The following is a 144,179-nucleotide window of genomic DNA, read 5'->3' on the forward strand; positions in this document are numbered from 1 at the left end:
CATTTAGGAAGGGGTATACTTTAAGCTTTTATCAGCCATTTACCACTTAGTAGATGTTATCTCCTAAAAGCAAGTTTTGACAGCAAGAATGGGTAGAGGAAGTAGGGCAGGCAGAAGGATGGAGTGGAGTCTCAGAGGCCGTAGGTCCTTATAAGGTGATGTCTAGAACACTTACCAAAAAAAGGAAATTTACCCAAAATGATGCCTGACCTCCTGAAGGCCAACTTCTATTTAACATTTTTTGCCAAGGCCCAATGCAAATGCTGAAAGAACTAAATAATCCCCAAGTACTTTAGCCAGAGGCAACTAAAATCCATTTATAATGCCCATTTATTTCCTTTGAATATGGCTCAAACAAATAATGACAACAGTTCACACACTTTCTGACATATTGCACATTACTTTTCATCAGTTGGACAAAGGAAGCAGAAGGAACCAGGAAAGGTCTCCCTGGTAGATGGGAAAAAGCTGAATCAGTACCCAATGCTGTCCTCTGAAGGAGGGTACCATCTCTGCCTTCTTCAATGCTATACTCCCATCCCCAAGCACAGACCTTGGGCACGGTCCTCAGTGACTGAGCATCTGAATAAATATCAGGTGATCATCATTAGAACCCTACAAAACATGCAGGGCAGGTATGATTTGGCCAACAAGGAAACTGAGGCTGAAAGAAGTCAAGAGATTTCCCCAAAGTTACCCAGGGCAAAAATAAAGGTGCTCCTGAATCCTCTTTCAAACCAGTTCTACCCAACGGGGTGCCTTTCTTAATGGATTGAATGTTTGCTTCCTCCCAAAGTTCATATGTTGAAGTTCTAAGCCCCAATGTATTGGTACTTATAGGTGGGGCCTTTGGAAGATACTTAGGTTTAGATGAGGGTAGAGTCTTCAGGATAGAATTAATGACCAGAGCTCCCTCTCTCTTTCCAGACACAGCAAATAGGGACCTTTTGCAAGCCAGGAAGAGGGCTCTCCTGATCAGGGACCAAATCCAAATCTGCAGGTATCTTGATCTAGACTTCCAGCCTCCAGGACTGTGAGAAAACAATGTCTATTATTTAAGCCACCCAGTATGTGGTATTTTGTTATCGCAGCCTGAGCTAACTAATACAGCCTCCAAGTTTACCTTGAGTTTATTAGAGTCACTTATTAATCTGATACAGCACCATATTTCATAGAATCTAAAACAGTATTGAGACCCATTCCAGTATTTTATGTATACCACTAAGAGAAAAACTACCTCCATTTCCAGTAAGGAACAATGCTTCCTTATCTCACATAAAATTATGTTAAGCTCATTAAGAGAGCTTTTCTAAATCTATTTAGGCATAGATTTTTATCAGGTATCTCTTTTGCACACACGTTCAGAGAAAATGATATAAATTAAGATATTCCTAAAACTTTTTCATAGAGTCCAACTTTTTGAATCATTTTTTAACCCAGAACCATCCTTTGTTTGTTTTTTTAAGTTTTTATTTAAAACCCAGGCACCCAGAGTCTCAGGGCAGCTGAGCAACCAACTCTTGATTTAGGCTCAGGTCATAATCCTGCAGTTTTTGGGTTCGAGCCCCATGAATTACCACGCTGTCAGTGTGGAGTGTGCTTGGGATTCTGTCTCTCTCCTTCTCTCTCTGCCCCTCCTGCACTCTTTCTCTCACGATAAGATAAACTTTAAAAAAAATAAATACATAATAAAAATAAAACCCAGACTCATGTTTATGTTTTGCCATGCAATGTCATTTTTGGTGCCTTAAAAATCTTTGGTCATAAATCCATAAGTGACCTTAAACTCACCAGAGTTGGGCTCCTGCTCAGCTTTGTATCACGTGGTGTTGGGTCGATTTCAGAGCCCCTCTTCCATGAGGCTGCTACGTTGCTCTGATTTGTCACTATCTCAACTCCCACCCATGACCATCCATCCACATAGGTTAAAAGACTGATTCTTATTGTCCTAGAATTTTCTTCCAAGCTCTTGACACTCACTGTGAAGTATTTGGTATCACAAGTTACAGGCAGTGACGAGTACAAACCAATGGTGACTGTAAGATGTATCTCAGTATCAAAGATGTTTTAAAAATTCTATGCTTTTGCAATCAATGAAATTCACTTTTATGGATTTTCTATTTGCTCTGTGTCTCTTCACTAGAATCTGAGATCAGGGATTTTTCCTATTCATTTACAGCAATGTCTCCAGCCCTAAAACAGTCCCGGGAGTGGTCAGTGCTCAATATACATTTGATGAAAACATGATTGAATTAATTTATTCATAAATTATATTACATTACCAATTTAGGAGAAGTTTCCTCGTTTTCAGTTAAGATTTGTTCTATGATAGAAAGCAGTATTTATAGTATGATATGTTCAGAGGGAAATAAAAAAAAGATAAATAACCCAAGAGTTGTAGCTAACTGACTTTTCCTTTTATTTATCTATACTTTCTAAATTTTCTAACATGGCATCATCATGTTACTAATTTTAACATAAAAGTGTAACAACTGCACATTATTTTAACTCACAGTCCTTTAATTTTATTTAATAAAAGGCTAAAGCCATCTTTACTTACAAAGCAAAGGTACCATCTCAATTCAATTATTTTTGCATTAACTCTATTTTCAATAATTTAAGTTTTAGAGCATTTTGGTATTGGCTTCCTTAAAATTGCGTGTCTATAGCCTCAGGATAAATGGAAGGAGAGCAAGTTAAGGTACTTTGGGATCAGTCAAAATCTCATTAGGAACCCCAGGCTTGGGCCTTATTTCCTACTGGCTTGAGCAGATACCTGTTCCCCCAGGTTCTGTGATCTTCAGGAGGGATCCCTGGACATCTGGAAGTTCTCTGCGATCTGATGGTTCTGAAGAAGAGAACTGCAGGTTATTGGCAAGTCTATTCTCTGCTACTCAAAAAGACGTAAAGAGCTAAGGAAATTGGGAAAGATATTTCTGTCGAAAAATCAGCCTCTGAGACTGGTCAACTTCAAAGGGAATGGAAGGGGGGGGCGCCTGGGTGGCGCAGTCGGTTAAGCCTCCGACTTCAGCCAGGTCACGATCTCGCGGTCCATGAGTTCGAGCCCCGCGTCAGGCTCTGGGCTGATGGCTCGGAGCCTGGAGCCTGTTTCCGATTCTGTGTCTCCCTCTCTCTCTGCCCCTCCCCCGTTCATGCTCTGTCTCTCTCTGTACCAAAAATAAATAAAAAACGTTCAAAAAAAAAAAAAAAAAGGGAGTGGAAAGGGGATTATGGGCTGAACCGTTTTCTTCCCTCAAATTCATATGTTGAAACCCTAACTCCCAGGACCTCAGAATGTGACCGCATTTGGAGACAGGGCCTTTAAAGAGGTGATTCAAGGGGCGCCTGGGTGGCTCAGTCAGTTAAGTGTCAGACTTCAGCTCAGGTCATGATCTCACCATTTGTGAGTTCGAGCCCTGTGCCGGGCCCTGTGCTGGCAGCTTAAGAGCCTGAAGCCTGCTTCGGATTCTGTGTCTCCCTCTCTCTCTCTCCCCTTTCCCCATTCGTACTCTGTGTGTCTCTCTCTCCCCAAAATAAATAAACAGAAAAAATACTAAAGAGGTAATTCAATTAAAATGAGGCCATTAAAGTGGTCCTAATCCAGTCTGATTAGTGTCCTTGTACAGGGAAAAAATTAGGACATACAAGAGAGGCCCCAAGGATGCTCAATTGCACAGAGGGGTGGCCATGTGAGGACACAAGCTGAGAAGAGGAGCCTCAAAAGGAGTCAATCCTCCCAGCACCTTGATCCCAGACTTGTGACAAAATAAATTTGTGTTGTTGGAGGCACCCAGTCTGTGATACTCGGTTATGGCAACCCTAGCAAAGGAATGCAGGGTGTGTGCAGTTAGTGACCCTGAGTTTTCTAGTACAACTTAAAAAAAAACTTTTTTAATGTTTATTTTTTGAGAGAGACAGACAGAACATGAGCAGGGGAGGGCAGAGAGAGAGAGGGAGACACAGAATCCAAAGCAGGCTCCAGGCTCTGGGCTGTCAGCACAGAGACCGATGTGCGGTTCAAACCCATGACCTGATCAGATCATGACCTGAGCTGAAGTTGGACGCTTAACCGACTGAGCCACCCAGGCAGTACATTAGTACAACTTTAAACTCAAACTTAGAGTGATCCCCTGTGGCCTCTGAGAACCTGTACATGATTTGTTGCACTGATAGGAAATGGTGGCATAAATGCCTTCTGCCTACAGGTAATTCCAAAACTCTTATTAGCCTTTCCTCTCAACCTTCCCCCATACCAAATCTCCATGGTTTCTAGAACTTTATGGCTGAGGTGTATCACCTGGGTGGCTCATTCAGTTAAGTGGCCAACTCTTGGTTTCAGCTCAGGTCATGATCTCATGGATTTGTGAGATCAAGTCCCATGTTGGGTTCTGCACTGACAACACAAAGCCTGCTTGGGATTCTCTTTCTCCCCCTCTCTCTGTCTCTGCCCCTACCCCCTCCCCAAATAAATAAATAAATAAATAAATAAATCTTTGTGGCCAAGAGACCGGTTTGAAGTCCCAAGTCCACCTGGGATTCTGAGATAGCACAAGCAGATCAAGGGCAGGCACAAAAAAGGATACAGGAAGTAAGAAGTCTAGAAAATACACCATCCAGTTAATCAGCCCCTTTACAGATAGTTCTAAGTTAGTTGCACCTAACGATGGAAATGAAAGCTTATAGTGTAGAAAAAAGAAACTGACAGATTATTAGCCTGACACTCTCCATTTGCTAAACAGAGATAATAGATTCATTATCTCAGCCCCCCTCTCCTTAACAGTATGGGTTTGATTGCCCTCTTGCCTACAGGTAATTCTCCATCAAAATTAAATCCGTCAGCTAGTTCTCAATTTTATAAACTATGCAGGCAGGGGGAGAGAGGAGGTCGGGCGGAGGCTGACGCTGGGTGGGAGGGAGGTTATCTTTCCCGGGGCTGCTAAGACACCAATCCAGAGTTTCTCTGAACCGAGGACCTTGAAATATGCCTGCATTCACGGTCCCATAGTGACATCAGCTGGTCAGATCCCAAACAACAGCCTAGCTAGGGAGGAAAAGGTTCAGGAAACAGATTAAAAAGTTAACTATAGCCAGGAATCACTGGGTAAACATATTTTTTTCCAGCCCTGGCACATAAGCTAGATTTTCATATTTCTTCCAAATACATATAGGCATACCTCATGTTATCGCACCTCGCTTTGTGTTTTGCAGATATTGCTTTTTTTTTCTTTAATAAATTGAAGGTTTGTGGCAACTTGGTGTCAAGCAAGTCTATCAGTGAGATTTTTCCAACAGCATTTGCCCATTTTGTGTCTCTGTGTCACATTTTAGTAATTCTCACAGTAGTTTAAATTTTTTCATCATTATATTTGTTATGATGATCTGTGATCAGTAATTAGGATTCACTGAAAGCTCAGATGATAGTATTTTTTTAGCAGTAAAGTATTTTTTTAAATTTTTTATATGATTTTTCAATGTTTATTTTTGAAAGAGAGCATGGGGGAGGGGCAGAGAGAGAGGGAGACAGGATTAGAAGCAGGTCCCATGCTGACAGCGCAGAGCCCAGTGCAGGGTTCAAACTCACAAACCGTGAGGTCATGACCTGAGCCCAAGTCTGACACTTAACCTCTTCACCGACTGAGCCAGCCAGGCGCTCCAGCAATAAAGTATTTTTAAATTTAGATGCATTGTACATTGTTCTTTTAGACATAATGCCATTGCACTCTTAACAGACTATACAGCAGGGTGTAAACATAACTTTTGTATGTACTGGGAAACCAAAAAAGTCATTTGACATGCTTTATTGCCATATTCGCTTTATTGCAATATTCGCTCTATTACTGGGAATAGAACCCAGTATCTCCTGGGCATGTCTGTAATGTTATAGCTGGCGGTAAGTTAGAAGCAAGCTCCTAGAAATGGGACTTTAAAACCTTCCAGTGACAACAGGATGATAATAAGGCCAAGGTAGCTACATGAATTTTATAGATCAGGAATGAATTTTAATTTGAGAATTTAGAGTGACAAGTGAGCGCAGAGTGAGATCCCAACTGACACTGAACTGATAGAGTTTCTGACAATATTAAGACATAAAGTGACTCCTTTTGGAGAGTTTTGAAGCTCTGCCAGTTAGCCCAGGCCCAGTGTAAAATACAAGAAAATAAATGATTCAGAGGGGTGGTTATAAGAAAATATAGCCACGGGGCATGTGGGCAACTCAGCTGGTTGGATGCCCGACTCTTGATCTAGACTGCCATCATGATCTCACAGTTTGTGGGTTCCAGCCCCAAATCACAGTCTGTGCTGACAGTGCAGAGCCTGCTTGGGATTCTGTCTCTCCCTCTCTCTCTGCCCCTTCTCGGCTCTCCCTCTCCCACCCTCCCTTTCTCTCTCTCTCTTTCTCTCAACAATACATAAACATTGAAAAATCTGAAAGAAAGAAAGAAAGAAAGAAAGAAAGAGAAAGAAAGAAAGAAAGAAAGAAAGAAAGAAAGAAAGAAAGAAAGAAAGAAAATATAGCCGAGTCTATCTTAGTCAGACCTCTTTTACTGGTATATCAGCAGAAGGCCTTTGGTGGGAATTTTGGCACGGTGCTGATAATTTCTTAACTGTCATTTCCATTTTTGTAAGTTTATTTACTTATTTTGAGAGAGAGAGAGCACGAGCAGGGGAGGGGCAGAGAGAGAGGGAGAGAGAAAATCTGAAGCAGGCTGCATGCCATCAGGGCAGAGCCCAATGTGGACCTCGAACTCACCAACTGTGAGATCATGACCTGAGCTGAAATCAAGGGTCTGATGCTTAACCGACTGAGGCACCCAGGTGCCCCTCCATTTTTTTTTTTTAATGGTACAGGAGGTTCTGTGGTTGAAGAAGAACCAGAATGCAAGTATGGAAGAAGAATCTAGAGCACTATGCCTGTAATTCACAGTAGGGAGCAGAGGAGAGATTTAAGAAATATTCTTGGGATCCACAGAGAACAGTATGAAAAAAAAACTGTCTCAAACCTGAAATGTGCTCAGGAAAATAAATCAGATGACCAAGTATTAAGTGAGAGAAGCTGGGCACTCAAGAAACGATTTATTTCTTAATTCAAAAAAAAATTTTTTTAAGAGTAAAGGAAATATATTGGGTTTTTTTGTTTTTAATTTTCTTAATGTTTATTATTTTTGAGAGACAGAGTGCAAGCAAGGGAGGGGCAGAGAGCGAGGGAGACACAGGATCCAAAGCAGGCTCCAGGCTCTGAGGTGTCAGCACAGAGCCTGACGTGGGGCTCGAACTCATAGACCGCGAGACCATGACCTGAGCTGAAGTCGGCCACTTAACTGACTGAGCCACCCAGGCGCCCTAGTAAAGGAAATATTTTGTTAAATAAAGAATAAGGAGACTGGTTAAAATTGAAAAAGACTTAGCACTTAGATATTGGAATGTATTATCATAAAAACACAACCGATAATTCAGTAATTTGAGTTGATTTTCTCATGCAGAAAGTCGCTAAGCTCTTATTCGTACCTACCGCCTACAATAAGATTTCTTGCTCACTACCCGACTCAGCCACAGGCATGCACTTGTTCTGTTTTATGTGCCTTCTTCATTCAGACTCCAGGCCGAAGAAGTGCCCCGTGTCGAGGACACAGTAATTTTGTGGCAGAGAAAAGAGCTAAGACCAAACCACTTGATGGCGTTTCACGTTTCTGCTTACATTTCATTGACCAAAATAAGTCAAACATCCACCCCTGACATCAGCGAGGCAGGAAAGTGTAATCCTCACATAGACACTGCAAGCCAGGTGGTTACAAACAGGAATGGATAATACTCTTACAGAGAGGGCAGAAAACAATTAGAAACAATAATCCAGTCTACCATTCCACAGAACGCCCATTGTCTAGCGCGGGGTCTTGTAAAAAAAGAGATGCTTAATAAATGCTTTGAATTAGTATGTGAATGACGTAACTATTATAATTAGTACGTGAATTAGTATGTGAATGTACGGTAACCTCACACTAAACGCAGAGAGATTCATCTTCTCTGGTGTAGAGTTTTATCCCATGGAGCATTGCAGAATAACTCCACTTTTCTACCATAAATGACCTACTAGGAATAAATCTCACAAACGTGCTGTTAAGCAAAAAAAAAAAAAAAAAAAAAAAAAAAGCCAGATGCCAAAAAGTACCTACTAACTGGTGGATGGATAAAAAAAACCATGGTATATCCAAACAAAGAAATACTACTCAGCAGTTAAAAGGAATTGATCTTTTGATACACACAACTGCACGGATGAGTCTTAAACTAATTATAGGGAGTGAAAGACAAAAAAAGAAGAGTACATTCTGTAAGATTGCATTTATATAAAACTCTATAAAATGCAAACTAATCTGTGGTGACAGAAAGTGGTGGCCTGGGGAGAAGAGAGGTAGGAGTGGAGACAGAATAGATAAGGAAACTCTGAGGATGATGGATATGCTCATTATCTTAATCATGGTTTCATGAGTGCATTCATACGTCAAAACCCAGCAAGTTGCACGCTCCAAATATATGCAACTTATTTATGTCAATTATGTCTCGATAAAGCTTTTAAATGCTTTTAAAGGAGAACTTGCCGTACGGTTACATTTCTATGACATTCAACAACAGGCAAAACTAATCTATGGTGGTTCCTCTCTGGATAGGTCGTGACTGGAAAGGGTGCGGGAAACCTCGCTTCTTGATCTGGATGCACACTGGAGTCACACACGTGTGTTCTATTGGTGAGATCGCATTGAGCCATATGTTTACTACTGGTGCACCTTTCTGTAGACAAATTGCACTGCTGTTCTTTTAACAAATAGCAACTATCTTAAAAATATGAAAGAAAGCCATCTTCACCAATAATTTATCCATCGCAGAAAAATAATAGTTATGTGATTGCATTCAGTTATCATCTACCTTTGAGATTCAATTCGAGGGCTGTGTGTGGATTTTTTCTGGCAAGTCTCCACGACTGGGGACAGGCCACAGAGACATATAGGCTGTAGTCAAGGGGAGTGAGCAACCACAGGGACCAGTGGAGGAACGTATCAGCATGTTGACCAGGGGGCCATTATCTGTCCCCAAAAACCGTGCAAATCCTCATGCTTCTGCTCTCTTTTGTGTCCCTAATTTCACTCACTGTCACCTGCAGTCTCTTTTTATGTAGGGACACTGGGGAATCCACACATATATCCAAACGGTGCACAGGCACCCAAAGCGACTCGAAAAGCAAGAGAGCCATGTCAGACTCACAGATGGAATAATACTACTGCAAACAGCTGAGCAAGATAAGAAATAAAAGTTCCCATTTTCATGAACTTATCATTTGTACTTTGTGATATATTTAAAAAAGAAATGGTTCAGTCAATGGTTTGGTGGCCAAAGGGGATTAAGTTTCCCTTCCTCACAAGAATAAGCTTAAATAGGGACACCTGGGTGGCTCAGTTGTTTGAGTCCCTGACTTCGGCTCAGGTCATGATCTCATGGTTTGTGAGTTCAAGCCCCGTGTCAGGCTCTGTGCTGACAGCTCAGAGCCTGGAGCCTACTTCAGATTCTGTGTCTCGCTTTCTCTCTGCCTCTCCCCTGTTCACACTCTGTCTCTGTCTCTCAAAAATAAATAAACATTAAAAAAAATTTTTTTAAAGAATAAGCTTAAATAAAAATGATTCAAAAGTTTATCGTTTACAACAACCCCTGCCTCCCAAAAAAATTAGTCTGAATATCAGTCAGAAAATCAGTCTGAATATCAAATAACTTTGACCTTTGTATTTATTTTATACACAATTACTTGGTTACTATGAATGCCCCTATGGAGTAAAAACAAATTACGATGTCTCAAATTGCATGCTTAAGTAATTTTATTTTTTAAATTTATTTATTTACTTTGAAGTATTTTTTTAACATTTATTCATTTTTGAGAGACAGAGTGCGAGAAGGGGACGGGCAGAGATTGGGGTGGGGGGGGCGGGCGGGGGGAGACACAGAATCTGAAGCAGGCTCCAGGCTCCGAACAGTCAGCACAGAGCCCGGCGCGGGGCTCGAACCCACGAACTGTGAGATCATGACCTGAGCTAAAGTCGGACGTCCAATCGACTGAGCCACCCAGGTGCCCCTATGTATTTATTTTGAGAGAGAGAGAGAGAGAAAGAGAGAGTGGGGAGGGAGAAGGAGAGAGAGAGAGAAGAAGAGAGAGAGTCCCAAGCAGGCTCTGCACTACCAACACAGAGCCCAACACAGGGCTTGAACTCATGAACCACAAGATCATGACCTGAGATGAAATCAAGAGTCAAACACTTAACTGACTGAGTCACCCAGGAGCCCACGTGCTTAAGTAATTTGAAAAGAAAAGTTTTCAAAATGCCATTGATCCATTGTAAAAACCACTATTCTCTTCTCATGCATAAAGCTTTAAGACAAGGGGGCGCCTGGGTGGCTCAGTTGGCTGAGCGGCCGACTTCAGCTCAGGTCATGATCTCGTGGTCTGTGGGTTCGAGCCCCACATCGGGCTCTGTGCTGACAGCTCAGAACCTGGAGCCTGCTTCAGATTCTGTGTTTCCTTCTCTCTCTGCCCCTTCCCCACTCATGCTCTGTCTCCCTGTCAAAAAATAAATAAACATTTTAAAAAATCTTTTTTAAAAACTGTAAGTCTCCATCATTAAAAATGTGAAAACAACAAAAATAAAGAGCTGACAATTCAGTTCCACAGCAAATATCCACTACTCACCAGGTGCTGTGCTGTGGATGACCTAGATAAATTTTAAAAAAAAAATTTTTAAAGGGACGCCTAGGTGGCTCATTCGTTTAAGCGTCTGACTTTGGCTCAGGTCATGATCTCATGGTTCATGGGTTCGAGTCCCAAGTTGGGCTCTGTGCTGACAGCTCAAAGCCTGGAGCTTGCTTCAGATTCTGTGTCTCCCTGTCTCTCTCTCTGCTCTAACCCACTTGTGCACTCTCTCTCTCTCTCCCTCTTTCTCTCTCTCTCTCAAAAGTAAATAAACATGAAACATTTTTCAATTAAAAAAAAAAACCAGATTTGGGTACCCAGAAGTAGGGTACTTCCCTCCCCAACAATATCATAGAATACATGCAGGCTTTCAGACTGAGTGGTTGGAAGAAGTCCTGATGACCTTCGGGAGGCTGTTAAGCAGAATCGTGACCATAGCCCTAAGGAGAAGGTTGCCAAATAACTCAAAGGAAAATGAAGAAAATGTTCCAAGAAGCTTAAAGAAAAGGGATCCTTGTGATGTAGTAACAGAAAATTTAGCAACAGCATTGCTGTGGGAAGGTGGAATAAAAGATGTGTTTCTGGAAGGGATAACCTAGCTCAGGGGATACCCAAGCAGAGTACTGAGAATACAACCTGCCTTTATTTGCTGTGTATGGTAAAATGTGAGTAAGAGAAATAAAGCAAATTAGATAAGCTAAGGAACATATACATACAAAGGATCCAGGATTGCATTCAAAAATAAATTCTTTCTAAGAAATACCTTCTGGGGGCGCCCGGGTGTCTCAGTTGGTTAAGCGTCTGACTCTTCATTTCAGCTCAGATCATGATCTCATGGTTCTCAAGACCAAGCCCTGCATCAGGCTCCATGCTGACAGCGTGGAGCCTGCTTGGGATTCTCTGTCTTCCTCTCTCTTTCTGCCCCTCCCCTGTTCACTCACACTATAAATAAATAAATAAATAAATAAATAAATAAATAAATAAAACCTTCGGAACAAAGATCAAATCCAAGGCATGATCAGGAAAACAGTCTAAAGATGAGGCCAAGGGTGTGACCATACAGTCTTTTGTTGAGATCTCGGAAGACAGTACCCCTTTAAAATAGAAAAAAAGTCATTGTCCCTCAACTGTCTTAGAGGGAATCTAAGCTGCAAAGGGGTTTATTCAGGGGATTTGGAGTGTTGCTTTTGCCTAATGAGATGGGTTACAAACCAAGTCCCGAAAAAAACTTGCGAATTTTTTAAAGGAATAATATTAGTTTGAATTAAGAGGGATAGACAGTACAAACAGAATGCTAAAATGTGCACAGACAGTACAAACGGAATGGTAAAATTTGCATGCTTAGGAATTACTCAGCTTTAAACAAGGGCCACATTTGATGGAAGAGGAAAGCTATTTCAGCGGATGAGGCCAAGAGCCACAGTGAATCACTTCCAATCTTTAAGCCTGAACCCTACTTGTGGAATTGGCCACACTTGTGCAGCTGGATTTCAGGATTGCTATGAACCCTTAAGGGCTGTGTACCTTCACCTTCTCTGAACAGAATGCTTACAATGGTTATCCCATGCCTATCCCATCATTGTGTATTGGGTTAAATGGGGCCCGTATGCTGTGTCACTGTACTTACAGCTGTTTCAGTCAAAAGGAAGAGTTCTCATGGTGCCTGGGTGGCTCAGTCAGTGAAGCATCCGACTTTAGATCAGGTCATGATCTCACGGTTCGTGGGTTCGGGTCTCTCATTGGGTGAGCAAGAACCCTGCACTGGGTGAGCACGAGCCTTGCTTCAGGTGAGCCCCGCCTCTCTCTCTTTCTCTCTCTCTCTCTCTCTCTTTCTCTGGCCCTTACTCAATGGCACCCTCTCTCTTTCTCAAATAAAAGAAAGAGTTCCCAAGGAGTTGTTTCAGAGGTGTAATGTTCAAAAGCCTGCCTCATCCTCACCTGGACAAGATTTAAATGATGGGATACTGGATATTGAGTTGGAGCTTGCTCCTGGGATGAGGGTTTGGGCGAGTACGGTTTCCATGCAGGACAGACTTGAATTATTGTGGCCAGAAGGGAGATGTTAGCAGATTGCATTTTCTAAAAATGGCTGCAACAATAGTTTTCATCCCATATTCTCTTCCAGAACTTTGCAGCTAGTCTTCCAGAGGCAGAGTCTACTTCCCCTGCCCCTAAATCAGGGCATCCTTGATTAATAGACTAGGATGGAAGTGATACTCTGAGACTTTGAAGGCTTGGTAATTTTAGAGGTAAATTTTTCAAAATGCCCTTGATCTGTATGAAAGCTGAACCCCTCTTCTCACTCAGCATGCTTTAAGATTCCCCACGAATCCCCACCAGAAGAGAGGGAAAAATTCAATCAACCAGAATAACGTCTGACCATCACTTGAAATGTGAAAGAGGCCAAAAGAAAGAACTAGAAGTGCAATTCGGAACTGGATATCCACCAGTTCTGGCTCTGTGATAAGCCTGGGTGTGCCCAGAGGAAAGAGAAGTAATCTCCTGATGGAGTTCACTGACAGAGGGGACAGAATGTGAGCCATTATTATAACACAAGGTAAGAAGAGCTATTAAAGATGCCCAGATACAATGGTTTAGATATAAAATAGGACAGCAAATAATTCTTTTGTGGAGAAGACCAAAAAAAAAAAAAAAAAAAACAAAGAAACCTAGCTTCAGAGTGACTATATTGGAATTAAATGCTGAAGGATGAATAAAAATCTTCCAAGTGGACAAAAGTCATTCACATAAAGGCCCTGAAATAATTAGGACTAGGTTTCACCAGGTGTGTGACAGAAAAACACACACACAAACAAAAACAAAAAAAAACTGGCTTCACAAAACAAAGTTTTATTTCACTGTTGCAAAGAAGCACCTGCAGCTGGGATGGCATCTTTATGACCATCAGTGAGTCAGGCTCCTTCCATCTTGTTCATCTGCCAACCTCCACGTGTGTCTTCCTCCTCATGGTCCAAGGTGGTTCTTCCAACACAAGCCATCATATCTGGACTCCAGCAAAGAAGGGAGAGCCTTTTGTGTGGTGCTTTAGTTTAAATCATGCTAAGCAGAACGCAGCCTCACCTGGATGCATGAGAGACTGGGAAATGTGGTGTTTATCCTGGACAGTCAAGCGTCCAGGTGAGAATCAAAGGTTCCATAACTAAGGAAGAAGAGAACAAATATTGGAAGATATGATGAGTCTGTGCCACAGCTATGGAGGAATTAAAGTGTGTGGCCCATGGAGGAGCTGGAGGAAATTCAGCATTGTGAGACCATAGCGAGTGCAGAGGTGAGAGAGTAGGAAAGGCAGCTGGGAGATAGGAGGGGGCCACTTGATGATGCGTCCCTGCCAAACTAGGGAATTTTGGAATGGCTGTCTCAACACTAAGGAATCACGAAGAGATGGACTGGATTGAGCATTGTTTTAAGATAATCCTGGCAACAGTGAGGTGATGGCTCTCACAGTGAAAGAGAATACAGGTAATATAGTACATGTGGCCAACTAGCATCTCTGAACATCCTCCCTACATTCTGGTAATTTCCCTAATTATGAGTTCCACCTTCTCAAGGTAGAAGCTGGAAGCTCTCAACCCCAGACTCCTTGGAGCTGATAAGTGGAATCCAGGTCACAGCCCCAGACCCCCTTGGGAACTTGTATAAATCTATGGATGGGAGAAATGGGATTAAGATCTGGGAATACCCATGAGGGTATCCTGGGTATGCTCCTCAGGAAGGGTATAACTTCTGGGATAGGGCCTGTTCTTGAACTAATGGGCCAAATTTGGATTCAATTTTAGCCTTCTTCCTTTTGTTATCATTCCCTGTAGTTGCCTTGACCCTTCAGGAAAATCAGGTGGTGTGAAAGAAAACAAAGGAAGACAGCAGAAACAGTTGTGAAGCCTGCCTATCTTCACCCCTCCACAGGCACACAGAGAGGGAGCAAAATGTATCAAAAAATTGTATCCAGCAGAGAAATGAGTAGATGTCCATGGGAAAGTTAGGAGCAGAGATGGAGAGGACCAGCAGCCAAGAGAATAGCTCAGGAGGAGCACAAATCAAAATCTTCTCTTTCAATTTACACCAAGACCCTTCGAGACAGGAAAGTTTAAGTTTCCTATAAAATTGAATCATGGGAACTTGTGATATCACCCCAGCCAGCAGTTTCTAAATTCATTTCCTGTGGCAGCCCCTGTCTTCAAAGGAAATGTTATAATTGTTGAAACTGAGGGATTGGTAATGGGGATTCATTCTAGCATTCTACTTGGTGTGTGTTTGAAATTTTCCATAAAAAACTATTTTAAAGAAAAATTGCATTGACATTTAATACATAAAACAAACTAAATGTATGGTTTGAACACTGCGAAATTAGTCTTCCAAGATCCAGCATACTTGCTAAGAACGATTTCCAAGGAGTCCTTGGCAGATGGTCTACCATTGCCTAATGACAAGAAGCACACAGATCTTGAGGCACTCGGAGTTGGCTCTGCTTGTCAGAAAATGCTGATATTGATCCAAAATATGACCCCCTTACAACTTCAATTGAGAACCAGATAGTTCCTCTGTCAAGGAATTAGATTTATCCTTTTTACTTCGTTCAGTGCATTTTCAAATAATCCCAAATAAGTGGCAAAGTTTGGTATTCTATATCACAGTAATACATGCTACGAAGTCTGCAAGAGAGATGCTAAGGGCCATGTTTCTATCCTCTGGGTTAAAAAGATGTGAGCAAAATGTTTAAGTTCAATTAAGATGCCTACAGGCAAAACCTGACAGAGTGTTTTACATTGTGCTACACAACAGATTGAGATTTTTTTTTTTAATATCATGGTACTCGTCCGTCTTCACCCACCTGTCAACTCCACATCATTTGTTATTAATTTAACACCAGAGAGCCTGGAAAGAGCTGCAAGCTACCAAGGGCACACAAATCAGGAGCGAAGACAGCAAAGCCTCCCTGAAGATTCTTGTTCACAAACTTTAAGGGAATTTGAAAAATGCCCCTCAATTTGGAAAATGCTTGATATGAAATCAAGGGAAGTCTAGAAACACAAGTCTCAGTTGCCTAATCTCAATGCAGCAACTGAGGATAAGGTACGAACAGACAAGTCATCCGTGGAACCCCAAGACCACTGTGGGAACACATACCTGTCCCTCTGATTTTCTTTGGCATCTCCTTCCTCAACTACATGGACCTGTCTCCAGCACCAGCTGATTCTAACACAGGGACATTTATGCGCACCTCAGCAGGATGAGGTGGAGGAAGAAGCGTGTCTAGTTTTCAGGCTGATCCTTGAAGCAATGCCCCCTTACAAAGAATCACAGTTGGCCTTACACTGGAATATTGTATGAAACATGCTTTTCCCATGTTAACCAGAGCCCAGTCTCAGATGAGTAGTGTTCATTCCATGTCTAAATGCCATCCTACTCTCAAAAATGTTTTAAAACAAAGTGACACTTTAGCGTCAAGTACATGGAAAAAAATCCTCCTCTACTAAATGCCCTAATCAAATCCCATCTACTTACGTTGGCATGCATATATATCCAAATCTGTTGAAAGTCAAGGATAAAACTTAAATATTGGCACTGACCATCATGCAACAGCAACTAACAAAATGCTCAGCAAACCTGCTATCTTTTCCAGTGTAAATCAGGATTCTTACAGGAAACAGAATCCAACTCTGATGATTCAAGAAACTTTAATGGAAGAACTATTTACAGAGGTGTGGACATGATTAAGGAAAATCAAGAAGGGATGATGAGGTACCCAGGGATTAGCAAGAAGAGAGAGCCATTGCCACTACTAGGTTGCCAGCTGCTCTCAGATAACATGGCCTATCTTCTGCTCATTCCACACACGGGATGGACTCCTCCTCAAGGCTGGCCATCTTGACTGACAACACTTCTTCATCCACTAAGAGAGTTGGAAGGAAGTCTATTACACACACCCAACTGACTTCAGGGGAGAGATGGGTAGGTGCAAGACAGTCTAGAATGGCAAGAGCAAAGAGCAAAGAATGGCTTTGGCCTTCATCATGCCTAGGGCATCAGAGCGGAGAAGAGTTCCCATACCCAAGCTAGGACTATGAGGTTCAAATTTCCTGTTGATGTCAAGACCTCAAGGAGGTATGTGGAGTTTCCTTACATAAAGTACCAGATGTGCACTGGTGGGGAAGGGTTAGGTTGATGCCTAAAAGCTGTCAGCCATCAAACCTCAAAACTGGAATCAGACTCTATCAGACAACCAAACAAATGCAAAAAGGGAGAAAGATATAGAAACTCCAAACTCTAGCCCTCCAATGTCCTGCCTGTGCCAACCACACTGAACCTTTCTGGAAGCCTGAATCTGAATCTGGAAGATTCAGAGATCTTGGGTGATGTCATCCATAGTGTGATGTCAGTCTTCTGGGGCACAGAGCAGAGCTAAAGAGAGTGGAGAATGGAACCAAGGGGCAAAGGAAGAAGAACCAGCTGATACACAGACACCATTACTCAGCCTCCCTTCAGCTAGGTGAGGCTTCATGACAGAGTTCTAGCATGTGGACAGAAGTGATGTGCCACATTTTTGGTCCTGGCCCATAGCACTTGGCATGGCCCTCAATGCTCTGTCTGTGCTCTCATCTATAGCTCAGACTGAAAGGATCCAGAGGAGGATTTTTGAGGTCTTCAGTGATCATGGAGCCATTAGACTAGCTGAGCCTGGGTATTTAAATGACTGTGTCTGTCACAGACCCACACTCAACAGTGACATGAGTGAGAAACCAATTTGTATGTGCTAAGCTTCTGAGATTACGGAATTACTTATTACATAGACAAATGTAGCCAATACATACATGAATATTCGGGGGGGTGGAGAAAAATTCTAAAATTAACCAAAGTTTGCAAAAGCTTTTAAGAATAACTTAAAAAAAATCTATCCTAACAATTATTAGCAGAAAAGGACCATGAAATAATAGGTTACCCACTTGGGGCCAAAGCAATCAAACCTTTGCATCTTAAGTTTCCCCTGTACTTTCTGTCAGTATTATAGAAGCTGTGCCCTATTGGATGGAGGAAAAGGAAAGAAAAATAGCTTCTGAGTATGAATCCAACAGTAGCTGCCATAAATGGGGACAAGTACGGCCCTTCAACACCAGCATGTGGACCGATAGTCCTTGGGTATATATATAGTTTGGACCCCCTTTCTTCAACGCTATTCTGTCTCCCTAAGATTTCATTCCTAAGATTACTATTCATTTAACCTTCATTCCTTCATTCTAGAAACATTTATTGAATGGCAACTCTGTGCCAGTCACCTTCCCAGTGACTTAGTGTCTACTTGTAAGAGACCTACAGGTCAAGTGTAGCAAGTGCTTTGTTGGAAGGACCTATGGGGTTCAGGAGGACCCAAAATGGGGAGTGACCAGCTCTGCCTTGGTCAGAAGCAAGGGTATGGATGGATTAGGAAAGTCTTCAGAGAAAAGGTGACCGTGAGCAGGATGAAAAGTAGTAGCTATATGGACACCTATCCTTCTAACAGCCTGTACTCTTACATGAAAGAATTAGCCTGTGCCAAGAGATGGGTCAGTGTATGCTAAGTCTTCACTTTAAGGGTAGCACGGAGGACACGCCACGCCTCTGGGCCTTCCTCCAGAGAGGCTGGGAAGATATTCCGCGGCTACAAATCCTGTGATTATCTGCCATCATCGCCCCCAAGGCTGAGGTTGAAGCTGGGCCAACAGCTCTTCCCTAACGCATTCTCAGCTCAGCAACAATATTGGCACCAGCAGCAGCTGCTGGCAGGCGGGCGAGCCGCCACGGCACAGCAGTGACCCTTGGATGGCTCTCCGGCTGAGTTCTAGCTGAGTTGTGATGAACTGCTGTCCCCAAGAAGAGCCTGGAGCTTCGAGGAATTGCCGCTGAGTCTGAGAGTTATGAGGCTGTGAGAACAGGTCCAGCGGGGGCGAGTCTCAAAACCTACTGGGAATTGGATTATTTCTTCTAAGGCATTTCCCTCTCTGAATGCTCTAGAAATTCATTTTCTTACCCTTATTTGAGCCTCAATTTCCTCATCTGTAAAATGGGGTTAATAATAGTATTTGCTTCAAAGGTTGTGGTGAGGATCCGTAAGTCAATACAAGAGCCCAGGGCGTTGTCCAGCACAACAGTGAGTGATAAATGTTTGACAGTCCAATGAAGAGGATAAGATGGCCATGATGAGGTGATAAGTGGCCACTTCCAGAGCTCAAAGAAGGCAGGCAGTTCAGGAAATCAGTAAAGGAGTGACTGGGGGCTGCTGAAAGGAAATGATTTTTCCTTTAGGAAACTGCTTGCCAACTCCTGATTTGTAGTTTTCGGAATCGTTTTTATTTGCACTGACCTACCCATCACATGTGGATTTTTTTGCTTTTTGGGTTTTAATATTTACGTAAAGGCAGAACTCTACAATATCCTCATGGTTTGTGTGTTCATTGCTTTGACCCATGGCCCTAGCTTTCAACATCATTCTGTGTCTCTGTGCATCCATTTTTTCATTCAACAAATGAATTTATCGAGTCCCCACTCTGTTCGGAGCCTTGTACAGGTGCCAATGACTCAGCAATAAATAGGACACGGTCTTTGTCCTCAGGGAGCTTGCTGGCGATGGGCAGAGAGACAAGAAAGCAGTTTCAGTGCCATGGGCTACTTCTGCCTTGTGGAGGGAACATTCCCAAGGAGGCTCTGAGAGCTCTGACCTCAGCCCTAAGCGAGGGTGGTGGCATTCTTGGTGGGAACAGATGCAAAGGCCCAAAGGCAAGAGGGCACATGGAGCTTTCAGGACTGTGAGGAGACAGGCAGGGCTGGAGCAGAGAACACCAGGCAGGAGGCATCGAAAAGTGAGTTTGAAGAAGTCAACGGCAGTCAGGTTATAAAGGACCTTCGTTGACAGGCTAAGGAATCTGGACTAAATTCTCAGTCCTTGGCAGGGGACTGACAAAATAAACTGGCACTTTAGATAGATGTCTAAAGCTGCAAGGTGGAGGACAGAAGGGAAGAAGCCAAAATGATGTGCGGAGCCCATGTAGGAGCTACCCCAGGTAGCTGAAAAATTTCACACAGTCGATGACAGTATTTATGCTAAGGCATGAGCAGTGAGGATGGGGAACAGCAGATACAAAAAGCAGCTTTCAAAGGCTAACAGTGACCAGAAGGCAGTCTGGGCTCAAGTACAGATCCAGTGTAGACACTCTGAGCCAGTCTGCCCATGCTAGGGAGGCAGGGAGGGCATAGAAGACTGCCTTGAATCCACCCTGGGTTGTCCTGCAGTGGGACATGAAGGAGAGGGAAGACTCAAGGTTGGTGCCTGGACTTCTGACTTGGGCAAATGTTTGAATGTCATTCAGTGAGATGGAGACCAGGAGAGAAGGGGTGGCCCTGGGGAAAGGGCACGAGACAGTACAGAGAGCTCAGTTCAGACATGCTGCGTCTGAGGTGCCTAAGAGACTTTGGAGTAAAGACTTCCGAAGCAGCTTACAAGGCTCTTCTGACTCAGCCTCTACTTACCTGTCCAGCCTCCCCTCTCACTACTCACCCTGAGCGTTTCCTGCAAAGAATCAGTTTCTCCTCACACTACAACCTTTGCACATGCAATTCCCACCACCTGGAACTCTCCCCTAACACCCCACCACCCCAGCTCTCTCCAGACCAATCCATGCATTCTTCACGTCTTGGGTTCGGTGCCAGGACCTCCTGGAAACTTCCCTGACCTCCCCCAGTTCCACATTAAGTGTCTCTCTGTGTGTTCTTGTCACTCTCTCTATTTCCCAATCATTGCCTGCTACAGGATCCCAATTATCTGTTTTCTAGTCTCTTCCCTCAAGATGCCCTAAACCTAATAGGGCGGGGGTTGCTCATCAGTGTGTCCCTAGTGTTTGGTTCAGTGCCTGGCACATAGTAATGGCTTAACACACACATGGAACACCTGTAGATGTGTGAGGTGCCTGTGACAAAGAGAAACGGGCGCACAGGGTGCAGGCATCACCTATGTACCTCTCAATCGATGTCGCTTAAACATGCGTTCAAAATCCCAACATATTCTGAAATAGAAAGTTACGTTCCCCCAAACTGCTAAGAGCAATCTGATACAGTAACAGTTTCTGGCATCTGCAGCTCATTTTAACAGATGCCAATATGACACACAGAAAGCTGTCAGGCCTGCTCCGAAAAGGAAAGTCAGCCAGTTCATGTTCCACTTGCCAAATTAATTTCACTTGACGTTCAATTCGTATCCTAAGGTGCTGTGGACTTAAAATTTGACTGTAATAAAAGCAGATTAGAGAAGTGTTCCATCTGACAAACTCAGGTCCTCGAGTTATCTTTATTGTGAGTAAGGCTGCCTCGACAGGGAGCTCTCCGATCAAATATGCGAATCATCTAAGAAATGCGTCCATTGATTATTTTAAATAAAATACCTTTCTCCTCTTTCCTATGCCTGATGTTGACTGGAGAGGAGGCACCAGCTCACCATAATCACAGAGAAAGGAGACAGCAGGAAGTTAGAACTCTAGGGGCTTGAGGACAGAAAACTGAGTTGAAATCTCAGATCCTCTATTTGTTTAATGTTTATTTATTTATTTATTTTGAGAGCACAAGGAGGGGAGGGACAGAGGGAGAGGAAGAGAGAGAATTCCAAGCAGGCTTCGCGGAGCCTGACGTGGGGCTTGATCCCATGACCCTAAGATCATGACCTAAGCTGAAATCAAGAGTTGAACACTTACCTGACTGAGCCACACAGGCACCCCTCCTCTATTAAAGGGGGTCTCTATTAAAGGGGGTCTCAACCCCAGTTTCACATTAGAATCACTTGGGGACTGTTTTTTGTTTTCTTGTGGGCTTTTTTTTTTTTTTTCAATACCAATGCCTGGTCCCAACCCAGATAAAGTAAATCAGGATCTCCTGGAATATAGCACGACATCTGCATTTTTTAGAACTCCAGGTGATTCATGCACGCATTTATTAGCTATATGAATTTGAGTAAGTAATTTAATATCCCTGGTATGAAAAATGGAATGTGGTCGATGTGTGCCACTGTAATGGCTGACTGCCAACTTTTTTTTAATTTAACAGTTTTTTGCTAGAATTAGGTTTAAGAAAATATCCATACATTGGGGCGCCTGGGTGGCGCAGTCGGTTAAGCGTCCGACTTCAGCCAGGTCACGATCTCGCGGTCGGTGAGTTCGAGCCCCGCGTCAGGCTCTGGGCTGATGGCTCAGAGCCTGGAGCCTGTTTCCGATTCTGTGTCTCCCTCTCTCTCTGCCCCTCCCCCATTCATGCTCTGTCTCTCTCTGTCCCAAAAATAAATAAAACACGTTGAAAAAAAAATTTAAAAAAAAAAAAGAAAATATCCATACATTGCAATTGATTGATATGTCCCTAGACCTCTTTAAATTTTTAAGTTCTACTTCCCTTTTTTATTTTTTCTTCACAATTTATTTACTGAAACAGATCATTTGTTCCAAAGAGTTTCCTATGATCTAGAATTTGCTGATGGTTTAACGTGTTCTTCTTTCCCCCTATGGGTTGCTAGACAAAAAGCTTAATTACATTCAGATTCAATTGGCAAGACTACTTGTTTTTATTTTATTTTTATTTTTTTATATGTTTTATTTATTTTTGAGGGAGAGAGAGAAAGAGACAGAGCAGGAGCAGGAGAGGGGCAGAGAGAGAGGGAGACACAGAATCTGAAGCAGACTCCAGGCTCTGAGCTGTCAGCACAGAACCCGACATGGGGCTCGAACCCATGAACCGTGAGATCATGACCTGAGCCAAAGTTGGATGCTGAACCAACTGAGCCACCCCATTGCCCCACCTACTTGTTAATGTACCTTTCTCTGAAGCACTTTATATCTATTGTCTCCATTTTTGTGATGTGAGCAACTGTTAATAACCATTGCCTAGATCTATTATTTCACTGAAGGATGCAAAACAATGATAATCTATTGTTTTCTCTTCATTTCTTAGCTTGAGCACTTCCATAAAGAGAAAATTACCCCTCAACAGTATTTGGTTTCCCCAAAATGCAGTAACTATATAATAATCGAGAGGGAAAAAAGTTCCCTTTTTTGATTCTATTATTTATCATTTTTCAAAATGATGAACTGGATCTGTAGAATCACCCAAAGGTGATCAATGAGGGTCGCTTTGATTTTGTTCTTTTTTGTTTTTTAGTATCATTATGAATTCATAGATTCAAATATATTTAAAGTGTTTTAATCCACTGCAGTCTTAGTGACACTCAAATGATCTTATCTCACCCTTTCACGCTTCCTTGTCACTCTTTGATAACTTCTTTGCTTTCTGCTCTGACAAGATGATCCAGGATCATCTGATACATGTCTTGTCCCAGATCTGGAATCAGTTCTCCAAAGAACGATTATTCCTTTCAATGGAAATAGTATTTGAAACTAAAACCTGGGTCTGATTGACTCTCAATGTTATGCAGTTGTTCCTGTTTCTAAGACTTCTAAGTGAACAGAGCTAGATAGAAAATACTTTTCATTTTCTTTAAGATAAAATCATTATGAGCTCATGTTAGGATTTCAATTCAATGAAATCTTGCCATTTGCAACTACGTGGATGGAACTGGAGGGTATTATGCTAAGCGAAATTAGTCAGAGAAAGACAAAAATCATATGACTTCACTCATATGAGGACTTTAAGATACAAAACAGATGAACATAAGGGAAGGGAAACAAAAATAATATAGAAACAGGGAGGGGACAAAACAGAAGAGACTCATAAATATGGAGAACAAACTGAGGGTTACTGGAGGGGTTGTGGGAGGGGGGATGGGCTAAATGGGTAAGGGGCACTAAGAAATCTCCTGAAATCATTGCTTCACTATATGCTAACTAATTTAGGTGTAAATTTTATTTTATTTTATTTTTTTATAATTTTTGCTTCAACCATCAAAGAATATTTATTTATTTATTTATTTATTTATTTATTTATTTATTTATTTATTTTAATATATGAAATTTATTGTCAAATTGGTTTCCATACAACACCCAGTGCTCATCCCAAAAGATGCCCTCTTCAATGCCCATCACCTACCCTCCCCTCCCTCCCACCCCCCATCAACACTCAGTTTATTCTCAGTTTTAAGGGTCTCTTATGCTTTGGCTCTCTCCCACTCTAACCTCTTTTTTTTTTTTTTTTCCTTCCCCTCCCGCATGGGTTTCTGTTAAGTTTCTCAGGATCCACATAAGAGTGAAAACATATGGTATCTGTCTTTCTCTGTATGGCTTATTTCACTTAGCATCACATCTCCAGTTCCATCCACGTTGCTACGAAGGGTTGTATTTCATTCTTTCTCATTGCCAAGTAGTACTCCATTGTGTATATAAACCACAATTTCTTTATCCATTCATCAGTTGATGGACATTTAGGCTTTTTCCACAATTTGGCTATTGTTGAGAGTGCTGCTATAAACATTGGGGTACAAGTGCCCCTATGCATCAGCACTCCTGTATTCCTTGGGTAAATTCCTAGCAGTGCTACTGCTGGGTCACAGGGTAGGTCTATTTTTAATTTTTTGAGGAACCCCCACACTGTTTTTCAGAGCGGCTGCACCAATTTGTATTCCCACCAACAGTGCAAGAGGGTTCCCGTTTCTCTACATCCTCGCCAGCATCTATAGTCTCCTGATTTGTTCATTTTGGCCACTCTGACTGGCGTGAGGTGATATCTGAGTGTGGTTTTGATTTGTATTTCCCTGATGAGGAGTAATGTTGAGCATCTTTTCATGTGCCTGTTGGCCATCTGGATGTCTTCTTTAGAGAAGTGTCTATTCATGTTTTCTGCCCATTTCTTCACAGGATTATTTGTTTTTTGGATGTGGAGTTTGGTGAGCTCTTTATAGATTTTGGATACTAGCCCTTTGTCCGATATGTCATTTGCAAATATCTTTTCCCATTCCGTTGGTTGCCTTTTAGTTTTGTTGATTGTTTCCTTTGCAGTGCAGAAGCTTTTTATCTTCAGGTCCCAATAGTTCATTTTTGCTTTTAATTCCCTTGCCTTTGGAGATGTGTCAAGTAAGAAATTGCTGCGGCTGAGGTCAGAGAGTTCTTTTCCTGCTTTCTCCTCTAGTGTTTTGATGGTTTCCTGTCTCACATTCAGGTCCTTTATCCATTTTGAGTTTATTTTTGTGAATGGTGTGAGAAAGTGGTCTAGTTTCATCCTTCTACATGTTAGTGTCCAGTTCTCCCAGCACCATTTGTTAAAGAGACTGTCTTTTTTCCATTGGATATTCTTTCCTGCTTTGTCAAAGATTAGTTGGCTATACTTTTGTGGGTCTAATTCTGGGGTTTCTATTCTATTCCACTGGTCTATGTGTCTGTTTTTGTGCCAATACCATGCTGTCTTGATGATTACAGCTTTGTTGTAGAGGCTAACGTCTGGGATTGTGATGCCTCCCGCTTTGGTCTTCTTCTTCAAAATTACTTTGGCTATTCGGGGCCTTTTGTGGTTCCATACAAATTTTAGGATTGCTTGCTCTAGCTTCAAGAAGAATGCTGGTGCAATTTTGATTGGGATTGCATTGAATGTGTAGATAGCTTTGGGTAGTATTGACATTTTAACAATATTTATTCTTCTAATTGGGTGTAAATTTTAAAAAACAAAAAATTAAATTAAAAAAAAAGATTTCAATTCAAGTTCAGAACTGAGGAGCTTTGATTCAACTCTTCTTTCTTGCATCTGCTTCTCTTTTCTTGCAAACCATAATTACTTCTTTGCTTTGTGCCACAGTATATGTGCCTTCGTAGGCATACATAGTGCACACGCCTTAGAATACCAACACTGCCAACATGCTAATCAAACAAACAAAAAAAAACCCCTGCAGATCTTCATGAACTTTTGCCTTTAGAGTATATCTCACTGAAGAATGTACAACTAAATTATTGCATTTCAAAGCCATTTAAAAGAGTTCCACACTATGTGATTGCGCCCCCAACTTGACGTACCATTTTGCTTTATTTTGCTTTCAGTATTTTAGGGACAAATTCTTAGATGTGATATGTTTATAATCATGTGAAAACGTGTATCTGGTTCCAAAGTCAAACCTATAAGAAAAAATGTAATCACAAAAGTCTAGTTTCTATTCCTGTCCACTTCATTTTTTTTTAAGTTTTTGGTTTATTATTCCCTTTTTAAACAGAAGCAAAAATATACGTGTATTTATACTACCCACACTTCATTCGATGAATGGTAGGATGCCATAAACACCTTGTCTACCTTGCTTTTTCACTTAACAACATATTCTGGAGATCATTTTCTACCACCATATAAAGACATTCTTTGTTCCTTTTTTAGAGCTACTTAGCACTCTGCTCCCTATTTCTTCAGCTCATCCTCTATTTCTTCAACCTGCTCCCTCTTTAAGGACATATGGATGTTTACAGTTTTTTACTATCATAAACAGGATGGCATTCAATAGCCTTATACACATATACCTTCTTGTTTCTATATTTTTATCAGTATTCCGTGGAATCAAGCCTGGTGGTGGAATTTCTGGGCCCAAAAGTAAAGATGTTTGTAATTTTGCTAGGCATCACCCAGTTCCACTCGTGGGAATTATGTCATTTTGCTGTCATCTGAGATGTATGAGAGCACATATTTCTTCACATAGCCGATCACAGATTGTGATGTCACCCTTTTGGATTGTTGCCAATATGACAGATAAGAAACGGTATCAATGTGGTTTATAATTTTCATTCCCCTTATTGTAAGTACATTTTATATTATTATGAGTACATAGTGTAAGTACAAATTACCCATGTTTTCTTTTGGTACTTGTATGCTTTTATTTTATACACTTAAGTCTCTAATATATTTGGAATTTATCTCTCTGTGTGTGGCGGAGGCTATTGAAAAAGTCCAGGGGCGCCTGGGTGGCTCAGTCGGTTGAGCATCTGACTTCGGCTCAGGTCATGATCTCACAGTTCTTGAGTTCAAGCCCCACATCGGGCTCTGTGCTGACAACTCAGAGGCCTGGAGCCTGCTTCAGATTCTCTCTCTCTCTCTCTCTCTCTCTCTCTCTCTCTCTCAAGAATAAATAAACATTTAAAATAATAACAATAAAATAAAATAAACGGTCCATCTTTTCCCCCACTAATTTGAGTTTATTGCATATTAACAAATACAACTGGGTATCTATCTGGATTTTCTATTCTGTTCCACTGATCCGTCTCTTCATATGTCAATACCACCCTGTTTTGATTATAGAGGATTTATAATAAAGTTTTAATATGGTAAAGGGCTCTCCCGGCCCCCAAACTACATTGCTCTTTTTTCACACACAGAATTTTTATGGCTTTTTATTATTATTCCAGAATAATAATAGTAATAAACTACCTGTTAGATTTTTCTTGCAATTTAGTAATTTATAAATTAATTTACAGAGGCTTGACATCCACATGGCGTGCCTGCCCATTTGTTCAAATGTACTTTTGCAGCTTTGAGTTTTTATATTGTTTTACATATAAGTGATACCTATGTTTTTACATCTCCTTTTTTTAATATTTAATACAAATGGGATCTTCTCTTCAATTATAACTTCTAACTATTGATTTTTTAATGTTGCTATTATAATCTACTGCTTTGGTAAATTCTCCTACTATTTGTAGTTTTCCCACTGATTAGCTTGAGTTTTTGAGATATAAAATCAAATTCTCTACAAACAGATTTGACCTCTCATTTCCATTTGTATGCCTCTAATTACTTTTTCTTACGTAATTATGCATTGGCTAAAACTGTCTCACACAATATCATGAAATAGTGGAGATGGTGAGCACTGTTACCTTGTTCCTGATTTTACAAGAAAGCTTCTAATGTTTTCCCATTAAATAAAAAATAAACTGCTATCTTTGGGATTTTGGCACACACTCACTCATACACATATATGTATATACTAATTGCCATTGTATTCAGTGTTCTTAATGTGAATGAGTATTAAATAATGTCAAATGACTTTTTTGAGCCGGCAAAAGGATTATATGATTTTTCTCCCTAGCCATATTAACATGATAGATTATACTAACAGATTTCCCAATGTTGGACCACCCTAGCATTCCTGGAATAAAATCCACTTATTCGTGATGTATTTTCTTAATATGCCATTGGATTCTGTTTGCTAATATTTTATTTACGATTTTTACATATATATGTATAACAGATTGTTCTGTGGTTTTCTTGTTAGGAAAAATCTTTGACAGGTTTAGGGATCAATGCCTTCATCTCCTTGTAAAACAAATTTCCAAGTTTTTCTCTTTCTATGTTCTGGAATAATTTCACCAGCATTTAAATGATTTGATCTCTAATTTTGGTAGACTCCCACTGTGAACACATCTGGAGTTGGTACTTTTTCGTGGGCAGTTCTTCCACTCCTCCCTCTATTTCTTCCCTAGTGACTATTAGTCTCTTTACAATTTTGTTTTCACTGGTGTCAATTTGAAGTCACGTTTTTCCAGAAAATAACTCAAAACATTTTTCTTTTTTTAATTTTAATTTTTTTAACGTTTATTTATTTATTTTTTTTGAGACAGAGAGAGACAGAGCATGAACAGGGGAGGAGCAGAGAGCGAGGGAGACACAGAATCCGAAACAGGTTCCAGGCTCTGAGCTGTCAGCACAGAGCCCGACGTGGGGCTCGAACCCACAGACTGTGAGATCATGACCTGAGCCGAAGTCGGATGCTTAACTGACCAAGCCACCCAGGCGCCCCTCAAAACATTTTTCTAGGAAGCTTCATCTAAGTGTATATTTACAGGGACTTACACAAAACAAATCTCTTATGATTTTGAAAATTTTCTCCGTTATGATGGTTATTGCCTTCCTGTCACTTCTAATTTTGTGTATTTATGCTTTTTTTATATCTTTCACTACATACAGTAGCTGGTGGTTTGTTAATTTTGTGAATTTTTCACTTTTGCAATTTGATTTTATTCATAAATTCTACTCTCTCATTGTTATTGTTTTCTTACACATTTTTAAATATTTATCACTTCTTTCCTTGTGCTTTCTTTTGGCTTGTTTTTAAATTCCCTATCTACATTTCAATTTTAATTTATTTTTCATTTTTATTAATATAAATATTTCATAGTATAAATTTTCCTCTCATAACTGTATCATAGATCCACAAATTCTACTATTTCATCCTGTGTTTCCTCTTTGGTCCAAGAGTCGTTTATTAAAATGTTTTTACACTTCTTTTTTTTTAATTTTTTTTAATACTTATTCATTTTTGAGAGACAGAGAGAGACAGAATGTGAGTGGGGGAGAGGCAGGGAGAGAGGGCAAGAGATAGAATCCCAGGCAGATTCTAGGCTCTGAGCTGTCAGCACAGAGCCCAACGTGGGGCTAGAACTCATGGACCGCAAGATCAGGACCTGAGCTGAAGTCAGATGCGTAACTGACTGAGCCCCTGTTTTTACGTTCTAAAAGAAGTCTTAAAATTTTTATTTTATTCTTAGTTTATGATTCTACTGCATTGTGGTCAAAAAAGGTCCCTCTGTTTTTACATTTCTAAAAGAAGTCTTTTTAAATTTTTATTTTATTTAGTTTCTGATGCTATTGCATTGTGGTCAAAAAAATAATGCTTTTGTTATTTTTATTCTTTAGAATGTATTACTTTTCAAATTTATTTATTTTCTTTGTGACCAGAGATGCAATGAATTTTCATGAATGATCCAGGGGTGCATGTGAAATGAGGGTATGGTAGGTGACAATTGCCCCCAAGAATATCAGGTCTTATTTCTAGAACATGAAAATATATTACTCTATAAAGCAATATTAAAAAGGTCTGCGCAGATACGATTAAGTTAAGGGTTTGTAGATGGGGAAATTATCCTGGACTATACAACTGAGCCCTATATGCAACTACAGGTGTCTTTGTAAGAGAGGGGCAGAGGGAGATGTGACAAACTAAAGAGCAGGGCTGTGTGAAGACGGAACAGAAAGAAATCTGAGGATTCTGGCCTTGAGTATTGGAATGAGGCAAGCCGCCGACATCTTGACTTGGGCACAATGAAACTGATTTTGAACTTCTAGCCTCCAGAATGTGACAAAACGAATTTCTGTTGTTTTGATCCACCAAGACGGTAGGAATTTGCCAAAGCAGCCACAGGAAAACTAACACAAAAGGTGTTTTCTCTATTTATCAGGTTTCAGAGATTTGTTCATATGCATGTGTTCTACATTACTGATTCTCTTATCTGGATTTTCTATATTCTTCCTGATTTTTTTTTTCCACTTGCTCTGTCTCAGATTGAGAGAAATATACTAACAGCCCCTATTATTCCTGAGTTTCTATTTCTCCTACCATCTCTTGTTGCATCTGCTTTGATAAAAATTTTGTCACATTTTGGGGCATATAATATGGGGTATATATCTTTAGCCTTTAGCATTATAAAGTGCCCTCTGTGTTTTTTTGGATGTGGTCTTATAAATAATACAGTGTGAATTTTACTTGTCAGCCAATACTTGGCCTCATTATTTTTGTCATATTGGTAGAGACAGACATACAGTCATCCACTTACATGGTCTGTTCCATTTACTTGCATTATCTCTTTCTTTTGGTGTTTAGGAAAGTTTATATTTTTGTTCTAAGGTTACCTTTAGAATACTACCTTTATATATTAATCAAATCCTCTCTTCTTTGGGATACTGCTTATCAGTTGCCTATCATGAACAATATTGGAACTAGCTAGAAATCTTTTCTTTCTCCTTCCCTCCTTTTCCTTCAGCACCTAATGTAAAATAATAGCTTTTTTTCCTTCTAATTAACACCAACAGAGCAATCAGCAAGCTGCTCTCATTCCTGTATGTTCATCATCTTATCTTCCCATTTTTGATAGTCTTACAAATAGTTATAGTTTTTAATAATTATATATTTTTTATCTTAGAGAGAGAGAGAGACAGAGAGTGCGCATGTGCAAGTTGGGGAGAGGGGCAGAGGGAGAGAGAGAGAATCTCAAGAAGGCTCCACACTGTCAGCACAGAGCTCCACGCAGGGCTTGATCTATGAACCATGAAATCATGACCTGAACCAAGATCAGAAGTCGGACACTCAACCAACTGAGTCATCCAGGCGCCCCTGCATTTTTTATAGTTATATTGTTCCACATTTCAGAGCAGATAAGCAATGTATAATGACCGCCTCCATTATTTCTGTAATTTAGATATGATATTAGAGATAAGTGTAAAATCAATTCTTTGAATACTGAATACTGAAGTCAAAACTCAATTTCTCAGATTAGCTTACAGCCAGGACACAAGCAAGTGACTAAATTATGCCAATCAGAACTTTGATCCAGGGGTGCCTGGGTGGCTCAGTTGGTTGAGCGTCCAACTTCGGCTCAGGTCATGATCTCGCAGTTCGTGAGTTTGAGCCCTGCATAGGGCTCTGTGCTGACAGCTCAGAGCCTGGAGCCTGCTTCAGATTCTGTCTCCCTCTCTTTCTGCACCTCCCCGCTTGTGCTCTGACTCTCTCTGTCAAAAATAAATAAACATTTAAAAATAAAAAAATAATAAAAAAGAGAGTAGTCAGGGACACCTAAACCCCTCTCTCTATTTCTACCCCTAAATTCTATTTAAAACAAGCAAGCCATGATATTTATATACCACAGCTGGCCACAGCAAAAGGCTTTCCAGCCAACCATACAAAATTGCTTTAGTGGTGCAGTTACATTTCAAAATTACAATTACAAAATTACATTAGTCATACAAAAATACATGTTCACTTTAAGGCAAAAAGTGAAACATATGATCACCTTAAATACTGAAAAACAGAATATCAATGCCAAAAGGAACCAGAGAGAATCCAAGCCCATTGGGTTTATATTTAGGGAAATTGAGTCTCAACGAGGCTAACTCCCTGCCTAGAGTGACATAAACAGCGCTGAATAGAGAACAGAATCTTTGGGCTCCTGAAATCCGGTTTAAATTTGCCTCTTTTTATGTGTCACCACCTCCCTTCCTTTTCATCTCAGGAGCCCTGCAGTAGTTAATTTTCTCCCCCAGTCATTAATATCCACACAAAAGTAAGAATACTAGAGAGTAAAAAGACATCCAGTATTAAAAGTCATCAGGGCTTGAAGGGAAGCTTTCTACATTAAAACAAATTTTCTTTTCAATTACAAATCTATCCGCAATAATTCAAATCAAAGTGCATAAATTAAAAGATGATATTCTACCCGATTATCCACTCAAACTTCCCAAAACTTTCACGTCTATCATTTAGGAGAATATCCATTCAGTTATTTTTATCCCAGAACTCAAATCATCAGTTCAGGTAATTTAGATCAAGCCTTATTTTAAATACACCATCCACTAGAATCACATAACTGTGGCATCTTTTTTATTGTTTAAAGTTTATTTATTTATTGTAGCAAGAGAGCAAGATGAGCAGGGGAGAGGGAGAGAGAACCCGAGCAGGCTCCACACTGCCAGCGAGGAGCCTGAGGCAGGGCTTGAACTCAGGAACCGTGAGATCATGACCTGAGCAGAAATCAAGAGTTGGAGGCTTAACTGACTGAGCCATCCCGGCGCCCTTAACTGTGGTATTTTTTAAAATGTTTCATTATAAACAGAAACTGAACCTAAATATTGAAAATAGATTATGTGAATTTTCTTAGAGTACTGACCTTTTTAGAAGTAGTGAAATAGTCATTCAATTCTCTGTATTTTGGAAAGTAAAGAGAAAATAGATGCACAACAATCCACTTACACCAGAATTTCTTTTGTATTTTGTTTATGTTGATTTGGCCAAATTCTCTTTTCTCTACATTTAATTCTGCTACCAGTGTTAACTCATTAAGTATTTTGGAGTAAGGAAGGTGTCACACAGGGACAGCACTCTCCATGAAACTTCCATATTTCTGATTTAGTGAACTACCTTGTAGTAATTCTTTTCCATTTTTCTCAGACTGACATAAATTTTGTTTATTCACTCAATTTGGAAAAAAAAATCTTTCTAGAAATCTTTTGGAAGTTCAAGGCTTCAACATATGCTACCCATTTTCTGTCTTGAAGATGTAAGAATATAGCGGCTCAGGAGGGAAACGTCACTGCATTGCTTATTTACATGCCAAAAGCTACTTAAATTACATCATTACTTTATCTTCGTGGCATGGCAAATAAAGCTCATTAAAACTATTAATGGCTGATTTTCTTGGGCCATAGGAATTGCTTGATGTTATCTAACATACCAGTGCTCTATAAATAGTCTTTAAATTTATATTTCTACTGTTACTATTAAACTGTAGATTGACAGACGGAAAATTAGTTTTTCCAATACAGCATTACGACGCTATTAAAATTCCTATGACTAACACCATGTTAGAAACTCCTCATAGATTGTGAACTCTTTGCTATTCAATTTGATTGTTCAAATTCACAGATTCCTAAGCCAAACTAAAGTAAATCTTGGTTCCAATTATGCATAAAAAGACTCTTAGCATGCCAAATCAGCTAACCAGTTAACTCTGGCAGCCAGGAAAGCAGCCTGCTGTCTAGAAGTTTGCCGACTCCGTCTACAGCAAAGCCCGGCTCTGCCAGTAAGCTCGGGAGCTCCAAGACCTCACACAGCTGTTTGCTACCACCTCTCCACCTGTCTCACACCCATCCTTCTGCCCCGCCCCTTACCTTGACCCCGCCTCTGCGCTCAGCGAGACTTCCACGCCCCCCTTGCGTTCAGCCAATAGATGGTGACATTGGTGGGAGCGGGCCTTCCCTCCCAGCCAATGCAGGAGACCCTTGCTGTTCTGGTCCCGCCCCTGCCAAGAGCTCCTGCCGGAAGATGGCGGCGGCCGCGGAGCTGAAGCTGCTGGAGAAGTCCCTGGGACTGAGTAAAGGGAACAAATACAGCGCTCAGGGCGAGCGCCAGGTGAGAAACGGGGGCGGCGCGGAGGGGGAGAGGTGGACAGGAGCGGGGCTTGCTGAGCCCAGGTAGGACGGGGTGGCCGGCAGAGGCGGACAGAATGAGGAGGCGGCTTTCCTTCTCCCCACGTGTCTGCGCCGCAGGACCGGCTGGCGTCTCTCGGTCTCCCCCTGCGGCCCTGGCTCCTAGAGGGTGCAGGGGAACCTCCCCAGTTCGGGTTCAGCCTGAACGTTTTCTCCTGGGAAATTGTCGTCATCCCGTTCTGGGAAAGCGAGAAAGGCCCTCAAAGAGTCCAGTCTGGAGGCCCCGCGTTTGCATTCAGTGACAGCATTAACTAGAACACTACCTTTCATTCAGTGTCATTCAGCCACTCCAGAGAGCTAACAGGATGCCAGGTAGCGCTGTGCTGGAGCTGGGGAATGCAGCAGTGGTTGAGACGGACTCACTCCTTCCTCCTCCGGAAGCTTGGTTTTTTTCTAGGTGAACAAACTTTGCTGCTGTTTTAATTACAAGTGAAAAGTGCTACATTGAAGCGCAGATGTCTGAGAGAATACATAGTTGGTTTTGCTCCAATCTAGGAGATTCAAGGAAGATTTTTCTGTTTTTCAAGTTCAGTGTGCAGCGTGCAGAAAATGAAGGGGAAAGGTACTGGGTATGAAATTGACTGGGAAGGTATAAGGACTCCGATTTCTCAGGGCGTTGAAGAACGTTTGTGTTTCATAAACATCGTTGTTTGACGTGGATGGAATGTGTTAGAAAAGAGGAATGATTGTAAGCAGACAACTTTGGATAAATACATTTTTCGTCCCTTTGAGATTTTTTCCATGTGACGCTTTTCTTTTTCTGTTCCTCAGTTTGGTCCATGGTAAAAAGCAGTCCTTGTGTAGTTTTTATACATAAGTTAACCTGAAGCCTAGAAAAGTCATGGGACTTGCCTAAGATCAGCCCATTGATTGGTGGCAAAGTAGACATTGGAGACAAAAGGCCTGCTGTTGCGTTTTCCTCTGGCCTCTTGCTGATCCCTTCCCTTCGCCCACTATTCCCTAGTTCGGTTTCTGTTTTTTAGAGAACATTGCCAAGACGTGAGTCTTGGAGGCTTATCTAGTATGAGAAACAGTCTTTGGCAATTTAGGGCAGAATGGAATATATACTAAGTGGAGGAAAACGTTGAGGAATGTGAAAGGAGAAAGTTAATTTTAACTGTGAGATTGGGTTTGTAAACTTCACAGAAAAGCTGCTATGGAAAGTGTGTAAGACCAAAATTATGAAAGATTGGGAAATTTGGAGCAAGTAGACCAATATGAAAAGTGCTGCAATGCAAAGTAAGCCCAAAATTATAGTTTGAGGGCAATTGTGAGGGCTTTGGAGTTCAGAGTATGGTTTTTTACTTTATTTTAATTGAAACTTTTTTTTTTTTTTTTTTTTGTCTTAGCAGAGGGTAGCTATTGAAAGTTTCTATTTGTGTGTTTGGGGAAAGGGTTGGGATTATATGAAAAGATTCAGTCATTTTGGGGGAAGACAGCTAACAGCAGTAAGCCAGCAATGATATGAAAAGTTGGAGTTCAGGAGCCAACAGTCGAGAAAGAATTCTTGACATGTCTTTGGTGCAAAAAGGGTGGTTTTATTAAAGCACAGGGACAGGACCCTTGGGCAGAAAGCTGCACTGGGGTTGTGAGGAGTGGCTAATTATATACTTTCAATTTGGGAGGGGGTTAGGGATAGCGTAAGTCTCTAAGGGGTTTGGAATCAAGGTTTCCAGGACCTGGAGGGGCTAGCTGTTGTTAGGAAAAGGTCATTTACTACTATCCAGTAAAACCTTCTGAGACCCTTCAGATGTATATCAGTGGGCCACATGCTTGGAAGATGATTGGTAACATGTATCTTTGAGGAGGGGTAGAGATAAAGAAAGTTTCCAAAGGAATTTTTTTGTGAGACTTACAGGTTCCTGGAGATTAGGCTAATGTTAAGCTTAGGTTGCCTTTTCCCCTTAGCACAGTATTAACATCAAGGCAGTTGAGTTTCTAGAGGAAGGTCACTCTGCCTTTCTCAAGGATTGTCAATGGATTGTAAGTTGTAAGAAAGTTTAATTTTTTTCTTCTGCCTTCATTCTCCACATCAAGCAATAAGGCATTCTCTGTAACATTACCAATTATACATTAGTCACCTGTCTGTGTACCACCTCCCCATCCATAGTTTCAGTGTCTGCAGTTTCAGTTCCCTATGGTTAGTCATGTCCAGAAATAGACACTATGTCAGAAGGTCAGGAGTAGCCTAGCACTATGTCACAATGCTGATGCTGTCCACCTCACTTCATCTAATTATATAGGCATTTTGTCATCTCGCATCATTGCAAGAAGGGTGAGTATAGTAGAATAGGATATTTAGAAAGAGAGAGAGACCACATTCACATAACTTTTGTTACATTATATTGTTATAATTGTTCTACTTTATTATTAGTTATTGCTGTTGATTTCTTCCTGTGCCTAATTTATAACTTCAACTTTGTCATAGGTATTTATGTATAGGAAAAAACATAGTATGCATAGATTTGGTACTATCCAAACCTGTGGTTTCAGGCATCCACTGGGGGTCTTGGAACATCTTCCCCACAGATAAGGGGGGACTAGTATAATTAAAAATTGACGGGGCACCTGGGTGTCTCAGTCAGTTAAGCTTCCCACTTCAGCTCAGGTCATGATATCATGGTCCGTGGGTTCTGAGCCCCACATTAGGCTCTGTGCTGACAGCTCAGAGCCTGGAGTCTGCTTCAGATTCTGTGTCTCCCTCTCTTTCTACCCCTCCCCCCTTGCACTCTTGTCTCTGTCTCTCTCTTTCAAAAATAAATAAACATAAAAAAATTTGTTTTTGTTTTTTTTAATTGACAACAATCCAGGGGCACCTGGGTGGCTCAGTTGGTTAAGTGTCTGACTTAGGCTCAGGTCATGATCTCGTGGTTCATGGGTTCAATCCCCACATCAGGCTCTGTGCTGACAGCTCAGAGCCTGGAGCCTGTTTCAGATTCTGTGTCTCCCTCTTTCTCTGCTCCTCCCCCACTTGAGCGTGTGCGCTCGCTCTCTCTCTCTCTCTCTCTCTCTTTCAAAAATAAAACATTAAAAAAAAATGTTTAATTGAAAATCCAGGGGCACCTGGCTGGCTCAGTCAGTAGAGGATATGACTCTTAATCTCTTAGGGTTATGAGTTCAAGCCCCACGTTGGGTGTAGAGATTATTTAAAGAAATTTAAAAAAAAATTGAAAACAGTCCAAAGATCCAGCTTTGGGAGAATGGTTCATTAAATTATGGTACATCAGCACATTGGAATATTACTTATATAGCCACTGATGGTGATTACTTAGAAAACCATGGCGTTCTAAGAATAATATGAAAATAGCCTGTGCCCCATGATTGCAGCTATGCAAGATTTGTGTACTTCAGGCTGTATAAAGGAAAGAGAATGGACTTTACAAGTCAGTCTTACTTTATCCAAACCCTGACATTATCCACCTTGCCATTACAAAGCAGGTGACCCTGATTCTTTGTAAGATGATGATGAAATTACTTTCCAACTTAGAAGATGTAGTGATTAAATGAGAAGGTAACTGGGAATTTTTTGAGTTAGCATGGTGGGATTGTGGATAATATATTTTTACAAATAATCCTCTTTAGAATTAAATGTCATTTCCCCACACACAGTCATTGTTTGCAGGTTCTTTTTCTGGTTTTGTAATGTTTTGTTTTTTAAATATAACATACATTCAGAAAAGTGAATAAATCTTGATGAGTTGCCGCAAAGTGAACACAGGTAGGTAACAACACAGTCAAGGAATAGAACATTACCAGCAACCCCAGAGGTGCTGACAGCAAAAAGCCTGGTGCAGGACTCGAACTCACAAACTGTGAGATCATAACCTGAGCCACAGTCAGATGTTTAACTGACTGAGCCACTCAGGTGCCCCTCCATGCATTTTTTTTTTTTAAGGATATTATCGGTGATCTTAGAGGTAGAGGCTTCATTTGAGTATGAAGGCAAAAGTGAAATTTCAAGGAGCTAAGTAGTGAATGGGAAGTAGGTAAGGAAGTGGGAAACCAGAAAGTACCTTTTGTTACTTTAATTTTTAGGAGGTAACCTTTGAATTTGTATCTGATAATGTTAATCTCTCCATATACTTCACAGGGTCCTGTTGACCTAAATGTGAGCATGAAAGTGTCCCACAAAGTGTAAATCACTTTACAAGTACAGATACTATTTAGTGACTGGAAAAAGCAGCCATCTTCCCAAGAAGATATTCTTGTTTGGTTTGTTTGGGTTGTTTAGATTGTATACTTTTTTTAATGTTTATTTACTTTGAGAGAGAGAGAGAGAGAGAGAGAGAGAGAGCGCATGTGTGTGTGTGAGCTCAAGACAGGCAGAGAGAGAATCCCAAGCAGGCTCTGCACTGTCAGCAAGGAGCCTGACACAGGGCTGGGTCTCAGGAATCCTGAGATGACCTGACCTGAAATCAAGGGTTGGTCGCTTAACTGACTGAGGCACCCAGGTGCCCTTGTATACTTGTTTTTGGGTAATTGGTCAGTCTCCCCATCAGGTGATACTTTTTCTTTCTTTCTTTCTTTTTTAAGTTTATTTATTTTTGAGAGAGAAGGAGAGGAACAGGGGAGAGAGAATCCCAAGCAGGTTCAAGAGTTAGATGTTCAACTGACTGAGCCACCCAAGCACCCCACCTCCCCATTTTCTTTTAAATTTCTCATAGGTCTTTGCTTGGTTGTACATCAAAAACATTTAAATTAATTAGCAATTTCTTATAAGCTGACCTTTTGTATTACTGCTCTAATAAGGGAAACAAAAACAGTATTATTTTTCAGATGATTACCTGAAGCCCAGACTATTATCATTGGCCCCAATTATATTTTAGAACGTTTTTAAAAATATAAGATATTGGCCAACAGTGACCTTACTCTAAATAATTCCAGAATTGATGGATATGCAATTCATAGCAACCAAGTCACCATCACAGTCCATACCTAGTTAATGAGATCGCTAATTATATTAAGATCACATATCACTAAAAGCAGCCTAGATCTCATTTGGTGGTTGTAACTACATCAGCATTAAGTCAGTGTTACTATAATTGTATCTTTTTGTTATTACAGAAGTCAGGTTTATTTAAGTATGTTCATTTTGCTAAAATAGGGTATTGGTAAACTTGATTGAAATTAATGCAGTATTATTAGGCTTTCCATTTTTTCCTCTTGTATAAGCACAGTTATAAATTATGTAGAAACATACTGATTTTTGCAATGTTACTATGAGTTTTACTCCGAACATCTGTTACCAAATTGTAAATAATAGAACAACTATTTTGCTGATTTTCATTTGTATATAATTTAGTACCTTAGAGTAGAATCCTAGATTGTCTTGAAAAACCAGTGAGGGATTTGATACGTAGAACTTAAAAACATGATGGTACTTGTTTTTTAAATTTATCTGAAGAATTTTTTCTTTTTAAGATTCCCGTTCTTCAAACAAACAACGGTCCAAGTCTAACAGGACTGACTACTATAGCAGCCCATCTTGTCAAGCAGGCCAACAAAGAGTATTTGCTTGGGAGCACCGCAGAAGAAAAAGCAGTAGTTCAGCAGTGGTTGGAGTACAGGGTAACTCGAGTGGATGGGCACTGCAGTAAAGACGATGTCCGCACTCTGTTGAAGGTATTGTGATTCGCTGTAAAGGCTAAAATAAATGCGTGAACTGTTAATAGCAGGAAGCTCTCTCTCCCCTGAGATTCCGTAGCTGAAGCTATGGGCCTTCTTGTTTCCTTTTGCCTCAGGGTAGTTTGTACCTGTTATTACCTGTGCTGGTAAGAGTCCACCAGCCCTCCGCCTTCAGATCTCAGCTCAGATACCCCTTCCTCAGAAATGTTCTCAGCCACCTCTCTCTCTCTAACAGATGTAGGTCCTTATTCTATGTCCTTTTTCTCATAACATTCATCATAGTCAACAATTACTTGCATGATTTTTATTTAATGTAATGTCTTAATACTTACTTTCTCCATTCAGCAGTAAAGTACTTTGCAAGGGCAAGAAGGGAATCAGAATCTTTGGGAGTTACTAAAAAACACTGTTAGATTGATCTGAGAAAGCCCACATTTTTCCCCTTAAGACGTATTGCTTTAAGATTTGTATTTTCTTTCCAAAGAAGCTAGATCAGAATAAAAGAATCTATTGATATAAGGTATAAACTGAGGATGGCTCCAGAATCACCAATAATAAAAAACATTGTGGGGCACCTGGGTGGCTCAGTCAATTAAGCATCCAACTTCAGCTTAGGCCATGATCTCCTGGTTTGTGGGTTTGAACCCCACATTAGATTTGCTACTGACAGCCCAGAGCCTGGAACCTGCTTCAGATTCTGTGTCTCCCTTTATCTCTACCCCCCCCCCCCAAAAATAAACATTAAAAAAATTGTTTTAATTCCAAATGATATTTTTTATTGATTACATAAAAATAAAGCAGATTAAAAAATTTTTATAGAAGTTTAGAATTTGAAGGAACCTTAGAAATCATCCAGACAACCACATACCACTGCAGGAATCCCTTCTGTTTTCTAATTTTATTCCCATTATATAAATTGGTAGTGTAAGTTGTGTAAGAAGGTCTCATAGTACGAAAAGCTTTTCATTTATCACTCGGGGAAATGGTTTAAACTATATTCTTGATAGATATCATCAAGAGAACTGGTAGATTTCAGGCCTTGTTTCTTTATAGGTGCTATCCTGATCAACTATTCATGCTTAATATCCACACTGACCCTTCCTGCTGGCCTCTGCCGTGCTCAGCAGCATTTCCAAAGGGAAGCAAGCATGTCTGTTCTCTCAGTGAATGTGAGATTTCAGGCAAATGTAACTATCTCTTGTAATTTCCCAGAAGAAAGGATAGTAATAGTACTTAATTCTGAAAGGTATGAACAGGATTTCACTGAATTGGGTTTATAAATCCAAAGTTGTATTCAGAGATTTGGTATTAGGCACATGGAAGTAATTCCACCAAAACGGTGTATCTGGGATATATAAATAGTATTTGAAATTCCAATCCAGAGAATCTGACCAGAGATACTACCATTTTTGAAATGTAAAAGGGGATAGGTGACTTGGTTGTCCTTGCCCTGCCATAGTTTCCTAATCTGTACCTACAGTGATGTGTCAGATGCAGCTCTAAGGGCTTGTGATCCAGTGACCCATTAAGGGTAGGCTGTAAGAACACAGCCCCTGTCCTTACAGAACGCAGACTGGTAGGGAGACTAATGTATGTATAATGGACTGCAGTGTGATTTTTGGCCATATGAGCATAGATGAGAAAGTGTTGTCTTCTGTTTTGCTTTGCTTTTTGCTATTTCGTGATAGTGTTTTTATCTTAAAGACAGTAAATACTTATTAAAGAAATTTAGTAAATACAAATAAGGGAAAAAAATTTTAAGCATTTATAGTCCCACCAAGAGAGAACTGCTACTAACACTTTAGTTGTCAGATATTATTGAACTCCTTTTGTGCTCTTTCCATGCTTTTCCTTTCTGTATATACATGTGTGCATTTTATTTTAAAAGTGGGTAGCTATTGGACACTGTAACTTGTTTTTTTTGTTGTTCATTGACAGTGAGTTCTGAATATCTTTCATGTCCCTAAATATTCATTTATACTACCTTTTTGATGACCTGTTAGTATTGCATCATATAGTTGTACCTGAATTTAAATGATTTTTAAAAATTTGCTTGTATGTATTCTTTGCCCAGTTTTATAATGGGCTATTTATCTTTGTATTACTTATTTTTAAAACTTTTGCTAATAGAATATTATGAAAGGGTTTACTTCTTACTCTCTATAGAGTTCCATTTCAGGCTAAAACCATGATTGTAAGTTTAAATGGCTCACAAATAAGGTAATACAGAATTTCAAAATGGCAGGCATTGCAAAACATTAACATTTGTTGAATCTAGAAAGAGGATATATAGCTGTTTATTATACCACTTTTTCAATATTATTAGGAAGTTTAAAACTAATTAGGAAAACAAAACTCAGAACTCTGTAGGGGGAAAATATCTGATAAAGTTTGGCAATGGCATGGGAAAGACTTTAAAACAAAGGAAATGAACATCAAACATTAGTTCTGTGACTATCTGAATATGTGAAATTCTGTAATGTGGTAGGGACAATTTGATTTATATCACTAATCAAAAATATTATTTAATTGTAGTTTTTTAGTCTAAAGGTGACAACCTTGAGAGTCTTTATAGCTAAAACATCCATATGAATTCTATTTTAAGGATATATACCCAAAATAATTCACAATGGGTCTTAAAGAGATATTTGTACACTCATGTCCATAGCAATATTATTGACAATAGCTGAGAGATGGAAATAATCCAAGGGTCCTTTGATGGATGAATCGATGAACAAAATTTGGTATATGTAAACAATGGAATATTATCAAGCCCCAAAAGGAAGAAAATTCTGACTCATGTAAGAGGTTATTATACTAAGTATAAGCTAGTCATAAAAAGACAAACTCTCTATGAGTTCACTTATATGCTGTATTGAAAATAATCAGTGCATAGAAACAGAAAGAATGGTGGTTGCCAGGGTCTGGGGTGGGGGAGATGGGGAGTTGTTTAATAGGACAGAGTTTTATTTTATTTATTTATTTTTTTAATGAAATTTATTGTCAAATTTGTTTCCATACCACACCCAGTGCTCATCCCAACAGGTGCCCTTCTCAATGCCCAAAACCCACTTTCCCCTCCTTCCTACCCCCCATCAACCCTCAGTTTATTCTCAGTTTTTAAGAGTCTCTTATGGTTTGGCTTCCTCCCTCTCTTTTTTTTTTTTTTTTTTTTCCTTCCCTTCCCCCATGGTCTTCTGTTAAGTTTCTCAGGATCCACATAAGAGTGAAAACATAATGGTATCTGTCTTTCTCTGTGTGACTTATTTCATTTAGCATAACACTCTCCAGTTCCATCCACATTGCTACAAAAGGCCATATTTCATTCTTTCTCATTGCCAAGTAGTACTCCATTGTGTATAGAAACTTCAGTTTCTTTATCCATGCATCAGTTGATGGACATTTAGGCTGTTTCCATAATTTGGCTATTGTTGAAAGTGCTGCTATATAAACATTGGGGTACAAGTGTCCCTATGCATCAGGACTCCTGTATCCCTTGGGTAAATTCCTAGCAGTACTATTGCTGGGTCATAGGGTAGATCTATTTGTAATTTTTTGAGGAACCTCCACACTGTTTTCCAGAGCGGCTGCACCAGTTTGCATTCCCAACAGTGCAAGAGGGTTCCCGTTTCTCCACATCCTTGCCAGCATCTGTAGTCTCCTGATTTGCTCATTTTGGCCACTCTGACTGGCATGAGGTGATATCTGAGTGTGGTTTTGATTTGTATTTCCCTGATGAGAAGTGACGTTGAGCATCTTTTCATGTGCCTGTTGGCCATCTGGATGTCTCCTTTAGAAAAGTGTCTATTCATGTTTTCTGCCCATTTCTTCACAGGATTATTTGTTTTTCGGGTGTGGAGTTTGGTGAGTTCTTTATAGATTTTGGATACTAGCCCTTTGTCCGATATGTCATTTGCAAATATCTTTCCCCATTCCGTCGGTTGCCTTTAGTTGATTGTTTCCTTTGCAGTGCAGAAGCTTTTTATCTTTATGAGGTCCCAATAGTTCATTTTTGCTTTTAATTCCCTTGCCTTTGGAAATGTGTCAAGTAAGATATTGCTTGCAGCTGAGGTCAGAAAGGTTTTTCTTCTGCGTTCTCCTCTAGGGTTCTGATGGTTTCCTGTCACAGTTAGGTCCTTTATCCATTTTGAGTTTATTTTTGTGAATGATGTAAGAAAGTGATCTAATTTCATTCTTCTGCATGTTGCTGTCCAGTTCTCCCAGCGCCATTTGTTAAAGAGGCTGTCTTTTTCCATTGGATGTTCTTTCCTGCTTTGTCAAAGATTAGTTGGCCATACTTTTGTGGGTCCAATTCTGGAGTCTCTATTCTATTCCATTGGTCTATGTGTCTGTTTTTGTATCAATACCATGCTATCTTGATGATTACAGCTTTGTAGTAGAGGCTAAAGTCTGGGATTGTGATGTCTCCAGCTTTGATCTTCTTCTTCAATAATACTTTGGCTATTTGGGGTCTTTTGTGGTTCCATACAAATTTTAGGATTGCTTGTTCTAGCTTCGAGAAGAATGCTGGTGCGATTTTGATTGGGATTGCATTGAATGTGTAGATAGCTTTGGGTAGTATTGACATTTTGACAATATTTCTTCTTCCACTCCATGAGCAGGGAATGTCTTTCCATTTCTTTATATCTTCTTCAATTACCTTCATAAGCTTTCTACAGTTTTCAGCATACAGATCTTTTACATCTTTGGTTAGATTTATTCCTAGGTATTTTATGCTTCTTGGTGCAGTTGTGAATGGGATCAGTTTCTTTATTTGTCTTTCTGTTGCTTCATTGTTAGTGTATAAGAATGCAACTGATTTCTGTACATTGATTTTGTATCCTGCAACTTTGCTGAATTCATGTATCAGTTCTAACAGACTTTTGGTGGAGTCTATCGGATTTTCCATGTATAATATCACGTCATCTGCAAAAAGCAAAAGTTTGACTTCATCTTTGCCAATTTTATCTATTTGGGTCATCTCCCTTTTATCTATTTGGGTCATCTCCCTTTTCTTTTTGAGAAGCCTGTCTAGAGGTTTATCAATTTTGTTTATTTTTTCAAAAAACCAACTCTTGGTTTCATTGATCTGCTCTACAGTTTTTTTAGATTCTATATTGTTTTATTTCTGCTCTGATCTTTATTTCTCTTCTTCTGCTGGGTCTGGGGTGTCTTTGCTGTTCTGCTTCTATTTCCTTTAGGTGTGCTGTTAGATTTTCTTTTGAGGATTTTTCTTGTTTCTTGAGTTAGGCCTGGATTGCAATGTATTTTCCTCTCAGGACTGCCTTTGCTGCATCCCAAAGTGTTTGGATTGTTGTATTTTCATTTTCATTTGTTTCCATATATTTTTTAATTTCTTCTCTAATTGCCTGGTTGACCCATTCATTCTTTAGTAGGGTGTTCTTTAACCTCCATGCTTTTGGAGGTTTTCCAGACTTTTTCCTGTGGTTGATTTCAAGTTTCATAGCATTGTGGTCTGAAAGTGTGCATGCTATGATCTCAATTCTTTTACACTTCCTAAGGACTGTTTTGTGACCCAGTATGTTGTGATATATCTTGGAGAATGTTCCATGTGCACTCGAGAAGAAAGTATATTCTGTTGCCTTGGGATGCAGAGTTCTAAATATATCTGTCAATATAGGATGGAGTTTTAGTTCTGCAAGATGAAAAAATTCCAAAGATTGGTTACACAACAGTATGAATATTCCTGATATTTACACTTAAAAGTGGTTAAGGTGATAACATGATTCTACTGCAATTAAAACTTTTTAAATATGCATATATAAAAAATACAGCAAGCCAGTAAATTATATAGTACTCTTAAGAGAAATTATTGAAGAGTTTTTTTTATATTTTGATGGAAAAAGTAAATCTAACATCATAATTTACAAAATGATCTCCCCAACCCTGGGGGGGAAAATGTGTGCCTTTGAAATGGACATAGATGGTGTTTTGAATAACATTTTTAATGTTTTTTTATTTCTTTAAAATAAGACTAATAACGTTTACCCTATTTTTTCAAAATGAGGTGATTGGTTTATGATCGGTTCTTTTGAATGAATCTGAGTCTATTAATGTCAGAAATTAAAAAATTAAAAGTCAGTGTTTTGTTTTCTAATAGTCTTCTAAATGTTCCAAATCTAATGATATGGTAGTTGACTTGATTATTATTGCTTTTTAGATTAATATCTTATTTGTTTTTTCTAGGATCTTAATTCGTATCTTGAAGATAAAGTCTACCTTACAGGATATAACTTTACCTTAGCAGATATCCTGTTGTACTATGGACTCCATCGCTTTATAGTGAGTATTTGAATAGTTGTTAGCTTTTTTCTCTGTAATGTTCAGAATGATTTTTTTATTTGTGTTGAATTTAAATCAAATTTGCATTTCACCTTTTCAAATAAAAATGAATTTTTTTATACAAAGTACCTTATGCACATATTCCTTCCACATAATCCATCAAATGCAGTAGCTTCCTGTTCCTTGACCTGTTTGCTTCCTGTTCTTGTCTCTGCTCCTGTTCGCAGCTACTTCTCTTGCCATTCCGTAGACTTGACTGTCATCATGGCCTGGACTAGCCCCCCATCATCACCCTCCCAACTCTCTAATTCCTTTTTTTTTTTTTTTTTTTTTTTAATGTTTGTTTATTTTTGAGAGAGAGAGCACAAGCTGGGGAGGGGCAGAGAGAGAGGGAAACACAGAATCTGAAGTAGGCTTCAGACTCTGAGCTGTCAGCACAGAGCCCGATGCAGTGCTCGAACCCTTGAACTGTGGGATCATGACATAAGCCAAAGTTGGATGCTTAACCAGCTGAGCCACCCAGGTGCCCCTCCTTCTAATTCTTAATTCCAATACCACGTCTTCTGTACAACCTCTACTTCTTAGCTCTTAATCTCTTACTCATCCCGTCATTATCTGAAGCAACTGGATCCCTTCCCTTTTTCCAAACCTACGTACTTTTTCTCCATCCAACCTGGATCTCCTTTTGTGTAACTTCAAATACTCTTACTAGTGTCTTCAGCTTCTTTGCTCCACTGTACATTCACCACCCTTTCCCTGTAAATCCCCACCTCTTGGTCAGTTCTAATAAATGCTTCCATCCTGTGTCCTTGTCCAGGCTGAGGTCTGTGGGAGAAATCACAAAGCTGCAGATTGGTGCCACTGTGAATTTATACTGTTCAGTTTCAGCCGGGCTCTCATCTGCATCAGCTCTTCATTCCTGCTAGGCATACTTCCAGACCCTTAGCGCTTTCCTTAACCCCTCCTTTTCCCCCCTCCTTTTCCCCCCTCCTTTGTCTTCATTATCTCGGAGCCTTCCTCCCTCTTTCAGCTATAAGGTGGAGGCTATTGATTTGAATGCCCTCATCTTCCCCCATCTTCCAGCCCCCCTGCCCTGCCCCCATGCATGCATCCCTCTTGTCTTCCTTTTCTGCTCTCTTACTTGAACTCCCCCTCCTGCCCTATTTCTGGATCTTGTCAAATGTTACATCCTTTCTTCCTCATATCTGCCATTTTTCCCTTTATCTAGTCAATCTCTTTAAATTGTTTCCCATCCTAAATTTATTTACAGTTATATGGAACTCACTGTGTTCTCTATTCTTCATAAGTGTTAACTCATCTAATCCTTATAACAGCCCTATCAGGCAGGTACTATTATTATTATCCCCATTTCACAGATGAAGTAAGAGAGGCATCGAGAGATCACATGTCTTCTTTGAGATCACACTGTTAGTGGCAAAACCATGTCTGGAAACCAGGCAGTTTGGCTCCAGAATTTGGGCTTCCTTACGTCTATCTCCCCCTGAAACTTCCTCCCAACACCGATCTTCTTCCTTGTGGAAAAAAATAACCCATTTTCTGTATTCCGTGCCTCGTGCATCCAATTAATCAGGTTCTTTTGTTTCCACCTCCGGGATGCCTCTCACATACATCTTGCTGCGATCCTGGGTGATATTGCCCTAGTTCCAGAATTGATTATCTCCTGTCAGTGCTGTTGAAATGGCCTCCTGCCACCCGTCTCCTCTCATACAGTCCATCTTCATTGCCACCCGAGCGATTTTTCTCATGAATGTGTCTTTCTTTCTCAAAATAATGAAGTAGCTCCTCACTGCCCGGACGGGAGCCCCTTCTTCATGTTGACCCTCCGGCCTCATTGCCATCATTCTCCCCACATGCCTCTCTCTCTCGGCCGTAACATACTCCCTGGTCTCTTGCCCTGCGCCCCCTCTGCTCAGGGCCCTCTCTCTGCTCGTCTCATTTGCTGCCTGGGCCCAGCCCTTATCTTCCTCCCAGATTCGCTCACATTTCACCAAGGGTCACTCGGCTACAGCACTGATTTCCTGGTGAGGCCCCCTCAGGCTCCTGAAGCCTACTGAAGTGCTCTTTCCTCGGTTTCTCTTTGTGCCTCCCAGCCTCCCTCAGCTCTGGCTTGTTTCACTTTATACTGTAATTCTTCTTGGAAAATTTCTTTCAAATCGTAAACTGCTTGAGTCAGAGACTACGGCAATTCGTAACTATAACACCGCTGTCAGACATAATGCCTCCCAAGTGTGTACCATCTACACTCCCCTCCACGAACACTGACGAATGTAATTAACATATTTCTCTGTATTTTTCAGTTTTATGTATATTTTCTCCTTGTACCTCAGATAAAGGAGACGGAACTAGTGGTACTACCCTCTTATTATACAGAAGGAAACTAGTGCTTTGTGCAAAGACCGCCTGGGTTTTGGAAGGGCCAAGACAGTCTGTCTTCTGCTGCAAGTGTCACAATGTGTGGGGATGCCCTTCGTATGCTGTCAAATACTATAATGTACGATAGTTTTTCTTCACGCCCTGCTCAAGCTCTAATTCCTCAGTTGATTTACTTGGCTTATTAAGCATTGTTCCTCTAAGATCCCTGAGGGATTGTGCTCAGTTCTGTAACATCGTCACGGTAACCACCTAGGTACGGTCCTTCACTCAGCCTAATAGTCTGTGTTCTCACGACGATACTTAGACTGAGTTTATTGTATGTGCCCATTTTACTATCCTTGAGAGACATAAAAGAAGTATAAAGCTTGTTTTCAAGCAACTGTAGATCTCTTCAAAGAAATAAGACCATTTTATAGGAAGAGAATTATTGAATAAAGCAAAGGGCTAATTTCTGGTCAGAATATTATGTGAACAATTAAAGAGGCAGATGGAGTAAAGTAAAATGTAGAATCATCAAATTGTCAGAAAAATATCTGCAGGATTTGGGTGGCTTTAGCTATCTAAGGGAATTTTCATTGCTTCAGAAAGCTAATGATAAGTTTGAATATAAATAATTGCATTTAAGTAGGATGATCATAGGATTTCTCATCCAGAACAACACTTTGACAGTGAAAGGAGAGTTATTAATAATTATTAGTCATTACTGATACAACAAGAATAAAGTGGGACAGATGTTTCCTTATGTTTAGAAGAGGTAAGACTCCATTTCAGGCAAAATAAGGGGACTGAAGAAGGTCATGTCATATCACGTACACCTCGCAGCTCTTAGCAAACACATCATACAACTAGATGCTTATTGAGATCAGCAGTACTTAGCAATCTCTTCCTCTTTGTGTTTCCTCTTTTAGGTTGTAAATCTTGAGAGTGCGATCTTTAGTTTTAAGCTTCAGTATGATTAAATCTAAAATTATCTTATTTGAATGCGAAGCCAGTGGAAGTAGAGCTGAAATTCTTTGATCACCCCAGCCTCCTTTTAGTCCGTTCCAGATTCAAAATATTTTAGTAGCTTTTTGAATGTAGAAGGGTGACATGGCACAGTTTACCTCATTTCCAAATGCAAAAGCCCACAAGCTAAAGATTGTTCTTATGGTATCTGTGTATCTTTATCCTGGTGGGAAACCTCCATCTTTCAACTAGGAGACATCTGTGGCTTGACTCGAGGGAGAGTTCATAGCCAAGAGCGTGGCTACTTTCCAGAGAGGCACAAGAACAACATCCGTCTAACAACTACAACACTCTTGTTGACATTTTTAAAACATTTGAGTGTGACACTATTTCATTTTAAAGCTTAACACTAGGAGAAATGTAATCTAATCCTACGTGTGGCGCTATCTGCAGGTAGGGAAGGCCTGTCGGGCCTTCCCTAGGCCTGCCTCCTTGTAGTGTCGAGCTCTCACTGACAAAGAGCCATTTCTCCCATCTAATTTAAAAAAAAAAAAAAAAAAAAGACAGTAATGAAGTGTAACTCTTACAACCTGAGTATGTATTTACATTTTTCTCTCTTCTGGCTTATGCAGGTCACGTGGTAGGGAAAGGAAATACTCTGAGAAGGAGGGAGCTTGTATGGAATTACTTTGCCAGCAGAGTGACCAAGGTCATAATTCTATAATGCAAAATATTCATAGCATGAGCTGCAAAGTTACTTAGGTGCTCCCAAGGGTGTTTGGTTTTCAAGCAGTTTAGAAGTATTTTGTCCAATGCAGCATGTTAAAATTAGGGTTACGTTAAGAATATTTAATGATCCATGCCTATTTATATTTTCCTGTTTCGGAATGTATACCGTCTTTACATGTAGTGACCTAGGATACTATGATGAAGGATATTATACTTCTCTTTTTCAAAACAAAAGTGAGTAGAATAATATGTACATCATGTAGCAAGGCATGCATTTGGCTTCATGAAATGAGTACATAACCAAAGCGTGTCTCTGACCCCGGTCCAAGTGCAGGCAGAGTACGTCAGAGAACAACTTCTCAAGGAACCCCTCACAGACTAAAACCTCTACTGTGATGGACTTGCACTGTGGTGTTAAATGACATCCCTGTTGAGTTAGGTGTAAATCTATCCATATGAGAAAAGGTGATTACTGGGCATTAAGTTCAGACAGAATCAATGTGCTGTTCAGTTTGGCTACCTGCTCGTATTCATCAGACAGTTTTTGTGCTTCATTTGCTTTGGCGGTATATATTTATCTTTGCCCTCATGCATTCCTTTGTTTTCATGTTATTAAATACTTTGTATGTAATCAACGCAGTGCCCTAAACAGCAGTCAGGGAACCTTCAAGTCCTCAAATAATCCCACAGTATTTTGTTTCAGTGTAAGCCCAACTTTAGTTGTGGCTAAGTTACTCTAATTATAAGATCTGGTCTATCGTAATTCCCTTTGAGGAATATTATGTTGTTCTCCCTTTGTTAAACTGCCGGTTAGTGTGGCTGTTTATTGTCATACCAGTGACTCATTGCTTTCCTAAAGTGATTTCACTAGTAGATAGCAGTCCCTGTGAGCAGACTGTTGCTCAAGATTATGAAAATCCTTTGTAGGGTTATCTGTTGCCTGACTATCAGATTGTTATCAATTAAATTACATTTGTTCTGAAGTCTGCAACACCAGTGGAGGTATGTCGTTCTTTTAGGAAAGAAAGGAAAAGTAAAAGAAATTGCTGTGGTGCTGTCCAGGAACACTAACCATAAAGATTGTCCCAGGGGTTGCATGGTGCCAGTCGGAAAGATAGCAAACCAGCCTTACAGCCTGATCTGGAATGGGTCACTTAAAGTGTTTCTCATGTGTCTTCATGGGAAATTAGTGTCTAAGAATATTATCTGTTTGGCTTTGAAGTTCAGGCTAGGTATAGAGAGCCAGTATAAATAAAAAGGAATGATTAGGTAGAAAGAGTCAAGCATTGTCACTGTAGACACAGTGGCATGTGGGCCAGTGAGAAGCAGGAAATGGTGACTGGAAAGTTGCATTGTGTTTCCTGTTGCAAGAAAGGAAAAGAAGCCGACTAGAAAGGGATGCTGTAAAACCAGTGTTGTAAGTGAAGTGGCCCAGGGGGTCCCATCTAAGAAGTTCTAAAAACCTGTAAGGTTACTTGGGGGGTGGGGTGAGATCTGTTTTGTGTTTGTTTATCGTGAGTTCAGAAATAGAACGTCTACCAAAAATGTAGAAGAGAGCTAACAAATCGATCAGTCATAATTTTCTCAGACTCAAGGGACAAACTCTTCAGTTTAAAAGGAGGGTAAGTGGTAGCCTGAGCCTTTTGGAAAAGCTCTTGTGTATTTCTGTCACTTGAGGTTTTTTGTTTTTTGAGAGAACGAGAGAACGTGCACTTGCGGGCAAGGGGCAGAGGGAGAGAATCTTAAGCAGGCTCCATGCCCAACGTGGAGCTGGATGCGGGGCTCGATCCCACAGCCCTGGGATCATGATCTGAGCCGGAATCAAGAGTCAGACGCATAACCGATTGAGCCACCGAGGTACCCCACTGGCACAATTTTCTGAGGGAAAATGAACAGATTCACATTCTCTGAAATAGATCCATCTTGTTGGAATAGATTGGAAATGTTAGAAGAAGGTTTAGAAGCTCTTGGAATAGAAATTATTTCATACCATCTGCTGATAATCTCTATACTGGAGACTCTAAACGTGAAAGTTTTAAGTTGGAGAATATTGGTTTTGCTGTGTGTTATATTTTATTGTTATTGCTTTAAATAATAGTCTGAGTAGCGGCATTAGCCAGTCCTCTGTGATAGCAAATGCTGTTCTGAAATGTAAACAGTAAATAGACATTGCCCTTTTGACTTACGTTTGGAATCTGATTGAATAACTTGAACATAGATCATAGATCAAACAAGCACTTTATTGTTTGGAAATGCTTTCTTCTCAGTGTGTTTTAATTCATCCTGAAAAATAGCATCTCACACAGTGGCTGAGTGGAGACTTTTAAATGGAAGTTTTGAAAAGAGTAAATTGTAAGGAAGCGGTCAGATTTGAATCATATATTGCAGCAGCTAACACAAAATCGAGTTGGAGTGGAACTTGGTCTGTTTGCTTTAACTATTGGTAAAGAGGTTTGCTGAAGTTGATTTGGAGTTTACATACGTATGTATGTGTGAATGATTGAATGAACGAAGAAAATTCACCCCCCGTCTCCTGTTAGACTTGCAATTATGTTTAGTAGTGGTTGAGCTTTTTCAAAACCTTATATTTGGGGGGCACTTGGGTGGCTCAGTCGGTTGAGTATTGGGACTCTTGACTTTGGCTCAGGTCATCATGATCTCGAGCCCCATTTCAGGCTCTGCACTGACACCACAGTGCCTGCTTGGGATTCTCTCTCTTCCTCTCTCTCTGCCCCTCCCTTGCTCACGTGCTCTCTTTCTCAAAATAAATAAGTAGACATTTAAAAACTATATAAAAATAAAGTCTATGTAAAAATTTTTCTTTTAAATCTTACATTTTCTTTTGAAGTCACTGGTGAAGTTCACATATGGAAAGCATTTAGAAAAAGAACAAAACATTAGCTCTTTTACAAAATGTTTTTTACCTTTTGAAACATAAACTGATAATTCAGTTTATTCAGCAATGTTTATTTCCCTCCTGTTTATAGACCAGACAGTTAGGAATAATATAATTCTTCACATGTGAAGCCATGAATTCTCTTGTAATAAAAAGTACCTTATATATATAGATGTGTATATATATATGCACACACATATGTATACATGTATATGTTTATATATACATGCCATAGACTAATGATATTGTAAGTGAAACAGTTATAGTAACAGATTTCTGATAACTAGATTCAACCTTACACTGCCTTAAACAAGATGCATATGTTTTCATCATTTGTGTAGCAACTTATATGTACGGACTTAAACCTGAAACTTAATTTTTTTATGTAGCTGAGGCAGAAGATTCTCACTGCTGATAATCTAAGTAAACTGAGCCAACAGAGATGGACTTTTGAGACTACCCAAGACAATGTTAAAAGATCAGATATTGACACAGTAGTATCCTCATGTCCACGGTAAAAAAGGAAGGCAGGATGATTTGTATCGGTTTTGCTTTTTTAATTGCCTTCTAATAAATATAAAGTGGAAATAATGAGTTCAGTTAAACATCTGAGAGAATATTATGTGACTGCCTTTTAATTTTATCAACATTATTTTATATTCTGCAATAAAGTTTGCATATTAGAGTGATTTGTCCTCAGTTTTGTTGACCCAGGCAGAATATTTGCCTGTAGACACAAGTATATGCTAACTTCTGAACAGCCCCAGGACAGCTCTCTCACTAAAAGTGCCTTCCAGTAAGCAGACCTCTAATGGATTTGAACCACAGGAGGCTTTTTCCCTTGTGTAAAATGTTCTAGTCAGTTTTATAGACACTTGTAATATCTGAATAAATGTGGATTCAACAACAGCAAAAGGAGCCACACTATCGTAAACATGGGCCATGGCTGTTAGTTACTGGCCCACTGGCTCTCTCTTTACCTGACAACTCTCTTTGATTCTAGTTTAAGATTTGGCTTAGAGAAAAGTCGTTGAGTCACCTACTTTGGAATTTGAGCCCAGTGAAATGATAGGACTGACTGTTTTTATTACGTCTTTTTCTAAGGAGATCTCTGGGCATTCTTGTAGCTTGACAGGAAATTGTGTGACCTGCTGCACTCAATGGAGATAGAGTTCAGCTTTGTGACAAACTTAATTGAGAAGGTCTGTTCATCTGAGGCACATGCCACTGGAAATAGCCCTTCCTTGTATTAAGCAATAATCACTTGAAATTAAGTGGGTCATTGTCTTCCTGAGTACAGTTCTTCCTCAGAGTTAATGAAAAGGAAGTGATAGTCTCTCTCCATCTCTCTCTCTCCCTCTCTCTCTCTCTCTCTCCCTCTCTCTCTCTCTCTCTCTCTCTCTCTCTGTGTATGTGTGTGTGTGTGTGTGTATACATATATATATATATATATAGCATCTATATGTATATATGTATGTATATATGTATATATATATACACACACCAGCCATCTATTAATGTGCGTGTATATACACACATGTATTAGAGTTTACATAGTATTCTCTTGTTAAGCATGTTAGATCCTAATAAACCTTTCTTTTAGATTTGCTAAAAAAAAAAAATATTGTGGAAAGAACCAAGGTCTTACCTTTTGGGAGCTATTCTCTAACTTTCTCCTATCTTCCTTTCCAGTAAAGTTAAAAACAAACTCTTTCGGCCTCCAGATGCTGGGTTAATGTAAACTTTTCATTTGTTGAAAATTTGAGACTTCCTTAGAAAGCATATCTGGTGTTGAACTGAACATAAAAGCATTAAATAAATGGCTCTTCTAAGTGGCTGAAATTATTTAATCCTATCCAAATATATTGGCTTTTGAGAACTGGGGTTGTTTCCCCCCCCCCCCCCCCCCCCCAGTTTTTATCTTTTAGTCAAATGATATTGATAATTGTTCTTATGTAATGTCTGTGTTGTGTGTGTTTTTAATCTCTATTTAGGTTGACCTGACAGTTCAAGAAAAGGAAAAATATCTTAATGTGTCTCGCTGGTTTTGTCACATTCAGCATTACCCAGGGATCAGGCAACATCTGTCCACTGTTGTCTTCATCAAGAACAGACTATATACTAATTCCCACTAGAAGCTATCCATGACATACAGAAGCGTGGTCACAAATATTTTAAATGGAAAGTATATTCCGGACCAGAGGACTAACGTAAATTGATACGCAGTCATTCTTTGTTTGCTGAGGTTGATAGAATAAACTTATATCCGAATGTTTTCTGTCTTCTTTAGTTGAAATTTTGCAGCTTTTATATGTAAAAATTCAACTGTCAAAACTTTGAGTTGAGATCAAGTTATAAATTACTTTGTTTTTATAGATGAAACTTATTTTAGTATATAAACTTGCAAATCAGTGGCTTAATCTTAAGAGAAAAAGTAGTCCTTTCAGTGGCTGACATATTTGACTATTTATTGACCTCTCCCTCATATTTTAAAATTCATTTTCCGCTTATGGATATTTACAGTAATTTGTTTACTAAAAACTATAATAAATTGTGCCAAGGATACAGAAAGGGAAGACAGATGGATTTGTTTTCAAATATTTATGTGAGCCAGTAAATGTGGTTGAAAAAATCTTTTTTGTTTGTTTCTTTCTTTCCTGTAGCCAGTATTCATTGAGGTGAAACTAACTATGAACTGCCCTGGAGGGAGCTGGAATAAGATACATTCATTGGAGTTAATGGTTCTTTTGTTGTGGTTGGGCTTATTGGAATAGGCAGTGGCTAAAGACAAGAAGGGAAATTCTTGCTATCCCACCAATTTTAGGCCTGACAACTAGTAGGTTTTTCTGAACTAAGAGCCAACTCAGGCTGCTGTTGAAGCGCTGTAAAGAACAAAGAGGCACATTATTAACAGATCTATACATTTTATAACTTACTTGCTGGGTAAATAATCAATTACTGAGATCTAAAGAACTTATATTTCTAAATAATAAGAAAAATAGAGCCTTTGAGCACTTACTGTTTAATACTGTTATTTTGGTGCTGATGCTGAATCTAAGCGGTATACAGTTCAAAGGTCAAGTGAAAAAGATTTGGGAAATATATAGCCCTTTGGTTGAGTTCTTTTATCACTTACTAGCTTTATGACCCAAAGCAAATCAGTTAACCATATTTCCTTATCTATAAAAATAAAGATCACTCTCACTTACAAGGATTAAATGAGGTAATATATGTGGAAAAGCCTAACATAGAGCCCATGTCTATCAGTAAAATTTTCTCTTTTTGTTTGTAAGACACCACCCCCCCCCCCCGCGCCTCCATTTTTGTCCTTTATGTTACTAAGTCAGATTTAAGAGGCCAACTGTGGTGAGGACTTTGTAAAATAGGACAATTTTTATAGGATTAAATCTCAAAATGTATTGCCCTTAGGAACATTTTTAATTTTATAATACAGCCTTTAAATTAGAAACTATAAACTTGTATTTGCACACTGAGACTAGAGGGCTCAAGTCAATCTTGGGAGTTCGTATGTGTGCCATAGAGGCAGACCCAGTCTGTGACATTTCGTTCAAACCACCACCCCAGCTGGGTCTGCCACAAGTATTCCGTGTCATGTTTTACTGCTGCAAATTCCTCCTTCCCCCCCAACACTTCTCTCTTCTGCCGCCGGAACTGCTGGGGGAAGTAAGCAGGACAGACAGGATAGCTGAGAGATGGCTACCTAGCTTTCCCATTCCAGGCATTTCCCTCGTTCCCTTCAGGGTTAGGTCAGTTGTAAGGAAGCGGCAGGAGGACCCCTGTCTACCTCTTTGCCGAATGCCCCCTCCTCCCACATCTACCTCTTGAGTCCTTGGTACCCTTATGTCTGCTAGTCAGTTCTTTATGTAGGTGCATGGCATTGCTTCCACCAGTGTTATCTGGTGCTGCTAGGTACCAGGACTTTCCGTCACTAACTTGGGTCTTAGAGGATGAGAGAATGGCAGAAATGTAAAAGACCTGGCTCCAGTAAGCAAAGGTCAGATGATGTTCTCAGCATCTAAAATAGAAACAATTCGGGGCGCCTGGGTGGCTCAGTCGGTTAAGCGGCCGACTTCGGCTCAGGTCATGATCTCGCGGTCTGTGAGTTCGAGCCCCGCGTCAGGCTCTGGGCTGATGGCTCAGAGCCTGGAGACTGCTTCCGATTCTGTGTCTCCCTCTCTCTCTGACCCTCCCCCGTTCATGCTCTGTCTCTCTCTGTCTCAAAAATAAACGTTAAAAAAAAATTTTTTTTAAATAAAATAAAATAGAAACAATTTATTTCCGTGTAGAAATATTGCAGTGCCTCCTAGGTCATTTCTGTCAGGTACTTCTCTGCCAGAAATGCCCGTCCCATCTCACCTGATACTCTCTTCAGTATTCAACTATGTCTCGTCCTCCTGAAAGTCAGGTCTATCCTGACTGACCCACCTCCCCCTACCCCTGCTTCTGGCAGTTGACATTCTGGTACCATTAGGATTCTGTCTCTCTTCTGCCAGACTGTTAATTCCTTGGGAGCAGAGACTTCCCTTACATATCCATCCCTCAAAATAATGACTGGCACGCAACAACAGACGCTAAGCGTATGTTTGTTGAAAGACTATAGTATTATTTTAAGTCCATTTTGTACTGACCAAGAAAAGTCTAAGGGTGAGTTGCAACTAGGTACAGCTGTAAGTAGCAGAAAAACCAAGTAACATCATGAAAGTGGTTTGTTTCCTCTCATGTGAAAGAATGCACACAGTCCGCAGTTGGTGTCAGGCAGGCAGCTGCCATCTTTCTGCTTCTCGGTACTCAACAGGTAGTTTCCTTTTTCTCAATTTACAGTCCAAGATGGCTACCAGAGCCCCAGACATCAGGGTCCATGATCAAGAACCAGAGAAGGGGGAAGAAAGGAAGGGCAAAAAGACGGTCTTCTCCCAACTGAATCAACTGAAGGACCTTTCCTGGAAGCTTTATTCAGCACTATCTGTTTACATGTCTGGCCATCTGAGCTGGGAAGAAGGCCGGAAACCTAGTTCTCTGTCCCACACATTGTCATCCAGAATAAAATTGGTGCTCTGACAAGAAGAAGGGGTGAAAAAGGATACTGGGCAGACAGCTAGTATCTGTCACAGGAAGTAGTGTTTAAATGGGGAAATACCTTCTGAGTGCCAAAGTGTAAAAGAAATTTTATTAGTAAATTGTTGACATTCCATGGATCATCAGTTTGCAAACAATTAGAATACAGTAAGTACTTTTCACTGACCACAATTTCCATGGTTCAGAAGCTATTTCAGTATTCTACAATACTCAAGAGTTACCAGGAGGGTCTATTAATGTACTTTTAATAATAATAGCTAACACTTATTGAGCATTTAGTATGTAGCAGGCAGACTTCTAAGTGCTTTAAGTGAATTCACTCCTTTAATGATTATTCTCTTTTTTGCAATTAATGAAACTGAGGCACAGATTTGTTAAGGAACTTACCCAGGATCACACAATCAATATCAAGGAGCTGGGGTTCAGACAAACGTTTGGCTCAAACTTAACCTGTAAACTACTTTACCCGTGGACCAGTAAGTTTCTGCTTAAATCAACTTGAGAAATCAGTTTTTACCAACCTTAGGGGAAAAAGCTGCCCTCCTAAACATTGGATAAAATAAATGAGTAACTTCAAGAATAAATGAGGTAGTTACACATTCTGAATATGCTTAAACTCATAGATATGTACACTTCAGGTGGGTAAAATGGGTAAACTTTGTAATATGTGAGTTATAGCTCAGTAAAGTTTTTTTTTGTTTGCTCTAAGGATGGAATCATAGGGGGATCCTGGGTGGTTCAGTTGGTTAAACGTCTGACTCTTGATTTTTTGGCTCAGGTCATGATCTCACAGTTCTTGAGTTCAAGCCCCACATCAGGCTCTGTGCTGACAGTGCAGAGCCTGCTTGGTATTCCCCGTCTCCCTCTCTCTCTCAAAAATAAATACATAAACTTAAAAAAAAAAAAAAAAAAAAAAAGAATGGAATTACGTATCAGCCTCACCATATAAGGCCTTGAATAAGTCACTGAACATGAAATTCCTCTTAGGAAATAGAGATGAAAATTTCTGATCTCATTGTTTAATTTGCAATGAGAATGTATAAAAAGTACATTGTATAGTGCCTAGCACACAGAAAGGGATCAGTACAATCTACTATGGAAAATTGTAAAATCATAACCTACAATTTTATAAAGTGAAATCCTTAATCTAATTCTTAAGTCTTTTCCCTTCTGCTGTCCCTGGGACACCTGTGCAACATGAGCCCATCTGAGAGAAGACAGTTGGGCAGAGCATCTTATGATTTTGGAAAACATGAATTTGTCGTATTACTTACCAACTTAAAAATCTCTGGTCCTTACATCTTTCAAGCTGTTCCAAAAAGGGACCATACTATTCATTTTGTTTTGTTTTGCTTTCTAAAAGATCAGTGAGACTCCTCTAAAAGAAAGTGGGGCAATCTTTGTGCATGTTATTTCTTCTGAAGAGTGTATGCCCCTTTCCAACCATTTTCTTTGATTCGCAGAAGCCTGCATCACTGATCATTCGATAATCCCTCAAATATTTATTTAGCACCTACCATGTATCAGAAACTGCTAGTTCCTGAGGATGACAGTGGCATTAGTGCTTACATTTACAATCTAATGGTCTATGACCAAATTTCTGAAACAGCGTGTGAAGTTTCTTTGAGAGGCCGCCATCACTCAACATTGTTGGAAAGTAAATAAAAACAATCAGGTACCATTTACTGAATGTCTTCTATGTTGCAGACTCTTTACTAGACACTACACATTCAGATTGTCTCATATTAAGAAGTTAGGTTGGGGCATAGGCCAATCCACATGCTAACCAACACCTCACTTAAACTGTCGTTGGAATGAGCAGGAATTGTACAATTTCAGAGTCAGAGGACATAGTCTGCCACCATAGTCTGTTACAGGGGTTGATTTGACTGCCCTGAGTGGACACATGGCCCCGTCTCCATATTCCACATGCAACTTTCAAGAACAGATAAAAAATTTCAAATAGGGAAGGGTCATTCTTTAGTCAAGAATCCATGGATTTTTCATTCATTAAAAATGAACACTGGTTTTAAAACACACAGATATAGTAGGACTGGAGGCAATTTCTAAAGGTCATCTGACTTTAGGCACAGTTATATCCAAAGCTTCCAGATGTCATGAAATATTTTGTGCAGTTCTGTGGTTGTAAATCTCAAGTAGCTGCTGTCTCAGTATGGTAGGAAAATGTAACAGAGCTTCAAGAATGACCTAATCACTTATCCATACCTGACTTTCTGGTTGAAACTCCACTCCCTCCTCATCCAAATTCAGAAATAAGATTATTGCACTTAACAGAGGTTCTTAACAGATACGTGGACATTCTCATTTTTACTCCTTGTTAAATGGACTTCCTCCATTGGCTCCACCCAACTAAATGTGAAGCCATAGTTAACTACAGTCAGTGAGAAGCTCATAAGGTCTTCTGCAAGGATGAAAGCAGGAAGGTAGGAACAGAATGAACAGGAAGATCGCCTCCTGCCAGTGCATCATATGAGAGCCCTGCTAAAAGTCCTTCCAGAAAAGCCTGAAGATATGTTGATAAAAATTTAAGCAGACCTATCATTGGGAAAGAATAGAACTCTATTACAATCAGGTACAGGTGCATCCCACTGTAAGATCGAACACGCAACTATTTGACAAGTAGTCAAATTAGAATTATTGTGAAGTATAGCTTTTTCATTTATATATTTTTTTCCATTTAACTTCATTCCTTTAAAAAAAAAAAAAAAGTCAGATGTTACCTGAACTTTGATATTAATCTAGCTTTGGCAGAGATGTGGTGGTTTAATGGATTAGAGCATTTAGCTTTTTACCCCAGAGAACAATATTTCTTCTTTCTCTCCATAATTAGATAATCTGCCCCTACCCATTACCAGGGCACTAAATTTCAAGTTCTCCATACACCTGAGCAGGCTGCTACATATCTGGCCATCTTAATTTTAGTCTTGATTTATTGAAGCTGAATTACATTTCTAACTTCCTGGAGCTCTGGGTGAATTTTATTGCAAAAGCAATGGGGAGAAAGTTACCATCATATATCTCTCTTGCTGGGCAGAGCTTTTAGGTACACAAGGGGCTCTGTATCCCACTGCTCCATGTCTTATATGCTGAATTTATAACACTTTGAAGCCCAGCTCTAGGGTTACATACAGGCATATCAGAGATGAGATGGGGAATTTGATTTTGCAATAATGATTACTTGTTGCTGAAGCCCACATTCCTGCAGGCTCTGCCTTTATTCCCAATACTAGTGGTGAATAAAACCAATTCCAACTGCTACCTAATCTAGCAAAACTCATCTTTCACTTACGAGAGAGGCCAAAAGAAGGTAGACGGGAAGTCAGGAGCATTTGAGATGTTGGCTAGTTTTACTATTACGTCTCAAGGATTTCTGATTCCATTATCGTGATTCCTTTAGGAATATTTTAATCTTTTAAACTTTCATTTCTTTGTGGGGAGAATGAAAGCTTTGCATCTTTTCCGGCCTGGTGAGTTAATGTGATGGCTCATTCGTGCTGTCTCTTCCACTTCAAAGAGACTGGGTCCCTAGGGCTAGCCAATTGTATTATGGATCCCGCAGATTTGGCTTGCCATTCCTGCTGAGTGTCATCTGCCCTCAGTCTTGCGGTGGGTAATTTTTGTCCTCCCTAACATCATCTGCTTGAGAAATTTGTGCCTGGCAGGCCTGTCTGTCCAAGTTAAGCTTGAAATACAGTAGCCACACAACTAATTTGACAAGGCATAGCTCTAAACAATAAAGCCACAGGCTTGCTTTGACCAAGACCACAAACTTCCAGCCATCTGATTACCAAGTCCCAAGTTTCTTTGGTGCGGTCCATGAGCTAGTCTGTTCATGTCATATAGGCTGTCCTTCCTCTACTGCCTGATTTTTCCGGAACTTCTACAACACACACACCCTTATCTTAAAGTCAGTTAAGAGATTTTTAACCCTCTGGTTGGCCTCATCCACTTGGCAGTTTCTAACTGTTTTCAGCATTTGACTTGAGCCCTGTCACTTGGATAAAAGAATCTAAGAGTTGACTATCCTTGTCAGAAGTTTGGGGAATGCACGATAGACATTGCACTAAAGCAGTGGTTCTCAGACTTTAGCGTGCGTGGTAAATCACCTAGGACTTCTATACAAGTTGCTGGGTCCCAATCTGTGTTTGCGTGGTTCAAGAGGTCTGTTGTGGTTGGCCCTACCCTGAGGACCCCGGTACGACACTTGTCCAAAGATTGGGTGACAGTAGGCATAGAGCAGCCTGGTCACTCAACGATGGGTGCTTTTGTCCTTTGGCATGGCTGAGTCGAATTTTCTGAAGGTGTGGCCAGCATGGTGATAGAGCACTCTACGTTCTGATCCATTGGCCCTATCACAGGAGCACGTCCCACTCGTGGTGGCTCTGCAGTAAAGCACCACATGCACTCCAAGCGATGTATCTACACCAGAAGCATCCATAGGGGCAACAAGCAGGATTCAGTACAAGACTATGGAGTGGCTGTCCCCCGGAAGATGGTGGATATCAAAGCACAGCATGCTGCTTCCACCAAATGGCCTCTCAAGCCTGGTGTGCCAGGTGCATTCCCAAAACTTCATGAGATGCAGTAATATTTACCATCTTACCTCAAAAGACCCTCTAATCTTTCCTTCTCCTTTGCTTTCAGTCGTTTCTTCCATTTTTAATTGTTTTCATCCTCCTCAAAAATAGGTTAGACAGAAGAGGATAAACAGTGATGTCAACAGAGAATGTTCCAGAGGAAAATCTTGTGAAATAGATATGATAAAAAGCAAAATAGATTTAGGAAGTCCCCCCCCCACCCCCCAGCGATGCCTCTAAGGATGGGCTTATACCAAGGAATGAATTTCAGTGTTGTTCTCAATATGTATATAATTAAGTGCTCATTTTATTTCTATTTTCTAATTTTCATAAGATTCAATATGGATTTAGCAAATACTACCCCGAAGTCAGAACTTTACTCCTATTAAATTAACATTATTTCCATGATTTAGATATCTTAACTCTCATAAAGCACAATAACTGGAAAAATCCTTTTGTATTTATATGGTCTGAAACTGTCTGATATTGAGCCTCTGGAAAATGATCTTGGATCGTGTAAATATGAAGGTGAGAATACCTGCTCTTAAAAACACAGAAGTACTTAATGTATGATTCCATGCATATAATATTTTTTAAAAAGACAGAATTTTAGAAATGGGGGATATATTATAGGTTGCCAGGGATTGGGATGGGGACAGAGAGGAAGTTGGTTGTGGTTACAAAAAGGCATCATGGGCCATCCTTATGGCTTTGAAACTGTTCACTATCTTGACTGTGATAAAATTATATAGAGCCAGAGGCGTCCGAGTGGTTCAGTTGGTTAGGCATCCGACTTCAGCTCAGGTCATGATCTCACAGTTTGTGGGTTCGAGCCCTCGTCGGGCTCTGTGCTGACAGCTCAGAGCCTGGAGCCTTCTTCAGATTCTGTGTCTCCCTCTCTCTCTGCCCCTCCCCCACTCACACTGTCTCTCTCTCTCTCTCTCTCTCTCTCTCTCTCTCTCTCTCTCTCTTTCAAAAAGAAATAAAAACATTTTAAAAAAATTTTCAAAATTGTATAGAGCCAAATACACGCACACTCTCTCTGTCTCTCTCTCTCTCTCTCTCTCTGTCTCTCTGCCTCTCTCTCTCTCTGTCTCTCTCTCTCTCTCTCTCTCTCTCTCACACACACACACACACACCATCAATATAAGAAAATGGGAAACCTGAAAGATTGGTGAATTGAATCAATGTCAATATCCTGTTTGTGATATTAACATTTGCAAACCATTACCATTGAAGGAAAACCAGGTGAAGTGTACAAGGAATCTCTCTGTATTATTTCTTACAACTGTGTGAGAATCCATAATTATCTCAAAGTTTCATTTAAGAATACAGAAAAATCTCACCAAGCCAGACAGCAAGAGGTAATACCAGACCTTTGGCAGGATGATATAGGGTCCAAGCAGCCCTAATCCTAGCTGAAGTTTCCCGATGCAACAGCACTGCTAATGTGACTCTTTTCTGACTCCTTGCTATGAACCTAACCATCCCAGAGAACAACATAACTCAGTAGTAGGTAGAGCAATACAATCAAACAGCTGGAACTTGTATCTACAGATTATAAGCAACAGAATTGCAGAAAAGTAATTGTACAGTATTTTAATATTGTTCCCTCTGGTAGATTGTACCCTCACTGAGAGAAGGAAAAGGCCGAACGGTCTTGCTCACTGCTATATCTCAGCTCCTAGCACTTCACTTGGTACATAGAAAGTGCTCACTACATGCTTGTTAAATGTGTTGGAATGAAGTTTACAGCCCATCTGCCCTTTTAGAGGTCAAATGGCTTCTCTCTTCCCTCCTTCCCAATCTCCCTTCCCCACTCTCTACTCACCCATGTAAATGCATGCAGAGGGACCAAGGTTGTTTCTGCCACACGCAAGCTGGGCAGTCATTTAACCTCTCTGTCTCTCAGCATCCTCATCTGTAAGATGGTAATAATAACAGCAGTATCTGCTTCAAAGGACTGACATGAGAGTTAAATGAATTAATATGTGTAGAGTACTTACAACATTATCTGGCAAACCATGGTTGCCACGTAGGTGTCTGTTCAATTGCCACACAATTCTGACACTGATTACCAGAGTTAGCTTAGACCCCACAGGTAAAGGACACCATCCTCTACAAGACTGCCCTTACTTCAGACACCAGGCACAAGCTCCAGGTTCCCAAGCTACCCATGTTAGCTGTCTACAAATTTTGGAGGTGCCCACTCTATCCCCTCAGGTTCAGTAATTCACTAGAATGGTCCTTGGAACTCAGGAAAGTACTGTACTTAGGATTGTAGTTCTGTTGTAAGGGATACAAATCAGGACCAGCCAAAGGAATACATGCATAAGGTGAGACCTGGGAGGGTCCCAACAGGAAGCTTCTATATCCTCCGTATACCTCACCCTCTAGGCACATCAGGGGGAGATTGCCAAGTAGGAAGCTCACCAGGGCTTGTACAGGTTTTATTTGGGTTTCATTACTTAGACATGGATGCTTGAATCATTGGCCACGTGATTGAACCCCCTTGCCAGGACCCACCCCCCTCCCCCCAGAGGTCAGACTGATATTACATGGCTCAGAGCCCCAACCCTCTAATCACACAGTGGTCTTTGAGCTCCCATCCTGAAACCATCTAAGGGCCTTTGAGAGTCACCTTGCTAGCATAAACTCAGGCCACCATGAATAACAAAGTTAATATCTAAAGTGAGATATTCCAAAGATTTAGAGGTTATCTCCAAGGAACCAGGAACAGAGATCAGCCAAATCCTTTACTATACACCATAAATAAAGTTTACTGAGTTGAATAGGTGGAGGGGTAAGGAAGGGAGTGCTCAAAGGGAAGAAGCAGAAATATTCCTGCCACAGCCATGGCACAGTAGAAAGACCCCCTAGCTGACTGGGCTTCGCTGTATTGTAATGCACCAGCCTGGTCATCTAGGCTGATGGTCATGGACCATCTGTCCATGGTTCCGCTCTTTGGTAGCTGTGATGTCATCCTGTGGGAGTACCCGGATCATTGTAAGCCATCTTAAATCCTGTCGATGACAGGGAGGGCATAATTGAAACACACAATTTAATGGATTTATTTATTTACTTACTGTTTCTCAAAATTGTATTATTTCTCACAGAATTCATTATTTCTCACAATACAGATCAGGCAGCTTTCTGGCTTCATGTGGTGGTATCAGTTTCACTGCAGATGGTGCAACTGCATTCAAAAGGCTGATGGTTGGGATGAAGGAACCAAGAATGGCTCCCTCATATTTCTGCGGCCTGGTGCTGACTGCTTGGTGCCTTAGTTCTCACTCACACAGCCTCTCTTTACATGTGCTGTCTCAGTTCTCAGGGCAGGAGACCCTGGACTTGCTGACAAGAGAGCAAAAGTAGAAACCACCAGGTGTCTCAAGGGCCTAAACCGGCACAGCATTTTTTTTCCCACCATGTTCTATTCGTCAAAGCAAGTCAAAGAGCCAGTCCAGATTCAAGGGGATAGGAAACAAACTCCAGGTCTTGAGGGGAAGAGAGAAGCATGTTGCATGTGTACACAGGGAGGGAAGGAATCACTGCAGTCATCTTTGGAGGCTCTCTACCATATCCTCTGAACCTCAGTTTACTCATCAAAATGGGGATTTTAATAGCTACCTCAACTAGATTCATGAAAAGATTAAGAGACATGGGGAAGATGGTATGTGATAATATTTTATAAATTGTAAAGTCCTAAAAAAGTACAAGATATTTTAGTGGTGGGTGATACAGGTGGATTGTAAGAATGAGAAGAGATTATACAAGGCTTTAAAAGGAGATAAGAAGGTTGTTGTAATCATAATAACATTTATTGAGCATTTGGTTTGTGCCAGGCATTGTACTAAGTGCTTTATAGGTATTATCTTTTTTAATCATCACAACCTCATAAATGGATATTTTATTGCCATTTGACAGGGAAGGAACTGCAGGCAAATGGCAGAGCCAGAGCTTCAACCCAATTCGGTCTGGTTCTAAAGTCTTAACTACTGCACCTAGAATTCTTCTATCACTTAAATCATAATCAATCGGCAGTTGGGTAAGGGGAGGTAGGAGCTACCCCAGAACTACTGAAACAGAACTTTTGAATATGGAACCCAGGATCTGCATATGTAACAGCCACATTAATGTGCAAGAAGCATTAACCTTCCATAGTGAGCCTTTTCAGATTTTTCAGTAATTCAAAGACACTAAATGTTCCTTTATTTTCTTGAGAAAGAGAGTAAGAGGGAAATTGGAGGAGGAGCAGAGAGGGAGACAGAATCAGAAGCAGGCTCCAGGCTCTGAGCTGTCAGCACAGAGCCCAAAGGGAGGCTCGAACCTGTGAACTGCAAGGTCATGACCTGAGCCGAAGTTGCATGCTTAACCAATTGAGCCACCCAGGAGCCCCAGTTATTCAAAGACACGAGCAGACAAGCTATGAGAGGAAATTTGGGTTTGCAGGTACAGAATAAAACTTGAGTAAGAAAAGTACCTAGAAGGGGGGAGAACAGTGAAGGGCTTTAAAAATAATTATATTTTCTAGAGGTTGATGCTAAAGCTAGGGAAATGAAAGTGAGACTAGAAAGGTTACAAACCAGAGGCAACAACTTGGAATTAACCAGCTGTACATTTCATGTATTAATCCATCTATTTTATGTCTCTGCCTTTGGGCTTGTTGTTTCCTCTGCTAGAAAACCACAAGTTCCATCTTCTTCTCACATACCCTGATTGACATTTCTTCATTTCAGGTCTGAGGACAAATAGGTGCCTCCTCTGGGAAGTCTCTCCTGGCCACCGCCCACCCCCTGGGGTGTCCCACATGTGCTGCACCTTCCTCCATGCTATTATTTGTAGGACTTATATTTTAAATGTTGGTTTATGTTTCTTCAGCACTCGACTGCAAGACCCTTGACTGTAAGGACTGTACAGAAAGTGGGGGGGCTGGGGGACAAGTGAAAACATAGAGATGATTCCTAGAACCACTGGATGAACACAGGAGGTGAAGGAGCCATTGCAAAGCTGCACATTGTCTGCACAAAGACTTGTTGAGGCTTCAAGGTCAACTTTATGGAGTTTAACAAAGAGCAGCAATTAGATATATGCATCCCCAAAGCTGACACTTCATGAACACAATTCAAAGCAGCCCAGCAAATCTTTCTCTTTCATAATTACATGTATTTCCTCTTAGACCATATAATACCCAACGGTTGATATTTCACAAACGCAAATGCCAAGAACAAATTTGTTTTTTCTTGACAGCGGCACGGATGAGGCTAAGTGATTAGACTTAGACTCAAGTTACTTAACCTTTAACCCTATTTCTTCATTTGTTATAAAGAAATGATAAAATCGTTTCCCCGAGTTGCTAACATGACCAAACGCGGCAACGCACGTCAAAATGCTTTATAAAATATTGGTGGCAGGTATAACAGAGATAATATACTTCTACTACTACTAATATTGATATTATTCTGCGGCTGTATCTTCTCTCTTTCAATCTCCCTAATCCAGAATAAATTCCAGCCAGTTTAAGGTGCAATAACAGACGTTCACTCTAATTTTCAGGCAAATTCCAATTCCGCCAGCATCTGCCCTAACCCAGCATGGCGGCATCGGCTTCTTCAAGTTTACAACTCTGGGTACCCAAACACAACTTGTTGCCCGCTGGGGGGACTCAGCTTCCCGTACGCCCTTTGATGACGCTTCAAGCCTGCGCCCGGAAGGCGGGCAGTTCAGATCTGCGCAGGCGCAACGCGGAGGCGGGTGGGCGGAGCAGGTCGCGATGAGTGGCGGAGGGACGGAGACCCCTGTGGGTTGTGAGGCCTCCCCGGGCGGCGGCGACAAGAAAAAGGACTCGCTGGGGACCGCGGGCTCTCCAGCGCACCTCATTATCAAGGGTACGGAGTAGTGGGGCTGTCGCTCTGGTGGATCCCGGTGCTGCTCCACCTCCGGGGCGGCGCCCTCTGACCCAGGCCGCTCCCTGGGGCACCCCCCGGCTGCAGGGCGGCCTCGCGTTCGTGGGAGGTAGGGGGAGTCGTGGCCGGAGTCCGCATGGTTCCCCACGCCAGGTGCCTTCCAATAACAACCAGCCAACTCAGCCCCTGTTACTACTTCGAAAAACCCGCGGACGTGAGTCTTGAGGCCCGCCCCCTCTCCCCTTTCCCAAGCCCCGGACCTTTGGGCGCAGAACTTCTTTGGACGCCGCCTCTTGATGGTGCTGTAACGCGTAGATACAGCATCGGGCTTAGGGGTCGAGAAGGGTCTGCTCCCTCAGTCAGGTCGTTTAGGAGTTGGGTGACTTTGGTTCGGCCGCTTTACCTACTCTGCCCCTGTGTGCCCCTGGGTCATGCAAGGAGTAAATGAGATAACATATACGAAAGCATCTTAAAACATGAAAGCGCCATATACAGCTACAGATGTCCATTTGGTTTGTCGGCTTTACGCTGGGAGAAGGTTACAACCTGGATTCTCACAGAACTTGAGTAGGTTTGATTCCCAAAGCTCACAACAACCCTGTTTTCCCGTAGCAGGATCTTTGCCGGTTAAATACTGCACTTTCTCATCCTCGTCCTTTCTTAACCCTGTGCTGGTCCTGTCTGTCCCAACATCTTGCAGCGTTGAACACCCCCCCTCCCCCCGTAGGATTCCAGAGTCCTTCAGCACCACCCAGGGAACGACATCCTTCGGTTGCTGCCTATTTTAACCTTATCTGTCAAGATTGTAGACAGCCCCCAGCACGGCTGGCTGTGGCTATTTGTAGACTTCATGTTGTCTCTTAAGTCTAATTAGGAGTGTTGAGAGTGGTGCGTGGGTGTTAGGGCTAAATTATAAATGTTTTTATGTGCGATCTAAGTGAACTGCTACTTAAAAATGTTTTAAATTGCGGTGAAATACATATAAAGTTTATCTGAACCATTTTTAAATGGACAGTGTTGTGCCATTAGTACATCCCTATTGTTGTGCATCCATCACCACCGTCCATCTCCATAACTTTTCATCCTCCCGAACTGAAACTCATTGTAGGGATGAAACACTGACTCCCCATCTGACCCTTCCCTCCAATCCCTAGCAACCACCATTCTACTTTCTGCCTCTGTGTGACTGCTTTAGATAATTCATATACATGAAATCTTACAGTATTTGCTCTTTTGTGACTGGCTTATCTCACTTTGAATAATGTCCTCAACGTGTCCTTTATCCACGTTGTAGTCTGTGATGGAATTTCCTTCCCTTTAAAAGCTGAATAATATTCCATTGTATGTCTATACCACATTTTCTGTATCCATTCGTCTGTGGATGGACCCTTGGGTTACTTCCACCTTTTGGTTTTTGTGAATATTGCTGTGAACATAGGTATGCAAGTAACTGTTTGAGCCCTTGCTTTCAGTTCTTTCGAGTATATGCCCAGAACTGGAATTGGTGGACCAAATGATAATTCTATTTTTGATTTTTTGAGCAATCACCGTACTGTCTTCCATAGCGACTGCACTATTTACAGTCTCACGGGGCACAAGGGTTCCAGTTTCTCCACATCCTCACCAACACTTGTTATTTTCTGTTCTTTGGTAGTGGCCCTCCTAATGGGTATGAAGTAGTGTCTTGTAGTTTTGATTTTCATTTTCCTAATGATTAGTGATGTTGAGCATCTTTTTATGTGCTTATTGGCCATTTGTATGTGTTCTTTGGAGAAATGTCTGTTGAAGTCCTGTACCCGTTTTTTGATCAAGTTTTTGTTGTTGAGGTAGAAATTCTCTGTATAGTCTGGATATTAACCCCTTTTCTCATGGATGATTTGCATATATTTTCTCCCATTCCATGGGTTGTCTTTTTCATTGTTGATTGTATCCCTTCATACACAGTTTTGTTTTGTTTCTTTCATGTGTTACTTTAAAAAAAAAAAAAAAGATTATTCAGGGTAAATTTTTTCAAGCTAATGGAAAAGTGAGTTTTAATTAAAAATATGTCTAGAATTTTCTTGGCTTTTTTATGGAACCATTCACTCTTCATTCTGAAAGTCTATTTTTAGTTCATCCTTACTTGAAGACCATTGGTTCTGAACAGATCATTGTTGAATTTTATTGCGAGAATTAGTGAAAAGGAAATAAATAAATGATTTCACTGCTTATGCCCTGGGTCTGTAAGGGTTTGTGGCCCAAGGGTTTGTGGCCCATGGGTGGGGGTTAGGAGGTAAAGAGTGAGAAATAGGAAGGGCTTCCTGAACTTTTTTTTACTGAAGAGTAAAGTGTTAGCAATTAAGAAAAGAGGGCAAGGGTATTTTGGACTTAGTTTGCAACAGCCTGAGCAAAGGTGTGGAGGGCTCAAACAGCATGGGCATGTTTGGGAAATTACATATATTGCTACAAAGTGACTCTCAGAGAGGTGGAGTTTGGTGGAAATCAGACAGTAGAAGACTTCTTGCCTTAGATTGGACTTTTTCTTAAATTAGGAAACTAACCAGCAAGTTTGAGAATCATGTGGTTAGATTTGTATTTTTTTTAATTTTTTAAAAATGTTTTATTTATTTTTGAGAGACAGAGTGTGAGTGGGGGAAGGGCAGAGAGAGGGAGAATCAGAAGCAGGCTGCAGGCTTTGAGCTGTCAGCACAGAGCCCAGCATGGGGCTCAGACCCATGAACTGCAAGATCATGACCTGAGCTGAAGTCGGACACTCAATCGACTGAGCCACCCAGGCACCCCAGATTTGTATTTTAAATAAAGCACTCAGGCAGATAACAGTGGATGCTCATCTTGTGGATTAGGTATTTGTGAATTTGCCTAATTGCTAAAATGAATTTGTAACTTCAGTATCAATATTGATGATGCTTTCAGGGTCATTCCCACATGCACAGAAGAGAGAAAAACTTGAGTTTTTCTACATGCACATTTGTAGTTGAAGCTGAACAAGGCAACCCTTTGCTTTTTGTTTTACCTCTCATACCGTAAATGGGTCCTTTTTGCTTTTTATTTAGTATATTTTTCACATTTTTGTGCTTTTGTTGCTGATTTTGCTTTTTCAAGTGATCCCCAATGTGTAGTGCTGAGTTTTCCCTAAGTACACACATATTCTGTTGTGTGCCTTACAGAGAAAACACTGTAGAAGACAAGTTTCTTTCAGGTATGAATTACAGTGCTGTTTGCTGTGAGACAAATGTGAATTAAACAGTCCACAATAAGGAAGGAGATTCACCAATTTGTGCGTTCGGCCATTCCAGAAAGTGCCAAAGCAACATTCATAGTGTGTGATGAAGTGATGGGAAAGCAGCTAAATTTGTACATTCTTGAGATGATTGACCGAGCGTAGTGGACAGCATTGTCGTAAAGCTGAAAGCCACAGAAATTTATGGTCAGTTGTGTAAGGTCAGGAAAACGTTCAACTCTTCTGTCTAGTGCTAGCCATACTTTCAAAGGTGGTACAGGATGAAAGTGTTCAGCTTGCAGGTGAAGTAGGTTATGCAGGTCAAGGGGCTGTGGGAGAACTTTAAGAATACCTGGTAAGTGTTATACACGGAAAAGGATTCTATTGGAAGAGCAGATGGTAAACACTAAGAGTTGGGGCGCCCAGGTGGCTCATTCGTTTGAGCATCCAACTTCAGCTCAGGTCATGATCTTGAGGTTCGTGGGTTCGAGCCCCGTGTTGAGCTCTGTGCTGACAGCTCGGAGCCTGGAGCCTGCTTCCGATTCTGTGTCTCCTTCTCTCTCTGCCCCTCCCCCACTTGTGCTCTGTCTCTATCAAAAATAAATAAAATATTTTTAAAAAACTTAAACGCTGAGAGTGGCATGTTTCACAAGGATGTTGGAAAACAAACCTGTGTGACACAAGTGGCATTTTGGTTTGACAAAAAAATGTGACCAGAAGCTTGCAGGAACCCAACTTTGTATTTCCTGGAGGACCAGTAGTTCAGTGCTTGCTAGTTTAGTGTTGGAGGCAACTGTGTAAACATTGCTACTGGGAATGACAAGAACTGACTCTGTGTGGAGTGGGTTATAGAGAAAAGTGACTAGTTAGTTCAAATAGTCCTAGTGAGACAAGCGGGGATGAAAAAGAGGGAGTGGTTTTGAGACCTGATAAGGAAGAAGAGCATCTTTTTGGTGATGCCGTGGGAGTTATCAGAAACAATTGCAGTAAATTGTTCCTTATGATATTACATTAAAGGCCTGGAAATTCAGGGCCAGAGGAGAAACTTCTTCTGTTAGATAATGAGAGCTCTACAATTGACCATATTTCTTCATGTTCCATAGCCACGTGGCATATTGATCTTCTATTAAAGTGCTTATTTTTCTCTGTCTTTTGTGTGAAGGGGTATTTGTCCAACACTCATATTAGAGTGTGAACTTTTGGAGGATGAAAGACTATTTTATCTTATATATCAAACAACAAAAGAATGCTTTGCAGGGTTAGGGTTGAACTTACGTGAAACTCTGTAGCTTACATTTACATGATCAGACTTAGAGAATTTGTCCTTGGGACTCCTGAATTATTATTATATGCTTGCTTTGTTGTTGTAATGTTACAACAAAAATATTTAGTGGCTTAATTTCTGTAGTAACATGTATGTTCTCCCCAAGTCTTTACTATCTTAAATTTTGGGGCACAGTTTTGGAAGTGATCACTATCCATTTCTAAACAGAATTGAATTCTCTCTCCAAAGGCCACCTAAATTCTATCAGGCTGCAGAAGATCTCCCCAAATCAACAAAGCCTAATAGCTTCTCATCATATAGAAAAATACATGTTAACCCGCATATCCCCTGTGGGTAATACAAATAGTGTTGTCTCTGAGATACTCACTGGAGGAGAGAGATAATTTCAGGACAATATAGTAAGTAGTAGGATAGAAGTAATTGCCCCGGGTGCTTTGGGAGGCATAAAATAGGGGCACTCCTTGAAACTTTGGAGGAAGCTGAATAGAACAAATGAAAATTTCAAGGAAGTGTGATGTCAGCGGTTTGGAATGAAGAGCAGGGATTCAGGAAGGTTCCCGGTGGTGACGAGAGCACGAGCTGTGACAAGGATGCATGAGATAGCGCAGTGTGTTTGGAAAACCGCCAGTCGTTCAGAGTTGTCAACATGGGGGGAGATGAGGCTGGAACCAGGCATATGGAGGACCCTGTGTGGCTACTACTACGAGGCGTGAACTTCAGCCTGTTAGACAGTTGTGTTTCAAAGACACTGGTGTTTGTTGAAATGTGAACAGATATTATTTGCCACATAGGTTCTCTTAATCAAATAAGGTCCATGAATTTCTGCATAGTGCAACCCTCGCTTGGGCATTAATAATTCATATGAGTAACTATCGGCTCCCAGAAGATCTGAGGTAAAGGAACTTGTCTAACTTGATTTTATCTAGTGTTTCCCAAATTTAACTAAGCATAGACCTTTTTCCTTTCTCTTTTTCTTTTTCTTTTTTTCAAAATGAACTCCTGTTACCTTCTTATAGAAGTGTTCTGGGTAATGAGTCATTGAAGGACTTAAGCAAAAGTTACATATCTGTTTACGTTTTTTTACTTAGCATACTTCCTAAGATGTATCCTAATAAACTCCTTAAATAGAGTAATGAAGTTTGCCCCATTGCATGTCTGCAAAAATAAAAGATTCGAGGAACAGGTTATACCAGTAAATGAACATGAATGATGCATGTTACTTATTTGGAGAATTAATTTCCTCTAGGAGTTTTGAGGTTTACCCCTTGCACAATATTGTTACAAAGTAGAATGAATAGAATGACCTACCAAAAACAGTTAGAATTTGGAACTGTTTCCTTTAATTTTTTCAGACTTGTCAAAAAGTATAAAGACCTGTAAGGAACACTCTACCCATCTTAATAAACACCCAAAGCCCACTGGGTACCTTGCTCTAATTGTGTTGTCCTCTCTCCTCTCTAAAGGTAGCCACTGTTTTGGATTTGCTGTTTACCGTTCTCATGCATTTCTTTCTACTTTTATTGCTTCTGTATGTGTCCCCAAATTAAGTGTCTTTTATATGTTGTTTAAGTTTAGATAAATACCTTTAGTCTGCTGAAACCGGCTTTTCTGTTAAGCATTATATTTATGGGATTTATCCATGTTAATAAATGTAACTTTAATGTATTGGGGTTATTTTCTAGTTTATTTTGAGAGAGCGTGAACGGGGAAGGGGCAGAGAGGGAGAAAGAGAGAATCCCATGCAGGTTCTGTGCTGACACGCGGCTCTATCTCACAGATTGTGAGATCCTGACCTGAGCTGAAGTTAAGAGTTGGATGCTTACCCGACTGAACCAGCCAGGCACCCCAGTGTATTTATTTGGTGATTTATAGTATTCCATTGTATGAGTATGTTTAGGTTGTTTGCTTTTTTTCTTCTTTTGACATTATACTCATATTGTAGTAAACATTTATAAATGTCTTTCATTTGTGCAAGAGATTTTCCAGGGCACATACATAGGCATGGAACTGCTAGGAGTGCAGATCCTAAGCTGTATTAGATATTGCCAGATTGCTCTCAGAAGTACTTGTACCTATTTACTGGCAATGGATATGATTTCTTCTAAATCCAGTCTAAACTAGATTTTAACCTACATGTATTCGTGGGAATTGGGAAGAGTGAATCACGCTAGAGATTGTGCCCCCCAGTGTGGATTAACTTTGAATTTCATTTTGTCTTTATAGACCTTGGAGAAATTCATTCAAGGCTTTTAGATCACAGACCAGTTATTCAAGGTGAAACCCGTTATTTTGTGAAAGAATTTGAAGTGAGTATTTAAACCTTACTTTGTAAAAACGCTGCCCTAGTTGTTAGTGTGTTAATATACAGAAGGGGAACTCTGTGGTTTTAAAATCTCTGATTTCCATTCATGTGTTCGTAACATAGACAAAGTAGAGCTCATTAGGAGGCATTGCCATTCATGGAAGGAGCGGAAGGAGGAGAAGGAGCAGGGCTTTGGGCTCAAGTTCCGGTGCCTGCTCTGGGGTATTTCATATCTGTTGATCTCAGCTTTTTTCATCCGTAACATGAGATACAATGAAAAAAATATTTTAAAGACTGATGGGTGTAGGTCTTCCAGATCCATTTTCTATTTTTTTTTTTTTTTCCTCAGTTGGAGCATCAGCACCCACCCAGAGCACTCGGGTTAAAGCATGAGACTCATCCTTGGTTGTTCCGACCCAGTTAGGACCCACATTCAGTGACCGTTTCTTTTGGATGTTACTCATAAATCTCCATCCCTTCTGATTTGTGTGCCTGCTTCATCAGCCCAGTCAAAGCCAGTGTTTCCCATGCCGCCAGAGTGCTCAGACATTATTTCACTTTTTAAAACCCTTTGATGGTATTTGCTATGCACAGGATGAAGTCCACGCATCCTTGACCTGGCCCCTGCCTTGCTGGCTTTGCCATCTGCCAGCCGACCTTTCATGCTGCGCTCCAGTGATACTGATGTGCCAGCCTGCCATCCTGTTTCATAGTACTGTTGTTTTACACGTGTATAATTGGTTCATTGTGCATTAAGCAGCAACATGCCAAGCTACTGTCAGATAGATGGTAAATGGTGTTGCACAAAAAATTTCATGGTTCTGTGTAAGTTGGGGTTCTATTTCCAAATAAGACTCCAAGCAGGGAGTCTAAACCTACCAAAAGGAGAGAACCTTTTCATAAATCCTTTAAAACTTCAGAAAGCCTGTGGTACAGAGCGCTCGAGATAGAGGGACAGAGCTGCAACATCAGATATCATTTCTAGGTTCAATAGACTCATACTCAAAATCTGCATAATACTTACCTCACAGGGTTGTTGGAAAGATTAAAGGTATGCACGTTCACACAATGAGTGCATCTCTGTGTGTGTATCTTAGAATGTTATCTGGTACCTAAGAAGAAATAACTGTTAGCTATTTCATCATCATTACTGTCGTGGTGGGATACACATAATCTGGGACACACAGAATATTATCCAGAGATGATTCCCTTTTATGCTATTTGAAGATTATTGCCAGTTCCTTAGAATAAAGTCTGAGCATCACATGGCTGGGTTCTCTGCTCACACTCTCTCAAGGTTAAAGTCAAGATGTTGGCCAGACATTGTTCTTATTTGGAGCTCAGAGTCCTCTTCCTAATTGACATGTTTGTACCAAAACTCAGTTCTTTGCCCTAATACAGTGAAGTGCCCATTTCCTTATTTGCTGCCAGCCAGGGGCCCCTCTGAACTCCTAGAGACCACTAACGTTCCTTGGTACGTGGCTCCTTCCATCTTCAAAGCCACAAATCAGTCTCGCTCATGTGGAGTCTCTCCCTCTCATGCTTGCCAGGAAGAGCCTGGACTCTGTAAAGGACTCACCTGATTAAGTCAGGCCCACTGAACATAATCTCCCTTTCTTAAAGTCAGCTTATTTGGGACCTTAATAACTTTAGAGTATAGATACAGTGGCACCTAGATTAGGGTTTGATAGAATAACTAAGAGAAGGTGTGTGTACGCTGGGGGGGGGGGGGGGGGTCCTGAGGGCCATCTTAGAATTCTGTCTACCATAAGCTCTTATAACTACCTGATATTTTTCTTGTTATTTATTTGTTCATTGCCTGTCTTCTTTCATTAGAATAGAGGTACCATAAGAGTCAGGACTCCTGATTGTTTAAAAATGCCTTATTCTCATTATATTAAAAATGCCTAAACCAATGTCTGATGCACTGTGAGTGCTTAATATGATTCAAAAGAAAAACAGCAGAGCCTTGACAAAAACTTGAGTTTCCTAATGTCTAGTGATGCCATAAGTCATCTTTTTCATAAGTTATCTTTTTTTCTTTTTGCTAGTCTGATTAATTTGAAATACTGAATAGTTTTTAAAATATAACTTTAGAGATCTACTTGGTATTAAACATAGAATTTTGGACTTAAGATGGATTTTCTGATCCACCCCCCCCAACCCACTTCATAGAAACTGAGCCCAGAGATGGAAAGCAACATTGAAAAGTTGCACATTGCTAATTAGTGGCTGAGTTATCCCTAGAAAATTTATCATTATACCTATATCAGCATTCTTTTTTTTTTTAATTTTTTTTAATGTTTGTTTATTTTTGAGAGAGAGAGAGACAGAGTGTCAGTGGGGGGAGGGGCAGAGAGAGAGAGAGGGAGACACAGAATCCGAAGCAGGCTCCAGGCTGTGAGCTGTCAGCACAGAGCCTGATGCGGGCTTCAAATTCACAAGCTGTGAGCCCATGACCTGAGCTGAAGTCGGACACTTAACCGACTGAGCCACCCAGGTGCCCCTATATCAGCATTCTTTGAATAATGTAGATGGTTTTTGTGAAAAGGCTATCTATACAAGTGAAACTGAATGTTGAATTCAAAATGAAAAAAGTTTTACATTTACGCCATTAAGAGCTCACTTCCTGTTGAAGCCAATGCCTCTTCTAACTGGGATAGAAGATAGTTGCCAAGGGAAGATGGGCATGTGTCTCAGAGGAGAGAGATTACCTGCATTCCGCATCGTGAGCCCTTCCAAGGTCTCTTTGGAAAGGAGGCTGTGTTGAGGAATGAAAAGAACATGGGCCTTGGAGCTTGACATCTTTGGATTCAAATCCCGCCCCCGTCTTACTAGCTATGATTACTTGCTTTACTGAGTCTTAAGTTTCCCACTTAAAAATGGGAAGAGCAATATATACTGTGCAGTTTTTGTGAAGATTAAATGATAGGTTATTTTTAAATCCCTGATACATAGGTGTTAGACAAATGTTGGTAACTGTTGTTATTAAGAAAAAGATGGTAGCAAATACAGTCAAAAAATTTTTTTAACTCAGAATTTACAATGATTTGAGCTTGAGTTCAATATTTAATGACTTTAGGGAAAATAGAGTTTTGCTAAGCAGGTGGCAGAACTGTTATCTTAGAAAAATGTTTGTTTACTAGGGACACCTGGATGGCTGAGTCAGTTAAGCATCCAACTCCTGATTTTGGCTCAGGTCATCATCTCCTCATTTGTGAGTTCAAGCCCTGTGTTGGGCTCTGTGCTGTCAGTGCAGAATCCTGCTTGGGATTCTCTCTCCCTGTCTCTACCCCTATCTCTCTCTCTCTCTCTCAAAATAAATAAAACTTAGAAAAACAAAAGATGTTTGCTAGAGAATAAAATTATCACATCGGGTATGATAGAAACAAGCTTGTTTTGCAAGTGTCTCGAGCACTTACTTTGTGTGAGACATAACATAGAAACCAGTGCTGCTCTGATAAAGAGGACGGACACAGACGCACCCTTCATGAAGCAAGATATTCTCATATTGTCATTGAAGACTGGCCTCTGAAGGGCTCAAAAATATCTTGTCAGCTAAGTTTAACTTGTTACCTACAACTAAATGTAATATAATTCCTTTTCTTGATAGATACTTGATCCAGGATTTTACACGATAACCTCCCTGGTTGGTCTTCCTGAGGGTTTGGAATAGCATGGAAACTTCCCTGTATTTTCTGTGTATTGTATTCTGACATTTCTCCTCAAATTAGAAGACAGCTGAAAGCATTTTAGAGGCTTTGGATTTGAATATATATCTGCATTATTTACAGTTCCTTTTCTATCTTGGTCCAAATAGTAGCATCCACTAATTCACCCCAGATGGCATGGTTGGGCAGAGAGGAGTGGCAGAGCAGTGTTACCAGTACACCCGAGAACTTTCATCTCTCTCGCATTTAAACGTAGTTCACCTTAAGAAAATCTGACTAGTATGTAAAACTACAGATGTTTATAGTTTTTATATTTCAGAAAGTTAATGCATGGGCCAACAATCATCTTTTTCTATATAAAATTTTATTTCTAAAGGAGGGGAATAAGTGCCACATGGTGGCAGCATTACTTAAAGTATTGAAGTTCTGTTATATTTAAGCTCTCTTTTTGTGTTTGTTAGCATTTCTGGACAGTTGACTGACTGTCTTTCTCCTGACTTTATGCAGATCTTTTATATCCTTGATTCTACTGAACAGAGATCCCTGTAGGGCCTTTTCCATGAGCATCAACTTGGTAGTGTGAGTGGAGAGAGGCATTGTCTGCCGTACCGTTATCTTTCTAGCCCCAGAGGGTATGTTGTGGCCTCTCATGTGGAACAGAGGAAAGACCCACATTAGTGAGAATTTCTGATGTGTTTTGGGGATATATGGTCCTGTACAAGTTCTTTATTTCTTTTTTTTTTTTTTTAGTTTCATAAATCTTTTTAATGGAAAAACATTTTTTATTGATTATAGTTGGCACACAATGTTATATTAGTTTCAGCTATAGAATGTAGTAATTCAGCAAATCTATCCATTATGCTGTGTGCCCCACAAATGTTGCTACCATCTGTCACCACACAAAGCTGTTACAGTACCATTGACTATACTCCCTGTGCTATGCCTTGTATCCCCAAGACCTATTAATTTTGTAACTGGAAGCTCATGACTCCCACTGTCCACCCATTTTGCCCATCCCCCCGATACCTCTCCTCTGATTGCTTATTTCATTTTTAGCAAATTTTATTCCTTCAGTGCTTTATAGAACAGTTGTTGATTACCTACGTGTATCAGTAAGGAATATGTTTAGGTACTAGTAACAAACACCTGAAAAATAGTGTCTTTAACAAGTATTTATATTTCTCTCACAATACCTGGAGCCTAGGGCTCTATGATGTCAGCTTTTTCTTCTAACTTTGCCTTCTACCTCCCTGCAGTGTTGCTCTTACCCTTATGCTTATAAGGTGGCTCTGGGAACTCCAACCATGATATCTGCATTTCATGTAGCAAAAAGGAAGGCAGATGGGAACGAGAAGCAGTCTGTGTACAGGCACATATAACACCTCAAATAATACTTGGAGACTGATAGGAAGAAAGAGGAGGAGAATGGATCCAGAACTATCTGTCACAGTAGGTATATGAAAATAAATAAGAAACAGTCTATCTCCAGAAGTTGACAGTCTAGGGAGAAGACCTATAAACAGTGAATTTTCATGGTGGAATTATTATGATAAAATAAGCACAAAGCACTTGAGATCTCAGGAGGAAACAACTCCAGAAACAACTCCCCACAGAGCTGGGAGGAAAGTTTTCATAGAAGGGGTGGTGTTTGAGCTGAGAAAGGAAAATAGATGTTAGCAAGTAGAAAAAAAAAATGGAGGAAATGATGATTATAATTAGAGGCTAAAAAACAAAGGTATTCAAATAAGTACAGTATTTGCAGGAGTCAGGAGGGATTGTGTCGATGAATTTGAACGTGGATTGAATTCATGAAGAGAAAATCTTTCAAAAGGCAGACAGGTCAAGCTAGAATTTCATTTGATGTCCTAATCTCTCATTTTTGGTTAATAGATTATTGGAGTAACTGGCAGATTATTAAATATCAGGGTAAAGTATGTCCCATATAGCATATAATAAACATATGTATATACAATATGGTTTTAAATCTTGTTGGACTGACCAGTTTAGTGATTGAAAGAAAATTTTAAATTCTTATATTGGTCTCCCATTTCCTTTCTAACACTATCAAATTACATCTTAAATGTAAAGGTTATAGTAACTGTACTAATATTATTAATAATTGCTAGCACTTTTGAGCACATACTTAACCAGGCAATGTTTTAAGAACATTACATGAGCACTTGCTATTCATTTCAACTTAGAAATTAACTGTGTGATTTTATGGAGTGTTACACATCAGAAGCCAAGCTTCATTAGTGCTGATCTTTGATATTTATGCACGAGAATATATGTGAATATATATGCAGTTAAATAGATGTTAAATAGTCTTCCTTTTGTAATGAGTGTCAACAGTACACCTTGGTCAAAAATACCAGCATAAAAACAGGCACGTACCAGAGGGTAAGTTCAAGGGCGAGACTGTTTTCTAATTTCTAACATCTTTTCTAACACTATCATTGGGCCTATATGTTGTTTAAATGAACGAGGCTATAAACTCCCTTTCTACAACGTGAGACTCCCAATTTGCCTGCTAGAAGAAATAACCCTTTAAATAAGTGGTTCTTTTTTATCTTTATTTTTATTAAAGTATAATTGGCACAACACGTTACATTCGTTTCAGGTGTACAAATTAGTAATTCAGCAAGTCAGTGTTATGCTGTACTCACCGTAAGTGTAGCTACCATCTGTTACCATGTGATGCTATTAACAGTACCATTGACTGTATTCCCTCTGCTGAGCCTTCTGTCCTTGAGACTTCTTCCATAAGTAGAAGCCTGTACTTGTCCTCCGCTTTCATTTCATTTTGCCCATCCTCCCACCTCCCTCCCTTCTGGCAACCATTTCTTTGTTTTCTTTATTTATGGGTCTGTTTCTGCTGCTTGTTTGTTTTGTTGAGATTCCACATATAAGTGAAATCACATGGTATTTGTCCTTTTCCATCTAACTTATTTCACTTAATGTAGTAAGTGCTAGGTCCATTCATGTCATTGCAAATGCCAAGATCTCATTCTTTTTTATGAGTGAGTAATATTCCAGTGCGTGCGCATATGTGTGTGTGTGTGTGTGTGTGTGTGTGTACACACACACACACACACACACACACATACACATCCCACATCTTCTGTATCCATTCATCTATTGGTGGACACTTGGGTTGCTTCCATAGCTTAGCTATTGGAAATAATGGTGTAGTTAGGGGTGTGTGTTTTCATTTTCTTTTAATTTTTTTTAATGCTTATTTATTATTGAGAGAGAGAGATAGAGCGTGAGCAGGGGAGGGGCAGAGAGAGAGGGAGACACAGAATCCGAAGCAGGCTCCAGGCTCTGAGCCATCAGCACAGAGCCCAAAGCAGGGCTCAAACTCACGAGCCGTGAGATCATGACCTGAGCCAAAGTCAGATGCTTAACCGACTGAGCTGCATAGGCACCCCGTGTGTTTTCATTTTCTTTGGGTAATACCCAGTAGTGGAATTACTGAATTGAATGGTATTTCTAGTTTTAGTTTCTTGAGGAACCTCCATACTGTTTTCCACACTGTTTGTACCAGTTTACATTCCCACCAACAGTACATAAGGGTTCCTTGTTCTCCACATCCTTGCCAGCACTTGGTGTTTCTTATCTTCTTGATTCTAGCTATTCTGACAAGTGTGAGGTTTTGATTTGCATTTCCCTGATCATTAGTGATGTTGAGCATCTTTTCATGTGTCTGTTGGCTGTGCATATATCTTAAAAAGAAGTTGGTTTAGGTCCTCTGCCCATTTTTTAATTGGTTTATTTGTTATTTGGTGTTGAATTATATAAGTTATTTATGTATTTTGGATATTAACCGCGTATCAGATATATCATATGCAAATATCTTCACCCATTTAGTAGGTTGCCTTTTCATGTTGTTGATGGTTTCCTTGGCTGTGCAAAACTTTTTTTTTTTTTTAATGTTTATTTATTTTTGAGAGAGAGAGAGAAGAGACATAGAATCTGAAGCAGGCTCCAGGCTCTGAGCTGTCAGCCCAGGGCCTGTTGTGAGGCTCGAACTCACGAACCATGAGAAGACCTGAGCCAAAGTCGGACGCTTAACTGACTGGGCCATGCAGGCGCCCTAGTGCAAAAACTTTTTATTTTGGTGTAGTCCCATAGTTTATATTTGCTTTGCTTCTTTTGCCTAAGACCAATATAAAAGAGATCACTGTCTGTATTTTCTAGGATATTTATGGTTTCAATCCATTTTGAGTTTATTTTTGTGTATCAGTAAAATAAGTGGTCCAGTTTTATTCTTTTGCATGTGGCTGTCCAGTTTCCCTAGCACTATTTATTGAGGAGACTACCTTCCTCACTGCATATTCTTGCCTCCTTTGTCATAGCTTAATTGATTATATAAACATGGATTTATTTCTGGGCTCTCTATTCTGTTCCATTGATGTAGGGGTCTTTTTGTTTTGATTGCTACAGATTTCTAGTAGATCTTGAAATCTGAGATTAGGATACCTCCAGCTTTGTTCTTCTCTCTCAAGACTGTTTTTGGTATTTGGGGTCTTTTGTGGTTTCATACAAAGTTCAGTATTCTTTGTTCTATTTCTGAAAAACGCTGTTGGGTGTTTTCATAGGGATTCTTAACTTTATATTTTAACTTTGATAGTGGTTCTTAACATTAGTAAGTCAAGGTGTCCTTGAAGAATTTTTTTTCTCCCAGAAAAATTCATAGAACGCCTATATGTATTCAATTTGAGTACAATTTCAAGGGGATTCTGGAACCCCAAAGCCCATCCATTGACCGCCCCCCCCCCCCAAGTAAGACCTATACCCTGAGTAGAACTGCAGAACTCCACTCTCTGTTCTTCATTGTCTTTGTATTTGAATTGAGAGACCATTCCTTTGCATCTTGACAAAGAAAAAATGCACCATAAGAAAGGAAATAATCTTTATAATCTTGATTCATTCAGATTCCAATGCCATGGGGGGAAGATGGCAGCAAGCTTTGACATAGTTTTTTGTTGTTTTGTTTTGGGATTTTTTTGCTTCAATCTGTCTATAGAAACAGAACTACTAGGGTAGCAAAATCAGGCAACATCTATAATAAAACCAGGGGACAGGGTATCCCCCAAATACCAAATGACCAAATCACCAGCTAAACAGCTAAAAAGCTTCTGTGGTATCAGAAACTAGAGGAAGACATGGACGGATGGCAGAGGGTCTTGTGAAGCCTTGAATGTTGTTGCTTATAGTAGGGAACCAACTGACAATAACCAAATACATGGAGACCAAGGGTATTCTATAAGTACTAATATAAACATAACCATGAGAACAGAAACACCAAATTTTTCTCAATCCTGAAAATACCAAAAAAGAACAAATAGACCACATGATCACACAAAGGTGATATACATTGTGTGTGTGTTTATGAATTTCATAAAGTGAAATAAGAAAAGTCTGTATATAATGTTTACATTTAAGAAGGAATTGAAAATATATATATACTTATACATATGAATAAATGCATATATACATTTATATATACCTTTGTGTATATATATGTAATGCATGTGTGTGTGTGTGTGTGTGTGTGTGTATATATATATATATATATATATATATATATATATATAGATGTGTATCCTTATACTTAAGACAGTAGTAGGATAAAGTTTTAAAAGAATCACCTAAAGAGAGAGTTAGGAGGTAATACAATGCAAAAGACATACATAGAAGCTAGACTTTATATATATAGATCTATATATAGATGTGTGTGTGTGTGTGTGTGTGTGTGTGTGTGTGTGTGTGTGTGTGTTTTAATACAGTTTTGGAGACATGTAAATATCTTACATAATTTAAAAGAAAATTTTTAAGGAACAATCCCTAAAAAATCAAGTGAAATGTAAAAAAGCAAACCTGTCTTTCTGGATGGTGGTATTGCCATGCAGAAAGAAATTGTTCCAAGTAACTATAAAACATAGTAATTTGTGCATATATAGTCAAATATCCCTTCAAAACAGCAACAACAACAAACCATTAATCTGTTTTCAGTAATCATTTTGTTGATACTAGCGTTGCTGTTGTTTGATTGAAGTAGTGATAAAGTAAATTGTAGTTCTGTCTGGTGTTTTGAGAACTGCAAAGAGACACAAGACTGAGAAGTATAATTAAAAGCGTTATTTTTCTTAATTTGTGATTATAAACTTAAAATGCATCTTTTTAAAAATTATTTTTAATGTTTTTATTTCTTTTTGAGAGGGAAAGAGAGAACTAACAGGGGAGGGGCAGAGAGAGAAAGGAAAAGAGAGAATCCCAAGCAGGCTCTACACTGTCAGTGCAGAGCCTGATGCAGGGCTCGAACCCATGAACTGTGAGATCATGACCTGAGCTGAAATCAAGTTAGACTTCTGACTGACTGAGCCACCCAGGTGCCCCATTAAAATGCATCTTTTAAAAACAGATACCTTGGGGCATGTGGGTTAAGTGTCCGACTCTTGATTTAGACTCAGGTCATGATCTCATGGTTTGGTTTGTGGGATCGAGCCTCGTGTTGGGTTCTGCACTGACAGTGAGGAGTCTGCTTGGGATTCTCTCTCTCCCTTGCTGTACCTTCCCCAGTTGCAGTCTCATGTGAATGCTCTCTCTCTCAAAAAAAAAAACCAAACATTAAAAAAAAATAAAAACACTTATTTCATAGCCTTGTTCACTAAAAGGCCTAGAAATAATGACTGACATGGTAGCAGTGAGCACCCCCAGTGATCATTCTCTAAGTACGATTTCTAAATAGTGGCATTTAGAGACCTGCTGATTCCAAGTCTGAGTCTAGAAATGTACTAGGTGAGCCTAGAGCACCCATTCGTATCAAAAGCAGAGAGGCTACTAAAGAACATAGAATTTTGTCTGAAGCATTGCAGAGCCAACTTAACTAGGCTCCTACTGGACAAAAATAGGACAGTTTGAACACCAATAAGGAAAAATACTGTAATGGCTTGAAGAACCTCAAAATTGTTAAATCTATGAGTCATAGGAATGCATAGAACAAACAGAAACCTTTAGAGAATACTAGGGAACCATATCATTATTTTTCTTAAACAAGTTAAACTGTTAAGTAAGAGGAAGTAATCAAGTGTTTTATTTTGCCTTGCATATGTAAACATTCCTCAGAGTAACCAAGTGGTTATGGGGAAATTTCCCTTTACAGAGGTTATTCCTGCTGATAAATGAAGACGGAATGCTACCAACATCCTGCTGAAAGTATACAACCCACCTCCCTCTGAAATATTCCTGCAAACAAAAACCAAAACAAAACCCTGAATCTGATCAAGCCTCTAGTTCTAACTACTAATTTACAGGAAGGAGAACAGACAAAGGGATATGTTAAATTACACCATGGGGATTCATTCAGCCAAATAACAGACTGGGAAACTGCAGAACAGATGACTCAACTTTTTTCAACAAATTGCAAAGACAAAAGTGATGGAGGGGAAATCTATAGATTAAAAAAAAAAATTAAACATACTAACCAATTGCAATATATGTTTTCCTTAGATTTGGGTTTAAACGGGGATCAAAAAGAACATTAATGGGATATTTGAGGAAATGGGAATATGACTTTGATATTTAATGATATTAAAGAATTGAGTGTGTGTGTGAGTGAGAGTGAGGGGAGAAGGGGCAGAGAGGTGTATTTTTTTTTTCTTAAGAAGAGTCTTTGTCTTTTAAAGATAGATGTTGAAATATTTACAGTTGAAATTATATGCTGTCCAGGATTTGCTTCAAAGTAATCTAGGATTGTGGGTAGGAGGATGTATGGAATGTTACAGGGGGAACAAAATCAGCCAGGAGTTAAGAATTGTTGATTGGCGATAAGTACAGGATTCATTGTTTATTCTTTCTCAACTTTTGTATGACTTTTTAATTTTTTACTATGGAAATATTAGAGTAAAAACCCAGCCATAGCTGCTCCATAAGAATGGCTCAAAACAAAACAAAAACCCCAGTGTCACAACTAACTTATTACTTCTCTACAGTCAAGTTAACTGCCCTTCTTTTTTTAGTGAACTTTTTATTTTGTATTAATTTTAGATTGACATTAAAGTTGCTCAGTTAGTATAAAGAGTTCTCCTGTACCTTACCCTCACTCAGTTTCTGTCGCTATTAATGCCTTATATTACCATACTAAATGGGTAAAAACTAAGAAATTAACATTGGTATGTTACTATTGATGAAATACCAGACATTATTCAGGTTTCACCAGTTTTTCCATTACAGTTGTCTTTTTGTTCTGGGACCTTATCCAGGGTACCACATTGCGTTTACTTGTCAGTCCTGCTAGCCTTCTTTGGTCTGTGACAGTTATCTCTTTCCATGTTTTTCATGACTTTCACAGTCTTGAATACTGGCCAGTATCCTGTAGAATGTCCCCCAATCTGGGTTTGTCTGGTGTTTTTTTTCAGATTAGACTGGGGTTATGGGTTTTGGGGAAGTGCCCTTCTTGTCACATTACATCAGAGGGTACATGTTATCACCATGACATCACTGATGATGTCAACGTTCATTGTCTCCACCGTGCAGTTAATATTTTTCTCTTTCCCTACTCTGTTCCTTGGAACCAAGTCACTGGCCTACCCTCAAGTGTAGTGGTAGGTAATGTTAAAGTCTGCTTTCTGAAGCAGGGTGTGTTAGGGATCAGGACCACATCCAGGTTCAGCGACTGACTAAATAGGCCTTAGCATATGGTCATATTGGTAGCTAGGCTTTAATATGGCAAAAGGATATAGAGCAAAATCAACAAAGGGAACAGGTGTGTGACAAGAAGTTTGGAGAAAACCAAATAGAAGCTTCCCAGAGTCCTCTCCCAGTGGAGTCACACAGATGTTCTTCGGTCCCCCAGCAATGAGCTGTGACAACACATGTGAAATGTCTACTGGAGAAGCTCACCTGAGTATAGGAGTCCAGAGATTTGATTGGCGACTGGTCAAGTAGGCACTCTCTGCCCAGCATGTATCAAAATTCCAAACTCCCAGAAGAAAGGATGTGTCTTTTCATTTATAGAAAGTTTTCTACCAGCGTAGGGAACTATTTACTGGTCAAGTTTCTAGCCCCCAGCCAAAGGCCAACCATGCAAGCAGGCCTTTCTAAGGACAGTGGTCAGTGTCAACTCTTTTCTGCATAGGAAAGTATTCCCTTTACCCTTTATGACGCATTTTTGAGAAAAATGGAATTAGTTTTAAAAACAGCATAATAGTAGGACCTATTATGTATTTTATATAAAAACAACAAAAGTAAAATTAGATCAAGGGTGTCTTAATTTCCCTGCTGTACAGAATGAAGTATGTGGCAATCTAGGCCTCTTTTGGTTCATTTACTATTTCTCATGCCCATTAAAAAAATTTTTTTATGTTTATTTTTGACAGAGAGGGGGAGAGGGAGGGGCAGAGAGAAAAGGAGACAGAGAATTCCAGGCAGGCTCTGCACTGATAGCAGGGAGCCCAGTGTGGGGCTCGAACTCATGAATGGCGAGCTCATGACCTGAGCTGACTAGACGCTTAACCAACTGAGCCACCCAGGCGCCCCTTCTTGTGCCCATTTTTAAACATTGTTATAAAAATATTACTGCAGCTTTTGAAGCATTTCATAATTAAAAAATGCCTCCAGGTTGTGACTTCATTTATTGCCAAATAATTGGAAGAAAGCTGTGTAAATTTCAGTAATAACATATAACCAAAACCTGGGTGGAAATCCCAGAAAGTAATTACTGAGATTTAAGACACAATATGTATTCATAATTTACTTTCTTTTAATAGGAAAAACGGGGTCTTCGAGAAATGCGAGTTCTTGAAAATTTGAAGAATATGATCCATGAAACAAATGAACATACTCTTCCCAAATGTAGAGAAATAATGCAGGACGACTTAAGCCAAGTTCTCCAGAGATGTAAGCCAGCGTTTTTTGTGTGTTTTTGTTTTGTTTTTTAACGCTGTTTTATTTCAAATGAATGCTATGCCAAAATGTATTTACTTCAGTGTTTTGGTGGTAGGTGGAGAGAGAATTCTTAATCAAAACCTATAAAATGGAAGCCCTGTCACAGAGCATGTGACTATCTAGTGATTAATGTGTGTTGCCAATGATGTTGAGAGCATTAATCTCCAAAGTGAGATGTGTGCATCGGGGGTACACAGATAAGCAGTCCTTTTAGGATGTGAGAAAATTGTAGCATTATTTACCTTTTTTTAAATTTAATTATGCATAAGAAGTTTGATGACTAAGAATTAGGCAGTGAAATGAAACTTGTTTTTCAAACAGGATACTAGAATTTTTAACTCTTTTTAAAAAAGGATCCCATCATAAATGTTTGTAAACATTTTATAACTTTTTTCATTAAGCAAAATATTGTAATGTGGAGACACATTAAAAAAGAATCCTTATTAAACATATAAAATAAAAGGAGTTTTATTACTAACTGATTTTAAAATTAGAAGTATATCAAAAACTCAAGGTTTCTCCTTGGATCTAGATCCATACTGACACTGTTCAGCTTGTGTGAGGGTAGATAATGCTGGCAAATAATGATGGATTACTGAAGTGCAAATGAAAAAGTACCTTTCTGGGGGGCGGGGGTGGGGGGGTGGGGAGAAAACAAAACTAGCCAGTAATATAATGACCTGTGAAGGAATACAGTAGGGAGATTTGGTTAATAATTGAAATTAGCAAGTGTTTGTATTCAGGTCCAAGTTAGTCTCATGTACTCTAATGTTAAAAGGGGCTTGGAGAGAATTAATGCCCCAAGATTACATTTGGTATCTTTGAACGAAACAGCAGAAAGTCTAAAATTGACTGTAGGCTTTTGCATCTTAGTACACACATCATTTGTTTGTTCAGACTATTACTTCCTTAACCCTGACAAACATTGTAGATATTATACTAAAAAACTCGATTATTAGTAAGACTACTTATGTATGCATTTGAGATGTGCCTGTAACTGTTCTTTTCTACACTTTGAGTCATAAAGATAAATTGGGTAAAACTTGGTAAAAATCTGTGAATGGTTATTTTGATTTAATTCATTCTTGGGCTAACATAACTTCTGATGTGAAGACTAGCCTCTTAAAAGTAGTCTCCACAATGAAATAGAAAAGTATTACTAGTAAAATGGAATTCAGACTGTAAGTGTATCCTGAAATGAAGAATTAAAACACATAAAATCCAAAGTTGATAATTAAGGTTTTAAGATCTGTGGACTACTCTGGGTGTAATTAGCTCTGTGGACCTAAAAAATGGCTTTGGAGGTGTTTTCCTGCTAGAAGCATGGAAGGCTTCTTCAGTAGGCTTCAGCCCAAGTATTTTCTGCTAAGTATTATGAGCATGGGTAGAATGGAGATGATTATGTGCTTTAATTTTAAAGCTTTGCCTGGGCCCATCTGTCGTTCCCAGGGAATTGCACGTTTAAAAATCTGACATTTTAAGTCAGAGTGCTGGCTTGTTTATTTTCGATACTGATTCATCAAGGAGTTGTACAAAATCATGCAAGCCAGCTTATATGGAATGTAGTGGAGTATATTCTGGTCTAAGTAGTACTCTACAAGCCTAGTGATGAGTTAAGTTTTGTTTTGTGCCTGTTAATACAGCTGTCACATTTATCTCTTCCTGTGCTGGTGGTGCGGTCAGCTGTGCCGCTCAGAACTCTGCAGCTGTGGACCTCCGGCTGCTGGTCTCACATGTTGCGCAGAGCTAGGTAACTGTGGAGCAGTAAGGTGGGGACATCTTGAATTATTGGAATGTAGACCTATTACAGAATCCTCAGCTTGGAACTGTTTCCACTTTTGGCTGTGTGGCCACCCACCTTGTATAGTGTCTTTGGATTTGATGACCAGAAGCTTTAGAACAAAAACTTACCTGTGGTATAAAGTCATCAACATACAGCCTTTATGGGGGCACCTGGGTGGCTCGGTTAAGCGTCCGACTTCGGCTCAGGTCATCATCTCGCAGTTTGTGGGTTCAAGCCCCACTTCGGGCTCTGTGCTGACAGCTCAGAGCCTGGAGCCTATTTGGGATTCTGTGTCTCCCTCTCTCTCTGCCCCTCTCTGCTCACACTCTGTCTGTCTCTCTCAAAAATAAATAAACATTAAAAATTAAAAAAGAGGCAGCCTTTATGTTATTTTTTAATCCTGAAAACAGTATTAGTGTCTATGCCCTGCTTATTAATTATTTAATAGACTTACGGATTTCACCACATTTGTTATCTGGAGATCTTGCCTTAGTATTAAGGACCTAGACCTTGATTTTAGAGTAAGAAGGACAGAGCCTGTGGGTTTTCCTTACGTTAACTAACACGGTCATAGGAAATTAATTTTCTTTCCTTACCTGCTTCCCTCTTTTTTTTAGAGAGACATGACTTTGTTTTTTTATTATTATTTAAGCAGAAAGATGTATGTTTAAGTAATAAGAAAAAAAAAAAGGGGGAAGAAAGCAATAAATCACCCTAGTAACTACCTGAAAATAACCATTGCTTTTTAACATTGGTGAACATCATTTTAGACATCTTTGTGTAAATCCAAATAGAAGGATGGATAGAGACATGATAGCTGAATGAATAGCTGGGCCGGTATGAGGGAGAGAGCGCATTTGATAATGAGATCATACACTTTTTTTTTTAATGTGTATTTTTGAGAAAGAGAGGGAGAAAGAGAGAGCGAACATGCCAGTGGGGAGGGGGAAGAGAGGGAGGGAGACACAGAATCCCAAGCAGGCTCTGAGCTGTCAGCACAGAGTTGGACGCAGGGCTGGAACTCACAGACTGGCGATATCATGACCTTGAGCTGAAGTCAGATGTTTAACCGACTGAGCCACCCAGGCACCTCTATTTTTTTTGTTTTTATTTTTGTTTTGTTTTTGTTTGTTTGTTTGTTTTGTCTTATGGGGAGGGTCATACACCTTTTAAGCTTAGGTATTAATTTTTAATTTTATTTGAATTTAATGCAACAGATACTTAAAACTGAAGGAAATACCTTAAAATAAGTGTCACTTTTGCATATAGTATTTACTAAAAGATCGTTCAAGGAAAAATAATTATAAAAAACATTTAGAAGTTAGAGTCATGATGTCATTATTTCTGCATTAATTAATGCCTTGAGAGTTGGAGGCATTCAGACATTCACAGCTTCCCTCACCACTCTCTTCCCCAACCTCACTTGTGAATTTTAACTTGATCAAGGTTTATAGTATTTGCTTTCTGTCCTGAAGTCCTAATGCTGCCACTTATTTATTTAGTCTTAGACTCTTGACTTCCTTCTCATTTGTTTACTGGATCTTTAACGATGATATTATAATTCTGTTTGTTTCCTTAGCCCTGTACTTTCAATTTTTATTTCACGCAATATGTTTGCTCTCTTTTAATAAAGAGAGATTTTGTATAACGGAGCACCTATGGACAATTTTATTAGGTTTTCTTTCAGAAGGGAGGCTGTGTCTGTTTCATCTGTCTCTCACATATTGTGAGCCTTTCTCCACCCCTCATATCTGTTTCTGTACAAATTAAAGCATATTAGAGTTCTAACAATTTTGTCAACTTATTTTCTTTTTCTGACTTTTGGGGGATGAAATAATTAGGGGTTAGGAATCTCAGTTCTTGGCCATCATACCACATTTCAAAGTTTATAGTATACAATTATAATTTTTCCTTGTTCAGTAAGTGATGGAATTTTTTATCTCTTATTTTTTTTAACTTTTAATTTATTTTGTGAGTGATTTAGGAGACTAAGTTTGTGTGGTTTTCCTTCAGTCTGTCTCTACCTAGACATGTTTAAGAAGTCAATGATTTAAAATACCAATTTTTATTTTTTTTATTTTAGGGAGAGAGAGAAAGCCCGAGCAGGGGAGAGGGGCAGAGGAAGAGAGAGAGAGAGAGAGAGAGATCGAGAGATCGAGAGATCGAGAGATCGAGAGATCTTAAGCAGGCTCTACACTCAGAGCAAAGCTTAACATGAGGCTTGATCCCACGACCCTGGGATCATGACCTGAGCCAAAATCAAGAGTCTGATGCTCAACTGACTGAACTACCCAGGTCCCTAAAATTAACCAAAAATTTTATAGCACTTTACTAGTTAGAATTTTTACCAGCATCCTCTTCACTCACTGCCTCTCCCTTTTCTGTTCTCCCTACCTCTGCTCACATGTAGCTTACTAGCAGATTTTTTGGGCACAACTTTGAGAACATAACGGGGATCTGACCATCCTCACCACTTCACTAACTGCTGCCACCCTGGTCTAAGCCACTCTGATCTCTCACCTGGATTGTTCTAGTAACCACATAACTCATCTTTATGCCTTTCCTGCCTATAATCTGTTCTCCACATAGGAGCCTGAATGATCCGTTTGAAATGTAATTTGGCTCTTGTCATTACTATATCAGAATCTCCTCCTCTTGCTTACAGAACAGCCAGACTCCTCGCAGTGGCCTAGATGATTCTACATAATGGCGCCCACTCTTTTATTTCCTTCCATTTTCTTTTCCCACACTTCATTCGAGCTACTCTGGCCTCCTTATTCTTCTAATATGTGCCAAACATGCTTCCACTTCAGGGCCTTTGCACTTGCTTCCTCTGGAATACTCTTGTCAGCCTTTTTTTCTTTTTTTTAATTTTTTTTAATATTTATTTTCGAGAGAGAGACACAGAACGCAAGCAGGGGAGAGGCAGAGAGAGAGAGAGAGAGGGAGACACAGAATCCAAAGCAGGCTCCAGGCTCTGAGCCATCAGCACAGAGCCTGATGTGGGGCTCGAACCCACGGACTGCAAGATCATGGTCTGAGCGAAAGTTGGCAGCTTAACTGACTGACTCACTCACGCGCTCCATTGAATACTCTTGTCAGATATTTGTACATTCTCATTTCCCATCCATCTCTGCTCAGGTGTCAACAGTGAGACCTTCTTAGCTACTCTGTAATAATCATGTTCCCTCGCTCTGGCATTCTCTGGTCTCTTTACCTTGCTTTTTCCTCCAGAGTATCCACCCCAACCTGGCATGCTAAGTATTTATATGCTATCTGTCTCCTCAACCAGAATATAGGTTCCATGAGTTCGGGGACTCTGTTCTCTCCAGTACCCCTGGCACCTAAAACAGTGGAGTTCCGAAGTAATTATTTGTTCCTTGAGATGAATGAATGAGAATTCAGCTAACATCTAATACCAAGCCAAAGTTACTTGCTTATGTATGTATTTGAGGTTCACACATACCCATCATGATAGAATGTATTTGTTTTTCTTGTGTGAGGACAGTCGGGACATTGTCACCTATCATATGTGACACTACTGTATGTGGTGCTAATTTCAAAAAATCTTTTGGTTGAGAGAAAGTAATTTGACATTTCTTGACTCTTTAAAATAAGTATGGTCTCCTGAAACGCAGACAACAGGGGAAACGGCTTCCTGCTGCATTAGGTACAACCAGTAAGTGATGTGGAAGTGATAGGAAGGTTGAATAATAGGCCTTTTCCTCTTGGGGTCTCTAATCATGAAGAAGGAATGTTTGGTATGGTCACGTGATTTTCTTGTATTTTAGAAAAGCAGGTTTCATTAAATTTAGGACGTAAGCCTTTCTTATTGTGTGGCTAAAGAATTAAAAAGTCAGCAACTTCTAAGGGACTGAAATTTCTAAAAATGGGCGTTCTGTCTGAGCACAAAGACAATCCCTGTAAGAAACAAAAGTGTGCCTTTGTCAGATGTGTTCTAATTAAAATTTTAAAGGACATAACAGATGACAAAATAATGTCATAGTCTTGTAATTCTTCTCTTAGGTTAAGCCCAGAATGATCTGAAAATGATGAAGCACCCAAAGACCACAGAATGGATTTTTTTTAAGTTATGTTCAGAGTCAGGGGGAAAAAAATCCAATCAGGAAATGATAGAACCACTGCTTGGGAAGAATGATGTAATATTAATATGCCACAGAAAGAAGGCAGATCTAATCAGCTCCCATTTTGTTTTGTTTTCATCTTTTCTGTTAGAACAAACAATGATTGGGAACATAATTTTCAGGGCTAAAATATTATCTTTGATATAACTAAAATAAATGGCTACTGATAAAAACATTACTTTTTAAAAGCAGAATCCTCCTCTTTTACCATATTCTCACAGGGAGGGACCTAACATTTTTCTGAAAGGGAAGTCACAGTCCCTGCCCTGCTGAAGAACTTGGGACCTATTCGGGACTAGGTTTGGGTAGGAGAGGAAGGCATGTTGTGAAACACTACTAAACCTCTGTGTAAGCAAATGCAAGGTAAAGTGGTGAAATACCCACATACCTGGTAAAGGAATTTCAAATAAGAGAAAATCCTTATAGGGAAAGGATTAATCTAGGAGGGCTTTATTATGAAGGCAGGACACCATAAACTGTTCTCTTAAGACAAGTAAAACATTGTCATTAGGAGACAGGACTAAGGAAAGCATTTTCAGTAGGGATAGTAAGTAGAATAATATTAATAACAACCTTCCTTGACTGCTTACAATGTGTGAGGAACTGCTCTAAGTGCTATTAGTATTTAAATTACTTGTCAGCCTAGTATCCACTCTGTTATCTCATTTAATGTCAGTTCTGAAGTCCTCTCATTAGTTGTTCCATTAATTTTACAAATGACGAACTGAGGTGCTGAGGTGTTAGGAAAAGCAACAGTGACAGTGCCTGGCTCATAGCAGATGCTCACTCGGTATTTGGCAAGTGAATGAGTGAGCAAGCAAACATGCAAGTTACACAACTAAGTGCTCAACTGTACATTTGACTACAGCTCCCTGTCACCTGCGTGCAAAACAGTGAAGTGAAAACACTTGTATACAGAAATAAAATGGGTTCAGTAAATGAAGAGGTCTGAAGGACTAATGGATGAAAACCAGTTTCATTGATGAGATCACAAGAGGAGAATGTTGAGGGTATGAGCCATGCCTTTAGAGGCAGGGATCTGATTGTATTTACTTTTGAAAAAATTTTAAAAATTTTTATCCAGTTTTTGAGAGAGAGAGACAGAATGCAAGTGGGGAAGGGGCAGAGAGAGAGGGAGACACAGAATCTGAAGCAGGCTCCAGGCTCTGAGCTGTCCACACAGAGCCCACCGTGGGGCTCGAACTCACGAACGGTGAGATCGTGACCTGAGCTGAAGTCGGACACTCAACTGACTGAGCCACCCAGGCGCCCCTTACAACCTGCTTTCTGCACTTATTAGTCATATTACCTACTGTTTGTACCTCAGGTTTTTACAGATGCCAGAAATCTGTGAAATGGGATAGTGATCCTCTCCTAATTTAGGAAGATGGGATTGAGAGGAGTAATACATGGAAAGTACTTAGGACAGGTCTGGGCACATAGTAATAACAAATAACTCTAATAATTATCATGAGCAGTTGTGGTTCATTAGAAAGGGAAGTCACTCGAAGGAAACAGTCCAGAGAAATTTATTTGAATCTGGCAGTGGCAGTCAGGGTGAACTAGCAGGCAAGAGCAGAAGCAGGAATGGGAAGTTGTTGAAGCCTTGTGGGTACCAAGTACTGCCTGCAAGAGAGAAGTTTGTATGAATGAGAAAAAGGGAGAGGGAGGGCTAATGAATCAGAGAGACACTGTAGACATAATGAGAATGTAATGATAAATTTATCAGGCATTTTATATCTTTTTAGAGGATTCTGAAGCCATTGTTGACAACTTGCCATTGGAATTAGTACCTAAATGTCCTTGGCTTATACCTCAAGGCTCATGAATGATGTTGGTTCTAATTATGACATCCTAAATATATTGGCAAAACTTCTTTTTTCCCTTCTAGCCAGCCTATCACAACCAAAATAATATCAGTTTTTTTGCATAGTTTCTTGAGATCTAAAACAATTCAAGTTTTGGGGGTGTTTCTTTTAGCTAAGTCTTGAACAAGGGCTGCTGGTTGAAAACCCATTGTCTGCTTTATTTCAGTGCAAACAGCTTCTGACGCAGTCTGTAGACTCCAACAGAAGGAGCAGGAACGAAAGAAGGTAAAAGTACATCATTTGGATAATGGGACCTACAGCTCCTATTATCATCATATTATTAGCAGTTGCTTTTTATTTAAAAAGTCTCTGAATTTGTTTTCTTTATGCAGTGATTTAAAAAGTTTAAAAATGGCTAATTCATTGAAGATGTGTTAAGGAGGTATGAACACTTGATTGTACCACCCATATTTTTATAATTCAAATTGCAGATCTCTTTTTTTTTTTCCTTTTCAACATTTCCAACTATTCCCTGAAAGCAGTATTTGTCTCATTGAGGAGAGAGAATAAGACTTTTACATGGAACAAAAAATGCCTACCAGATTGGGAATATAAATCTTTTCTTTGAGCCTGAAGCACTGATGAGTATGTTATGTGTATTTCTTCTAGAAAAGGAAGCATTCATGCCCGTGGATGGGTTACTTAATGAATAGTCATAAGAGTATGCGAAACACTTGCTGGGTAGTGCTTTGCTTATTGAAAGTATATCTTAAGTAAGTTTAGATGTAGAAAAACAACACAAGAATTTAAGGTCCTGTGATCATTTGCTATTTTCACTTACAGTTTCCATAAAGTATTTTTATAACTTATTCATTGTTCTGAACTAATAAAGATACACTTTTTAAGAAATGCTGAAAATACTGAGTCACTCTGAATATAGTGTCTTTTATGGGTAAATAAGTGTTGCTATCTCCATTTCTCTGGAATGTGCTGTGGTTAATCCACAATAATAGTTCAGATCTGCACTGTATATAAAAATACAGTGGAATAAACCATGCCAGAGTTTACATTTCTGTACCCTCTGCTCAACTCTAAATATTGATACAGAGTTTAAAATTCAGCAATTTGGTGAATTAGGCCTTAGTGAAAGGACTTAACATTTCAGGCAGGTGGGAAGGCTGCCCGAGAGGTGTAAGGTCACAGCAGGCTGGGTCAGGAGGCAGGGCCGTTGAGCATGTTGATAAAATGGCAAGGCAAGGCCACCGGCAGGATCATCTGTTACGGTGTCATGCTTGCATCATGTCCAGAGAACACTGTAAAGACAAGCACAGGACCTTACATAGGCCATGCCAGGCTGACACCGGATGTGTTTCTTTAGTTCTCTCCTCTGCAAGGTGCCAGTGGCGATATTTCAATTTGTTAAGTGTAAGGCAGTTCATACACTCAGGAACTAGTAGTCTAGAAGAGGGAGCCCCAAACCACTAACACTAGTGCAGTGTAGGATAAACTAAGAGCTGTGATCAAGTTCCGAAGAACTTTGTAGGATCTTGGCTAATGTATTCAGAAGATGGTGACATTCAAGCCCAGCCTTGAGTAGTGGGTAGGAACTCAGTTTGATAGAGGATGGGAAGAAAGATATTGTAGGGCGAGGGATACAGTGTAAGCAAAGGTAAAAGATGTGAGAAGTCAGCAGTCTCACGCAGCTGACATGTAGAGTATCTAAATGGGTATTTCCAGAGATAATTGTAGAGTCTTGAATGCTGTATTGAACAGTTTGTTGTTGAGGGCATCAGGAGTATTTCTGTTTAAACAGAAATACTAGTGGATAGAACGCTGGCTGTACTGGCTATTCCTGTAAATAAGCAATTCTCTTGGTTTTCAAAATAAAATAAAAAAGAGTTGTGGTAGCACGTTGCTATGTGATTTAAGCAGATTCATGTGAATGTGCACTCACACATTATTGGTCTTCCTAAGACATTGTCAGTGCAGTTATGATTGTGATTAAATGTCAATTTTTGTCATTCTTGAGCATAACTAACCTAAAATTATAATTGGAATCGTTCCTCTTGTCACTTGGAACTTTTATCACATTTGGTGTATTAACTGTATATAGGCAGGAGAATGGCCGGCTTAGGTGAAGAAGTAACTGGCATCTTCTACTTGTGGTAGTTCCTTTTGTCAGCCAGCCGTTTGCCCTTGGACAGGTCCTTGCCCTTCAAGCTCCTCATCTGCAAAATAAATACCGGTTTTACTTACCTGATAGGTTGATTCTCTCCTTACCAGATAAATTGTATTACGTAATCTACATGAAACAGCTTTGCAGATTGTCTCTCACTCCAAATGTAAGGCACCATTTCTCCCCTGCCAGCCCAGTCGTTTGTTTAAGGTGCAGGTGTTCACTGTGCGGATAAGAGCCCTGCTGTGGTCTGGTTAGAGTTGGTGAAGCATTGGGAATCCTGCCCATTCATGATTTTCTAAATTAAAAGATACTAAGATACCATCACATGGTTTGAAAGAAAAAAAAAAAAAAATGACCTCAAGAAATAAAAGCCCTTAGATTATGTTGATCTTAAATATACTTCTTACAGGTATTATGTCAAAGAATGTTACTAAACCATTTTTTAATGTGGAATACACAATACAATGTACTGAAATGTGTTTCACTAAGAATTAGTATGCCATTTATGAAACCTACATGTATAAGAATCTGTTCTAGGGGCGCCTGGGTGGCTTGGTTGGTTAAGCATCTGACTTCGGCTCAGGTCATGATCTCACGGTCTGTGAGTTCGGGCCCCGCGTCAGGCTCTGTGCTGACAGCTCAGAGCCTGGAGCCTGTTTCAGATTCTGTGTCTCCTTCTCTCTCTGCTCCTCCCCTGTTCATGCTCTGTCTCTCTCTGTCTCAAAAATAAATAAACGTTAAAAAAAAAAAAAAAAAAAAGAATCTGTTCTGAATATTTTCTCACGATAATTTAATAAAATTAACCAGCTGAATGTTACACAAAATGTATTTCTCAGAGCTCAGAGAAAAGTAAAAATTCCTTATATCCTTTCAGGGCAATAAACTTTTAGTCTTTGTTTCTTTTCTAGTACTTCTCTAATTAGCAGAATATTTGAAATATGTATCTTTAAGGACTTTTTTTTTTTTTACTGCTGTATCTGGTTTTTGCTGAAACTGACATGGCAGAGGTTTCAGATTACATATATATGTATATAAAAGATGTAGACATAAAGTTTAATGTTGTATCTAGCAAAGGCGTACAAAGAAAAATCGACCTGTAGCTTCATTGTACAATCTAATGGTAATTGTTGCCCTTGGTTATACTTTTGGCTACATTTTGTATATTTGAATACCTCTCAGGACAAAGAAAGATGGGAGTAGTAATGGAATAAAATAGACTATTGCCATTAATCATTAATTCTTTTATGTCAAGACAATTTGTGGAATTCTGTGGGAAGTAAATTATGATAAACGTCATTCATCCAAATTACACTTCCCACAATTGATACCTAAAAGTACATTCAGAAGAACAATAAATGCACATTCCCCAGTTATTTGACATATGTCTTGAAAAAGTACCCACTAACGCAAAGCTGCATTTTGGAAGCTAGCATTAAGAGTAGCGAAATGAAAATACAACTAGCTTAGAAAATTCACTGACTCTGAAAAATATTCCATCAAGGGAAACGAGCTGTTAATATCTATAAGTAGTTTAAACTTAGGTTCATGCACAAGTGTCAGTTTGTGAAGCCGTATTCAACCAGACTGGACATGATAATAAAATAAACATGAATCCTTTAATTCATCTTGTCTCTAGAAATTTATTAGATTTGGTTACACCCCTGCATGATTTTTTTCATGAGAGCAGTGAAATAGCATATCCATTATTCTTGATAGAGCTTAAAAATACAAATAGATCAGTATGTAGTATTCTATTTAAAATCCTTATGATGGCAGTTATTCTGACACTTCTTACTAAATGAATTAAATTCTTTATTTGTTGGTGTAAGGCATAGGTAAAATTAGTGACAGCGTATTATTGACAGATGTTTGAAAGGGCCTTAGACCCTCATTGGCTTATTCAGAGTTTTCCCTTAGACTAGGGTTTCCCAGCCTCTGCAGTATTGACATTTTGGAACAGATAATTCTTTGTTGTGGAAGCTGTCCTGTGCTTTGTGGGATGTTAGCATCCTTGGCTTTTACCCACTAGATGCCAGTAGCCCATCCTCTTGTGCTGTGATAACCAAAAATTTGAGGGACAAGAGGGTCAAAATCCACCTCCCCCCACCCCAGTTAAGAATCACTTGGACATAATATATGCAAAACTTTTATGTATCCCAGAGTTCATTTATAGACCTGTTTAAATTTATCTCTAAAGAGGTATATGTAAGCCAATTTTTATTACTAGTTCTTTCTCTCTTGTAGAAAGAGATGAAATCATTAGAGCTAAGTACTTCTAGTACACAGTTATGGTGTATTAATAAACTTTCTCTTCATTTTCTTTTTTTATGTTTACTTTTTGAGAGAGAAAGGGAGAGAGAGACAGAGCATGAGTGGGGGAGGGGCTGGGAGAGAGGGAGACAGAATCCGAAGCAGGCTGCAGGTTCTGAACTGTCAGCACAGAGCCTGATGTGGAGCTCAAACCCATGAACCATCAGATCCCGACCTGAGCCAAAGTTGGAGGCTTAACCAACTGAGCCCCCCGGAAGCCCCTCATTTTTTTAAAGTTGGCATTTTCTAATTTTATCTTGAGAAAAACAAACGTATCCACTTATTTAAGAAATGCAGTTAATTTCATTTAGGAGGAACACTCTGAAACCTGATTTGAGAATTTTTTTGTTGTGGTAAAATACACAGAACATAAATTTTAACTATTTTTAAGTGTGCAAATCTGTGGCATTAAGTATACTCCTATTCTACAGTCATTACTACCATCCATTTCCAGAACTTTTTATCTTCCCCAGCTGAGACTGTGCTCATTGAACACTAGCTGCCCATCCCCACCCTCCCCCTCCATTCCTGGCGACCACCATTCTACTTTCTGTCTCTATAATTTGACTACTCTTGGCACCTTTTCTAAGTGGAATCATACAACATTATCTTTTTGTGAGTGGCTTATTTCTCTAACATAGTGTCTTCAAGGTTCCTCTGTGTTGTAGCAAGTATCAGAATTTCATTCCCTTTTAAGGATGACTAGTATTCCGTTGTATGTATATTCCATATTTGTGTATCTGTTCATTTGTGGATACTTGGGTTGCTTCCACCTTTTCGCTTTTGTGAATAACACTGCTTTTAACATGAGTGCATGGTTCTTCTGGGTATATATTCAAAAGTGGACTTACTGGATGAAATGGTAATTCTGTTTTTAATTTTCTGAGGAAAATTTCCTGTTTTCCATGGCAGCTGCATTACTTTATAGTCCCTTCAGCAGTGCACAAGGGTTCCATTTTCTTCACATCCTGGTCAACTCGTTATTTTCTGTTTCTTTGGTAGCAGCAGTCCTGATGGGTGTGAGATGGTCTCTTATGGTTTCAATTTGCATTTCATTAAGGATTAATGATGTTGAGTATCTTTTCCTTTGCTTATTGGCTGTTTGTGTATCTTCTTTCTAGAAATGTTCATTCAAGTCCTTTGTCCATTTTTTAAACCAGATTGTTTTTGTTGTTGTTGAATTGTAGGAGTTCTTTATATAGTTTGGATATTAACCCTTTATCATATATATGATTTACAAACATGTTCTCCCATTCTATGGGTTGACTTTCACTCTGTTCATAGAGTCCTTTGATACACAAAAGTTTTTAATTTTGATGAAGTTCAGTTTATTTTTACTTTTGTTGTCTATTCTTTTGGTGTTCTAACAAATAAGTCATTGCCAAATCCAATGTCTTGAAGCATCCCTCTCTTCTAAGAATTTTATAGTTTTAGGACTTAACATTTAGATCTTTGACCCATTTTGAGTAATTTTCGTATATGATGCAAGGGTCCATTTTCATTTTTATTTGCATGTGGATATCCAGTTTTCCCAGCACCATTTGTTGAAAGGATTGCCCTTTCCCTATTGAATGGTTTTGACACCCTTATCAAAAATTACTTGACCTATATGCAGGGGTTTATTTCTTAATTCTTCTATTCTGATGGTCTCTCTATCTCTGTGGCAGTACCACACTATTTTGATTATAGTAGCTTCGTGGTAAGTTTTGAAATCAGGAAATGTATTTTATAAAATGTAGGTTTTATTATTATTCAGATATGGTGAGGCCAACAGATTAGGGGGTGGTTGCCATGGAAAGGTTGTTTGTTACTCATAGTTCCCAAGAAGAGGATGCCTGCCATGCACATGGGACCCTATGAGGAAGCACCAGAGTTAGTCAGGAGGCAGAGAGCGGGGAAAATAGGTTATTGTAGTTGCAGCAGGAAGGAACATGTGAGGCAGGATTAGCAGGTTTAGGATTGGCTAATTTGAATGATTTCACCAGACTCTGGGGCATAGGGCTCTCCCTGGCTATCTGGCCTTGTGTGATTAGGGCAGGTGGATAGTGGCCCAGAGGGTGAGAGCCCAGTAGAGGTGGTTGGGGTATAGGCTCTGGGCTGGTTAGCTTGCATATAAAAGGTATGCTATGGGGGAGTTGTTTACTATCTCTAGGAATAGGCTGGCCCTGGGAGGGACAGTGTCTCCAGGGCGAAAAGGGTCCCAGATGTGAAAGCCTCCTGGACACATGGTTAATAGAGTGTGAGACCAACTTCATTCTTTTTTCAGGATTGATTTGGCTATTTGGTGTCACTTGAGATTTCATACGAAGTTTAGGATGAATTCTTCTATTTCTGCAAAAAACATCATTGGGATTTTAATAAGGATGCCATTGACCCTGCAAATCACTTTGGATAGTGCTGACATCTTAACTACATTAAATCTTCCAGTCCATGAACATGAGATGACTTTCCAATGACTGTGTCTTTAATTTCTTTTTCAGGAATGTTTTATAGTTATCAGTGTATGTCTTTTTTCCTCCTTGGTTAAATTCATTCCCAAATACTTTATTCTTTTCAATACTGTTGTAAATGGAATTTTCTTAATACCTTTTTTGGATTGTTCATTGTTAAGAGTATAGAAATGCAACTGATTTTTGAGTATTGATTTTGTATCCTGCAAAATTTGCTGACTTTGTTTATTCTAGTAAGTTCTTTGTTGCAATCTTCTGGTTTTCTACATATAATATCATGTTGTCTGTAAGAACAGATAATTTTACTTCTTTCTTTCCGATTTGGATGCTCGCTCGCTCTCTCTCTCTCTCTCTCTCTCTCTCTATCCAAATTGCCCTGGTCAGGACTTCTAATACTATGTTGAGTAGAAGTGGTAAAAGCAGAATCGCTGTCTCCTTCCTGCTACTGGAGGGAAAGCTTTCAGTTCTTCACCACTGGATATGAGGCTAACTGTGAGTTTTTCACCTATGGCCTTTATTATGTTGAGATAGTTTCCTTCTATTACTAGTTTGTGCAGTGTTTTTATCATGTAAGGGTCTTGAACTTTGTCAAATGTGTTTTCTGCAGAGATTGACATGATTTTGTGTTTTTTCCCCTTCATTCTGTTGATGTAGTATATTTCATTTATTGATTTGCATGTATTGAACCATCCTTATGGTCCAAAAACACTTGTTTATGGTGTATGATCCTTTTAATATGCTGTTGAATTCAGCTTGCTAGTATTCATCAGGAATATTGATCTGCAGTTCTTTTTTCTTATAGTGTCTTTGTCTGGCTTTGGTCTCAAGACATTGATGGCCTCATAGAATGAGTTGGGAAGTCTTCCCTCCTCTTCAGTTATTTGAAGAGTTGGAGAAAGATTAATGTTCATTCTTCTTTAAATGTTTGGTAGTATCACCAGTGAACTCGTCTGGTCTGGGGTGACTTGATTTTTAATGCCACGTGCTTTTTCATATGACCTCTTGCTAGAAAAAGAAAAACTAGTGCAAAGTTAGTTCTACCTTTGTTTTGAAAATTAGCAGGAGTCCCACATATAAGTCCCCAAGTGGGTGGTACACAGTGTGTGCCTATGGATTTTTTTTTCTGCCTGTTCAGGCATATTCAGTCAGGTTTTTTAAAGCTCTTAATTACTTTTGAAACTGGAATGTAAAATACTTATTAGTTTCTGTCATTTTTAAAACATTGCTGATCCTGAGAGACTAATAATTTAAATATTTCGTTTAAATAGCATTATATAGCAAAAAGAGTAGAAAACTGGATTTTTAACCTTACTCTACCCTGTTCTCACTGTGTGACCTTGGAAATTGGTCTATAGGAGCAGTGTATGTACAATATTTTATACCTAGAATAGACCTGGTTTTAACATCCCCCCAACAAAATTATTTTTAATTAATAAACCTGATGTTAAAGAATAATAAGAAAAAAAAATGCAGGTGGTGTTCTTTTTAACTTTATGTATGTAGTCACACCGGTAAAAAAAATTTAAAAATTTAAGAAATATTACACCACCAAAGGAAAAAAAGAAGAGATTAATAAATTTAAGTACATCAATTATTTTTTAAAAAAAAAAAAAGGAAGCACCTATTATCCAAATTAATGTTATGGTAATGAGTAATAATATTTTAGTTTGCTTTTGATTCTTATGCAAATTTATTAATAACTTCATCTAATTTGATCTTTGACTATTTAAATAGTATAGACGGATTTATCAATCAGGTTTGAGTCATAGTTGATTAAAAATGCTTTTTTTTATAATTTTGAAAAATTTCTCACATGAAGCAATAGATACATAGTTCAGAAAAGTTTTAAACATAAAGTAAGTCTGGAAGAGCTTTATAAAAATCACATATCACGATCAATTCCAGAAATGCAATGCTGTCTTTGTTTCTTTGGCAACTATTCTAGTGGCTCCCAATGCCCCCACAGTATAAAAAAGTTTAAGTACAAATAAAAACATATGCAAGTTTAAGTACCAAGAAAAGATAACGTAGAAGAATGGATTGGAACTAATTCAGGTTTCATCTGCAGTTGCTCTACTCTCATTATTTAAGTGCAGTAATATTTCGTTACTCCCAGGGAGTTGGACGGGCTGAGCATCTAAAGAAAGCTTAAATGATTCTGAATTATTAGGAATTTGCTTTTTAAATAAACGTGTATAGCCGACTTCACCTTTGTCTGGGACGGGCTACGTAACTAGAAGTTCTCTAAATTAACTTCAGTGTAAAACACAAAACTTATTAAAGGATAAACAATAGAAATGTGTTAATTTGAAACATACTATTAAAATTCGACAGTAACCTCAGTAATTATTTACAGCTTTAGACCAAAGAGAGATTTTTGGTTTAGGAGTATTTTATCACCAGCATTTTTCAGTATTGTCAGTGCCTGCTGATGATAAAACACAGTCTTTCATTTGTTTGTGTCATTGATTTAAATTCTCTACAGACAATACACTCTTATTGCTTGCACCCAGGGCAGAGCTCTCCCACCCTCCTGCTGTTGCTGTGCCTCTCGTACATATTGTGTCATTACTGAAAAGAGAGGCTGCAGACCATCCTATGTAATAGGACTTCATTTTGTTGTTCTTAAAGAAATATGTTTGTATAAACATCAGGAAAAAATCTTCAGTACTCATTGAACTGCTAATAATGCCAGGAAAAAGGATCCTAGAGAAAGGATTTGGTATGTATGTAGGGGAACTGTCACTTCCTATTAGACTTGTATGAATCTGTTTGAATGTAACTATAGTTTGATGGGATTGTTTTTCAGATGTGTTTTAATTAGAGGAATACTTATTTCAGACTAAGTCTTCTGTAGAACCCCATTAATTGAACATAAAAGCAGAATGGCTATTTTTGAAAGTGATGGGCACAGGTGATGGTAGTGTACAGTTAGTTCAGTATTTATAAAAGATTTTTCCTTATTTTTCTGAGAGTTCTTTGTATTATAAACAGATTCATTGGCACGTCAGGCTAAATCTGTGGATTTTCTAAGTGTATGAACTGGGGTGCATGCTGGCATTAGAATGGCTTTGGTGGCACCGAGGATGTATTGTGGCAGTCTGTCGGGAGGCATATCTGCTGCTTCTGATGAAGCAGCTGCTCAGCTCCTTGTTATTTTGTCCAGTAAAGTCACAGCTGGCCAGGTCGCATGTCCTCACATTTGGAGTAGATACACCCTAGGATAACCTTCACGCCTATTGACTTAGAACACTGTTTACCTTTTGCTTGAGTGATAAGTGAGAGACAGCTAATTGGGGCATTTTCTGCTATTGTATACAGTAAAACCTTATGTGTCTAGGAGTTTTAGCCAAGTTTACCACAAGGCTGAGGTTTTATCTTCTTCAAGCACACCACTTTTATAACTTTATCTTGGATGGAAATCTTTAAAAACATCTTTCATACTTGTTTAAGCAGCTGATGTGTTTTGCAGATGGATTCTGAGTCCCATGGTCTTTGGGACCTGCAGGGCTCTAAGAGTAGGCAGCAGCCTGGGGAGGGCAGGAGGCTCGTGATGTCCCCGAACCCCCAGGACCTCCTCTGCCTGCACGTGCTCCACACTATGTACACATGCTGCTTCACAAAGAAAATAATAAGTTTAAGAATCAAAAAAATTTATATATGTGTGTATATATATATATATATGTATATATATATATATATATATATACACACATATATACATATATATATATATAATTTCATACTTTCCTGGTTTTTGCAAAAAATTTACTAAATGTTATAGACTAACTTTCTTTACGAATTAGGAATTACTGAGAATATACAGTTTTACATTATGGTGAATATGGAGATGTCCTCAGGGAATTAAGAGAAAGAGAGAATGTTCTTTTTTTTTAATCTTTTTTTTTTTTTTTTTTTTTTTTTTTAGAGCGAGAGAATGTGAGCAGAGGAGAGGGCACAGGGAGAGCGGTAGAAGGAGAGAGAGAGAGAGAAACTTTGACTTATTTATTTGTTTGCTTGTTTATTTTGTGAGAGAGAAAGACAGAAGGCACAGGCAGGGGAGGGGCAGAGAGAAGGAGAGACAGTCCCAAGCAGGCTCTGCACCATCAGCACAGAGCCTGATGCTGTGCCCAAACTCACAAACTGTGAGATCATGACCTGAGCCGAGATCAAGAGTCAGACACTTAACCAACTATGCCACCCAGGTGCCCCAAGAGAGAGAATATTTAAGCTGGCTCCCCACTCAGCACAGAGCCCAACACAGGTCTCAATCCCACAACTCTGGGATCATGACCTGAACCGAAATCAAGAGTTGGATACTCAACCAACTGAGCCACCTAAGCACCCCAAGAGAGTGGTTTTCTGTACCAAATGCCCTCAAAGACTGTGTTTTAAGTTTTTGTTATCTGTGTTCTCCTGCCCTATATGTAAGGCTGATGCCTATCATTTCTTCCAGTCTCATTTATCAGCATTTTTTTTCTAATTTGTGACATTTAATATGGTGTACTTTTGGAAACCCAGTTAACTAACGGTTGGAATTATGTGTAAAGTGGGGCACCTGAGTGGCTCAGTTGGTTGGGTGTCCGACTTCAGCTCAGGTCATGATCTTGCAGTCTGTGGGTTCAAGCCCCGCATCAGGCTGTGTGCTGACAGCTCGGAGCCTGGAGCCTGCTTCGGATTCTGTGTCTCCCTGTCTCTCTGCCCCTCCCATACTCACGCTGTCTGTCTGTCTGTCTGTCTCTCTCTCTCTCAAAAATAAATAAACATAAAAAAAAAAAAGAATTACGTGTAAAGTAAGGTAAGTAGATTCAAAATCAGAAGAGCTTTTCAGGAACACCACAATGCTTGTAATTGGACTTCTTGGTATCTTTTTTTTCTTTTGATGGATTAAGTCTTACCATATAGTTCTCAACTAAATTTCAGGAAGACGTTATTTCCGGGTAGCCAAATTTTATTTATGTATATAAAGAGTATGGGATTGTCAGTATATGAATGTATAAACTGCCTTCCATTTTTTGTTTTTGTTTTTGTTTTTGTTTTTACTGATTGCTGTGAAGAATGCAAGTTTGCATAGCACTTACTGTTATTAAAAGTGAGAGGCTATGAAATAGAATGACTTTAAGAACTTCTTGATAAGAAAGCAGGACTAGATTTTCAACTGGATTAGAAACTGGTCAGCATTCAACATCTTTTCACCTGGACTGTGAGGCCAAGACATGATCTGTCTTCTGTGCAAAAGCTAGTTGGGTAGTTACATGTATATATATAAAATATCATAACATCCTGAAACTATAAAATAGACATACCAGTATTTAGCAACATCTTAAAGTCTTTTCTTAGAACCAGATGGTAAATAGTGGAATCATCAAGGAAGATTGAATTGAGTACAGGAGTGGGAAGAGGAAAGTCACTTTTATTTGAGTGCCTGTATTCATATTATTACAAGAATCTGTTCCTGAAATTAAATTATTAAAATTAAAGGGAAAAATGGGGAAGATAAAAAGTGGTTTGATCTGGCTTCTAGATGTTTTGCTTATAATTCATATAATAGTAATATCAGTTTTCATTAAGCTCCACAGGCACTGAGCTAGGACCTTAACATGTATTACCTCTGGTCTTCATAAATATTATTTATGACTGTAAAGTATTAGTCTCCTCATTTTAAAGTTAAAGAAACTTTAACTTGCTCAGCCTCATGCAACTAGTAGCAAGTGAACCAGAATTTGAAGTGTGCTTCCCAAATCTTCATTTTTCTGTGGAGTTGTACTAGAAAAAGTGCTCTCTGGTGGGAAGTGGAGTCCGGCCTGTTGCCTTATGGTCCAAATCACAGGGTTGGCTGGGCCAGATATGGTACGTATCCTAAAAGAATAAGAAGAAAAGAAAAGGCAGTTAAACAGCATCTGAGCGTGCCTGTTTCGTTAGTGTTTTCTGTATTTATTAAAAAGTAAGTTACAGCTAAAGCAGGATTCCATTTTTGAGGGAGCTCGTTTGCATTTTCTTCTCTCTCAGAATATAATATGTTTGCCAAAGTTCCATGAAAAGAGTTTAATGAATTCTTCATGAATGAATTCATCTTTTGGAGAATTGTAGTCCATGAGGCTGAAAAGTTAAAAGGTAAAGTGGATTTTGGTTAACCTGTTTCCCAAATTTATAGCGTCAACAACCCCTCCCTAGCCCTCTCACCCACCACCGTAGTGCCTGTGCAGGTCCCAGGGTCTGGGACACATACTAAAAGGGAACATTTGACTTTAACTCAAACCTCAGCCTCTAATCCAGCCTCTTTTCGCTTGAAAAGGCTTGGTACAGAGGAACTTCAGATCACATTGGCAGAAAAAGCTCTTCTAATAGTTGTTTCTGTGTTGCGAAAGAGACTTTTAGCTACTTGTGTAAACCTTCCTCTGGAAAGATCCGGTTTGCTCTTTGTGATAGAAAAGGCATGGGTTGGGTATCACAAAGACCTAAGTTTGAGTCCAACTTCATAGCTGAGTGACCGTGAAGAAATTAAATGTGGTGTCCTTTAAACCTTAATTTCTTCATCTGTAAAGTGAAAGTAATGTAATTTTATGAGAGCAGTTTTTAGAAGCAGGTAAGATAGACAAAACAGCTAGCAAAAATATGCGCTTCATAAATACCTAAAGAATTATGGATCGTCCAGCTTTTCATCCTGTTTATCATCAGGACTCAGAGGGGAGAGAAACCAGAGCAGCAAGGACACATGGCAGCATGAAAACACAGCTTCCTTTTTTTCCTGTTACCTATCTTTCTGGTGTGGCCAGGCACCTGGGCACCAATGTCTGTGTATACCAGGTGTCCTGTTTCCATTAGAGTGCTGGAAATTAGTGCTGACTTGAGGCGCTTTGTAACTTGTTATGGTCTGCATCTGTCACAGTTTTTGTTTGCTTCATAGGACTTAGTCTGTATCAAAGCTTAACTTCTGAAGACATGTATGTAGAGCATTTAAGGCAGGGATAAAGGATAAAGTTATTTTGCAGACTCTCTTTTCCTCTTCAGCTCTTTGTTGTGCATCTTCAAAGATAATTTTAATTGTACTAAATGTATGCCTTTTTGACATACACGTGGTTTTATCTTTATTGTCGTGGTACTCAGAAGGAAATTTTTTCGTCTTCATCTAGAAATACTAAGAAAATCTCAAGAAGAACTTAATATATCTGACGCAGACGCGTTAGGTGTTTACTTACTTTAAGGGATGGAATTGAAGACATGTCTTCCATTCTTTTCCAGTGATTCACAATCTATACTTTTTTCATGTATCTAAATATGGAAGACCTGCACTTTAATTTAATATAATAATGCTTCTTTTTGGCATATATTCTTTAAACTTGATGTAAAATTTATAGGTAGTTAAATGGAACTTGAGGAGAAATAGAGGCATAAACTTTTACTTGGATTGTGTTTGATTTTGTCATTTAAAGATACCAGACATTTTTGAGATTTCAGAAATATGGTTACCCATGTTCAGTCATGGTAAGAGAAGCCTTAGATGTTTCTATACGTCATGTTCCTATTGGACATTAAAACTGTAATGCAATTTTAGCATGTGTCTTTCAAACTTATTGCTGTAGTAACCAAATATTAAGAGGTAAAGTTATGTTTGTCTCTTCTGCATAGCAGAATAATTGTCTGAAAAATGTCATGTGACTTTTAAATTTCTTTTCTCAGATTCTTAATGACCATTTAATAGCTAGTGAAAAACAGCATATAATCCAGTGGGAAGATTTCATGAAAGAACAACACAGCAAACAGGCTGAAGTGGATGAAGAACACAGAAAAGCCATGGAGAGACTTAAAGAACAGTATGCTGAGATGGAGAAGGACCTAGCAAAATTTTCAACCTTTTAAGAACTTGAACCACAAGAGTGACAAAGTAATAAGAAAACATTGACTTCCCCCAAAAAACTGTTCCTACCAAACCATTTAGCCTCTGCTTCAAGCTTAGCAATATATTCAGTGGCACTTTTACATCAGAAGAAAGAAAGGTCTTACTGGAGTCTTAAGTGTTTAATAGAAGAGAGCTACATCTTTCCAGTTTTAAGTGCCTATATATGATTATTTGAATGGGGAGGAGTAGCAGGAAAAATGGTACAAATTTGTTTTTTGTTAATCAGAATTGGGTGTTCTTTCCATTGATCATCTCAGAGAACTGTTAAGTACAGGCTTCTTAGAAAAATAATTTAATTCATTCTCACACAGGGTGAACAGTAGTTATTTGACTTGGAAGCAGATACAGTAGCTGCCTGTCATAACGTCCTTGGCTATTGGAAGAGTGTTATACAGTATTATTCCATGAGTAATGTAGACAAAAACAAGTGTCTTTGGAGCAGAGATCATATTTAAGAGAGGGGACAGTCAAAACCTTGTCTCTACTGAGGCAAAGATGGCCACGTTGGCCTTTGAACTGCCTGCTGGGAAAGGTTACAGATTTTGCAGTTCAGCATAATGCCGTGTGTTTCACTGAGTGACAGAACACACTTGTTAAATTTTGTGGCCTTCCGGCACTTAATATTTTCAACTTTTAAAACATACTTAGAAGGAAAAGCTTACCAAAAATATATTTGACTTTTAGCCTTTCCAAGAACCATAATCTTGTCCGTAGTATTCACCTCATTTACCTCGTTTTTGTGTCTGTTTTGCTGTGGGTAAGCTTTGTAAGATAAATAATGTCCATACATGTTTCAACTGTTTAATGAGTAATCAGCAGAATCTGCCAAGGAGTCCCTCTGGAACCATATAAAGATTCTGGCTCTGAATAAACCAGAAGTGTTTGCCCACATAGCAAATGATCCATGTTAAATGTAAATCCTTTTTTAGTGTTCAACGTCTGTTCTCATAAGCAGGTGTATTATGATGAAACATGTACCAATTCTGTCATCACTGTGATCTTTAAAAAAAAAAAAACCTGCTTTTAACAGTCTAATTGAGGAACTAAATTGATTTTTTTATTTGCCATAAACCAAGCAAAATTAAATGCAATAATTTCTTGAGATTTATGGCAAATGAATTTGAGGTATGGGTAAATCTTTCAAATATTTTTTTAGTGCTCTTCAGTAAAGAAAGGGGCAGGAAAGAAAATACCCGACTCTCTTGTGTTATCTCAGTCTTGCTACTGCAGAAAAGTGACAATGCTTGCTTGTGTAAATTTATGGCCCCCTGTCAAAGCTTCATTCTTGGCTCCATGTTGAAAATGTGATTAAAGTTAATAGAGGAGATGAAATAAGTATTTGAGATTTCTTTCAATAACACTGAACTTCTGCCAACTTTCTCTGTCCGCTACTGTAGGCTTGACAGGTTCATCAATCATTCTCCGGTACCTGGACTAAAAAAGAGCACTTGCTGACACAAAGGCATGTTGGAATTTTCTTAATTCTCTTTCAGTGGATGGAAAAAAATAAAACCGTACTTCCAAAAATAGCCCACACATGAAAAGGGAGGGGAACCTGAAATGAAAATTCCCTTTGTACTGTAGGCAGTTTTTGGAATGCTGTTAATTGCCTGTGCACCGTTTGAACAGATGCTATAACCAAGAAATCGGGACTGTGTGTGTGAGAGCAAATGTACTCTTAACTGGTTCCTCCATCCACTCGTGCAGCAGAGGTTTCTGATGGTGTTTGTTCATCTCATATGAATAATAAATACCATCATAAGTTCGTATATTTTACATAAGGATCTAAAGGACTTCTTAAACTAAAATGAATTGGTGGGCATCTTGAACTTTAAACGTTAAGGTAGTACATTCTTTATTTACAACTTTGTGAGCTATTCAACATAGTGTGTAAAAGAGACAGTTGGTTTGCCTTCCCCTTAATATTTTCCCTCGCATCTCAGTTTCCAAAGCACTTTTGATAGATATTTTATTTACATAAAAAGTTAACTTTAATTTTCAACATTTCTACTGTTTATGTGGTTGAGCAGAGGTAATATAGGTTCTGTGTAGCTCACAGGATTATTTTATGATGATCAAATGAAATAATGTTCTGTCCTTTTAAAGTGCTATAGCAACATTTGTTTTTAAGGCCTAAGTATTTTCTGTTTTTCATTATGATTTCTTTTTTTGACTTAATATTTGCGGGTGGTTTTTCATTTCATAACCTGTAGATTTTTAAATTGTTCTTATAATGAATTTATGCTGTAATTGGATTGTGGTTAGACAATGGGGCCATATCAGACTGGTACATTGAAATTTATTTGCTTTATGACCTAAAATATTGTTAGTTTTTGTAAGCGTTTCACTAGTGTTTCAACATACACTGTTTTCCAGTTATTGGGTATCCATTAAAAAAACTTACAGTGTTGTTCAAATTATCTGTTTTACTGTTTTCCTTCTCAGTGATCCCTCAGATTCTGAGATATGTTGAAATTTCCTACTCTAGTGGATATTCTAATTCTTCCTGTCATTCTGTCAATTTTCATTTTCTGTATTTTGAAACTTTCTTATTAGGTACATATGAGTTTAGCATTTTCTTTCTTCAAAGCTTAGAATAAATCTTACATTTATAGTATAGCTTCTATTCCTAGTAATGTTTTGTATTTAGTTTTGTATTACTTTTAAATCTGTGTTTTTTAACAAAAATTCTAGGTGGATTTTTTTCTTTCTATCTGATTATCTTTTAAGTGGAGGGTTTAATCCATTTAAATTTGTTGAAACTAGTAACTTACTAGGATTCATTTATCTCATCTCTTGTGCTTTTCTGTTTGCTCACTGCCCACGTTTTGTTGGTTAGTTGTTTTGTTGCCTTCTTTTAGATTGAGTTTCATTTTCTTTTTCTTTTTTTTTTCTTTTTAATGTTTATTCTTGAGAGACAGAGTGTGTGTGTGTGTGTCTGTGTGTCTGTGTCTGTGTCTGTCTGTCTGTGTGTCTGAGTGGGGGAGGGACAGAGAAAGAGGGAATCTGAAGCAAGCTCCAGGCCCCGAGCTGTCAGCACAGAGCCCATCATGGGGCTCAAACTCACGAACCATGAGATCACGACCTGAGCCGAAGTCAGACACTTAACTGACTGAGCCACCCAGGCGCCCCTTGCTTTCTTTTTCCATTCACACTCCCTCTACTAGTTTAAAAGGTAAAACTTGGGGCGCCTGGATGGCACAATCAGTTAAGCGTCCAACTCTTGATCTTGGCTCAGGTCATGATCTCAGGGTCCATGAGTTCGAGCCCCACATTGGTCTCTGCTCTCATGGTGCAGAGCCTGCTTGGGACTCTGTCTCTCCTCTGTGCCTCTCCCCCACTTGTGCTTTCTGTCTCTCTCTCTCTCTCTCTCTCTCTTTCAAGATGAATAAACATAAAATGTTTTTTAAAAAAAGGTAAAACTCAATTTTTAACTTTCAGTGCTTACCAAGAAGTTTAACCTGCATAGTTAACAAAATCCAAAGTTAGTGCCTTTCCTATCTTCCTAAACAAAGTTTTATTTCCTCAATCAATTAGTGTCTAGAATTTTAATTTTATCTGTTTCACTACAAAAATAGCTATTTTATTTTATACAGTCAGTATTTATTTAGATTTATCCACAAGCTTATCATTTTATTATCCTTGAAAGTTAGCTGGCTCTAGCTAGTTCTAGATTGATGATTATTTTCTCTCAGTATTTAATGATATTCTTTCATTATCTTCTTGCATCCATTGTTGCTTCTGAAATCACAGTTGTAGCTGATCACTACTCCTTTGAAGCTAACTGTCTTCTCTCTCAGGTTCTTTATAGTCTATCTTTGGTGTTTTACAGTTAAAGTCATCATAATACAATGTGTCTAGCTGTGGATTTTCTTTTTTATTTTAATTCCAGTATTTTTGATCTTTTTAAAATTCTTTTTATTATCCTATTCAAATTCATTGAGCTTTCTAAACCTGAAAATTAGTGATTTTTCACAATTCTGGAAAATTCTCAGCTACTGTCTCTAAATATTGACATTGCTCATTCTCTCTGTTCTCTCCTTTAGGAAATCAAATTACACTTATATTTTACCATCCCACTGTTCTTCGAATCCCTTTTATATCTGTTTCATATTTTGTCTCTTGTCTGCAGTGTGTTGAATTCTGGATATTTCTTTAAAAATCTATTTTCCAGTTCCCTAATTCGGCGTTCTTGCCATCTCTAACCAATTTATATCTTATTGAGTTTTTTTTTTTTTAATTTTTAAAAATTTATTTAGAGAGATCAGGGGAGAGTGGCAGAGGGAGAGAGAGAGAGAGAGAGAGAGAGAGAGAGAGAGAGAGAATCTTAAGCAGGCTCCATGCTCAGCACAAAGCCCAAAGTGGGGCTCAATCTTTGTGACCCTGGGATCATGATCTGAGCCAAAATCAAGAGTCAGACACTCAACCAACTGAGCCCCTAACCCATTGAGTTTTTAACTACAGTTGTTTTTTTTCTTTACCAAAAGTGTTGTTTCTTTCTTTCTCAAACATTCCTGGTCATTTGAAATAGCTCCATTATTTCCTCTTTTTCTTTTCTTTTTTTCTTTTTTAATCTAATGTTTATTTATTTTGTGAGAAAGAGAATGAGCAGGTAAGGGGCAGAGAGAGAGAGAGAGAGAGAGAGGGAGAGAGAGGGAGAATCCCAAGCAGGCTCTGTGCTCTCAGTGCAGAATCCAACTCAGGGCTCGATCTTAGGAACCATGAGATCATGACCTGAACCAAAATCAAGAGTCGATTCAGACACTTAACCGACTGAGCCACCCAGTTGCCCCCCTCTTTTTCTTTTCCTAAGACATAGTAAATGTTTATATTCTGTATATGATAATTTCATGTTTTCTCCTTTTTTGTTACTCTAAATCTACCAATTTGTTGTATGTTGTTTGGTCTGAAACAAGCATATTGGTGATTTGTTTTCTAATATGATCAGTGATTTTGGTTATGAGTTGGTATTCCTCTAAACTTTATTTTGGGGAGTTTTTATTTAAAATATGTTTTTTTTGTTTTTTTTGGTTTTTTTTGTTTTTTAATTTTTTTTTTCAATGTTTTTTATTTATTTTTGGGACAGAGAGAGACAGAGCATGAACGGGGGAGGGGCAGAGAGAGAGGGAGACACAGAATCGGAAACAGGCTCCAGGCTCCGAGCCATCAGCCCAGAGCCTGACGCGGGGCTTGAACTCAGGGACCGCGAGATCATGACCTGGCTGAAGTCGGACGCTTAACCGACTGCGCCACCCAGGCGCCCCTAAAATATGTTTCTATAGGGAGATAGTGTTTTCATTTTTCTCGCACCACCAGTTTGTATCTTGTGGCATGACGAACCCTGGATCCCTTCAGTTTTCCTCTGGGGTTTCCTGCCTCTCTCTCCCCTGTCCTTCACTGCATGCATGCACATGTGCACATACACTTAGAAGTAGTGTGAATTTCATTCTCAAACATAGGTGAGTGTTGGGCTGTGATAAGGCATTCTCAGAGGAGACTTTTTCCCCTTCATGGGTCTCCTTGGAGTAAAGAAAGGCACATTTAGGTATTTTCTAGTTTACTCATTGAGAATGACACCTTTTGGGGGTTCACCAGTCCTACTGCTCATCCAGTTCAGTCCCTGTTGCAAACTGAATTTGTCCTGCCAAATTAATATGTTGAAACCCTAACCCCCCGTGTGATTGTATTTGGAGATAGGGCCTTTACAGAGGTAATTAAGGTTAAATGAAGTCATGAGGGTGGGGCCCCGATCCTGTAACCAAGTCCTTATAAAAAGAGGAAGAGACAACAGAGCACTCTCTCTCCACTTGCACACAGAGGAAAGTTCATAGGAGCACACAGCAAAAGGTGGCCATCTGTAAGCCTCACCAGAGGTAGAATTTTCTGGAATTGTGATTTTGGACTTAGCACCTCCAGAACTGTGAGAAAACAAGTTTGTTTAAACCATCCCATCTGTAGTATTTTGTTACGGCAGAGCAGATAGTCCCAAATTGTAATTCCTGTCCCCCACGTAGGCATGGCTTCTTAAAACTGGAACCCTTTCAGGCTACAGGGATGGGAAAATGCTTTTAGGACTGTTACCAATTGCCAGTCTAAATGATGCTATGGAATTTCACTTTTTCCTATCTGCCTTCAGTTGTTTTCATTAATTTGCCATTACTCAGCCATGAATAAAAAAATAAATGTTTTTCTCATTGTTTTTGGTGTTCAGTATCTAGTGAGATTTCTCTGTACAGAAATAGCATGTCAGACAAATACATGTTGATTTGATTATATTAAAATTTACCTACCCCAAGGGGCACCTGGGTGGCTCAGTTGGTTAAGTGTCCAACTCTTGATCTCCGCTCAGGTCATGATCTTGGTTCCTGAGAGCCCCAGGTTGGGCTCTGTGTTGACAGCATAGACCCTGCTTGGGATTCTCTCTCTTCCTCTGTCTCTGCCCCTCTCGCAAGAATTCACATGTGCGCACTCGCTCTCTCACTCTCTCTCTCTCCCCCCCAAATTAAAAAAAAAATTTTTTTTACCCCCGAAAGAAAAATTTCCCCCCAAATTTAAAAAATTACCCCCAAAAGAAATGTCCATATTCTTGTATAAAAGGTGATACCTTTCCTTTTCATTATTGTACCAAATATTGTTCATTTGATTGTTTATTATCTCTGGACTAATTTGATTGTTTTTATTACTTCTGCTGGAGTCTTCCTTACTATTTGTGAGCTCCTGAAAACAAATGAGAGTATAATAGTCTTTCTGAGCCTACATCACTTTCACCTGAATACATCATTTTGGATTCTTTTCAGGACATTATTGTTATTTGTGAATATGTAGATAGATATTATGGTTATGTAGATAGAGGTATTAGATCTGTGGTATTAAACCTGAAGTGCCATGAAAACCTGGAGGAGTCACAAATGCCTCCAAGATACATTGTAAATTGTCGTCTTTGCTCCTGTAACACACATAGGCTTTCCATCTGAACACTTCCATTCACTTTCTCAACTGTTTTTAAATGTACATGTATTTTGATGTGTGAGGTTCTTGTTGCCATTGCAAATTAAAAGTAGAGCCTTGTATTGCTTTGGACGTTAGCATGGTGACTGTCTTTCCTGAAACCACCTTAGAGGCTCTTTTTTGCAATTTGGGGCTATAAGTCTATATCTCAGGATGAAAAATACCAGAAAAATATTTTAAACACTAATTCAGTGAAAATATGTGAAGCTACCATTCTAGAAAATGTACTTTCTAGTAGTTTTTTCTTAGTCTTTCAGAAGAGTTTTACAATCATTTCATTAATTTTCAACTTCAATAAATATGGATATTAATATTTTATTGACTTAGTGTAATTCAAGGTCATAGAATGAAGAGAGGATCTTTAAAATTGCTTACATCACTGCCTGCCTGCTCATCCTCTTCTCATTTTTAAATTTTAACTGCTAAAAACAGTGGTTTCTTGTCACTGGTCTGGCAAAATTAACAAAGCAGTGTGGCCTCTGAAATTTTTATCTTTATGTTCCATAAAAAACAGAAAATGAGATTTTTAAATGTGATGCATTATAAGAGCAATAAATTAATAAGTAACACCTGATCCTCACACAAATTCAAGATTATAATTATTTCTGAAGAAATAATCCAAGTCGATTTAAGGTAAGTATACATTCATACAACATAGCTTATAGCTTCCAGTGTACATTGTACTTTTAAGTGCCTTGCATGTAATTTAATCTTACTTCATCCTTGTAAGCAAGACATACACCCTGTGTTCTTTTGGAGAAAAAGTAAAATGGTAGAAATATAGGTAATACAGTGTTTTGCTCACCTATCACTGAGCCAGCAGCAGTACATTAGATAGATTAAAAATACCTAATGTTTTTTTTTAAAATATTCCATAAATACTATCATGAAAATCCACATTATAGATGTGTCCGCCAATTTTTCTTTACCATTACATAGTTTTTTTTAAAAAAAGAATGTTTCATGTGCTATAAACACTAATAAGTCAATATGTGAAATTTCCGTGTTCTAAGATATTCTAAATTACTGAAAATATCTACTGTTTCATGCTGTGCCACAGGATAGAAAATGGTATGAGTTTGGCCAAGGTTAAGAGATAAGTGCCACTAGGGAAGAGACCGCTGTGTGATTTGAGGTCACTGAGAACAGTCAACACACACCAGGCCCAAGTGGTCCAGCCTTTACTTAAATAGCAAAAGGAGAGACAGGATAGAAGAACCAACCTTTTGCAGTGCATGTAGCCCTCCTGGCCAGCCAACCCCCTCCACAGCCAATGTGGGCAGTAGTATAGTATACTTTTTAAAAATGGAAGTGAATACAGAATGTGGTTCCCATTATTCCTCTGGAGTAATTGCTTTCCTCCCTTAAACTTAAAAAAAGAAAATCAAGTTTGATTGAGACCAGGCAGGCATGGAGTTTAGACTTCATAGCAAATCTTACCATTTATGAGTGAAAATTTTGACTGTAAGAGAAGTCAATGTCCTCTGCAAAGAGAGACAGTTTTACCTCTTTCATGATATTATATATAGAAAACCCCTGAAGACGCCACCAAAAAACTGTTAGATCTAAAGAACTAATCAACATTTTCAGCCAAGTTATAGGATACAAAATACACAAAATGCAGTTGTGTTTCTATACACCCAACAATAAAAGTAAGAGAAATCAAATTAAGAAAACCCATTTACAAATGCAATTGCCTTACAAATTGCACATCTCAAAAAGAATACCTAGGAATAATTTTAACCAGAGGTGAAAGATTGATACGCTGAAAACTACCAGATATTGATGAAAGAAATTGAAGAAGACACAAATGAGAAGATAATTCTGTATTCAAGGACTGGAAGAATAATAAAATGTATAAAATGTCTGTACTACCCAAATTCAATACAATTACTATAGATTTCAATGTAGTCCCTAACAAAATTCCAATGGCATTTTTCACAGAAATAGAATAATCCTAAAAACAGTAATCAGAACAGTGGAACACATCGGTGGGACAGAGTATAGAGCCCAAAAATAAACCCATGTGTATATGGTCATTTAATTTATGATGAGAGAGTCAAGAATATACAATGGGGAGGGTGCCTGAGTGGCTCAGTCAGTTGAGCATCTGATTCTTGATTTTGTCTCAGGTCATGACCTTGCAGTTCATGGGATCGAGCCCTGCATCCAGCTTTGTGCTGAGAGTGTGGAACCTCCTTGGGATTCTCTCTCCCCATCTCTGCCCCCCTCCCCACTGCGCACATGCACGCTCTCAAAATAAATAAACTTTGATATATAAATATATATATATGTATATATACATATACATATATATATGTATATATATATATATACATATATATATGTATATGTATATATACATACACACATACATACACAATGGGGAAAGGATAGTTTCTTCAATAAATGGTATTGGGAAAACTGGACAGCCACATGCAGAAGAATGAAACTTGATCACTATCTTATACCATACACTAAAATGGATTAAAGACTTGAATATATGGCCATAAAGCCCTAGAAGAAGGAAGGCCTAGAGGTAAGCTCTTTGACATTTGATGATTTTTTTTTGCATTTGATACTAAAAGCAACAAGTGGGACTACTTTCAAAAAACTTATTTCTGTACATCAATAAAATGAAAACTGGGAGAAAATATTTGCAAATCATATCTGATAGGTTACTATCCAAAACATATAAAGAACCCATACAACTCAACAGCATAAAAGCAAGCAATGAATTGGAAAATGGTCAGAGGAACTGGATAGACATTTTTTGAAAAAAGTGATACAAATGGCCAATAGTTATAGAGAGAAGTGTTCAACACCACTAATCGTCAGAGAAATGCAAATCAAAACCACAATGAGATTTTACTGCATGCCTGTTAGAGTGCTATCAAGAAGATAAGAAATAACAAGTATTGGCAAGGATGTGGAGAAAGGGGAACCCTCACACGCTGTTAGGGGAAACGTAAATTGGTGCAGCCACTATGGAAAACAGTATGGAGGTTCCTCAAAAAATTAAAACTAGAACTACCATAGGATCTAGGAATTCCACATCTGGGTATATATTTATAGGAAACATTATCACTATCTGGAAGAGATACCTACACCCCTCTGTTCATTGCAGTATTCACAGTAGCCATGATGTGGAAACAACCTAAGTCCATCAACAGTTGAATAAAGAAAATGTGATACATATGTACACACTGGAATATTTAGCAGCCATAAGAAGGTAATCTTGTCATTTGCAAAAACATGGATGGGCCTTAAGAGCATTGTAAGTAAGTTAAGTTACAGAAAGACAAATACTGTGTGATCTCACTTATATGCAGAATCTTAAAAAAAAACAAAAAACAAAAAACACAGAAACAGATTGGTAGTTGCCAGAGGTGGAGGGTGGGGAGTGAGAGTGAAATGGGCAAAGAGGGTCAAAGGTACAAACTTCAGTTGTAAAATAAATAAGTCACGGGATGTCATGTAGAGCATGGGGACTGTAATAAACAGTACTATATATTTGAAAGTTGTTAAGGGAATAGACCTTAAAAGTTCTCATCACAAGAAAAAAATTATAACTGCAAAGTGATGGATGTTAACTTATTGTGGTGACCATTTTGACATATATACATAAATCATGTTGCACACCTTAAGCTAACACTGTTATATGTCATATCTCAGTAGAGCTGATAGAAAAAAGTCAATATATGAGATTAGCTAGGTTGTGTTTAAAAGTTTCTCTAGGGGCTCCTGGGTGGCTCAGTTGAGCTTCCGATTCTTGGTTTTGGCTTGGGTCACGATCTCATGGTTCTTGAGTTCAAGCCCTGCATCAGGCTGGCCGCACGGAGCCTGCTTGCGATTCTGTCTCTCCCTCTCTCTCTCTGCCCCTCCCCTGCTCATGTGCGCATTCTCTCTCTCTCTCTCTCTCTCTCTCTCTCTCTCTCTCTCTCTCTCTCTCAAAACAAACATTAAAAAAAGTTTCTCTATTGCATAGATGTAATTCTTAACTTTTATGAAATTGCTTATATTGCTAAAATTCTAATTCTACAAAGAAAATACCCTGTAAATGATTTTAAGATTTAATACAATGCATTCCCTTAAAATATATTTGTAGAGAATTTGAAAAGAAAGCTGCAAGTCAAACCACTTTTTTAAAAACATCATGTACTCCAAAAGGCTTAAAAAGCTTTTTTTTTTTTGAAATGTATCATTTTTAAGAAAACAGTTTATAAAGTTAGATTATTATCACAAAAATTTTTTAAATGTCAATTGCATATTGAATAAATTTGTCTCAAAAATTAATTATACATCAAATAAACAATTTCTTCAAATGGAAGACATTAATGTTTAATTTTACTAAGCAAAATTTTGATTCTAAAGAATGTGTCCTTTGCTTGGAATCTAAAATTTATAGCTAAAACCAGCAGGTGTCACTGTGATAACAGATTTGTTTTCTTTTCCCCTGCATTTAAGCAGTTATGTGTAGATGGGTACATACCATCTATGAACAAAGATGTGTAAGAGATAATGAATTTAAGGTACGTCACTGAGCAAAAATACTAGAATGTAGAAAAGTATGTACAAGATTTCAGGAGGATTAGGAGTACATTTGAGAATTGTATTTTTTCATAACTTTATTCCTGTCTCAAACATACATATTTTTTCATTATATAATTGATGTGTGGGTTTTATTAGCAGTAAAAATACATAGTAAAAAGCCTCAGGTGATGTTTTGGACTTTATACCGAAGTATATAGACTAGTGCACTGATGATTAGGTTACAGCTGTGTAATGAAAATCAAATCAAGAAACAACATTTCCAGGGGTGCCTGCATGGCTCAGTTGGTTAGGCATCCAACTCTTGATTTCAGTTCAGGTCATGATCTCACAGTTTGTGGGTTCAAGCCCTATGTCGGACTCTGCACTGACTGTATGGAGCCTGCTTGGGATTCTGTCTCCTTCTCTTTCTGCCCCTCTCCCTCCCTCCCTCCATCTCTCTCTCCTCTCTCTCAAAATAAATAAACATTAAAAAAGAAAGAAAGAAAGAAACAGCATTCCCAGGAATGTTTTCAAATGAATTTTTGAAAAACTCGGTCCTGTACTCCAAATAAAGGTAGAGTTATAATTTCTAAATGAATGTTTAGAGACAAACATATAATTGGTGGAAAATAATAGGAATTAAAGAGGTGGTTGTCAGGGCATTTTTCCCCCACCTAGTATGGAAGCCAAAGTAGGATTTAATAAGCATTTATTCCTTGGCACATTGTGCAGAGTCTGGATTTGATTCCAAGAGAAATACAGTCAATATAGCATTCAATCTTAAAGGAATTTATAATCAAGTTGTGCATATATATAATAATAGGAAAGCCAAGACTATAATAATAATATGATATCAAAGACCGTAATATTTTATAATATGTCAAAGGCCATTTTATATATATAAATATATATGTATATGTATACACACACACACCCCATAGTATACAAGCGAATTCCAGGTAGGAACTATCTTTGTGAATTATAATCAGGAAATCGTTCTTAATAGAGATAAAACTTGAATTCATTAGATCTTAGAGAACAAAAAGGATGGCAGAATATGTCTGGTTCAGTTTAGTTCAATAAGCATTTATGGAGCACCTATATTCTAGCCACTCTATTCCTCAATAGATACTAGGGATGGAGAAGTGAATAAAGGTTGGTTTCTGCCCTTGTTTATCAAAAACACAGATGGAAATACGCCCAGCAAATTCAAAATAGTAATTCGTAGACTCTTCGATGTTGAAAACAGTGATAGGGAAGACTAGATTTTGGAAAGCACACTGGTTTGGGAGCCAAAAGACTGGCGTTAGTCATACCATCACTAAATTTATGCAGGGACTTAAACACATCACTTAGAAAATTTTCACATCATTTCCAACTTTAGTAATTTGTGTTTATCCTGTAGGTAATGAGACTATTAGAGTAAGTGGCACTATGAAAGTTACAGGAAGGTTACTCTGTAGACTCAGAGGCATGACTGATTGATAGAGGAAATTACTAACCTGCTCATGGATCTTGAGAATGTACTTGAAAACAGCAGTTCCTAGTCTAGACAGGGCAGGGTTAGAAATGAAGATCTTGGTTTGGAATTTAAGGTAGTGGGCATTGTTAACATCCATATATAGATATGTTTATGTGCTATTTATATTACTTATGCCAATTACTAGCACAGTTTCAGATTTAGATAATCAGCCCCATTACCCTTTTTATATGATTCTTAATTGTTTTCCAAAGTAACTGAATTCTTGCTTTTGAGAGTACGATCACTATAAATTAGGAAAGTCAAAAAGATATTGAAGGGTCTTTTCTTCATCTTTTAGATATTTTGCTTTCATATAATTAGTGGGAAAATACTATGGGGTTTTAAGCAGCTACCCCCGTTTAAGGATTTCCCATTTCCTTTCCCAGAAGACTAAATTGTTCAAGGACAAAGAATGTGTTTTATGCTGTTTTATATCCCATGCTGAGAACATGTGCTGACTATGATTTAAACAAGGGAAATTCTCTCCATATTACAGAGCTAGTCATGAGTTTGTTAAGGAAGATTTGAATTATCCACGCTACTTACATTTGTGTTTTATAATGATTGAATATGAAGAAATACATAGACTAATGTGTTCCATTATTTTTAGTGTATACATACCATCAGGTTTCTGGTCTATCATCACCTAATTTATTATTTGCTATTTCTCTTAGGAAGCTTTTAACGTGAACTATATACTGCAAAAATAGAAACTTGAAATCTTAACCTCTTTGAAACACACACACACACACACACACACACACACACACACACACAATTACTCCCAATTAACCAATATATACATATTTTTTTTCCCAAAAAATCTAGGTCATCTGTTTGGAACTTGGAATGAATCTCTAGATGGAAATAATGATGTACATAGTGATTAGGCTCTTAGCTAGCCCACAAAACTATTAGGTCTCAAAATATTATGGTACCAGTAGTAGAACCAGTAGTATGTAATGATGTAAGCCACTATATTTAATTTTTTTTTTTAATAAAATTTAAATGTACCCAGATTTTCAACTTGAGAGACCTGGAATGAACCCCTCTTGCTGTAGCTCTGAAGGTAATGTTGCCAGATAGGAACAGAGGAAGGAGAAATCCCTTAGTTCATGAAGAGAGACTTCTCTAGTTTAAACCAAATCCTTCTTTGTCGCCAGTCCTGGCCTCACACCAGTCAGCTTGCGTTTCTATTGCTACTCTTACTGCCTCAAAACAGAAAGTTTCTTCTCTGGTGCTGAAGAGATTTTGGAATTCTTAACATGATTTGTTAACAATAAGAAGCAGATGACAGAAAAGAAGCACTCTTCCCTACCGCCATCATGCACACTCACACATTTTTGAATGTCATTAGGTGAGGATTGATGGAGGGAGGTGCGTGGGGGGATGGGTTAGATGGGTGATGGGTATTAAGCAGCACCCTTGTGATGAGCTCTGGGGGTTGTATGTAAGTCATGAATCCATAAATTCTACTCCTGACACCAGTATTGCACTGTATGTTAACGAACTAAAATTTAAATAAAATTTTTAAAAATGTACTCAGGTGACAATGATAGCTGTTTAAACCCACCACTGGATAAAGGTATCTTCATTTGCAGGTTCAATGAACTTCATACATTTTGTCTGAGGTTCTTTCTTTTTTTTTTTTTTTTAATTTTTTAAATGTTTATTTATTTTTGAGACAGAGAGAGATGGAGCATGAATGGGGGAGGGTCAGAAAGAGAGGGAGACACAGAATCCGAAGCAGGCTCCAGGCTCTGAGCCATCAGCACAGAGCCCGACACGGGGCTCGAATTCACGGACCTGGAGATCATGACCTGAGCCGAAGTCGGAAGCTCAACCGACTGAGCCGCTCAGGTGCCCCTGAGGTTCTTTCTTTTAAGTGTGGGACGTTCTGTGAGGTGACTGAGTTGGCTGTGAGGGTGCCGCCTAAGGGCTTTCTTTGGGTCTTGAGAAATGACAAGTGGCTGTAGAGAGCAACTCCTAAGGGTTTATTTTCATTTTTTTCCTTCTTCCCTTCTTTCATGTCCAAACTAGTCTTCCCATCATAGATCTGGGTTACCATGAAGTGAGTTAAGTTGGTGTTGGAGATCCCAGGTCCCAATGGTGTCTACAATTATAAGATGGTAACAAAACACCTTCCTATATCTGATACATGTGTATATGTATATAGCTCTTGCATTGCTCTTGGGTTTATTGTCTTACAATCTCTTGTAAGTATCTTCTTAAGGTCCCAGAGTGAGACTGACTTGAGTGCTGGAATGCACAGACACTACTGTCAATCACCTGAGAAAGTGGTAACTCTTAGGGCCAAAGGGGTTGAGAATCCCTCCATTCTCCCCTCCCTTTCCCTTCTCCTCTGTACTTTCAGAAATCTGGGCACACTTGATGGCATTCCTGGTGGGTTGGGGTTACAGATAACCTCTGCTACATGGAGCTAGTCAGGGAGTCTCTCGATAGGAGTGCTTGAGCCAAAGATGAGTGAGTTATGTTTTATAAACCAGATTATCTAGTTTTATTTTATGCTATTTCCACTTTGTAACCTCCAAATCCTTGGTGAAACCTTTTTTCAATATTCCAACATGACCTCAGTGGTGTGTGTGTGGGGGGTGGATTTTGGGAAGTGGGTGTCCCTTGGCATCATACATGGTGGTGATAGCAGGGAGAAATCTCCAAGGGAGAAGGTGGACATTATACCTGGGAGGCCTGGTTACTGTTCTGCAGTAGAAATTTCATCTGCACTGCCCACCTAGGAGCATCTAGATTTGATTTTAGTAAATAAAAGGGCAAGTTCCCTTTTAAAGTGTGATTACTGTTACTGGAAAGTAAGAGGCAATACTCATAGTTGCTATGGCCAACCGACCGACTGAGCCAAGTCTAGATGCCCATTTGTACACTGCCTTGTATCCTAAAAAAGCAACAAAACAAAACTTTGATTAAATGTGTACAGAAGAGGGGCGCCTGGGTGGCTCAGTCGTCTAAGTGTCCAGCTTTGGCTCGGGTCACGATCTCACGGTTCGTGAGTTTGAGCCCTGTGTCGGGCTCTGTGCTGACAGCTTGGAACCTGGAGCCTGCTTTGGATTCTGTGTCTCCCTCTCTCTCTGCCCCTCCCCAGCTTGCACTCTGTCTCTCTCTCGCTCGCTCAAAAATAAATCAACATTAAAAAAAAATTTTAATGTGTACAGAAGAAAAATGCATGTTTCAAACATAGGTTATAACCAGTTAAACTAATTTACTTCCATTTTTTCAGATGAAAAGATAAAAAATTTAGAGATGATGCAAAATCATTAATTTAACAGATTACAAATGTGTTAAAACTACCATCTAGACTCACGAGGCCCTCCAGAGGCTCCCCATTTACCCTTAGCTACTGCTTCATTTATCTGCTCACATTTGCAGTAAAATGCCTGAAAATTTGCTGTTGTCTCCACTTACCCTACCTTGTATTCTCCCTTGAGGCCTTTCCAGCCTGCTTTTCAGTACCACTCCTCCACTGAAACCCCTCTTGGCAAGGTCACCAGCAGCCTCTATCGAGACAAATCCAATGAGTTCACAGTTTTCTACCCCAGCAGTTGATACTGTTGGTTACTCCCTCCTTCTAGAAACACTTTCTCCACTTGGCTCTCTGATCACCATACATTCCCAGGGTGCTTTCCACTTCTCTGGGTATGCCTCTTCTTTCCAACCTCTAATTTTATATGTGCCTCAGGCTCAGACCTCCAAACTATTCTCTTGCCTACAGCCAGTCCCATGACTTTATCCCCAATTTATATCTCTAGCCCTGACTTTTCCCCTCACACATTCAAAAATAGGCCTGGGCAGCGTCTCTACTTGGACATCGAAAAGGTGTCAAACTTCATTGTCTCCACAGAACTCTTGATGCCCCTTCCTCCCAAACTGTCCCTCTCCCACCCTTCCAAATGTCATGAGTATGAGGCTCCACCATTTATCCAGTTGCTTGGATCAAAATCTCGGCATCGTGCTTGATTCTTCCGTCACACACCACATCCAGTACATCATTGAGCCACGTTGACTCAGCCTTCATATAATATCCCAAGTCTAACCACCAGTTTTTACCAGCTCACTGCTGCAATTCTAGTCTAAGCCACTACCGGTTTTCTACCTAGATCTTAGATCCTAGACTACTGCTTCTTGACCAGTCTCCATGCTTTTTCTCTTGCTCCCATCAATTCATTTCCCTCACAGCAGACATGTGTCTTTCAGAAAGCACAGATCAGAGCATTGTCATTCACCTGCTTAAAACTAATGACATCCTCTCCCACTCAACAAAATCCGTGCTTCATGGCATGGCCTATGAGGCCCTGTCTGTGTCACATTTTATCTCCCACCCCTGTGCACATTTGCTTAGTTTTATCTAGCATGCTGGCCTTCTTGCTGATCTTCAAACATATCCAAGCTCATTTCCACCCAGGAGCCTCTGACTGACATGCTTTTGCCCCATATCCAATCACGACTCCCTCCCTCATTTTCTTTAGCGCTCTGGTCAAGACATCACCTCCTCAGAGAGGCCTTCCCTGACCACTCAGCCTAAAATAGCACCCTCACATTTGTATTTAATGTCCCCTGACTAAAATATAAGCCCCATGAGGGCAGGAACTTTGTCTGTCTTACCCATTCTGTATTCACAGTGCCTGGCATGTGGGACTTATTGATTGATTGGATGGATGGATGGATGGATGGATGGATGGATGGATGGGTGAATGGGTAGGTGGATGAGAGGAAATGCTGTAGTCTAGCACTCTTCACCTGTATTTCTTCATACCTGATTTTTTAAAAGTGTAGAATAAAAACAAATGTAAGAACTGAGGTATTTCTTAATAGCTTAATTCTACATTTGGTAATGGATTTTTTAAAAAAACTTTAGAGACGATGTATTCTTAAAATTTTGAATGACAGTGCTAGACATAGATATTTCATATAAATGGCTTTCTCTTTATTGACCCATCCTATAATACAGTAATATGCTATTCAAGGGGAAAATAAAACTTCTCTTCCGCAACTATTGGAAACGAAGGTTGAATCATAATAGAGACTCTACCTAGAAAATTCTCAGGACTTCTCATTTCATTAACAAACCATCCAAATAATAACCTCTGTTAAGAGGAGATATGACGATTGTAATATACATAACTGAATCAGACAGAAGTATCTGAGAACCGCGAAATATGGGCTAACGGAGGGGGTAAAAGTGTCCATTGTGAGTTCAGTTCCACCTTCACGACTTATTCATTAGGTGACCACGGGCAGGTTACTTAACCACCCTGTGCCTCAGTTTCCTCATCTGTAAAATAGGGGTGGTGAAAGTACCAAAACTTACCTCATAAGTTTGTTCTGAGGATTAAATGAGCTAACTTGCGTACTATATTTCCAACGTAGCCTGACGTATAAGTACCATATTTATGTTTGGTTTGTTTTTCAACAGTTTTATCATCATCATCAATTCTAGATATCCATTTGGGAATTCACTCTCTGCGGTCCATCCATAAAAAGGTTGATAGGTCATGATTGTAAGTAGATTAAGCTTCTTAAAGTGAAGTCCGTAGTAGTTCCCCTTGGAGCACTTAACTGGATTAGACTGCTTTCTATGGTCTTAAAATACATACTAAAGCCAAAGAAATACTAGTTTTGTAAATCCTTAGATGACACACCCATACAGCTGGTACCACAAATGATGTCACATTTCAGGAAGATCAGCTAATATATTCCATGGAATCAAAGGTACTTCTCAGGATGAAATGTTTTACTTCTGGTTCCCAGGCTGGTCTTTGATTCAGACCCAAATTAGAGAAAAACCTAGCCTTTCAAACAGGTCTTTGCTGAACCAATTTTGACAGCACTTAATTCACCAAAGTTATTTATTACCACATTTAGTAATTTTGGTGAAATTTCTCATTTCTCAAAACAAGTTTTGCTTACACCCTTTCAAAAGAATGTTATTGGTATGTGGGTAGGTTGTCTGGGGCCAGCCTCTTATCTAGAGACCAGATTCAAAAAGTCTGAGTTCAGCGAAGTGACTTACTTAGACTGCATGCTTTTGTTTTGTTTTGTTTAATAAGCATGTATGAGTCTTGCTAAAACACAGTGCTACCCCCATCTAAGAACAATGCCGCACACATCATTTCCTGAAATAATGGAGTTGGAAGGCAATTATCTACTCACAAAACAGGCTGAAACAACAGTTCCTGATATTCTTCTCAAATACTTTAACTTCCCAAAGAATCCGGAAAAAATAATTCCATGAGCCCATGTTGTGAATGAAGGTATGACATTTCAGTTTCCTTCACTGGAATCCAGTGACCAGCAGTAATGAATTAGTACCACTTGGCGTTACTAAGAGGGGCTCTGGCTGGGTAAGTTGTTTGTCTTTGCTTTGGGAACACTGTACTGCCTTATAGCCTCTGGTGAGATGATGGCCTTGGGTCCTTTTTTGTCCATTTCTGGGAACCTTCCCAGAGATTACCTGCGGCCTCTGGAACTATAGTTATTTACGACATTGTTTTCCTTTTACTCCTGAAGAGAATTTGGGACTTCTGTTTCAGGCTTTCCGATAAGAAACATACACTTGCTAGAGAGAATGAATATCCATTTCATCAAAACATGTTTTTGAGTAGCGTGAGAGCTTTTTGAACCCTGTGGGTCCTTTGTCTTCAATGCGGGTTGGTAGATATTCATAATAAGAGCTGCCTTCTCTGTGATCCTTCACAATCTGGCCATCACCGAGGTAGCCTAATCATGTTCGTGGCAAACAATAGAAATTAACATTTCTAATATTTAGACACTACCTTCTGGAAATCTCATCTGAAGGACAGTGGCACGACAAATTACTTCATTACTTCATAACTTCATATTACGGGTTTTCTTCTTTGTGTCCAGAGAAAAAATTGGGGACAGTCATTTGGACTTGAAGCCTATACTATGCCAACTCTAAAGCTATTTGGAAACTTCCAGAGGATTGCCTGTTTGAAATGTCATCTGAGTATTGGACTTTGTGTTGACATATCCTCCCTATGAAATAAGAGGTATAATGTATTCTGTGTAAGTGTCACAGGGAGTAACATTTAACAGAATGAAGAGAAACCTGAGACACTTCATTATGTCAGGAGGTTGCATAAGCTGCGTCCAAAAGTTTTTCACAGTCGGGTAGACTATTTTCAGCCTGCCTTGTTTAGGTATTCATAAATCTTTTCCCTGTCTGGAAGCATAGATACTGATTCAGTGCCTTTTCATTAGGATACATCAGAATCAAATTGTTTGACATGCTCTCTGGTGAAATTTATAACTTTCAGAAGTGCAGTGTGAAATTGCATTTAAAATTGTTTGTTTCTGATTTGTATTAGACATAGACCAGTTCTTCAGAAATAGCGGAAATAGCTATATTGAGGTTTCCTTCCTTTAAGATATCTTTCCATTTAGCCCGGCCCTCACTTGGCTGACCTGTGTGGTTGGCAACCTTCATCTAGCTCCTTCTAATGGCCGTTATGTCCACATTAGAGAATTCCTTACCGCTTGACGTTGTCTTCTTTTGACTCCTGTTGACCCTTCTTAAGCCAAGAGGCCCAAATTGAGAAACTGTAGATGGAGATGGTCAATGTTTTAAAGAGGTAATGGATGAAATTAAGAACATCTAAAGAAGAGTCCATCAAAAGCTGAAAGCAAAAGTAGGGCCTGTGCCGTTACGCAATGCTGGATGGAAAGTAGACCACGTACGGTCCCAGGATTGTGGATAAAGCCGTCTCTCTGGGTGGAAGTGGGCCAAGCATGAGGTTTGGTACTTTGTTCCTTCTGTGGAGTGTGCCAGGGCCAGGTTCTGGTGGTCTTAGGTCTAATTTAAGAACTCAGAGAGAATGAGCTGTGTTTGGATCCTTAACTCAGTTGCCTTTGTTGTTTGGCTGTGGTTTCTATCAGTGGAATCATTTTTTTGGCTTTTCATTTTGGCTCACTCCCAGGATTGGCTTAACACAATAGTTAGCCAATTCTACAAATTCCAGTTATTTTAATAGTCTTTATAATTACCTCAGAGGGAAATCACCAGCTATGAATAATTAACACATCTGTGAAGCACTTAAATCCTAATTGCAGCCTACATATTCAAGGTTGGGTGCTATTAATGTTTTCTAGTATCAATGTTATTTCCCTGGTAATATAGCAATTTGGAGGACATAGTTGGTTTTTTAATAACAAGAGTTTGTTAGCCTCGACATCACAGGCTGTAAGCAAAGAGAGTTAGAGTTTGTTCCTCATTTTCTACTCATTGTTACCCAGGCTGGATAAATGATAAATCACGAATCTTTTTTTTTTCATAATGCCTTTTCTAATATAGAAAGCTCTTGTTCTAGGGATACGTGGGTCGTACAGTCAGTTAAGTGTCCAACTCTTGGTTTCAGCTCAGGTCATGATCTCATGGTTTGTGAGTTTGAGCTCCACGTTGGGCTCTGCGGGGCTCTGTGCTGACAGTGCATAGCCTGCTTAGGATTCTCCCTCTTCCTCTCTCTTTGCCCCTCCCCACCTCACACATTCTCTCTCTCTCTTTCTTTCTCTCTCTCAAAATATATAAAGTTAAACAAAATGCACTTATTCTAAAAAAATTGTTTTTAATTTTTTTTAACATTTATTTATTTTTGAGAGAGAAAGAGAGAATGTGTGTGTGTGTGTGTGTGTGTGTGTGTGTGTGTGTGTGTGTGTATAAGCCAAGAAGGGGCAGAGAGAGAGGGAGACACAGAATCCAAGCAGGCTCCAGGCTCTGAGCTGTCAGCACAGAGCCCGAAGTGGGGCTCAAACCCACAAACCGTGAGATCATGACCTGAGCCGAAGTCCAGCACTTAACCAAGCCCGGCACTTAACTAACTGAGCCACCCAGGTGCCCCAAAAATGTACTTTTTCTTTTTTTTTTTAACGTTTATTTATTTTTGAGACAGAGAGAGACAGAGCATGAATGGGGGAGGGGCAGAGAGAGAGGGAGACACAGAATCCGAAGCAGGCTCCAGGCTCTAGGCCATCAGCCCAGAGCCCGACGCGGGGCTCGAACCCACGGACAGTGAGATCGTGACCTGAGCTAAAGTCGGACGCTTAACCGACTGAGCCACCCAGGCGCCCCAAAAATGTACTTTTTCTAAAGCAAGATCTATTTTAGACCATAACCAGGAGGCTATAATGCTAATCTAGCCAACATTTATCTAGTTCTTACCACGTATTTTGCAAAATACAGGGGATGTGAACAGAATTTAATATGTAGCTACTGCCTACAAGATATTTTAGGTGGAGATGCAAAGTCTAACCTAAAGGAAATAGTTGGAACACAATTTAAAACTAAATATTAGAACTCCTGGATTGTACAGGAGGAAGAGATCATTGTAGGCTGAAGTGGTTCATTCTTTCTTCCAAGGAGGCTTCATGAAAGAGACAGAATGTAAAAGATGAGTGGCATATAATTGAACAGAAAAGAAAGGAGAAATATTTATAGAGCCTCTTGAATGCCAGATTCTGTGATAGTAGCTTCATATACATAATCTCATGAATCCAGTAGAGTGGATATTTATATCCCTGTTTATACAAGAGAGTCTTAAGGATTGGACAGATTAAGTAGCTAACTCAAGCTCAAATATCCAGTGACTTGCTAATCAGTAATGGTTAAGGTCATTGGCTCTGAGTTGCAGGCAGTTTGGGATTTGAATCCCAGCTCCTCTGCTGACTGGCTGTGCTTAGTTTCCTTCTGCCCCAGTTTTTTCACCTATAAACTGGCGGGAGATAATAACAGCTGCCTCATAGGTTTAACGTGATGGATAACTATTTAATGAGACAAAGAATTTAGCCATTTCTGATGTACTGTAACCAATCAATAAATGTTTAAAAATATATATAGAGAGAAAGTTTGAGATTCTCACCTCCATCTTGTCTGACCCCGAAGACTACACTCTTCATATTAGATCAGAGGGAGCAGATAGAAAATCCCACACAGAGTAAGAACAAACATTTTGTCTGCTAAAGAAGAGTCAAGTCCTGTGGCACCTAGGTGGCTGAGTCAGTGGAGCGACCGACTTCGGGTCAGGTCATGATCTCATGGCTCGTGAGTTCGAGCCCCGCATTGGGCTCTGTGCTGACGGCTTGGAGCCTGGAGCCTGCTTAGGATTCTGTGTCTCCCTCTCTCTCTGCCCCTCCCCTGCTCACACTCTGTCTCTCTCTGTCTCTCAAAAATGAATAAACGTTAAAATTTTAAAGAAAAAAAAAGTCAAATGCTCTTCATGCCTGAAGTAGGGTTGGATTGATGAAATCATGAAAACGCGACTGGCTAAATCCTATGGAAGTGAATGATATAGGGCCTTAGGAGCTAGATGCCATAGGGACCAGAAAAGCCAGCTGGTTTATGAATGGGAGAGCGGCATGGGAAAGTGTTGCTCTAAACAGTGTAGGCGGAGGGCTGGGGGTGCTGGAAGTCCTCTTGGGGAGCTGCCCCGTAAAGCGTGAGGTGATGTGGTGCTTCTCTGGGGGAAGCAACGGGATGTCCAAAGAAAGGACACCCAAGGGAGATGCTGGTCCTGGTGACATGACCTCTCTCAGCTGACAGCACGGCCCCTGGGCTCTCGGTGCTGCCCTTGCCGCCTGCAGTCCCCACGCAGTACTGGTGCCACCCTGCTGTGGGTTCTCTTCTCCAGACCTTAAAACCTCCAGAGCCGCGGTCAACTTGCTCTAAAAATAATCCTGTCTTGAGTAAAAAAGAAAAACCAATAATGTTTTCTGCTAAATAAATCACAAAATAAACTGAACGAGATAGTCGACTACAGAGTCTCTCCCTAGTTTTTTGGCTGCAGCAAGCCTCACCTGCTGTTTTAATGCCTACCTAAAATTTGCGGAAGATTTGGTAAACTGAATCAGCACTTCTCAAACTGACTTCACATTTTCAATTTCATATCCCCTACTCCCCCATTTTTTACAGCTCCCCCCCACCCCTGCAAGGACTTATATGTCCAGTTTGAATATAATAATGCCCAATCTTTTTTCTTAGCAATATAGGTGAGTGGTTATACCAGCTAGGTCTTATAGGTAGCTACAAAGGTTAATCAAACAGATTAAAAAAACAAGTGGCATGTATTAGCTGAATGGCCCCTGGATGAATCCTTTGTGATTAAACTAAAAGCTATCATCTGTAGGTATTGCCGATAGAGGAGCCTGAGTCTGGCAAATGATTAATAACCATTATATGTTCAGCGAGGAGCTGGAATTAAAACATACAAGAATTGTAATAATAACAGTAATAATTAGATGATTAATTGGGAAAGGGTGTATGGTAATGATTAAGAACATGGAATTGGAACCAGGCAGCCAGGGGGTCAAGTCCTGGCCTTACTCGTCTCTAACCGAATAAACCTAGCACATTACTTTACCCAGAATCAGCCTCAGCTTCCTCATCTGGTGGCTACAAGGGCTAGAGGGAGTAATATTTGTGTACAATAATACCCAGCGCTTTAGAAATGCTGAGTAAATTCTTTTGTTGTTTGTTTTGTTTTTTGCCCAGTAAATGTTAGTACTTACAGTTAATCACACATTATACCTTCTAGAAAAAACTTGCCCACCTATATATTTGCTTTGAACCCGTCAGTCCTGTGAAGTAGGCAGGAAAGGTGTTACTATTCCCATGTGATGTCAAGAACTGAAGTTCTAAGAGAGGTTAAATAACTTAACTAAAGTTAATTAATGGCAAATCCAGGACTCAAAATCCAGTGCTGTCTCCTCTGGGCTTTACAACCGCACATATCAGAAAAGAGACCGGTGCTAAGGGGTCCTGGCTTTCGTGAATTCAAGAGCCAGTCCCTGATCACGGTAACTTCCAAGTGCCAGTTCGCAATGATAGTACGTGACAGAGTTTTGCTGTACGCACCATTTGGATGCTTGGGCCAGATGACTGAAACGAGAAAATGAGGGTCAGTATAGGGAGTTTTAAACAGTTAAATGTATTCAATTTAAAGAACTCTGCCTTTTACTCTGAAGTTTGTATCTTTCCTACTTTTTGATGTTAAGATACTCTTATGATGGCAGAACAGAAGTTATTATTATTTTCTTGTTGTTGTTGTTGTTGTTGTTAACATCTCTGCCTGATGTCCTAGAACTTGGGCAAAACCACACTGGGCCACAAGTTTTGTTTTTGAAATTTTTTCTAACCCCAAATTTGAGAACCGATTCTAGCTCTAGCATGATTTCATTATTTTATGTAATGATAGTTTGAAGTTTACAATGGTAGTTTATCTACATTCGGCCATGAAATCAGGCACTTGGGTGTGTGTACAGTTTTACTTTTATCTCTTTCCCTTTTTTATTATCTAGGTTACTTATTCTTAGCCTTTTGGGCTGAAGTAGGTCATTTGGGGGATCTAATGAAAACTACGGACTCCCCTCTCTGCCTCCACCCCAAAAAGCACATGCATAAACAGTTATTGGTACAAATTGAGCTGTTCACAAACTTGGTGGTACTGGAATCCAGGAACCTCTAGGTGGCTCTAGTTGTTCGTCCATGTAACCCATTTTGTTTGTTTCCATCTTGTTTTTCTCTACGGAATATTAGGGCTGACACAGGTGAGACTGGTTTTACAGGAGTAGAAGGCTCAGTGTCAGGACTCAGTGTTGATTTGAGGTTCCTTACACCATGTGTGGTTTTTCAGATAGAGCTAGCATTTGATGGAAGATTGCAGGAAACAAGGACTCTTAGGTATGGTTGGTGACAGTATAAATTAATGTAACATCTTTGGAGGGCAATCTGGAAATATCTACCAACATTTAAAATACATATACTTATATTTGTATGTTAAGGCATAAAGGGGCGCCTGGGATGCTTAATGCATCCAACTTCAGCTCAGGTCATGATCTCCTGGTTTGTGAGATCAAGCCCCACATCAGGCTCTCTGCTGTCAGCACAGAGCCTGCCTCGGATCCTCTGTCCCCCTCTCTCTCTGCCCATCCCATGCCTGTGTGCACGCACTCTCTCAAAAATAAATATTTTTTTTAAAAAAGGCATGTATACAAAGATCTTTGTTGGGGCTTTTCATATATGAGCGAGCTAATGAAAACATGTAAATATCCATCAGTTTGGAACTGGTTAAATAAATTAGGTATATTCAAATTAGTACACTATGCAGCCATGAGAAAGGGTGACTCTAAGATATGTGAAAATGCATTTTAAAATAAGGAAATGCACACATCCGTGGGTTTGGATACTCCTGCATATTTGGATATTTCTGGATATTTCAGCCATTGGTAACAATACTGCCCTTAGAAGTGGGGACTGGGAAGCCAAGGGTCTCCAATGGGAAAGATATTTGCTTTTTTAATTTACTGTAGTGACTAAATGATTTTAATCAGGTCCCTGTATGACTCATTCAGTTTTGTAAAAACTAGCTTAAAGAAAGGAATTAATTTTTTTAACTTCCTATGCAATACGAGAAAAAGAGATCAGAGTATATTTAGCTTAAATGGCCTCAGTGAAAAGGGTTGATACAAGAAAACAGGCTTTTCTCTTTGCCTCCTTCTCTAATGTGAGAACAGGGGGGTACCTGATAGCATTACGAGCTGGTAAATGAATAAATCAAAGGAAATAGCTGTTCACACAGCATGTGGCCAGGGTAAGGAATTTACCACCACAGGCAGTCATAGAGTCAGATTTTGTGGCTGGATCTTTTTTTTTTTTTTTTTTTTTTTTGGAAGTCTGGTCACCTATGTCCAGTCATAACATTAGTAGTTATGCAAGAAAAGATAAGGATAATCAAATCTGATGGTGCAGGATGCAAGCCGATCATTGCAAAGGAAGGAATTTCTCCCCCAACCTCCCTTCTTTTCTGGCTTCTTCCAATGCCTCCAAATAACATTACACAATTAGCTAGGTTCACTTTGAAGAATTAACAGTACTTCCTCTGACTCATTAGGTATTATCCATGGCTGGCCAAGGGAAGGATTCCAGACCTGACAGGGCAACAGAGCTCATAACTCTTTTTCCTTTTCTTCTTTTTTTTTTTTTTTTTTTTTTTTTTTTTGCACCCTGAGCAATGTCCTCTCGAGCTCAGAGTTAAACGTTTTGGCAGGCCAGCTCTCCCACTGCTGTGCTGCTCCGGCCATTCCCAGGAAAGAACATGTTCAAAGGGAAATAATGGGTTTCAGTTCTTCTCCTGTGGAGCTGGCAATCTTGTAGAAACAACAAACGCTAGATTATTGAGGGAGGGACTGAATAGATATTCAGGAAATAATTCATGCTTTTTTCTCTGTCTCTTTCCTTCTTTGGCTACAACTAGTAATGAATCCCTCCACCAGGGGGTAGACAGAAGACATAAACTAGCACTTACCAAGCTCATTTAGCCCCAGTTACAGGTCTGACATTGTTATTGGTCTCATTTATCCACATGACTCAAGAAATACTGCACCTATCCATGTGCCTCTGTCTTATGTCTGAAGATTAAGAGTAGAATGTATCTAATTGTCTTGGATCGGAGCAAGTAAATGGAGTGTAGAAAAGCATACTGTGTCAACGTGAGCAAGATAAGTTGCACTTAACGAAATCCACTGCAGAATGACTCCATTCTGTCCCTCTCATGTGATCAGGTCAAGGGCAAACTTTTAAGTGTCTAATCACATGAATAGAGTCCCCTCTTGTTCTAAGCATTTTCTCTCATATTATGGAATCCAGTAGTAGGCAGACAGGGTATTTGTTAAATGTGCAGGATGAATGTGCATCCTTATTTCAGTGCTTTGTTTCAAAGGGCCTTTTCCATCAACCAGCAGCTGGATGACACAGAGACCCCAGGCACCATCTGGTAGCTGGACCCAGGGACACGGCATTGTGCATATCCCAGAGACATAATTCAGACACTTGGTCGTCCAAACACCCAAAACCAGGAGAAAGTTTGTCTCTATCATTATTGCTTGACTTAATTACATTCTACAAAGTTCAACCGGAAAAAAAAAAAATCTCTCATTACATTTAATTACAATTCCTCGTTTAGCTATCCAAACCCATTGGCACCTTCAACCTTTTTAAGGAAACCCATTCCATTTACTTTTTGTGGTGATGGAAATGCTCTGGATCTGCGCTGTCCAATGTGGTAGCCATGAGCTGTACATGACTATTGAGCACTTAGGATGTGGCTAGTGGGACTGAGGAACTGAACATTTAATATAATTTGATTTTAAAGATTTTTTTTTTAAGTAACCTAAACACTCCACAGGGGACTCGAACCCATGACCCCCCAAATCAAGAGTCACACGTTCCACTAACTGAGCCAGCCGGGCACCCCTAACACGATTTGATATTAATTAACTTGTAATCAAAAACACCACCGGAACCTCGGGATTCCTTGCATCCCCACTCCAATTTGATGTTAGCATCCCAGCAAGTGACATAGCCATTTTCTTCTTTCCTGGGCAGAGCGTTGGTTCCCTTTTTTTTTTTATTTTTTTGTCATTAAGATTAAAAAGCACTACTGAAATATATTTTGCTGTGTTCACACAGTCTTAGCAAAAGTGATACAGTCGTGTCGCTGCGTAAAGGCTACGACAGTTGTTACTTAGACTCTGTTGTGGGGCCTGCCCTTATACCTAATACCCCAGTGGCCGCATCAGTGAACAACCATAGCGAGGCGTCTTTTTCTAAATGGAGTAACCTTGACTGAAAATCTAGGAATCTAATGTTTGCATAACCAAGAGCAACATGGGGTACTAGGAAATTCCACCAGTAAGCCAAGCAACTTCTTGGCAGCAGGGACCATGCCTTTTATCTGTTTCCTTAGTTCCTAGCATAAATTATAACATTGAAGAAGTCTCAGGAAAGCACCCACCACTCTAGCAGGTATATTTATTAGCAGATATGTTATAGAAACATGCAGTACAATGAATAAGAATTAGGCAACAGCTAATATAAAGACACTGCAAACGCACCGATGAGTCATTCGAGTTCTGTACCAAATAAATGGTATCCTACATTTATAAAATCTATGAGTCCAGAAAAAAATTTCCATTTTCCACTACATTTTTACTTCTGTTTGGATTTAATTTTTATGAGGGCCTCTACCCCTTCCTGGCCATTCCTTTCCATCTCGACTTGCTTTCTACCATTGCACTGACAGACGTGATATCGTCAGCTGCTTCCCCCTCCCTCACCCCTGCCCAATTTTACCGTCACTACAGTCAGGGGTATGAAATTACTTTGTAAACTAAAGCGCAGGGTCATTCCTTTTGCAGATAACAAAACAAGAGCCTCGCTTTTCTACTTTGAGATGCTTTCACAGGATCACCTCCACTTTTCCTAGTCCCCTGTCTGCTTTCTTCATTGTTCTCATCAAAACAATCGATCAGTTTCTTTCCCTGATTAACTCATTCCTGCCTTAAGCCCTTTTTTTTTTCGAGTTGTATCCAATGACTTATATGTCTTACCATCTCAAGTGCTCTGGCCTCATTCCCTTCTTGGTATCAAATCCTTGAAATCCTAACTCACACATAGAAGTTTTCTCAAACAGCAAAACCAGTGTGTTATGGAAGAAAGAACTCAGCGGCTCCAAGAAGTGTGATTAACTGATTTAAGAATCAGTCTCTTGTGTCACTAGCTGAGTGTATGATCAACTATACTTTGATTTTTTTTTAATGTAAAAATAAATACAATAAAATGAAAAATGATGTTTAAAAATATAGAAAGGTTTTTTTTTTAGAATCCCAGCAATAATCAGGAGGGGTATAAATGAAATTACTCCAAGGTCCCTTGCATTTAGAAGTAAAAGTGTTAATGATATTAGCTATTAAAAAAATGCTATTTATTTTTAATGTCATCTCTACCCCCAACACGGGGCTCGAACTCACAACCCCAAGATCAAGAGTCACGTGCTCTACCAACTAAGCCAGCCAGGTGCCCTGATACTAGCTTTTGATATTGAATAATACATGTTGTAATCACTCCTATTAAAAGAATAGTAAAAGATTGAAAACTGCCAAGTTAATGGAAGAAAATTAACTTAAAATATTGTGTCAATTCTAAAGAAGGCAAAAAACAAGATGGGGAAAAGAGGACCTGCAACAGGCAAGACCAGCATAAAGCTCATAGGAAGATGGCAGATTTCGAAACAAAGGTATATGAAGATGTACCTTGAATGCAAACAGAGAAAAAATGCTTCACTTCAAATATAAACATTGAGGGGCGCCTGGGTGGCTCAGTCAGTCAGTTGAGTGTCTGACTCTTGATTTTGGCCCAGGTCGTGATCTCACAGTTGCGAGTTCAAGGCCCACGTCAGGCTCCGTGCTGACAGTGCAGAGCCTGCTTGGGATTCTCTCTCTCTCTGTCCCCTGCCTCCACCTCGCTCACTCTCTCACTGTCTCCCTTTCTCTCTCTAAATGAATAAACATCTTTTAAAAATCAAGATACAAACCAGTGATTATGTTTATTCAAAATAGGCCTTATTATTTACTGAACTCTGGGCTAAATGCTAGAATTGGAAAGGGGGATCAGAGGTAGTGTCTGCTTTCCAGGAGCTCAGAGGAGCTGTGGATCATGACTTACAGACAAATGGCTGTGACAAAGTAATGTGCTAAGTGCCATCAAGAATCAATACACAGAATAGGACCGGTCTTGCCTCATGGGATCAGGATTGATTTCCTAGGGAGTCAGCATGTGAATTGGGGCTTGACGTATGATTGGCCTCAGAACAAATGAAGAAGATGGCTAGGGATGTTCAGGTAGAAAATGTACGAACACGAGCAAAGTTTAAAAGTGCAGGCATGTCTGCTTCAGATTCTGTGTCTCCCTCTCTCTCTGCCCCTCCCCTGCTTGCACTCTGTCTCTCTCCCTCTCTCAAAAATAAACAAACATTCAAAAAAATAAATAAATGTTTTTAACTGCAGGCATGTTCACTCAACCACTAAAAAAAAAAAAAAAAATCAGAAAAATCAATACTTATTAAGTTTTGCATTCGTACTAAAGACTGATAAAACAGAGAATGGTCTGCTGCCAGGAGGCATGAGTAAAAATAGAAATCGAAGGAGAAGGCTTCTTTGTTCATCTAAAACTCCATGCCTGGATCTTAGCTTCCATAGAGTGGATTTATTGTATATATTTGATAGTAGCCAAGCTCTGATAGGAGTAAATGTTGAAATTAAAAATCGTGCATATCCTTTAGGGAAAATGTGAGAGCTTCTTTTTAATCTCTATTTACTTTTGAGAGAGAGAGACAGACGGACAGAGCACGAGTGGGGGAGGGGCAGAGAGAGTGGAGACACAGAATCTGAAGCAGGCTCCAGGCTCTGAGCTGGCAGCACAGAGCCCGATGCGGGGCCCAACCTTGTGAACCGCGAGATCATGACCTGAGCCAAAGTTGGACCCAGGTGCCCCAACGTGAGTGCTTCTGTGAGTCGTTCACACTCTGCTCTCCAGATGCTGATAATGCTCCCTGACGCACAGCGAGAAATGTGTCTGCTCTACGGGTGTGGGGTCTTCTGTCTGCTCACGCTGCTCACGCTGCCACCGTGTCCCCACTTGCAAGCCAGCGCATACCCTGGACCATTTTCTAAGTGGGCAGGCAGCTCTTCACTGAATGGCCATTTTGAAGACACACTGAGGTCCAGGCTTTGTGTGCACGTCTGCTGTGCACTTAACACAGCACCCCACAGCCATCTCCAGATGAGTCTGTCTCTCATATTCGTGTTGTTGTCCCCTTCGCCTGCCACAGGGGCAGGCCCCCCGTGGGTGCTGAGCAAATGTTTGCTGCAATCACATTTAAAAAAAAAGCCTAGGTGGTGAGTGGCCCTAATAGTGAAGTTGTGGCATCAGGAATGCGTCTCGACAGCCCCATTAGGGTGCGGACCGAAAAGGGGAGCATCTATCATGCCAACCAAGACACTTCTGAGTGTGAAAAAAGGTGCTATTCATACATACGCCAGGGCAAACCCAGGATTTTCTGGAGGAAAGCGGGAGATACGGTCACCCTCTTATGACTGTCTCCCCACAGGATTATTGCAAAATGGCCCTGTGTCACCCCAGGGAGGGTGATCCTAATCCCAGGTGACCTTGGAGAGTCATACAAAGCACCACTCTTGTCCATTCTAGATCTCTGAGAGGAAGGCGGTCCCGGGACTGGAGCGGGCTTCCCCCCTCCCCCTACCCCTACCGTGTTTCCTCAACAACCCCAATTGTGACCCACCACATTTTTAAGGTTGAGCTCTCATCCCATGCGGGCCTTCCGGGTTCCTGCTAACTTGCCAAAGCCTGGTGCTTGGCCCACACGTGGCCCATGCCAGATGCTGAGAGGTGCTTGGTTCCCACACTGTGTTTGCCAGGAAGACATGGTGTGACAGGTGTGATTCGCTCTTCTCCTGCCCTGTGCTCCTGCCGCAGACATAGAACCTTCCCCAGAGCAAGGTCCCCACGTTGCCTCTCTGTCTACATTAGGTGAAAGCTCACAGTGTTGATCTCACTGCACGCGCTGCCGAGGCCACAGTCAGGGTGGTATTGCTGATGGCAGGGGAAGAAGTTCAGGAGACAAGAAACGTCTCAGTAGACCGAGTCTGACAACGGGCGAGATGAATGGCGATGATAGACGTTTGCAATTAAAAGCACCCCCAGCACCAAAAAATAGTTTCCATGCTATGTAAGAAGTACGTAAACATTACAGCCGATTAACATTTGATAAACTCTTAACTTCCCCATTTCTCTGATAGGAAGGCTGTGAAGTGAGATAAAGCAGACGCGCGCCGCCCGAGGACAAACATCTCGGCATCCCATAAGCCTTGAAATGTTTCTTTTTTTGTTTTCAAGACTGGTTGCTATTTCCTGCGCGACTCTTGTTTATTAGCGCGTTGACTCATCTAGAGTCGAGCGCCCCGTTTGCACACCAGGGAGATGGGGCTTGCACGTGTGCTAAGCGGAGTCGCAGGGGGAGATA

The 144,179-nt window shown here is 39.5% G+C and overlaps 2 protein-coding genes across 4 annotated transcripts; both read left to right on the forward strand.

The window, feature by feature from the left end:
• Positions 1 to 33,441: 33,441 nt before the first annotated feature.
• Positions 33,442 to 57,694, forward strand: EEF1E1 (eukaryotic translation elongation factor 1 epsilon 1). 2 transcript variants are annotated; one of them, XM_042985753.1, is made up of 4 exons: positions 33,442 to 33,623; positions 39,122 to 39,322; positions 45,533 to 45,628; positions 57,435 to 57,694. In XM_042985753.1, exons 1-4 carry the CDS (start codon positions 33,537 to 33,539, stop codon positions 57,669 to 57,671), a joined length of 621 nt encoding a protein of 206 aa, XP_042841687.1. In that variant the 5' UTR covers positions 33,442 to 33,536; the 3' UTR covers positions 57,672 to 57,694. The 2 variants fall into 2 exon arrangements, with proteins under 2 accessions (XP_042841687.1, XP_007073180.1); XM_007073118.3 differs by lacking the exon at positions 57,435 to 57,694 and adding an exon at positions 54,587 to 54,863.
• BLOC1S5 (biogenesis of lysosomal organelles complex 1 subunit 5) lies at positions 45,555 to 113,614 on the forward strand. 2 transcript variants are annotated; one of them, XM_042985755.1, is made up of 7 exons: positions 45,555 to 45,628; positions 67,844 to 68,175; positions 74,922 to 75,004; positions 88,445 to 88,574; positions 96,585 to 96,643; positions 110,978 to 111,182; positions 112,595 to 113,614. In XM_042985755.1, the coding sequence occupies exons 2-6, from the start codon at positions 68,061 to 68,063 to the stop codon at positions 111,155 to 111,157; spliced, it is 567 nt and encodes a 188-aa protein (XP_042841689.1). In that variant the 5' UTR covers positions 45,555 to 45,628; positions 67,844 to 68,060; the 3' UTR covers positions 111,158 to 111,182; positions 112,595 to 113,614. The 2 variants fall into 2 exon arrangements, with proteins under 2 accessions (XP_042841689.1, XP_042841688.1); XM_042985754.1 differs by lacking the exon at positions 112,595 to 113,614 and having other exon boundaries at positions 110,978 to 112,529.
• The last annotated feature ends 30,565 nt before the right edge of the window (positions 113,615 to 144,179 follow it).

This window comes from Panthera tigris, chromosome B2 (genome assembly GCF_018350195.1).
Source record: "Panthera tigris isolate Pti1 chromosome B2, P.tigris_Pti1_mat1.1, whole genome shotgun sequence".
Taxonomy (NCBI): domain Eukaryota; kingdom Metazoa; phylum Chordata; class Mammalia; order Carnivora; family Felidae; genus Panthera; species Panthera tigris.

Bases quoted from the DNA above. Each gene is read 5' to 3' on its own strand.
- BLOC1S5 (XM_042985755.1), top strand. From the start codon at position 68,061: ATGAGTGGCGGAGGGACGGAGACCCCTGTGGGTTGTGAGGCCTCCCCG. The intron at 75,005-88,444 runs GTGAGTATTTAA...TTCTTTTAATAG, and splicing joins ATTTTGTGAAAGAATTTGAA to GAAAAACGGGGTCTTCGAGA. The intron at 88,575-96,584 runs GTAAGCCAGCGT...GCTTTATTTCAG, and splicing joins AAGCCAAGTTCTCCAGAGAT to TGCAAACAGCTTCTGACGCA.
- EEF1E1 (XM_042985753.1), top strand. From the start codon at position 33,537: ATGGCGGCGGCCGCGGAGCTGAAGCTGCTGGAGAAGTCCCTGGGACTG. The intron at 33,624-39,121 runs GTGAGAAACGGG...TTTCTTTTTAAG, and splicing joins GCGCTCAGGGCGAGCGCCAG to ATTCCCGTTCTTCAAACAAA. The intron at 45,629-57,434 runs GTGAGTATTTGA...CTCAATTTACAG, and splicing joins ATGGACTCCATCGCTTTATA to TCCAAGATGGCTACCAGAGC.